Here is a 144179-nt window from a genome sequence, read left to right on the forward strand (position 1 = left end):
AGGCTTAAAGAGTTAAGTGAAACTAAACCAGGCAGAAACTTCAGAATTTTAGTTTAGGATGTGTAATAGTGTCTCACATCACTGCATGCTGCTATCTTGCAAGAAAAGGAAAGGTGCAGTCGCACATTTGCTTTAGCTCTGGCAGCAGTGCATCACAACACATGAATATGCATGAGCAAAGCACCTTGTGACCATGACAACCATGTCTTGTAAAGACAAAATAAAACAAAATACAGTCTTCCAATCTGATTCTTGGTCATAAAGCAAACAGCTTTGGCTTAAAATGAAACATCAAAAAAGCCTTCAACACTGCATGTCGATTACTGACTCCGGATGAGGATTGTTTAACGGTAACCCAAAGCCAGCATTTGTGCTTTCTTAGTTCATATTATAAAGAAGGTTTGTCTACACCACGTGTGTTCATGCTTCTGGAAATGATTTCCTTCTCTAGTGACTTGAATGTGTTTAGTGTTTGGCACTTAAGTAGTGTTTTAGAAAACACTTGTTGTAACCAGAACCATCCAGATTTTTTTAAAGTATTTTGAAGTGAATTTTCAATGCAACTCCTAAAACAATAAATATAATTATCTGAAAAAAAAAAAGTTGCATGCAAGGAAAAAGTGTTCTAAAAAAAATGCTGGGGCAGAAATCACATATTCACATTTAAATTTGGTCCAATTAATTTCTATAGAAATACCACAGGCTTTAATCTTGATTTGTAATATAATATAATATAATGTAATATAATGAGACGAAGCGGAGTGGCCGTTACACATCGGGTTGTGCATTATTTTTCAATAATTCAATGGCCCGTTGTTAATTATTCATCTTATACTACAGTTACCACACCTCAAAACATTGTTCATATGATATATTTCAAGACAGTTGTCCTTAAAACGCTCTTGTGTGTAGGACTAATTTCTTACGCATCTAATCCCAAGCCTCTGGTACTTATTCCAAAACGTCATTTCAGAGTTAGTAATGGAGGCTTGAGCCACTGATAACAGACAAATGCAGTTAGAGAGAGAACGAGAGAGAGAGAGAGAGATTAAACGTGTGTAAATTACCCGAGTCTGTGTGTCTCTCAGCAGTGTTCGTCGGCAGCACCTCTACAATTAGTGAAACGTTAAGTTTAACTGCTTCAAAAACAGCGCCGTTATCACCTGACTAGTGAGAAATATCATGTAGCTTTTGAGTTGGTGAACTATTTTACTGATAAAATACAGCACTGACAACACATTTATGTGAGAGTTTCTGTGTTACCGTACTGTATGTGTGCGTTTGAGTGCGAGCAGAGACAATTGGTGCGAGAGAGAGCTAGAGAAAGAGAGTAAATGCTTTTCATATATAATAAAACGCAATTTTGTGACAAAAACAATGGAAATAATTTGGTGTTTTTATCCTATTGTCTATTATATTTATTTGCTTGGCTTGGTCATTTGCTATTTGTAAGCTGTAAGGACCTTTGAAATGACTGAAATTATTTGGCGGAATGATATGGTACTGTATGTGGTCTGTAATACGGTCAAGACCTGTTTGGAACTACTTTATTCATGCGTTTCCCTGAAAATAATTGCACATGGTTCGTCAGCCAATCAGAATCAAGATTCAAAGTTTTGGATTTGCACCTAGCATGCGACAACATATAAAAAAATTACAACTAGACTAACACATCTCATGTTTTAAGTTAAAACAGTTTTTTGTTTTTCTTTTGGCCATCACATTAGCACCAAGCAATCCAGAACTACTGACACTTTCTAAATAACATACCCAAAATAAAAATGGCTCCTGCTCATGAGTCCGTCTGACTCCACACATTAAACTCCCAAAGACTTAACACACTTGCTTCTGCAGTGCCTATTATGCCTAATGCGAGTACACACTGCATGATTTTAGGTACGATTTTCACTCGCCGACAGTTTTGTGGAACTTCTGAGAGAAGTGCCGATGCCCGTCATGCAGTGTGGAATGTGTTTTGACTGGAAATTACATCGGCGATGACGTACAGTACAGCCAATGAGATCGTAAGACACAGGGCAAGGGAAAGTTCAGGGGGAGGAGTCATAGACAAAACATCAGCAAGCATGGCGTTTTCGCTGCAAATCAGCGCACAGACAACTTGGATCGCAAGCTTCTTGCTGGCTCTCTTTTAACAAGAATAAATCCAGTCTCACTCGTGATTTTACATTATTTCATGGATCACTTCTTGTGTGAGTTTGGTTGAGAAACATAGTTTGTAGACCAGACAGAGCTGTCGGCGATTCTTCCTATTAATATGTGACCCTCTGTCACCGATCCGTCATGTACAACAGCAACTAAATGGTACCCCAGACAGTCGTGTAGTGTGAGAAGAACAGTGATCTGACGACTTGTGCCTTTCGACTGCACTTTAAACATTTGTGCCCAAGGGTTGGTCTTTGCTTCCCAGTGCATGGCTTGTAAAATGGCAGCTGAGACTGGTGGCTGAAATTATCAGCTGAAATCTCCCCACTGCTAAAATACAACCTTCAGGAAGCTTCTCATTTGGCACGTTCCCACCATATACTGTACATGATCTTGTGTAGCGTGCAGTGCTGATCACAGGTGTTGTCGACTGTCAGTTTTTGTTCTCTCTGCGGTCGCGCTGAAAGACGGAGAAGCAGCCAGAGCTTTGTGAAGGGCCCATCAGCATACGGGCCTGATTCTCATGCACAATTTTAATCTGTGAGAACAAATACAATGCAAAATGTTTAGGCTTATGTGATATAAATTAATAAAGACAACCAGATGAGGAAGATATGACATAGTTAAATGCAAAATAAACAAATATAGGCACACAACTTGCCCAAGACTCTCCAAGACACAACTGATGTTTGAAAACAGGCAGTGATCTAATGGACTAGAATGCGAAGTGTAAGTGTCATTAAAATCTTATTTATTAACTCTGTCCCTGTCACATTTAATTGGGTGCTGAATTCTCAATTCCCCATTTATGTGTCAATTATAATTCCACATCAAAGGTGATGGTAAATATCAAGCTCTTCTCTTTGAGTTCACCCATGTGCTTTGTTCATTAAAGTATTTAGACACAGTAATGGCAATAAGAAGGTAAATGGTACTGAACACCTCAATAAGAAAACCTTTGGAACATTTAAGTTTAATTAAGAGGTAGAGTCAACATGACATTTTTTAACGTATGGGGTGAAATCGAGTGTGTTCATATATAATGCAAATTTATTGGAACCATGCCCTTTTTAGTGTCTCTCTGGAACAATTTCGAAAGACTCTATAAGATTAGGTGCCATTAGGTGAGGATTGTAGCTATTTTTTATGAATAATATACTTGATTCTCTAAAGAATAAAATAATTGTTTACTGCAAAATAATGCAATACAAAATAAGGTGAAGAAAAAAAAAACGCTTTAAGTCTTCAGAAAGTAGTTTTTGGAGTATTCATATTTTTATCGAAAAATATATATCATATATATTTTTATTACACATAAAAATAGAATATATATACACAAAAAACTACTTTCTGAAGACATTACTTAAAGCGTTTTTTTCACCTTAGTTTGTACTGCATTATTTTGCAATAGAGAATAATTTTATTCTTTATATAATTTCAGTGTTATATAATTATATTTTTTTCCCCACTGATTGCCTCTGGTTTACAGACAAACCCTCACAAGCAAATACAAACACAATGCAGCGCCACCTAAAAATGGATTAGCATAATCAATCACTTTTGCTGAGGATAAGTTGGAACACCTGAATATCGAATGTAGTGTCTCAAAAGCATTCCTTGCGTTTACTGACGCTAATTAAGCATCAATGAAGCCATGGGTTGCCATGGAGATCACCTGCTACTATAACAGTTCTGTTGCTGTCTACCTTTAGCCGGAGTTTTAATCTACAGGTACAAGTGCTCCTTCCAATTAATTGTGTTGTCATGCTTTTTGGATTCCAGGCATCGACAAAATGAAGTATATGTAAATGAACACTGCACTTCAGAAAAGATGCTTTCAGAGAAGGGAAACTTTAATTAAAGGCAAACAAAGCTTTGAATCTTGCAAATGAGGTTGTTTTTTTGGGCTGGAGCATATTTTCAGCTTTCTCGTAAGATGCTGCTGTGGTTTTTACACAAACTAGGCTATCAGGAAAATCTAAGACTGACCAACTCGAGACAGTTTAGGAAGAATGTAAGAAAAAGGTTCTTAAAGAAAAAAAATATTCCCACTATTAAAAATGTATATTTGAACACGACTAATATCAGGTACATTTAAGCATATAATAAATATAATTTCATTAAATACTTACAGTGCATGGGCTTTGCATCCATGGCTCTCCATCTATTTGCATAGGGAGGGATTTACTGGTTCTGTCAATGGAAGATAGTAATATAATACAGAAACATGGAGATATATATTTTGTTAATTTTTGTTTATATACAGTATATCTGTAAACATCAATAAATTAGGCGTCAGGGCTCTGTCACTTCTGTCTAGTGTATTTCTTGGTTCTGTGACAGAGCTCTTTTGTCAAGTCTTTGCGTGGGCATGTGGTGTGCTCTCTTGTCTGTATGCCTGTATGTATGACATGTGCGGGGCGTGGTGTTTGGATCCCGGCACATCTGTCTAGTTTGGTTTCGGTTCTGTGTCGGGATTCGGACATTCATGCTCTGTGTGTTTGTCCTCTGTTGTGAGCGCACATGATGACCTTTCGCTCGTTCTCGTGCGCTCTGTCTTGTCGTGTGAGCGGTCGGTTTCGTGTTCGCTCGGACCGTACGCTCTCCTGTCTGCATCTGTTGTTGTGTTCTGTGTAGCACACGGTTCATGTTTTCATCAGCCGCGTGCTTTCCTGTCATGTTTTGTCTTGTACTGTGTAGCACGCAGCTTGTTTTTCACTAGCTGTGTGCTTTCATGTTGTCATGTTTTGTGTGAACACGTGGCTTATGAGTGTTCTCATTGGCTGCGTGTTCATGTCTGGTTTTGTGTGAACACATGGCTTGTGATTTGTTTTACTGGCCATGTGCTTGTGTTCAAGTCATGTTTGATGTGAGCACATGGCTTGTCATGCGTTTCCTTGTGCCATGTGCTCTCCTGTCATTGTCTAACCCCGCCCACCTTGTTACATGATTATTGATTAATTTGCCCCACCTGTCCTCCCTCGTTACCTGCTTTGTTTGCTCTCCCTACTTATTCTCCCTGTGTTTGTAGTCCTGTGCTGGTTCGTTGTCATATGTTTACCCTTGTGTGTTCGTGTCGTGTCGTGTCGAGTCGAGTCGAGTCGAGTCGAGTCGAGTCGAGTCGTGTCGTGTCGTGTCGAGTCGAGTCGAGTCTGTATTTTGTGCTTAATAAAAGCCTTTATTTCTTCTGCGTTTGAGTTCTCGCCTCATCTCCTCAACCCCAAACCGTGACATTAGGTTAACTTAGGTTTTTTTTTTGCACCATATTAAATATTTTCTTCCTTCACTTCTTGTCCTATACAGTGTGTGTGAAATGAAGTTTGAATGTAGACAAAGTACTGCACAAATATCTCACGTGGTCTCATGAAATAATACACTACTCTTTGGAGTTGGTAAGATTTTTAAATGTATTTCAAAGAAGTCTCTTCTGCTCACCAAGGCTGCATTTATTTGATCAAAAAGACAGTAAAAACAGTAATAATTTAATATTAATACAATTTAAAATGTCACATGATCCTTCAGAAATCATTCTAATATGCTGATTTGATGCTCAAGAAACATTTCTTATTTTTAGCAATGTTGAAAACAGTTGTACTGCTTAATGTTTTTGGGGAAACCTTGATGCATTTTTACCCCAGAATAGAAACTTTATAGAAAATAGGGAAAAAAAAACTGTATTTATTTAATAATTTTATAATGTTACAAAATATTTCTTTTTTAATTTCTTGCACACAAAAAAATCCAAACTTTTGAATGGAAGTGTATATTATAAAAGATCATTAAAAAGATCATAAAATCTGCATGCATAACAATTGCAAAGTAATTAGTATATACAGTATATATAATAATAATAATATAATATATTATTATAATATACGTAAAGCATGTCATTATTTCATGTCATCTAGTATTGTGGCTAATGCTTTGGCGATATAAAACTTACTACACTAATCAAGTTACTCAAATCTAACCCTTCACATTTTAAAATTATATTATATAAGGACTACTTGCACACAACAGCACATTGTTGTTAAGCTAATGTAGTAATCGGGGTTGATTTGTAAAGACTATGAAATGTACTGTAACACACCTGATAATGATGGAGGAACACTGGGCCAGACGTCTGCCTGCGCTCTTCAGACCCGTGTAGATCTGCCCCATTTCCATCGCCCCCTCCAGCCCCACCACCTCCAACAGCTGGTCAGAGGGGTCTGCCATAGAGGAAGAGAGAAACGGTTAACTGATGAGTAGCAAAAGTCCATTCAATTATGAAGTTACAAACGAGTCGACCAACAATTTAGGAACTTCTGTTCCTCTCAGTCTCGTTTTCTTTCACGTCAAATTAAATAAAATTTCTAGTCTGGTTAAAGTCTCTGAACTTACAATGACTTGCCTCTCCAGATAATGCATCTTGAATCTTGAATGTATCAGGATGTACCATAAACAATTAAATAATTTATTAATATAGTGAATATTGTTGTGTCCTAGATGATAAATTGCTTGTTTTTCATAAAAGCATCTGTTAACGCCCCCCTGTAGTCAATAATTGTATCCCTTTAAACTAACCTTTGATCACCAAAATGACATATTTAAATGTTTTTTTATGTGAATTTTTTTTCATGGCTTAAATTAGCTTGAATATAACTCTACACCCTTGCTTCATTTAGTATTTGCGGAATCATTAATATGCTAATTGGCCCCGCCTCCACTCACTCACACCAGCTCAGAGATTTACTCTGCCAACTTACTGACGTAAACGCAGCACAATGGTATCGCTCTTTACGTCGGACACATAACTGTAATTAATATGATTAGCCTTTTGCTTGACTATGTTATCAAACAGCTAATTATGTGCTGCTAATGTTCCACAAACCATGTTCCCATTCGCCATCTCAGAGTCAGGCAGCTGCCTTCTAACAATAATCAGAAATGCTTTGAACAACTCAGAACGTCAGTGTAGAAAGGTATATAGTTGATCATAACAACGTGATATACATCATACACCCGCTATATTGCTAAATCTACCCAATTTTTCATATCAACTAAAAAATATACCGGGATAACCTGGCTTCTCTTGAGACTCCCCTGCTAGTTCACTGTTAATGATAAGCTAAAGCGCATCGGCATGTTGACATGATTGGTTACAAGGTAGTTTGTGATGTCAGAAACACCAGTGATTTGAAACCGTTTTTTTTCACTGCAGTTTTAAGGAGAAAATACTCAACAATGGTGTTGACTTATGAATTTCCACATGGTTTGTCTTAACCACATTAAAACACCACATAGACATAAACAACATTAAAAACTTGATTTTCACCACAGGGGGACTTTAAATGATTAAATGTAAAGGTATAGCACATGTAAGGTGAAAATCTGTATGTGCTAATACCTAAAGTGAATTATTTTGCATAATCATTAATATACATGAAATTACACAAAACTGAAGAGCCCATGCAGACAGTCCTCTCCCTCCAAGACACAAAACCAATATCAATATCCTTGTCAAAATATGTTAGCCTGTTATAGCATCCGCTTTCTACCAAGCCTGACCCATGGGGGGACGTCAGGGGGAAAAGATTATGAGGAGAAAGTCCAAAAGAGAAGATGACGAGCAGACAGTGGAGGTGTGTTTGGGCGGAAAGGGGGGAGCGTGTGAGAAGAAGAGAGAAAAAAAGCAGACAAGCTTGATTTGGAATCTTCACAGTCTGCCTTCCGCTCTAAAAAAGCATAAATTGTCACCGTTGGAGAAAAGGAGGGGAGGGAAAAAACACCAACAACCCACAAACAAAACACCTATTAATTAGAATGCGACACTGATGCAAAGCAATCTAGTGTTCCTCCATATTTATTAATTTCTTTTTTGTTTTGAAGTTATGAGCATTGATTTTTCCTCGGTCGGAGGTCCAGTGTCGCGCTGGGACCATCTGTTCAGTAACAGCTCCTATGAGTCTTCCTCTCCTCCTCCTCAAACACACACGGTGTCATTCAGTCCACAGACAGGCAACAGTCAACCACACAAACAATCAGAACTGAGAGCTGGCAAAGCTCTGACCGCTAGCACAAGGTCCAGTCAGGGCTGTTGCATCCAATCATTCATTTTCTATTTCTATTTCTATTTTAGTTTTGACCTTTCTGACACTTTTTAGGGTATCTTAGTGAGATGGGGGAAGAAGGGGAATGTGTGTGAGCCAGGTTCAAACTCTCACTGCTCACATAAGCACTATGGCTTAATGTCCACATGTATCATGTATCTTATGTCTATTCTATTCTATTCTATTCTATTCTATATCCTTGATTTATTCCATTATATTATAATAGCTTACACATTTTATATCATATTCCATATCTTATATTATTATTTTCCTCACAAGTATAATATTATATTTTCTTACATTTATTCCATTCCATATCTTGTTTAATCCTATTCTGTATATTCTTACATTTGTTCTATTTGTATCTTACATTTTAATTCTATTCTGTATCTTACATTTTAATTCTATTCTGTATCTTACATTTTAATTCTATTCTATATCTTTTATAAATTACTAATCTTTATCTACTCTATTCATCTAATCTATTCTTACGTTTGTTATATTCTGTATTTTACATATTCATTCTATTCTGTATTTTACATTTTAACTGTATATCTTTCATAAATTACTAATCTTTATCTACTCTACTTTTTAATCTATTCTTACATTTGTTCTATTCTGTATCTTACATTTTAATTATATTCTGTATTTTAGATTTTAATTCTATTCTATATCTTCCATAAATTACTAATCTTTATCTGCTCTTTTTATCTAGTCTTATATTTGTTATACTCTGTATCTTACATTTTAACTCTATTCTATTCCTTTTATACATTACTAATCTCCTTTATTCTATATCTAACAGATTTTTTTCTATCTTCATTATATTCTGTACATTGCATCAATTCTGTATCTTACATGCAATTCTATATTGCTAATACAGTCATAGATACCGAATGGGTGCAAGGAAGTGATATGGTGAGCAGGTGTTTTGCATCACAGCTATCACTACAAAATGTATTGGCTGGAACACTACTGACCAATCGGAAGACAATATCAGAATAATTTGTTTTATGAACATAAATATGAGTTACACTACAAGTCCATTCACATATTTAAGCTAAATGGCACTTGTGTGCAAAACTATATTCTACATGTACCTAAGGGCATTGCAGGGATATATTTCTTAAATATGCAAAAGCAAAGCACAAAAAACAGTGTTGGTTCCAGTCGTCTGGCTGACCCCACAGTTACTGGGGCAACACAAATGCCTGGATTGTTGTACCAAACCTGTGTTCAGCTGTTGTCAAGGAGACAGGCTGTGAACGAGGCCTTGCTGGGATTTGAAAAAGTGTGAGAAGTAGAACTGAGTGTGTATTTGTGTGTGTTTGTATGAGTGTACACAGTCCTTTGACCACTGTGGCTTTGCTCTTTAAAAGGGTCAGGCTTGCCGACTCGTGAGGCTGAGAGCTCACACAGAGGACATCGTCAGAGTCAGGCTATGGGGATTTCTAAATGCCTGAGGGAGCGGAGGACACTCTCTACCTACTGCTTTACATGCTCTGGGAACTGTCATCTATTTCAAATGAGAATTTAACAGAGTATTAACACAGATGAAACACTTCACTAGCAGTTATATTAAAACAGTGTTAGCATTTCCATTCATTTCAATGACAGGTGATGTTCGGCTGGGAAATGATGCTCACAAAGTTTCTGCATGCTGGTATAATTGATTCATTGGCACTCAGTTACAGTGTTTTTTAGTCAATCACCTGAGCCATTAATGCCATCGCTCAAGATCCAAGCAGTAGAAAGTAGAAGTAGAAGTAGAAATAAACAGAAATGTCATGCTGTTTAGAGCTGGTGAAACATACAAAACTTTAGGCTATACTAATATTCAAATTAAACAAAAAAATGTAAATCAAATAACAAAAATAAGTTAAAATGTGAAAAATTTCATTATTAAAAAATATGCAAACTTTTAAATTAAAATTAATGCTCATTAAAACATTTTTGAATGGCTGCCAGTTAAGAAAGATTTTGAAGAAGAATTTTGCCAACAAAATGGTGTAGTTACGGCATCCACCAGCAGGGGTTAACCGGCCAAACCTTAACCCCTTTATTTACAAATAACATTCGGCACTTCTAGAATTAACAAAAGGAATTGCGAAAAGGATGGTTTTCTTGAACACTCAATCAAACTGCCAATCAAACAGATAGCTCCGCCCCAAACTGACACGTGACACCATTGATTGAGCCAATGTTGCTATTCTAGGCTGTAGGGGACGCTTAAACAAACAGAGACATTTTTGAAAGTGCCACAGAACAGTGTTTACACTTTTCAGGGAGAAAATCAACTTTCAAATCAATTTCTAAAAGTCTCTGCATGCTAAGCTGGAATAAGAAAATGTATTTTAACACTGAAAAATGTAAAATCTCCTTCACGTTTCATCACAAACCTCTCTTTCTTTTGCACATGCACACACGTACACAAGCCGTGTGCACCTGATAATGGTGTTTTCTTGTCACCTGTTTTTTTTTTTCTGTGTGATTGAACAGCCAGTGTTGCTCATGACGCACATGGAGCGACAGGCGCAGGGAGGGCTGAGGTACGCAGGAGGGGGTTGGGGGGGCTTTCACACAGTGTGTCAGGGGACATCAGTAGCCCCAGTGCAGCCCACGTCCATGCTGAATAATTCAGCCCGCCTCCATTCCCTTCCACCTGAGGAGGCCTGTCTCCTAGCGTCACCAGCGGGGCCACTCAACTGCTCCCGAAAGGTCAGACTCTACCCCATCTGAGAGCCGGGCCTCTGGGGCTAATGCACTCACTGTTTACCATCCAGCTAATGCTCCCTCGACTAATCTGACAAGCACAGGCCTCTCACCTTCAGAGCTCCTTCAGATGAAGCCGTATCTACAAAGGCTTTCAAAACCAACAGCAAGGAGCCCGGGCTAAGTGCCTTCTCTGGTCCGAACCTGGGCTCATGGTCGCCTTCTCGCCAATCAATTGATCTTTCTTTCCCAGAGTGAATAGAATAGAATGGAGCGTAAAGGTTTTTTCTTCCCTGCTCTCTTTTTCGGAAGGCTGTTTTATTTGCAAAGCGCTCTGTTACTGCTTTAGCACAACTGAGAGATGCAGCAGGGATGCAGCAGGATATTAGAGCAAACATGCATGATACAAATGGGTGCATTTATCAGCGTCTGACTCGTATTGACTGAAATTAAAGAGTGCAAGGGGCTGGATGAACTGGAAAGACGTCCACAGACTAACGACAACTGAGATAATGGATTGGTACTTGGGGTTTAACTGAGGTGGACAGATTAAAGAGTTTAACGAATGAGATACTATGGAGTTAAGGCGTGTAAATGTACAGATATTGATATACTGTACAAAACATGAATAAGTATACTCATACTAGAGGTTATATTTCATTTTCACCCCTATTGACTGAAAAGAAAGCAGCTGGGCCAAGCAAGTAAACACTTTAACCACTGTAAAAAAGAAAGTCTAACTGACAATCTCTTTCAAATGGGTGATTTCTCATCAGGGAACATCAAATACTGTGATTGTAAGACTCAAACAGGCTCAGACGTTTCACCCTTCATTCTGCTCTCTGTGATCCGAAACATTCCCATGATAACGGCCCAAAGAGATTCTGTAAAACTACAATCAATGCTCTCAAAGCGGGCATGATGCATGATTTTCCCCAACGTGGTGACAACCGGCGTACACATTTCTAGATTAGTGAACAGCGTTCTGCCTTGATGATCCTCCGTGGAGGGAACATCTAAGTGTTTATCTCAAAAACAACTCTTTATTGTTCTTCGTGCTTTGACGGGATTTGGCCAATTCGCCAAAATGTAAATTGGTCTGACCGACATGTTTGGTTTGTTTTTAAAATGTATAGGCGGGTTTATGGATAATACATAATATGCTAAAATAGACCAGAATGTACTTAGTGGTATGTGCGACATTGTATGTGAACTACAGAAGCCCGTTTCCACCGCAGAGTAATAAAAAGATAAAAAGGTAATTGTGACTTAAAAGGGTCATGAACTGAGAAATAAAATTTTCCTTGAGCTTTTGATATATTAGAGGTCATCATACTATAAGAATATCCTGTAAGTTTCAGAACTGAAAACTTCCTTGTTAGTCCAAAAACAGCTTTTATTGTTACTAAGTCCAGCGAACAACTCGTCCAAGAATGTGTCTATTTATGAAGTAATAGATAGGTGAAAGACCGCCTCTGCAGAAGAAAATCAACATTCATTTTCAGCAATGTGAATGTCTCAGTTGAGCATTACTTATTTGTAAGCGGTACATTTCGCAGTGAATTCTTGAAACACGCCCCATAATCACAGCCCAATGGAGCAGTATCAGACTCATATTCTGATTAGAATCTGAGTATGACGACGTCAGGCTACTAGACTAGAATATGCTTTCATGTTTGATTGTTAAAAAAACAATTTTTACATATTTAACATTATTATAGCACCTCTCTCCCCAGTCTGTCCCGAATGCACCATTTAGTTCCAGTTTCGATAAAGCCCCTCCTTCTGAAATACGAAATGTGCTGTGATTGGTTAGCTAGCCCATTGTGCTGTGATTGGCACCGCTTGTTAGCGTGTGTTCGTGAAATGTCCCGACCCATACCATAACTCCAAGCTCTACTCAGATGTAAATATTAAGGATGGAATTAAAAATTTTAAACCAATTCAAGCCTGATTCAGACTTAAGAATGTTAACAAACAAGAGGACCGTCCAGAACGGACTTTGCAAGCACGGATTTCACAGAACGTTTTAGAGTGGTATGTTGTTTTTTTAAATATGCCTTATACATTTTAGATACGATGTTATACACCATTTAATCATGATATTTGTTGAAAAACTACAGTAATATAAACAGTAATCGATCACAAAAACAAGGTTAATTTCCTAAGGGGTGATGAACAGTCTTACAAAAGTGAGAGCTTACAAAAGCAACAGTAGACACTATATCAACACTAATGTTAGCAAGCAGGCGAGCAGAGGCAAAGCTTTGCCATTTGTTGACATCATAGCAACATAAAACTTATGACTGGAACTAAACTTATGACTGGAAACGCTACCACAAAAAACAAAAGACATACTAACAAGTTGTAATCCATAAACAACAGATTGTGCCGACAAAGTGGGAACTGCTCCATTTCAAGAGAAGCGTTTGTGCATAGCCTGTATTGTGGTTCTGGAAGCTGTTCTTCGTAAAATGTGCAGCACACAGAGTTTATAATGTTCAGGAACAGTTTTTAAAATCAATTTTAACCACTCTAAGTTTGTCAGCCTTAGGAAGGTCAAACAAATGAGTTTTGGAAATGGTGGACAAAACAGTGCTCTTTGACATAGCGACATTACTGTCTTCTCTAGCGGAGCTCAACCAGGCCTCGTCCCCTTTTTTGCATATTTAAATGAGTAAAGGCCTCACAAAAAAAAACGGGAAAAAACGTGTTGTAGTCCAAATGAGCCATTCAACATAATTCTTGAAAAGTGGATTTTGTTAAATAAAATATCTCCTTTTGGAGTGGACTTGGAGCTTTGTAACCTTGCAGATCTTTTATATGCTCAAACAGCAACATCACACACTAACTAAAGTTGAAAAAGTGAAAAAGCATAAATAGGACCCCTTTAAATTTTACATTATGACTTTATATCTCACAATTAGATTTTATATCTCACAAACGGGATTTTATATTTCGCATTATGACTTTATATCAACATTATGATTCTAAATCTCACAATGTAACTTTAAATATCACAAATGGGACTTTATATATCACGTTATACCTTTGTTTTAATGTTTTTATACTTAAATGGTTACTAAGTACCTCAAACAAAATGTTGAATATCTTTCAAAGATCTGATACCACTAACCTGGCGGACTATGGCATTTATTTATTAATTATTTCAGGCCGACTGTCAAAAATAACCTGTGTACAGTACTCTTACTCTAGAAAGTCATGTAAAGCCAGCCAATCAGAGTAGAGCTTGCCAGATTTGTAAGTTTTGCTTTTCTAGTTATGTGTGCAATAACAATAGGCTAAGCCTTAAACATCTGTGGGTGGTCCAAGGGCATACCGTATAATTCTGAGACTACAAAGAACCAAAGTTGCACAACTTAGCTTGAAATTATGCAAACTTTGTAGTATGAAAAACAAGAATTTGCATGATTTATTATGGCAGTCATTTCAGTACCCTTGAGCACAGCCAGTGGCAACAGCAAACGTATGTGACAGTAAGCCTTTAGAAAGTATAGTTATTGAAACCCCAATCAGCCTGGTTTTACCATGGTATAGTTGAGTCTGCTTTGATTAGACAGGTCTGTCCACCAACGCTAGCACAAGCCATTACAGAGCCACTGACAATCCCAAACACTGACATTAAAACTGCGCCCCTTCAACCCAAACAAAAGCCACTCGCCATGATTCAATGTGTCACTGGTGAAATATTCATCATGAAAGAAAAGTTTCTCTGAAGTTGCCTTTGATTAATCAGGTGTGAAGACAAGGACTTTGCAAACCAGTAATGTTAAGGTGACCCTTCAAGAAATGTTCCAGGTTCAATTCAAGTTAAGCTCTATTGACAGCATTTCTGGCATAATGTCTATTACCACAGAAACTAATTTTGACTAGACCCCCTAGTAAAAATAAATGAATACAAATAAAAACGAATAAGACAAATGATTGAAAAATAAAAATAAAACACATAAAAACTGTATGGGAATCAGAACCCACCATCTCATTCATTTTGCCCTGCATAGTAGCCTACAATATGATTTGAGATGTGCGAGTATGCATTTGTGTACCTTGGACAGCAAAAATTAATTGTTTGGGGTCAACAATTGTGGTCTTCTTTTCTGGAGACTTCTTCCCTGTTCTACGGTGACCCCTCCGTTTCTTGCTCTCTCCCCATAGGTTGGAACCACCATGCATGCTGGGAATATTCAGGACGGCGATGCCCTCCAATGAGATGTTGCTGAGATTCAGGGTGATACCATCACACTACAAAAAACATGGGAAAAAATTGCAAGGCGTGTTTATGAACAGTATATATTTTTAAATTACAATTATTATACAGTGAATGATTCGATCAATCAATAATGAATAAATAGATCTACATCTGTCGTATTAGCACAAGCACACTGAAAATAAATTGCTCTTTGTTATAATCCAAAAACAACAAAATCCTGAAAGACATTTTGGCAAAATGTATTTTTTCTTGTATTAAAACAATACACCACAGTTCCTTCCAGTGGTTTTGCAGGGGTGTTTAAGTGTTAGAAAGGCGATAAGGCATGTGGTTTCTCACTTATTCTCATTACCTCCACCTCAAGATAATCATGAAGCTTCTTGCAAGTTGCTGAGAAGGTTTCCGAGGTGCCAAACTCGAAGTACCAAAGCTTATTCTTCATCCTGAAACCAACAAGTTGTATCAGATTTGTATGGATAATGTATTTTTTATAGATCATTATCAGTCATTAGGTGAGTGGTGTGGCGTCTTAAAATGAAAATGTTATTTATTGGCATCTATGGTTTCATGAAGAACCTTTAACATCCATGGAACCTTTTCTTTGCACAAAAGGTTATTTTTAGTGGAATATTAAAATAGCCCCACATCATCACATAGCCTTCACCATACCTAGAGACTGGCATGGAGTACTTTCCATAAGATCATCTCTCAATGCAAATCAAACTAGCTATTAGGCTAACTGAAATAAAACCATGCCAATCTCTAGGTATGGTGAAGGCTATGTGATGATGTGGGGCTATTTTAATTCCAAAGGCCAAGGGAACTTTATCAGGATGCATAGTATCCCTGATCCATGAAGTAACTGGCCTTTAAAAATAAAAATCTGCCTGCCTCTATGGGAATTTAACATAGGGGTGTCCAGACTTATGCACCCTGTATTTTAAGGAAGAATATTTATTTATTTACGATGATTCATTATTCATTCACAAAGAAAATTGGTGTCCTTAAAGGTTGGATTTTTCCTATTTTTTTAATTAAGGCATTAAGTTCAATTTCCAAAAGATGAATTTTTATTCCTCTTTTTAGTCAACTTTAGTATGGGTGTCTAAACTTATGTATAGCACTGTAATAATACTGTTAATGTAATCTTTAGCAAATCTTAAAATGAATATTAATTTTTCATACTGTACATTATACTTCAGGGCTATTAAATGCTTGAATCTCATTGGTTGGCGAACTTTCTAAGGTGTGCAATCATTTTCAGGGAAACGCATGGCTAAAGTATTTCCAGCCAGGTCTTGACCGCATTACAGTTCCATATCACTTCGTCAGATTATTTCAATTATTACACAGGTCCTTACAGCTTACAATGGCAAATAAAACCATAACTACACTGACCAAGCAAATAAATATAGTAAACAATTGGATAAAAATGACAAATTATTTCCATGGTTTAGTCACACAATTATGTTTTATTATATATGAAAAGCATGTACTTTCTTTCTCCCACTCTCTCTCTCTCTCTCACACACACACAAACGGCAAACGCAGAAACGCACTCGCACTGAAATGTGTTGTCATCGCTGCTCTAATGATTTTATCAGTAAAAAAGTTTAACAACTTAAAAGCTACATGGCATTTCACAAGGTATTAACAGCGCTGTTCTTGGAGCAGATCAACTTACAGTTTCGCTGTTAGTAGAGATAACGGCTGCAGCCGAACACTGTTACCACCTCGGGTGTGCATTATTTTTCTAATAATTCAACGGCCTGTCATCAATTATTCCTTACGTGATGCCTAAATTTACCTGTAGCATTTAAAACAATTATTTCAGTCAAATTAGTCATTTATCAGTTATTGGACTGTTAAATAATTAACAGTTTATCTGTATCGGGCAGAGTTTTATTATCAGTGCTAGCATACTAGTAATTGGTAGCCTGGTTAAAACCAGACCCTTCTCAGTTGAAACTGAGTGTAGGGTCTGGCGAAGCTATGTAGACAAATCATTTCCAAAGGGGCGTCACCAACCGACGTAGCTCAAATTTCTCTGGGCGCAATTGGATAGTCTTAAAACCAATAAGATCGATGAAGGAGATGACGTATGCTTCGAGTGTTGTTCTTTGCTCCGGTTTTAACGAAAACGGTAAGTTTAAATCGCTCAAAACAGACGCGATAACTGATTCGTTTATATAGTGTCTATGATTCGAACGAGTGATGTTCCATGGCGGCATCCATCTTTGTAATGAAATCTCCTTCAGCGTTGCTGCGCGGTCGTCATCATGTAAATCCCTCCCCAAACGTTTCTGATTGGTGCCGCGATTTTCGGCGGCACAGAAATGAGTTTGAATGGGCTCTTCTCCAGACTATCCTGGAGAGAGAATTAAAATTCGCCGGAAGTAGTCTGGGTTTTCCCAGGCTAAGTAATTGGAAGACTGTAGGTTCAAATCAAAATGAATGAATTTACAATAATGCATCACCTAAAGTAATTCACAATGACTGTCTGGTCCCCATCTTGGCATGAAAATGATCCAGGACGACTCAAAAACTGAAGCACATGGCGCAAACCCCTACCATCACAGAGCCCAGCTAGGGTTCAGAGAGGGTAATCTAGCTGCCCCTTCAATTAAGAGTGGGTTGTGGAGCCGGACCCCTGTCCCCCACCCCACACAAAGTCTCTCTGGGACCAGGATCATGATCAGTGACCTCACCAGAACAAACCACCATCTGTTTTCATTATCAGCAGACACACACACACCTGAACCTTCTACAGAAAAGACCAAAACACCAAGGATTTAGAGATTTAGAGAATTACACAGTCCCAAGCATAAAAATGGGATCTAGTTAAAGGAAAAATAAGACGTAGTAAGTAAGTGGCATGAAAACAATAAAAATGCTTTCGTTTTTGGAATAGACTAAAAAGCATGCAGAGATCCATGGTGATTGTTAGCATGGTGTACTCTTAAAAATAAAGGTTTGATATTGGTATTGATGGTTGCATGAAGAACCTTCTATTGCACAAAATGTAGTAGAAAAGGGTTCTTTAGATAATTTGAATGTTCAACACACTAAGAAAAAAAATTAAGTTAAGAACTGATTGTTAAAAGGTTCTTTGGGGAACCAAATGTGGTTTTTCAATGGCATCGCTGTGAAAACCTCCTTTTGGACCCTTTATTTTTAAGAGTGTATTAAAAAAACATTTGTGGTATTGTACAATAAAATATAAATACAGAAAAGACGCATTATGTATCTAAAATCAATATGTGCCTCTATAATTAAAAGGGAGGTGACAGGTACTCTTCACCCAATTTCACACAGAATGGATTAAATTTATATTAATGGCAACAGCACTTCTTAAATGCCCATAAACTGAATCCGACCAAAATCCTCGCATCAGTCGCAAATCCACAAGAGATTATCAATCAGGGGTCCGCGGCGGGAAGAAAACCTTTTAAAACAGGCTGATGTGCAGAAACTGTGCAATAAAAAATGGCCCCCTCTTCACTGCATCCCAGCCCCAACAACCTGGATCTATTAGTATAAGCAGGACAACAATCGCTGAATTATTGATTTCCTCATTAGACTTTTTGTCAGGACCATTTAGTGATGTTAAAAATGAGTTTTCATTAGCCACTTGCAGGAGAACCTCGCTGCCTTTGATTTATAATGTGCAACATGGTCAATATGCGGCAGAACTGATGAGGAAAACACGGCGCACACGGAGAGATGGGCAATGCACACCTCACAGATTAAACGGACACACACTTCTTCATTGAGACGGAGGCTGAAAACTCTCCTCCCAGTGTGTACTTACAGTTACACATACATTCAGGACATACTGGATGCCTGGATTAACATATGCTTCGTTATATGTCTAATTAAATGCTGCATTAAAATCAAGAACAGAATGTCGAAGGATGGTTTGTTAGCATAAGTCATATTTAATCTGAATGAGAAGGTTAACAGACACTGTACAAATAAGTGTCTGCGTTACATCATTTGAACTCATTTTGACTGGAACTCTCGCTAATAATTTGTTTCAAATTCTCTCAAAGAAAATTTTGTATGCATTTTTTTAAACAACTAAAGAAACTCCATACAGCTTTATATTACATATAGTTACGACTTAAATATAGTTTGCATACCAATATACATTTTATGATGATTTATGATTTTTTGACAACAGAAGTGGTCAAGGTAAACTGTACTTATATAAAAAGTAAAAGATCAAAAGTCTCCTTTTGTGAGAAAGGTAGAAAAAAAAAACAGGTTTGGAACAAAGTAAATAATAAAAAAAAATCAAAATAAAATAAAAGCCAAAGATGTTAGCCAAAGATGATGACAATGAAGAAAAGACAAAAAATATATATAGTTTCATTATAGAAGTTTATCAGGATCTCTAACATACTGTAGACTTTAGACAACGCGTCTTTTCGCTAGACTTCACCTCTGAGTTCCAGTATTGCAAACATTTGAGCAAAAGATCTGGATAGATTGTGCCAAGATTGCTCCTTAGTCGATTCCCTCCACTTAACCTAACAAGAGTGCTAAAGCGACAAATCAAGCCGATCCCTTTGCTCATTAGGTAATTAGGAGCATCTCATCTCTTCAATCGGATTCCCATCTGTTCTGTTCCCTTTCACCGACGCACACAAGTAGGGCTGATAGACGGGTCACATCTGCACTAAAGACTGTAGGAAAGATCCATGCACACACTAGGAGGGCTGGAATGAAATTTTGGATTATTCTTACATTGAAACAGATGTAAATGAGGTTACTGAGTCAAACAAAGTACGAAAAATGTACATAAAGAGTTGCGAATCAACATTGTGTCAACTATGTGCCTTTGCAGTGGTACTGAATAGGGACCTGAGGGAAAGTGTGATGGTTGCGTTGTCGACCCGAGGCGACTTTGCCTCTCGTCACTTTCTGCTGCGTCTGAGGAAGGCAAACATGGTCTTGTCATCGATTTTTCTTTTGACACCTAATCTAACCTGTAGTGATGTACGACCTCATTCTCACACTAATTTCTTCTTTATCTGAGGTGATAAATATCACATTGATATAACTACCTCTGTCAGGATTGCTCTGATGCACTGTTTTGTAGAACATGACACTTCAAAGACAGAGGGAGGGAGAGAGAGAGAGAGAGAGAGAGAGAGAGAGAGAGGGAGAGGGAGAGAGAGAGAGAGAGAGAGAGAGAGAGGGAGAGAGGGAGAGGGAGAGAGGGAGAGAGAGAGAGAGAGAGAGGGAGAGAGGGAGAGAGAGAGAGAGAGAGAGAGAGAGAGAGAGAGAGAGAGAGAGAGAGAGAGAGAGAGAGAGAGAGAGGGAGGGGCTTGACACGAGTTTGGGGGCATTCTGTGATACTCTTCAAACATTCTGATTAGGGTTTGTCCTAAAACTGTAAAACCCAATGGACTTCATGCTTCATACAATTACTCATACAATAAACTCATTATAAATATATTAAAATAGAAAACTTATTTCACAGTTTTCTATTGTATTTTTCTCATATAAATGCAGCCTTACATATCTTTCAAAAATATTCAAATTAATTAGTAAAAAATAATTTTTATATACCGATATGTGAAATACTAGAAATATTAAAAAAAGTAAAGAAAAAAAAATACATACAAAACTGAAATATTTATATAATATATATATATATACACCCAGCACTTGTAATATACACACCCAATAATCTATAATATATATATATATATACCCAATAATCTACCCAGCACTTGTAATATACACAGTGTACACACACACACACACACACACACACACACACACACACACACACACACACACACACACACACACACACACACACACACACACACACACACACACACAGTGTATATTACAAGTGCTGGGTAGATTATTTACAGACTGTAATCCATTACTGAATACAAATTACATGATGGAAATTGTAGTTAGTAACGTCATCTATTACGTTGCACATTTTAGGTAATAAAATCTGATTACTTTTTGATTACTTTTGACCTAACTCATTTGTCACATTGATTTGAATAGAATAATCTTGTAGCATATTAGCATATAAAAATGCAGAGAGAAAGAAAATGTATTTCACTCTTCGTCATCAACAACGTGAAGTGCATTAAACATGTCAGACTTTCTCAAGATGGGGTTTGTGTAGGAACAGCAGGGGGTTCTGAAATGAATTAAAAGGTAATAATCAAGTAAAAATATGTTAAAATGAAACAATTAAAATAAAACACTTACGAAAAATATTTTACTTTTATGCTGTGTGGCGTCTCAGTTTTCTTATGTGTGCAATTCCATAAAACTGGAGACTTTCCAAACATATACAAGCAATAGGATTTTTTAGAAAGGAAAATGTAAAAAGTTAAATTGGGGAGAATCTTAAAAATGAGAAGAATTATGGAGAATATGTACATTTTTAATAATTCACTGCCTTTTTGTGAATATTAAGTATTCATGTAACTAAAAAGTAACTGTATATAGTATATAGTAACTGTATATGTCTGATTACAAGTATTTTGTAATATAATCAAATTACAAGTATTTAATATTAGGAATCTGATTATGTAATCCAGATCATCCAAATCCATTATGTTGCCTCTTAAAATACCTCGCTTTGAACTAATTCTAAAGGCAGGTATCTTTTGTGGAGAAACAATCCCAGAATGCATTGCTACAAGTTCAGTGAAAGAGCTTTTTTTTTATATATGTTAATAACTTTAAACCTACCAAAAGACTAAACTTAAATAGTTTGGTGTGTGCGCATTTTGGACTGAAAAGAGTAAAGAGAGGCCTGTCATGCGAGTAGAGTAGGATCTCTCGACTCCGAGTGATGGTTAATGGCTGGAGAGTGTGAAGGAGGAGAGGTTCCCTGACAGCTGGCGGCCCTGCAGGAGTCAGTGGCTCCACATGGGGCTGCGGGTACTGAAGAGGTTGCCGGAGATCTCAGCAGGGAAAGGAGGCCTTTCTAGTACCGCTGGGCTTTATCTGACTACTGGCCATACAACAGGGACCAAGTGCACATCGACACCTAAAACTCAACTACAGCTCTGTTGTGTGCAAGTGATCTGTGATACACAACAGTCATCAGTGCACATGTATAACACTCATTCGCTTGTACAGTAAGGGCTTCCCTGTGGAATTCTGCTCCAGTAAGGCCCTGCAGATGGAGACCAGCATCTGCCAACTGAGTCTAAGAGATGCAACACAGGTAATCAGATGACAGCAAGTCCTGGCACGTCTACAAACATGAATGAGACTGAACCATAGAGGATCTGGCGGATGGCCATCAATCTGAAATCAAACGCAATGGGGTCTTCCAATAAACCCACTAATGAAAGGGAGGTTGTTGTGATTTCTGTATTTTATTCACTTGTGTTCAAAAGTTTGGAGTCAGTCATTTATTTTAATTCAATTAAATTGATCAAAAGTGACAGTTAAAGACAATCATAATGCTACAAAATATTTATATTTCAAATAAATGATTTTTGTTCTTACTTTATATCCAGAATCTGAAAAAAACACATTGCTAATAATAATAATAATACTAAGGAATTGAGCACCAAATCAGCATATTAGAATGATTTCTGAAGGATCATGTGACACTGAAGACTGGAGTAATGATGCTGAAAATTCAGCTTTGACATCACAGGAATAAATTACATTTTAAAATATGCTAAAATAAACAAGTTATTTTAGACTGTAATAATATTTCACACAATTACTGTTTTACTGTATTTTGATCAAATAAACAAAGCCTTGGTAAACATAATAAACTTCTTTAAAAAACATTTTTAAAAATATTACCAACCCCATACTTTTGAACAGTATTGTTCTTTATTTTGAAAGATGGCGGTCAAAGTCCAAAATGACAAAAAGCACCATTAAAGTATGATAAAAGTGGTCCATGTGACTTATAGGGCAATTTTAACTCTTTTTAAAAAAAAAAAAATCCGAACAATAAAAAATTGAGGTCCAAAACAACACTGGACCCCATTGACGTTGGGGTACCCCAACGAACCCCAACACTGAGGCATTTATCAAATTTAGTGTTTCAATGATTAAAGAATATCATTCAGGTATGGAACAACATAATGGTGAGCATATGACTATATTTTGAATGAACTGTGGTCTGTGGTCGGAAAAATACCTGACTCCCTGGTTGTGCAACGTGTGAGATCATCTTCTAACATTAGGTATGTGAAGTGCCAAACATCAGGTGGAGTTGTCTGCTATTTCTGTGTGCGAGTAGTGTGTGAACATGAGGAGGTGGGTGAAGCTGGGAGGGGTTTGAAAGTCCAGCAGGGATGGGGACAGGGCCACAGGTGAGATCTCAATAAATTACACTCTGAAGTGGTCATTAATTATAGATGACATCCCAGTCAGACCAGTGATTTCATTTGAAATGAGGAGCAGTGTGCATAGCGCTGGTGCCCTGGGCCCTGGTGCGATGGCTTACGTGTGTGTGAGAGAGAGAGAGAGAGAGAGCAGTGGGTCAAACAGTCTTAGCTCCTGCATTAGCTTTTTGATGAGGACCCTCATTACGCTAAACGGCCCTCTATGGTTCAGCCTCCCTCCGACTTGAGGAAAGGTTAAACAGAGAATAATTAAAGATGACCGCCTCTGGCTGAGCATGTCACCCTTAAGGAGACACTCTGGTCAGCGGTAGGCTGTTTCAAAGACGGCTCAGTAGAGCTCAAGCGCTCCTCCCTGGTCAGCATCATACGGCTAAAATAACTCACACATTAATAACACTTGACGTGAATGTGAAAATGGCTACAATGCAATAATTAACAACTAAAAGCCTTGAGCAAGTCTTTAAAAATTGTAAAAATAAAACAAAAAGTTTAGGGTCAGTAAGATTTTTTTATGTTTTTGAAAGAAGGCACTTCTTTGATCAAATACACAGTAACATTGTAATACTGTGATATTATTACAATTTTAAATAACAGTTTTCTATTTCAATATATTTTAAAATGTAATTTATTCCAGTGATAGCAAAGCTGAACTTTTGCTCAGACAATTCGTATTATTATAATTTTTGAAAACAATAGTTTTTTTGTGGAAACAAATTTTTTGTGAATTCATTGAGGAATATACATTTTAAAAGAACAGCATTTATTTGAAATTGAAGTAATAAATATCAAAATCAAAATATTAATTTCGGTTACACTTCATTTTAAGATGTCATTGTTACAGTGTAATTATATATTTAAGTACTGAGCAATAATAATTAACAACATGTACTTACTATAGGGTTATGGTAGGATTAGGTTTTGGTTTAGGGTTAATTGCATGTAATTATGTATCATTTACTCGTATTACTATGGTAAGTACATGTAACGTAACAAGGACACTGTAAAATAAAGTGTTAATTTCCTTTAAAAAAATATTTTTGAACAGTACTGATAAAAAAATAAATTATAGAAAAAAAGAAAAGTGAAAGTAAAAAGCATACAGATGAACAGATGCATGGAAAATCTATTTTTTGTATCCAAGGGGAAAAAAAATTAAATAAAAAGATTTGGAAAAAAAAAGGGGGAAAAAAGTAATTTGAGGGGTTTAAATATTCTTTTAAAATAACTTATGTGGAAAGATTAAGTTTGACTTTTTTCACCACCATATATAGCTATTATTGTTAGTATCGTCAAATCTGAATTTAATATGGGATCTGCATCAAACATTGTAACAGGCTTTCAAACGGCATTGTTTTTTTTTTGTTTTTTTAGATGCCAGTGATGAATAATACCAACTTAGCACAATTTTACTATGGTATTGTGGTGGAAAATGCAATCACATGGTTATTTCTGAAGGAGACAACCACAAGACCACACATTTAAAAAGACAGCACACGTAGCGTAATAATAAAGTTCCCAAAGCCGAAGACAACTGAGACACTTTCTTTTCTCCTCTTTCTCATCATCTTGAAGACAGAGATTATCTTGGAAGCGCATGAATGATCAGCGATGAGAGAGAAAGTGTACTTTAACGAGTCCACATGACGCTGCCACACTGATTGTCTGCTTTTAATCCTCGACCTCATTATCACCCTCTGGTCTTACTCCAGCAGTAAATTAATCTATCTGCAAAGTGTCAAATCTTCTCACTTTCCTCCTGGTAATCACCCGAGGTGCAAATAAAACTAGGGAGCCGGGTTCGCTCAAGACCCCGCGTCCGTTATCAACAAGACGATGGCGTGTTATAATTAAAAACCAATTGGCCATTGTTGGGTTGCTCATTAAGCCGATCAAATATTTGTGTCTTCGCTAAGGTCAATGCAATGACATTCAATAACAGGCAGTGTTAACATGAAAAACATGTTAAAGATTGGAAAAGTTGCATGGAGAAAACAGCCAAAAAGTCACGAAAAAGATGCTAATTTCAGTGCAACATTATATTAAGAAAGAGAAGACTGGCAAAATTGTACCAATGGCCTAACATAGATATGCTAGACCTATGCTTTCTAGCCTAAAGCAATATGGTTAATGGTCTAAAAACATTTTGTATGAAGTAACTAGGGCTGTAACGATACACCAAACCCACGATTCAGTTCATATCACGATTTTTGACCCACGATTCGATACAAACCTCGATTCTCGGGGGGGGGGGGGGGGGGGGGAGTGATTGCAAAGATGAAGTTGACGATGCTGACTCGTGATCTTCGCAGTAGTGAACGCGCCAGAGAGAAATGCACATTTCATATGGATTACATAAGCAGAGAGCAGTGTATTTTCTTTCGTTTTGAATTGTTATGTTTAAAAGTAGACATGTCAAGCTTTCTATAGATATATTTCTCAGGTCTGTGAGGCAAGTAGGCTACCTTATAGCCTACGCTGAGTTTCAGTTCATTTATGAGACGAGCTCCAGTTCACGTGCCGGCGCCTCCGTGTCGTGATTATCTATTAATCTATTGTGTATTTCCCTCATATTAAATATAAAACGCATGTGTAGACTGATATTTTTCTAATGTCTGGACTCCTTTATTAAGGGAGTATGGATATATAAACAGACGTTTCAATATATTGGTATAAATGCATTTTCTGAGAATTTATATTTCAAGTTTTGACTGCAAATGTCACGTCCATAATGTTGGAATTGCCCAATTTTAAAGGAATTTATCCTTTTGTGGTGTAGGTCTACGCATTTTATAATGTTAGCTTCAAATAATACTAATAGTAATTTAAAGATGTGGTAGCATTGGATCTGGACAGGAAGAATCACTCTGGGAGTTGGAAGGGGTGTGACGCGATTCTTCCTTCTCACACCGTGACACAGGTTTGTGGATCTGAGTGTCGCGATTTCAGTTTCATATCGCATATCGTTACAGCCCTAGAATAACCAATAATGCTCAGGTAAAAAATATTGATCAACTGGACGAAAAACTGGGTTGACTACTCATTCTACAAAACCGGTGGCATAGGTGTCTGATGCCTACTGATGCCGACTTTTATACTACAGACATTTTTTTAGACAAAATTTTGTAAATGGTTCTCTTAACCATACACACCACACACACAAACACATACACACACACACACACACACACACACACACACACACACACACACACACACACACACACACACACACACACACACACACACACACAAACACACACACATATATACCATGACCCCTATGCATCAAAGTCCACAAAAAACCCTCCAGCACCTTTAACTGTAAGTAAGATATGCATGGCCTTTGCTTCAGTAATATGATGATATATTAAAACAGTTATATATTTGTAAAAGGTTCCTAGAAAAATCCAACAAAAAAATCTGCAATACCTTCCTAACTATGATCATACATTATTGAGGGAGAAAAGATACTATGTAATAGAGAGATCTAAACCCATTCTCTCATGTGAATTATTTATCAAATTCAAATAACAGATGGTATAATTTTCTTAAAATATCTTAATCATTATTCAAAAGACACAGTGGTATAAAACGGTTCCTGTACACAGACTCTTGTGTGATCAGAATTCTGTTTGATTATATGTCCCACACAGATCTGAATCAACATCAACAGTCAACATTCATGCATTCTGTCTTCTGGCCAATCCTGATTTCCTCAAATTAAAATGTTATCTGCTCGCCAGCTTTGAAAAATAGTATCGCACGTAGAAAGTATAATTATCATTTGATTATTAAAAGACTCTCCTGAAGGTCTTGTGTCATCACGGTGATGGAAAAATGATGTCAAACTACCCAAGCAAATTCAATTACCCAACCAATTACTCGCCTGCGTTCGTACTGACTTATTGGGACATTAAATATTAATGGGAGCATGGATATCAAATTTGCTCATCATTAGAAGGTGCACACATTGTGGGCTAATCACAGATGTTCCACATCACTCAGATCCTTTCAGCAAAGAATGAAACACTCCAACACAAAGGAGCACCTACATCTGTTGCTTGAAAGCTCTGCTAGTGCTAAAATATTAGGAAATAGTACATCTATTTACATTGAGTAAACCTGTATCACTATGTGTTACTCCAATTGCAATATATATGATAAAATAAAGGTTAGGTGTATAATATCTACCACACTGGTATAACTAAATGCAGATGCAAAAGTAATGAGTGTTTTCAAACAGGTTTCCCGGTCTAATATTGGTTAGACAAACAGAAAATCCCGCCCCAAATTTACACCATTGGTTGAGCAGGCCAGGGCGTCTTAATAAACAAACAGGACAAAGTATTAAAAACACCACAGAGAGCCACAATGTTTAGCCTCTTTAGGGAAATCAATTTATTTAGAGTTGCCTCTCAATATTAAGCCTTACAAAAATCCATACATATATTTAGATTGTGGGATTTTCTGGTAGGGGTGGTATTGGTAGTAACTGATTACAAGTAATCTGGATTAAGTAATCGGATCCTCTAAATTAAGTACTTGTAATTAGATTATATTACGTTTTAAAATACTTGTAATCAGACCACAATTCCTATGTTATTGATTACATGATAAAATATTATTCACACAATGGCAGTAAATCATTCAGAATTTATTGATTCTCCCTAATTCTTTTTTTTCACATTTTAAAATTTCCTTTCTAAAAAAGCATATCGATTATATCCATTCAGAAAGTCTTCTAGTTTAATGCACTTCATGTTGTTGATGATAAAGAATTGAATATGTTTTCATTTTTCTTAGTATTTTTGTATCAATATGGTACAATATTATTCTCTTCAATTCAATTTAATGTGATTAGGTCAAAAGTAATCTAAAAGTATTCAAAAAGTAGTTTGATTATATTACCTTAAAATGTGAAATGTAATATATTACTTTACTAACTACAATTTTTGCCATGTAATTTGAAATCAGTAATGGACTTAAATTTCAAGTAATGTACCCAGCACTGTATATATATATATATTATAAGTGTATATTATCATTATAATTAATTAATACATTTTTTATCATACTACATCCTATCCACTACTGGTGCATTTAGTGCTTATAATCTTGAAGGTTGTGGCCTTAAACAATCTTTCTAGATCTCTTAAGCACATATTAACTTCTAGTATCACATTAATGGGATTTATGGGAGGAGTGAATTTAAATGAATCATGCAAGGTGATTACTATGGTTTGCACTGGTCAATTTACTGGTATTTGCGCCATTATTTAATGCCCCCAAAAAAGCATGTCTTAAACCAGACGCTAAATTGTGCTGCTCTTGGTAGATTGTGTTGGTCATTATGGAAATGATCCGGCTGCGTCAGTGTTCATTAATGTGTGCGTCATCAGTAGATCATGCGCAGAACTTTCCACTCCCATTGGCACTTTTATGGGATTGCGCTCTCACTCTAATTTGCCCTGTTTAGTAAATCTGGCTCTAATAAGGTTATCCTGCTCAAGATCAGATTTTGGGATCCATAACAATACAATCCCACATCTTCATCTAAATTTAGGGAAGTAAAAGCATGGCAGGAGTTTCAAAAACACACCAGGGCAATAAACCCAGCAGACACGCTGGCGAGCTTACAGAACGAGATGACAGACAAAACAGTGGGAGTTAAGACGCAGTGTTGGTGAAGTGTTTGCTGTTGACACAGAGATAGAGAAAGAGCGGTACCTGCTGTTAAACTTTTCTGGATGTTTCTCTCTCATAATGTGGAATCGATGAGCGATGGATGCATCCTACAAAAGGAGAAAAAAGCAAATCAGATTTTTTTTTTTTATGCACACCGTAATACCGCCATGAATGTTTCGTGAGCTTCTGACAATGCTTCGTTAGGGGCCTTTGACGTATTAAACTCGTGTGTCAGATTCTCTCATCATCTGCTGTGCATCTGGGTTTTAAAATCTTGAATTTGACAAAACAGCTGTGTGAAGATGAAAAGACAACAGATTGAGGATTGCATTGAATGGTTTCATGATGGTTTTATCACGGGCCATTAGCTATAAACAAAAGCCCCGCGTCAGAGACGTCGCAGACAAGAGACGTGTTTATTTTAAAACCAGATGAATGTATTTTAAAACCCGACAAAAAAACAAAATTCCTTTCCCCACACAACATCAGAGCACCAATTACAGGCCTGATCTCCCTTCCACGTGACTGGAAACAAGTTTGGGCTCCATGCATATGTATGTGTGTTAACAGATAAGGTGTTTGCGATTCTTTGCTGGGGTTCTAGCCAACGATGATGAGTATTGACAAGAGGACTGAACACGTGGTTGGGCTAATTAATCACACACATATACAGGATGCTGCAGCTCTGCTGGCGCCTGTCAGAGATCCTCTTCCAATCTGACATCTGCGGGTTAGAGGTTCAGATGCACTTGCATGCGCTATGCATGTACTTTGTGTACTGTAAATGTTTTGTTGCTATGGTGATGTATGGAGACGGTGGATGGAATGTAAACTGACTATATGTCCTGATTGAGAAATGTAGATTCTGAAGGCCTGATAATTTGTAAGGACAAAAGGGAGAAGCAAGACAAACTTGACACTTTATACACCTTATAGAAGATATGCAGATTTCATTTAGCAGGTGCTGAAGGGGTTAAGAATATAATTAATCGTTATAGACAAGGGTGTAAAATAAGATCTTGATCTTGGGGAATCAATAGGAATCTTGCCTAGGGTGCCAAAAAGGCTAGAAACAGCCCTGCCGCCTCCCCTCACTCACTTGTTTCATTTGCTCCAGGTGAATATTGTTGCCGTTACAGGGCTTGAATTTCACTGTGGGATTGCGCATAATTCCTGCAGATTTTGTGCTCACACCCAAAGTGTGTGCACATAAAGCCGGTTCTCTGAACTAAATTGAGTTCTTTTTTGCTGCTTATTGTGCTTAAACAGCCAAATGCACACAAAATAATGTCAAAATGGCGGTCTTGGAGAGTATGTTTTAAGTGAACGTAAACAGTTGAGAAAGGAAATGCACGTGTAACAGTACAATGGATTTGTGCGTCAGGTCTTAAAGTGACAGCAGCCTAATATACCTGCTGCCAAATTATGAGATAACATTAAAAATATCTCCACGTATATGGCAGTTCATCCCCCATGGTACCAATGTCAAAATTGTGGCCAGTGAAAATGCTGAGTGACCAGTAACTTTGGAAAACCACTTGCCACAGTAGCTGGTGAGAAAAAAAAAAGATAATGTCAAGCCCTGGTAATAATTATAATTTATTTATTTTTATTTAAAAAAAGATTTGGCTTCTTTTCCACTAAAGTAAAATTAGAAGATGTGTGACAGTAACTGAGGTTTTTAATACATGTCAAAATCAAACACTTAATTGGATTGAAAACTGAAACTGGAAAGTTCTGCGCATGTGCAATGACGTAGAAATAGCGTAATGACGTATGACGCACATAACGGGCTATTGTTGTTGAATATAGTTAAAAAATTCTATATTTCTTTTATTAAATAAAAAATGTATTCAATAAAAGGGTTCACTGTTTAGAAGATTTGAGTTAAATTTCCAGAATATAGTTGAATAAATGACTGTAGTGTCATTCTAAACATTTCTTTCTACTCATTGTCTGTGAAGTGGTGCAGGACAGCCCTTGCTTCAGACCCAAAATAGATCAATAGGAAGCCTGCTTTTTAAAACAAAGAAAAGCAGCGATGGCTGGATGATGGTTAGTATACGGGTCATCTCAATCAGCTCCCTAGTTCAGTAGTCAGGGCACTGATCAGGGAGTCGGCCATTTTAAAGGGATAGTTCACTTTGAAATAAAATTTTGATATGTTTAAGCTTACCTCAAGGGCATCCAAGATGTAGGTGTCTTTTTTCCGCAGTAGTTTCAATTTTGATATTTTTAGGTCAAACCGTTCTTGTCTGAGGGCGCGTGCGCTTCCTGCTGTGTGACGTGTGCGCAGACTGGTGCATAGATATATACACTAGATGTCGCATTAAAGACATTCGTTCCAATGAACTGCCAGAGCCAAGGCGACATCTAGTGTATATATGCACCAGTCTGCGCACACGTCACACAGCAGGAAGCGCACGCGCCCTCAGATCACTTGGACGTGGCTGTGTTACAAGAGGTAAAAACGATATAAATACTGTTCGTTTTCTCACACAAACCGCTCGTTTCGTGTCTTAGGCCATCAATGTGCACTTACGATGGAGAATTGTTTAATTTGGACGATGGGGAATTGTTTTAATTTGGACTCTGTGCATGCTCTTTGAGGGGGTGACCATAGACCTGCATGATATGACTGTCAGACAAGAACGGTTTGACCTAAAAATATCAAAATTGAAACTACTGCGGAAAAAAAGACACCTACATCTTGGATGCCCTTGAGGTGAGCTAAAACATACCAAAATTTAATTCAAAGTGAACTATCCCTTTAAGGGCTGTCTCAATCGCAGTGTACTGAACCGTTCGCTCCCTAAAAAGTCCCACAATGCACCGTAAAAACCAGGGAGCATCGATGCTCACTATGTTCCTTTATTGGAAGTTCTGAAGCACAAAATAAATCATGTGAGCGACCACACTATACATAATGACACGCGATATATGTTTTTCAAAAATGTGTAGCGAGTCAGGGTCCTTACTGTCCTTACCAGAGCCTGAATTAGTGTACACGATATACTGGTTCACAACCTAGAAAGCTAGGGAGTTGATTGAGATGCACCCTACATCAACGGCGGGAAGCTCTGTATATTCGTGCAGTGTGCGCATATCCAAAGACCAATTCCAGAGTGAAGCTTATGACAAATGTGCACATCAACCCGATCACTTTATTCACTGTTTATTCAGTGTTCGGATTCATTCCGAAAAGTGTCCATGCAAACGTGGATAATGATACTAAAATGTATGTCGGGAGATCACTGTACAAAATACAAAAGCATGAGTGAACTTGGGTGTGCTCAGAGATAAAAGAAAAAGAAAAAAACTTGCAGAAACTTTCTCCTATACCTCCCTCTCTTTCCCCCCTAGACCCAAACACACTCATAGGACCATTTGTGAATCCAGCCCCTCCAATGAAACCACCTCCACACAGAAGACCCCCTGCTAGCTCACTGCTGAAAAATGTTTTAGTGGAAGCCAAAAAAATCAATTCCTTTACTGTTGACATCTTTTAAACCTGCTGTTAGTTGCAGAGCAAAGGGAGGCCCGGGGTCCCACCAGGCTCCGTTTTCTTCAGCGCAGAACAAGAAGAAAGGTAAAATGACAGGTGTATCTAAAAGATTGTATTGCTCTTTTCTTACAAACTAAACAATATATGAAAACATGAGAGCAAAGGCACGGTCTCCCCTCGGCCTGGCTCTGGTTTGATGCCCGGCGCTGAAACCAAGGAGCTTTCAGAGACGTCATCGCATCCGGCGTCCATGAAGGAGACACCAGATTTCCTTTCATTGACTCTAAAGTTAAAGTTGCAGGCTTGCAGCAGTCAGTCACTCGCTATCTTTCATCTGCCGTTGTCCACCCCTCCCCGATAATTACCACTGCAAAACTCTCGTGACCAAATTAATAAAGGGACATGTGTAATGTTCTCTCATAGTTCACCATTTAGTCCAATTACGGCTTGTCCAGGCAGATGATGTGCCTTCACCGGGAGAGTAATGACATTGACATGAGCGCAGGGTCATTAGGAAACAGACTACATTATCTTAGGCGATCCTGTGTGATTAGGGACTGTCTCTAGCTCCTGGCTCTGACCGAAATGATAACACCCCCTGTCTAACAGAGAGGGATATTTCAACTTTGGTATTTAAATGGTACCTAATTACCCAAAATATCACTTGACAGGGTGATCAGTCAACGAGACAAGCGTTAATATGAAGAACAGCTTTGATTTGAGAGAGTTTTTGTTGATGCGTTGCAGATGACAGACATTTCTTATACCAACTTTGTTAGTCTTTGGATTTGACATTTTTTATAAAAGATTTTGTATTTTTTTGTATTTCTTTTATTCATCAACACTTTGAAAATATGAGAAATACATTTCTGCTTATTTTTTTTTTTTTTACTTAATGCTCATGTCCATGTCCAATTTCCATTTTGTTTAGGGTCCAATTTAGGGTCTCACTATTAACTACGACTTTTGCCTCAATAAACTCCTAATTACGGCTTATTAATAGTTAGTAAGGTAGTTGTTAAGTTTAGGTATTGGGTAGGATTAAGGGATGTAGAATATGGTCTTGCAGAATAAGGCATTAATATGTGTTTTATAAGTACTAATAAACAGCCAATATCCTAGTAAAATGCATTTTAATACGCAACGTATATAGTGAGAATTGGACCCTAAATTGTTACCGGAATTTGGTAACTTAAACAACTTAAAAGTTAAAGAACTTGTTCAGCTGCTGTGATACCCTTTTGTGTTTTGATGCAAATGTCTTAAATTACCTCTTTCTGCTAAAATGTTCTTGCACCATCTTGTCTGGCAACAGCTGCATTTGTTGGCTGTTTAGTTCCTACAGTTCATATACATAATTACGGAAGACATTGTTTTTCATTTGCATAATCTGCCAAGTAATTATGAGCACGACTTGCTCTGTAATCTCTATTGGTTTTCAGTTGTTTTCAAAAGGAATTTGTGTTTTCATGTAAAATGTGGTAGGAAAAATATCACTTGATCCCACTGAGACTTGCACTTCTCTTTAATCCAAACAAACAACTAAATTTGTCAACGCATTGAAATTTTAAATTCATTATCACAGTGCAGAATATATTGTAGCCGAATGATTACTGAGACAGATATCTATCTATCTATCTATCTATCTATCTATCTATCTATCTATCTATCTATCTATCTATCTATCTATCTATCTATCTATCTATCTATCTATCTATCTATCTATCTATCTATCTATCTATCTATCTATCTATCTATCTATCTATCTATCTATCTATCTATCTATCTATCTATCTATCTATCTATCTATCCATCTGTCTGTCTGTCTCTATCTAATTGTGAACACTGGACAGAATGTTTTATAAATCAGTACTGATTTATGAAATGACATTCAATGACATCAATGACATCGACTAACATTTGTCCAAGCATGTCTCCCTCATTACAATTTCTTCTTTTTTTTGAGATGTGTACAAATCTAAAATAAAACAGAGCCGTCAAACCTGTAAATGTCAATTACCGTATTTCCCTTGACATTTCAGCATAATGGCTGACATGCGGTCGCCGTAATAAGCATCATTAGATTTCAGACGGCCCGAGATGCATCAACACACGACGTGTTTGATCGCCGTTCGGTAAGACGAGAACCGTGTAACGTCTATGGCATATTTCATTCCCAATTGGCAAGCTTTGCTCCTCACTGCAGTGATGAGAGATGGCTTTGTTAATGTAATAGATGCTCTTGGCATTTCAAAAAGCACTCAGCCCTCTTGATTAGCTCATTTAGTCTTATTACTTAGGGGCCTTATTCACTTCTTCATTCATAAACTCCACTCACAGTCATCACATACTGTATCATGGTTAATAGACTAGACCAGCACACTGGTCAGACGCGTATAAAGCGAGTCCCTCTCTGTTTATTGGGAGGGAAAGAGTACAAGTATGCTGATTGTTAAGGGGTCACATGGGGTCTTCACATCCTCAAATACAACTTTAATTCGTTCACTCACCACGCCAATAGAGAAGTAATTGTTCACGATGCTGTACGGGACTGGATCTCCTCCTTCATCTTTGTCTAGGGGAGTGATGTCAATCTTCCACCTGTCCAACATCACTTCAGTACTGTTCTCAATGTCCTTGAGAATCTGCAGAAGACTTTCTCCGACGTAGCCTGAAACCCAAAGGTCACATTACAAATTAGGGTTTGGCTCTATTGAGCACCAGCTATTTAAAGACAACGAACTGACAAAATAGTCATATTTTGATCTAATTAGTCATGAATGAGTAAAACATCTGTGAAAATACTACAGTGATGATATATGAGAGGTTTCCCAAGAGCTGATTTGCTCATCAATCCACAGTGCGAATGTAGGTTTAAGGATTCCCACAAAGTTTCATTCGTGCAGCAAATTAAAATATTGAAAAGACTTAAATTACCTCCACCCCAGCGCAGGCACCTTGCGAGGTCATTTCCTGTGCCGAGAGGAAGTACACACACAGGAGGATTCTGTTCATAGTTAGATTTATCTATGGAAAAGAACAGCATATATATAGAAATAGAATAAATAGAATAAATATATATATATATATATATATATATATATATATATATATACACACACACACACACACACACACAAGTTATATATAACCAGCAATATTTTAAAATTTAAAACATTTACATAAACATACGTCAACACAGGAGAATACGTTTCTAAATATGCTAATTATTGTTTATCCCGATTTTAAAATATAAGTTTATACCCTCGCTTTGATTTTATATGTTTTGATGTCCACAAGTTCTTGTACAAGAAATTACAGTGGCTGTAGCATTTATATAATAAAGAAGTGGGCAAATATGTTGTTTTAAAATGTTGTTTGGCCAATATTAAACATTGATTTGATCATGCTGTAAAGTTTTACAACAACAATCACCATGTCGGTGCCCTCGGCAGGCAATTGTTGTAATGCACGCATTAAGTTGATTGTTTATATTATAAATATAACATTATGTATTTTAACAGTGTTGTTAAATAAAATCAAATGATAACTTGCTTTTGATACTTTATTTGAACCAATTATTATTGCCTCATTGTTATTATATATGTATGTTAAGTAATTTTAACGCTATTGTTCACTCGATTATCATCAAATTATTGACCGATTTCTTGATTACAAAATAAACATTAGTGACAACCCTAGATTAGTTAAAACATTTCAAAATGAACCTGCATTGTTTTGCATTTTGTGACTTTCAGTCAAATAAAATAAAAAAATTCCAGCCATATATTTCGTCATTGAAGATTTCTTAAAAAAAAAAAAAAGTGTTCTCATGAACCCAGTTTCGTGTATCATCTCGTCTTGTTTATCGTGATACCCCTAAAAAAACTTTACTTTCCAACAAAAAAAATTGTGGCCATTTAAAATGTTGAGTGGCTAGTAACTATATACTGTATACAAACAAACACACACACACAAACATATAAATATACAGTATACTGTATGTATAAACTAGAGTATATATGTATGCAAATCTGTGTATGAATGAATAATGGAATAAATGGCAATGTCAAAATACAGTGGTTCTTTTCTAATACACTCCTCTGAAAGCATCCAGTCTATTACTCAGTCTTTGTTTTGATTGATAAAAAAAAAATGGAGGCAATTTTTGACTAAATGAGGAAACAGTCATCTAAAAAAATAAAAATAAATAACCTTCAGAGACTATTCTTCAGATGATATAAATAATATGCCATTTCTTGAAGAAAGATAATCATCCTATTTGCCCCGAAAATACAGATACGAATGTAATAGCTTCAGTTCTGTGAAAAATAAGTATTTGACTATTCCGACAAATATAACAAAATCACTTCTGTATAAAAGAACCTCTGAAACAACAAGAAAAGCCTTTTTTGCAGCAGATGTCATTACGTTTAGAAGTTTAACTTTAGCTTGCTGTTTTTATTAAATCTATAATGTAAACTTCCTGGCTTTAATTTACAACATGGCAACAGTATGGAAGCCCAGATCCACATGAATCCAGCGTTTAATTGCTCTAATGACCAAGGGCCAAAACAAACAATAAGTTGAAAAATGTGTGTGTTTTGGGTTTCAATTTTCACATCATCTGAACTCACCTATTACATCAAGAATCCATCCAACAGTCCCATCTCCACCACAGGCCAAGACTCTGAAGTCTGGAACATCTCGAAAGAAATTTAAGCTGAAATGAAAAGCGTTAATTTAACCACAACTTTATACTTGTACAACTGTTAAGTCTTGTATATGAATTAATTTAGTGAAAGATAACAACAATACTCAATAGACATTGTTTCTAACAATAATAAAAATTCAAATAGTAAACTAAAAATATATATTACAAAGAATAATACATTTTATATTTAATAAATGGATATATTATACATTTTGAAAAATCTACATATACTCAGTTTTCCACCATATTAGACCTTTATTAACAAATGCAATGCAAATGCAAATCCATCTTTTCGAAAGCAAAGCCTGTTCAGAAGCTAATCAGATCTACCAAGACAATGTTCATTACGACGTCTTCCGTTCCTTCACAATAATAAAGCTGTAACCGCATGAAGGGACTTTACATGGTAGAGTGGCGTGCAATATAAGACTCTCAATTACTTTACTTATTGGGACATGCAGGCTTGGTAAATCATATTAGACAGCAAAAACAGACGACCAATCGCATCAAAAAAGCAACTTTGAGGATGTTTGAGTATGAAGAAACAAACACTCAGTTTGCTCTAATTGTGTTAGCCATGCCTGTAATTGACAGGACAGCCCGGAGTTACACCTGACAGTCACCTTGACAAAGCAATGTCACATTCTCATCACATGACTACACCAAGTTCATGTGTTATTTCAACAGATGTGACTGTCAATGCATAAAGTCAAAATCTATCTTTTCCACCAGCAGAGAAACGTCAATACATAGGCTACACCTGACCTAGTCGGTAGGACTTCAAAACACCATAATCAATAAGTTCAAAAGCAAATTGGCTGACAAGGTCACTAAATGGTTTCTGGAGAGGATTGCTCAGTGGGGTGCATTTATAAAATCAGAAAAACCTGGGTAAAATGAATCAGAGGCTAAACCATTGGACAGAAATCAGTCTTTAAAAAAAATCCTACAGTTGGAAATATTCAGTGGAGTAAAAAGTGTGACAACTCATATGCTTCGATCCTGAAATATTATATTTTTTAATCGTGAATCATTTGATTTACACCACTAATGTAAGATGCTAGAAATCAAATTAATTGAGATTTGGTACCATAGCAGACATTTTTAATGTTTTTGAAAGAAGTATCTGTAACACTTTGTTCATTTGTTACAGTATTTATAAATGTATGCTCACCAGGGCTGCATTTACAGTAAAAATACAATAAAATCAGTAATATTGTGAGAAATTATTTTTTTTCTATTTTATAATATTTCAAAATGTAATTTATTCCTGTGATTTCAAAGCTGTATTATCAGTATCATTACTCCAGTCTTCAGTGTCACATGATCCTACAGAAATCATTCTAATATGATGATTTGCTGCTCAAGAAACATTTACTATTATTATCAATGCTGAAAACAGTTGTGCAGCTTAATATTTTTGTGAAAACCTTGACACAATAATTTTTTATTTTTTTTTAATCAGGATTCTTTGATGAACCGAAACAGCATTTATTTGAAATAGAAATATTTTGTAATAATTATAAATGTCTTTACTGTCAGTACTAATCAATTTAATGCATTCTTGTACAAAATATATTCATTTGCTTGTCACACTTTAGTTTAGGGTCCCATTCTCACTATTAACTAACTATTGACTATGACTTTTGCCTCAATACATTCCTAATTTCTGCTTATTAATAGTTAGTAAGGTAGTTGTTCAGTTTAGGTATTGGGTGTGATTAAGGGATGTAGAATATGGTCATTCAGAATAAGGCATTACTACTGTATGTGATTTATAAGTACTAATAAACAGCCAATATCCTAGTAACATGCATTCTAATAAGAAACTAGTTAATAGTGAGAATTAGACCCTAAACTAAAGTGTAACCCATTTCCTTAATTAATTTCCTTTATTTATTTGAATATGAGAAATATAAATATAGAAAAATCTAATAAGTAGTATGATTTTTCCCTGCCAACAATTATTTAAAGAATCCTATACATGTACAGAATCAAATCACTAATTAAATCGAATCAAATTTCTTTGTAACTCATACTGAATTGTTCTGAATTCACAAAAATTTAATCGATAACCTACAGTATGAACATTGAATGAAATCGATTTTCTGTCTACCCAAATATTCACACCTAGTTAATTTACATGGCAACATCCCACAATAACATTTCCACTTTCTTTATTGCTCTTTAAAATTTCATTTTTAAAATATAGTATCAATGAATATTGTCACAGCCCTCACGGCTGTGCACTTAACTCAAAAGTGACCACATCGCTGGCATACTAATAACAAATTCAGTCAGTGATCACAGAGCCTCATGGTTGCGTGCATTTGATTGACACCACCAATGGTATGCGTGATCACACAAGGCCCTGAGAGCGGCAACACACTAACACTAACATGAATCTATTATGACCAGCTGACTGTCAGCACTGGACACTTCCACAGCTTGGCTTTGTTCTGTGCAGTGTTTGTGATGGCGGATCTAACCCTTTAATAATGTCTACATTTGCAGCCAAGACACAGACAGAGATTGTCTTGCATGAATTAGTGCACATTACCATCAAGCAGTGTCTGCATATACAATATATTGTTAACGTCGGGTTGGCGTAACTCTTATGTATGATCATAAACTGAGAATGTGCCGCAACAAAAAGCTAGACAGCTTCTGTTAGAATGCTAAGATATTGCCACTCACCCAGGCATGGGGCCGTTCTTGGCCAGGTTGTAGACTTGACGAGGGTTCAGCAGGTACTGGAACTTTCGAAAGATCCTAGATAGGAGAGAGTTTATGAACAAATCACATGACTAGGAAAAATTACATTAAATGTCAATAAAATTACTTTTGTTTTAAAGTCACCATGAAGTCAAAATTTATTTGCCATATTTATTATACATGTTTTATCTGTGCACATCATTATTATTTTTTTATTAATGTGCCCTCATAATAAAAATAACTCCCCTCCGGCTTGCATTGACATCTCTTATCTTCTCTGATGATACATTTACAACCTGTCACTCACATGGGATCGGCCAATAGCAAACCACAACCATCAAACCATCCAATCAATTCCCGATGGACAAAATCAAGGCCCACCCTAAATTTTTTCTTGTTTGAGAAGCTGCTTCACTCAGATATACCGCAATTGGGAAGAAAACTATCGCAACTTGTGCAGAATTTTTACAGTAAAAACCTGTTAATTGGTTAACTGCAAGTTGCCTTACAGTACAGTTTATGGCAAAAAAATCGTTTAACATGACATTATATGATATATTTTTTTTATATAAAATACGGTTAAATTTATATGGTATTTGGAAGTAAAACTATGAATTACCGTATAATTTACGGCAAAAAAACAGTTAAAGGACATTTTCAGGATAAGACCCTGTGACATCACATATGTCTATATTTTATAAAAATAGTTTTGTTTCTTCTTATTTTTGTTATCACTAATGTACATTAGGGTGTTTTTGATACATTTACAATTATTTAGTTCATGAATCATTGTGTTGCTTTTATTTTACCACCTGTATTAGTACGGTATCGTGGTTATCAGTGCAGATAAAAAGCAGATTTTGGTACCGTATTAAAGGAGAACTCCGGTCAATTTTAACATTGAGCTCATTTTTTTGTACATTTGGAGTGCTGTCAATACAGAGAACATTGACAAAAATCGGTGTTGCCTACACCGAGTTATTCTATTTTTAAAACTTGCACCCTGTTGACTTCAATGGGGCAAGTACTAAACCTGCTTTTAGCCTCTTAACATCCTTGATGTGTCATTACAAGTGCCCAGCTAATGTGAGTGATTCCTTCAGAGTGAACACGAGTGAATCTGACTGCAGTAGATGTGAAAGATATGAATAAAAATTATGTTATTTAAGCCAGCGCAAATACCTGTGTTTACATCCTGTTTTCGGTTGAAGTCCAAAGTAGTCGATTGCCGAGTTCACGCGCATAGGTTTAGTTACCTATGATCACGCGCGTGAACTCGGCAATCGATTACTTTGGACTTCAACCGAAAACAGGATGTAAACACAGGTATTTGCGCTGGCTTAAATAACATCATTTTTATACATATCTTTCACATCTACTGCAGTCAGATTCACTCGTGTTCACTCAGAAGGAATCACTCACATTTTCTGTGCACTTGTAATGACACATCAAGGATGTTAAGAGGCTAAAAGCAGGTTTAGTACTTGCCCCATTGAAGTCAACAGGGTGCAAGTTTTAAAAATAGAATAACTCGGTGTAGGCAACACCGATTTTTGTCAATGTTCTCTGTATTGACAGCACTCCAAATGTACAAAAAAATGAGCTCAATGTTAAAATTGACCAGAGTTCTCCTTAAACATAATATAACTTAATGAAATGCACTGTTTTAAGTTGTAAAATATACAGGCAACAATATGCTATTCTATAATACCAAAAACATTTTCAATGTATTTTTTACTGTGAATTTCCGGCAACAACCGCTGGCACTTTTTTACTGTAAATGTAACAAAACAAAGATATTTTTACAGTAATTTTCAAAAATAAGATGGTTGTGGTTGAATGAATTTGAATAGAAACTAAGGATTTTGTCACCACCAAATAAGATGGATAAAATAAAATATTTGACATCACAGCCATCTCATTCAATGTGGTCCATTAAGAGGAAATGAGATTTGATCTAGATCTTTAGGATGCCAAAAATGGGTTCTGAATTGGAACTGATTTGATTAGATCATTAGATTATCATGTAAGTTGCCAGAAATAGAATCGAAACTCAAAGCAGTTCCATCAACAAATTGATGAAAATCAGAAAATCCATTGAGCTTGTGACTGAGGCTGCAAATTTGGTGTCAAACTAACTACAAGTGACCGATAAATTATACAGATTGACTCAAGATTGTTGAAATACTATATGAAAATACTGTGGCGTCAATTCCTTCAATATGACACCATATTTTACAGTTCTCACCTTTCACCTTGTTTGCCTCCGCTTTTAGGGTTGACGAAAACCAACAGTGGATGAGTTCCTTCTGAAGAAGTAATCTACAGAATAAAGTGATGAAAAGCATTATTACATATCGTAATTTAGATTTTAAGTGGATTTAGCTTTTAAATCAGCGGTTGTCCTTCAGGATTCAGATTTTACTGATTTAAAAGGGTACCAAAATTGTTTATCACACAAAACATCCTTAAATCCACACACTTAAATGTATTACCGATGTGCAAAAGTCAGACAATGTGCACCATTACTAACGTTAATTATTAAAATGTCTTTTCTACAAAGCTTTTGCTTAACAAATCTTGCCTAATATCTCTCATTCACCATCTAAACCTGAAATTTTTATGTGAGCAATTTGATAATTCTCCCTCTTTTTTCTGTATTATAAAAAGAGGCCTACTACCTAAAGTATAACATAAATGTTGTTGAGCTCAGAATAACTCTTCATTACAAAAAGTCTTAAGATGTCCCAGCCACAAAAACCCACGTCATAAGACGCATCTAGCAAACCTCAGTAATCAGCTCCATATTTAGTCATTAATGACAGTCTTTGACCATGAGTCACTTTTCTGCATGGATGCATGATGATTGTGGGGTTTTGGAGCAGACAATGCACGCACAAACTAATCCAGAGAGTGAGTCGTCTTCCGGTGGACAGTGACTCAGATAAAGCGCTTAAAACGGAACCCATCGAAACAATCCCAGCAGGCCCAGGTGAATTAATGAGCCGCCCGTCCGGCGACGAGTGATCCATTACTTCCTCTAATTATAAATAATAATCCTGATTATTACACTGGTTAGCCGCCGCCAGCCAAGATGGATGGCCCAGGACATGATTCGTCTTTTTTCGTTCTGTCATTACTATGCTCAGACAACGCCCATTCACAACGGGTCATTGCAGCCTAACTGTTGCCTCAACCAAGTTAAGATCTAGCTTGCACAAAGCGGGATTTTGAGATAAAATTGTCATTTTGGCCGAAACTTATAATAGTTGATGATTCTTCACTAGGAAGTTCATCATTAACATTATGGTTCACCCTTTATATTAAGTGTCTTCAACTACAGTACTGAGTATTTATGTAAAAAAAAATATTGTTAGGTATAATGTACTTATTGTGTTCATATTGTATTGCAAAACACTTTTGCTGCTATTGAGGTGGGATATGGGTATAGTTAGGCACAGGTTTGGTGGTATGGGTAGGTTTAAGGGTAAGGAACGGGTCAACAGTGTAATTATAGATTAACTGCAAAAATTAATTACAGCAGGTAAATGCTAAGCAGGTATATTTCATACAGGTATTTATTTTTTTTTTTTTTATAAAAGTACAATGAAAAACATATATAAGTGCACTGAGTGATTAAAATGTTAGTACATAGTTAAAGACATCTAATATAAAGTAGGTCCACATTACGTTAATGGACCTTTTTTATTTATATACTTATATTTCAGTTTCATTAAGGATGAATAATGCACAATATTTCACATATCTGTGGCATATCAGTAACTAAATTATTTTTTCAAATGTACTTGATATGTAATAAATGTAATCTTTAGCCAATCTCAAAATGAATATCCATTATGGGACAACACCTTATATTGCGTATTATAATGTTTTGATGCCTAAATTCACTTGTATCATTGGAAACAAATGATTTTAGTTGTTACCTGTTTTATTGTTTGTTTATTTATACAAAACAGCAAACTATCTGAATATCCGCAATATATCCAGTAGGATATCAGCCATATCAAATAATTAAAAATAATTAATAATACATAAAAAATACATAAAATAAAATATTTTAATATAAGCGCATCCTTAGTTAACATGTAATTTTTAATTGCCTTTTTGTCTTCACTTTAATATTCAATAATGTCCCTAATTAATATGAAATCTTATAAGATGCATGCATAATAATTATAAAATAAATAGCTAAATAAAATGTTTTAGATGCATGTTACCCAAGGACATGTCAACTTCCCAGACAGCATTAGGGAAGCACAGTTTAACTTCAGTTTTGTTTGATATAATCTGCAGGAAATGGACATCCTGCTTTTAGTAATATCCCACTCTACAGTAAGTGTGAAAGTGTGTCATTCACCTGTAGCCCCTGTCCATCCACTGATACAGAATTGGTCCTTTGTATTTCCCCCCGGCCTCCTGATTGGCTGGAGTCTTTTCTCAAAGTAGACTGTCTCTCCTGCAGTTAAAGGTCACATGTAAACATCTAAAAGAGCTGAGCTTTCTATAACCATCATAGAAATAATAGATATTACCAGTACAACAGGACATATAGTGTTTGGAGGAAGGATGAGATCTCTCAGTGGTCCGCAGTCACATTCGGGTTTGACGTGTGAAGCGCACTTGTTGTGTAGCTGTTGTGTAGGAGGAGAACATAACTTTAAAACACATCAGACAATTCAACAATATCATTTTACATACAGACTTATGTTACCAAACAGGCCTTCATGTTGAATTGATCAAATAAATATGTCTACAATACAATTAAATTGTGTGCAAGTTTCACAAAAATAACTTTAATGATTGGATAACATGACTTTAAAAACTTCATTATATTTTCAGATCATAAAAACTGTAAAAATTATTTGTAATGAGAAAGAAAGTGATAAACTCACAGTAATCTGGCACCAGACACAATGAAGGCCCGTAAGACCCTGGTAACACTTGATGGTTTTATGACACTTGTCACACTTGTTTGGACAGTTTCCCTCAACCCAGAAATGATGCATAATCTACGGTATTTAAAAAAACATTTTGTTATACACAGCATAAAGAAAGGAAGAAAGAAAATACAGGCAAAGGAGTATGGGTTTTGATTAAGACTCATCATTGGTGTATTTGGGTCTCTTTTTAAACCAGGTTAATCATGTAATTAGCAATGCTTAGAGAGAGAATTTCTTTCTAATTTCATTAGCTGAAAAGAAGCCCTTGGTCTAAGCCCCGTGGAACATTGGTGATCCAAGCGTGCTGGTTTTTAAACACTACAATTCGACGCACCTCTGTGTTCTTCTTGGATTTGACGTATGTTTTGATGCAGGACGGGGGGGCTCGTGCCACACATCTCTCATGAACGGTGTACTTACAGACTATGAACCAGACAGACAGAAAATTAATTCACAAAGTAATGTAGAAATGTTTGGATGATTTGTTACTGTTTTCTAGTCTATCAATTCCTATAATTTGAAATATTTTAATGTTTATTCAGTATTTTAATATTTATACATTTATAATAATTGCTTATTTAATATCAAACATATTTTTGTTGTTAATTTTTAATATATTATTTATTTAAATGATATCTACTTCACCAAAGTACAAATATATATATATATATATATATATATATATATATATATATATATATATATTTAAAGTATAGAAATACATACATACATATATATATATATATATATATACATATATATATACATATATATATATGTATATATATATATATATATTTATATATATATATATATATATATATATATGTAATATCTCACAACCATCTTCAAATCTTTGATTGCATTTGTTTAAAGATGAGATATTTAATACACCAACTTATTTATATTCCAAATGAAAGTAATCACATGATTTTTTACTTGTATTTGTCAATTTGTACTTATCGAATAAGGCAAAAAATATTAAATAACAGAATCATCTATTGATCAATGTAATAAATGTTGTGAACTAACAGGAACAGCACAGGCCTTGCTTTCCCAATCCAATCAACATATTCAGACACAGGTTACAATATGCAGGTTTACTGAAGTGCTTCAGTCTCCACACATGCTGCCCGTCATCCTTTACATTCTGCAAGAGAGAGAGAATGAGAAAGACAAAGATGACAGTGAGAGAATGAGAATAAGACATCAATGAGGACTTGACAATGACAATAAAACTGTAATGAAAAACATTACAACATTCACATGAAGGTGATTCTGGAATCCTACTGGGATATGTCTTGAAAAGTGTCAAATACGCATCTTTAACAATTTGGAGGTCATGCCAAATATATCAATCAGACACCAGACCACTAATGCAGCTGTCAGGGCATTTAAATGAGTGGAGGACTCCATCTAGTGGGTAAGGAGAGTGTAACATCAATTCATCAACTGATGAATATGTTCTTCTGGCTTAGATGAATGGCTAGATGGAGAGACAGGTTGACTTGATGGATGGATGGATGGACTGACTAGTGGGTAGTTGGACAAACACATATAAATATATAAAACTGAACTGGTAATCACATTTTCAAGTCCCAGCAGCACTAGCAGAGGAATGGTGGTCAAGCCACCCTGGACCCACTCTTCAAGAGAAACCATCCCGTCATGGTCATAGTCAATCTCCTGCATCATTTCCTCCAGAATCTAAACCCCACAAACACCAAAAAAAAAGTTAATAATCAGAAAACATGATCAAATTCTGAACAGGATCAAATTCAATTTAATCTTACTGGCTTCAGTTCTGTTACGTCCCACTCCAGATACTCTGCAACATGCATCATCTGAGAGATAATGTGCTCCAGTTCCTGTTCAAGAAGAGCAAACTTTCTGCATTACATCACTGCAACTCTACACAAAGATCTAGGCCGCCATTCGAAATCGCAATTACTTAAAATAATATTTCTTTACGTCTGATAAAAAAATTGGGGTTGAGGTAACGCATTACAAGTAACACAAGCTACGTAATCAGATTACTTTTTTGAAGTATCAAGTTACTTCGACAAATAAGTAACATAAGTTACTTTGTTTTCCCATTTATTGACTGAGAAATCAGGAGTAAGTGCAGAGGCGTTGTGTGCACTGTCTAAACATAATGGTTATTGTAGTTCTAGATTAAATGTGAACAAGCATTTACTCATCTCAGTTGAGTAAAATGTTTGTTTCTTTTAAAAATATATATCTTATATATTTGTTAAAAAGTAAATCTTCTACTAGCATGTTGTTCTGTCCTAGCTAGTACACTGTAAAAAATTATATGATCAATAAGTTATGACAGCATATGATTTAAAAAAATTTCAGGTCAGTTTAATTTAAGTAAAGTTGAAATACTTAAACATTCAAGTTGGTAGTACTTAAAAATTTAAGGCAGCTATACTCTTTTTATAGTGCGATGGGCTTTATTAGCTTAAAACGTCTAACCTGTTAAGGTCCACCTTGTTACACATCGCTTTGTAAAAAAGTAATGTAACAGGGTGAAAAGACTCCATAGAATATAGTATATAGCATGAAAGTATGTGATTTCAGATGCAGCCTTAGTATAGAGACGCTTAATCTTGCACCACGAGATCTACCTTTTACAAAAATATGTTTTACTTCCAACTTAATCAAACACATAACACAGGTAATCAATGTCTTTGAGTTCATTCAAAAAATTACAGAGTCTGAAAACAAACTCAACAGTAAAGGAGCAAAACTGAGCATCCATCATTTAGTGTATGAAAACAATTGAGTGTTCAACCACTAGGTGGCGTATTCAGGGGTTTAAAAGACACTTAATATTCAATAACACTACATTATTGAGCTGACTGCACTGATACTGTTGGATGAGAATAAAACTTGAACTGAATTGAGTAGCTGAATCGACTGCTTCACAATTTTTGCAACATCAAAACAGTAATTGAATTGAATCAACACTGAACTGACTCGAGCTGAACACTGACATTAATGTCTTCTGAAGAATTAGAATTTAGCTCATATTTAAAGAAGTTTGCATCACTGTTTGTCATTTTCCTGTTTATTACTGTGAAGCTGCTTTGAAACTGTATTGTATAAAGTGCTGCATAAAGAGGGCTTGACTTGACTTAAAACGGTAATAAACCGGAGGGACTGCTGGAAAGATAAGGTCTCACCTTACTGTCTAAAAACCCGTTCCCATCTGTGTCATAAAGCCGAAACATAACTGTGACAGAAACAAAGAGAGAAGGAGAGAGGTTGAAAAAGAGAAAACACTGCAGTTTTAATATAAGGATAATTTATGCATCTGATAAGAGCACTGTTTCAATTGCAAATTCTGTGTCCTTCAAAATAGGATAAAAAGGATATCTATTAAATGAACCAAACAATTCAGAGTGCAATCTAAGCTTTTCTATGAGGCATCATAAAGTGGGTGTTGCCATGGAAACCAGCAGCTCAGCCAATAGCAGAATCTCTCAAGAAGTCAATTTAATCAGGTTTAGCACAATTTAAACTAGACTAGCACGTCACAGACGTCCTTTATGCAAACCGATTGTTCTTTCTTTCATAATAATGACTCAGAAGTGCTATCAGCCAGAGGTTATTCAAATCTGAGCATTTCAGCAGTTTAACCATGTCTTTCTGTCTGCCCATAGCAACAGGTTTCTGAACTAGCAGCCTAGAATTACAATTACAAGAGCTGCCAGTAGATGGCAGCACAGCCTCATGTTTTCTCCATTATGGAAACCAATTAACCAACACAATATAAAGAGTTTCTTCCACATCAAAAATAACTTTTAAGTTATTTTAAATAAAAATGTAATGGTATAGTAGGTGATCCTACATTCTAGTTTGTCTTCTGGTCGTCCACCCTCCAGGAGAGAGAGGTAGCAAATCAAATTCTTCAGTTGGATTGTCCCGAGAGGTTCGGACAAGGTTGTCACCTTTGGCGGAGTGCAGTTTCCCTTTATCAGCTTTAGACCTTGTAAAGCACAATTTGAGTATGTTTAAAGCGCATTGATATCTGTGTATTTGCTATGTTTTGGCAAGAACCGAAGCTAGAAATCACTGGAATCTCCATTTTTGGTCTAACTGTTGTCCTGGAATATTGTTGCAGCTCTATTGCTTTTAAGACAAAGTTATACAATTAAAACTGAATAAAAGGAATAAACTAAATATAACTGCTTTGTGTGCATATGTGGCCAACATTATCGGTTCTTACACTACCGGGTCAGTGAGATTTGTATGCTCAACAAGGCTACATTTATTTGATCAAAAATACAGTAAAACAAAAACATTGTTAAATATTACTACAATGTCACATTTTTAAATTCCATTTTAATGTATTATATAATGTAATTTGTTCCTGTGATCAAAACTGAATTTTGAGCATCATTACTCCAGTACACTTCAGTGTCACGTGATCCTTCAGAAATCATTCTATTACGCTGATTTGCTGCTCAAACAATTATCCTCAATGTTGAAAACAGCTGTGCTGCTTAATAAAAAAGTTCAAAAGAACAGCACTTATTTGACATAGAAATCTTTTGTAATGGTACAAATGTCTTTACTGTCACTTCTGATCAATTTAGTGCATTTATACACTGCTTTAACTCATCAAAATAAGCAATTTTCTACTTTTTTCATTTGCTTTAACTTATCAGAATAAGTTAAGCATTTTTATTAAATAAGTTATACAAGATTATTTTAATTTTTTAAGTCAGTTTAAAGTAATTAAGTTGACATGACTTAAATATCCAAGTTGATTGTACTTAAAAAACTTAAGGCAGCAACTTTTTTTTTTTTTTTTTTTTTACAGTGTAGCTTATTGGTAAATTCTTGATTAGATATCACAGTATATTAAATTTGTAGTTTTTCTCAAATGCATAAGTTTGTACAGCCTGTGTGATTGGGAATACACAAATTACCCATGATCCTCTGCTTGTCCATCATGGAGGGGCTTGGCTTGGGGTCTTTGTTACAGAAACTGAGGAAGAGATGCTGACAGAACTCCACAGCAAGTTCATTCTCCAGGAAGGTCTCCATGAAGAGCTTGAAACCCTCAAAGTCAATTTCCTGCTGAAGGTGATTTCCCCTGTTACTCGGTTAATACTTCATACTAACATAACAACTGCATTATCAGGCTGTAAAACTATAAAAAGACAAATTACCTGATTGAAGATTTCCGGCTTCTACGCGGAACAAAATGACAAGCAAGAGGCATCTTCAGTAAATGGATGCCAAGCATTTATGGAAACACAATGGTTTCATTACCCAATACAAACATCATATAGTTTTAATGGTTGTAAAAATCTGCTGAAATTAGATCATCATCATAACATTCGGTCCAGTACAGCATTCTTAGCTCAGCATGAACACTGCAATATAATGTGCTTCACAAGAGCATAAAGAGTTGCAATACCTCTTCAGGATTATACTTGGCCAGAATCCCATCTCCATGAAACTCCTGGAGAACATCTCTTAGTTTCTTCGTTGTGTCTGCGACAAAGGAGTAAAATAAGAGGAAGATAACAGTTAAGACAGTGAAAGGAAATTTAGGGTCAGTGATGTGTTGATGTAGTGCTAAATTATGCCCCAAAAAACTTTTTTATGATAAACATGTCTGATGTTTGAAGGAAGAAGATCTTTTGGCATGTTTTAGATATGGCAAGGTTACACTACCATTCAAAAGTTTGTGCTGTATGTCACTCACTTTGCAAAAAACAAACATAAACGCTACATTTTAAACAAAAATATAACATTTTAAAAACTAAATTTAACTAAAATAAACCTAAAATTCCAGATATAGGGGCAATGCCCCTGCATGAGCTTTTGTCATGGTAGCCTATAGTTAAGCACACAAGCAAGAGTGCTGTTTTTTCCACATGTGATATTAATTTTATACAGATCAATAAACAAGAAGTTAATATTGTGAATTACAATTTGTCACTTGAGGGAGACTCGAACTTAGGTCGTTCTAATTTTGTCTGACCAAACCAGCTAGTGGTAGAAAGATTTTAATATGAAAAGGTTTTTTTCTCTCCATAATAATCGCACTAAATTAGCCGGTTAGCCGGACAGCTCTAATATTTACACATACACACGCGAAACGACTTTCTCCTGCCGCAGTCTGCTGTACTTTCTGCATGTCTTGATTGACAGATGTCTCGTCCAATCAGCGGCCAGTAGTGGACCTTGTGTTTTGTAACTTTTCAGACCCTTTTTATGCTCAAACAGCAACAATAAAGAAATTTGAAAATGTAACAAAGCATAACTTTGAGGAGATCAGATCATCTCTATCATTGAGTCTGATGATGGTAGAGCTCACAACTATCAAACCTAGCAGACATTCATTCAGCTGCAGAGAGATGTATCCCTCCTTCCTCTTCACTAATGACCCATATTGTCGTACTGCATGCTAGCCAATCGCAAAGAGAGAAGCCCAGGCCTGGCACAGGAAACAGCGGGCTCTGGGGGCATCAATTATTCAGATTACTCAATTAAATGCAGAAGATCTCTGTTCTCTGCATACGTAATGAAAGATCTTCTCCTTGACAGTGGATTTGTCATGTATGAATGCAGGTTTTGGGGTAATTAAATGGCACACATCTGTATCTTGATCTTTAAGTGGTCGTTTTTGAATTGGTGTGCAATAGATCCTTTATTATTGTTATGTCAAGCAGATTCTTGCTACTAAAACGGTCTAATAATAGTTTTATCTCTTTATCTTAATGGGAAATATAATGCATAATACATTTCCAATGGATGGAAAAAAACTTTGACAGCAAACACAGAGATTTACTAACCGTTTCCTCCAAAAAGAGATTATAGATGACACTTCGGTCAGACTGACTCCCACCACAGCATTAGCACTCAAAGGAATCAACATTCATCATAGATGGATTATGTATTTAGTTGAATTAATAACTGTCAGTCAGAATTTTCTCTCCCATCACAGTCTGGTACCGATTGGATTAGACTGAAGACTTAACCTTAAGCTCCAGACAGGAAATGACATTTCCTTAAGTGACACATGCACAAAATTGGTGTTAAATGGTTCGAATTGTATTCCTGTGAACTGGCAGCCTATCAGTGTCTCTGCAGGGATATTTAGATGCTTTAGAGGCTTTTTGGAGATACTGAAGAATAAACTGTGAATGATGAAATGAATTTTAACAGTACACTGCAAAAAATAAATAAAAAAATTGTCTTGTTTTCCAGTACAAATATCTAAACATTCTTAAACCAGGATAAATTTAATTGAGAAGAAAAATTACTTAAGTCTTACTTCCAGGAAAAAAATGATCAAAATTAAGTAAGTTTATGCTTAAAACAAGAAAAAATATCTGCCATTTTTTAAGGGAAACCTAAATTATTTTCCAGACCCTATTGGCAGATATTATTTCTTGTTTGAAGTATAAACTCACTTAATTTTAATACATTTTTCATTATACAAGACTTAATATCTTGAGTAAATTTCTACTCAAGAAAATGTATCTTGATTAAAGAATTGTATTTTTTTTAAACGTATGATTTGACTCGCCGATGTCAAAAATGTTCTTAAGTAAACATAACTGAATTGAACTATAAATGACACATTGATAAACAAATATTGGACAAATGTGGTCTAAACTAACCAACTGAAGAATAACAAAACAAAGGCCTTACATTGTGCATAGTCTTGAAGAAGAGAGAATTCGTTCGGGCTCAAAGTGACGAACTTTTCTTCATTAGACATGATGCCCAGTGTTTCTCAGCCTCGGTTTACATTCCAGAATAAGATCCACCAGCTCAGCCTCTGAGGAGAGAATGAGAAAACTGTCAGTCATTCATGTGAATTTTACAAAACTGATCATTGCAGTGTGTCATGTTACTCAAGCACATATCTTCAAGGTCAAATATTTTGTGTAATACAGTCTAGCATTATTCACATATATGTGTAAACCAGTTTTTGTGATTTTGTGCTTGGTACCGGTCACCACAGAACAACAAGAACTGGTTATGTGTCACACGTGCCAGCAACAAATAATCAAATAGCTATATAACATCATGCCAGTCAATACTGAAGTCAAAGTTAGACTGGCATTGACTGATGTCATTGACTCAATGACTGATGTGAAGCACTGCTTTGTACTGTACAAGCATGACTGAGTCCCAGCAGTTTTAATTACACTATGCAACTGTCTGTCATCCTCAACAAGGCTGCATTGATTTGATCAAAGACACACTAAAAACAGTAATATTTTTAAATGTTATTACAATTTAAAATAACTTTCCTCTTTATAGGGGACATATCATGAAAATCTGACTTTTTCCGTGTTTAAGTGCTATAATCGGGTCCCCGGTGCATCTACTAACCCAGAAAATGTGAAAAGTGACAACCCAGTAACTTTGTTACTGTGACAACTTTGTTTTGGTAAGCCTTCGCAAGCATGTCGCTCCCCTTCTGACGTAGGTAGGTGATCTTATTATAATATTAGCGTTTCCACCCACTATTCCTTCCGCCATATGGTTTTTCTAAAGCCACAGCAGTGTAACCTATGGAAGCTTGTTTCCGCCACTGAATAATAAATAAATAATAATAATTGCGACTTTTTATCTCACAATTGCGAGTTTACATCTCGCAATTCTGACTTTATTTCTCAGAATTGCGAGATATAAAGTCAGAATTGCGTGAAATAAAGTTGCAATTGGGTGTTATAAAGTCAGAATTGCGAGATATAAAGTCAGAATTGCGTGAAATAAAGTCGCAATTGCGTGTTATAAAGTCAGAATTGCGAGATATAAAGTCAGAACTGCGAGATATAAAGTCAGAATTGCGTGAAATAAAGTCGCAATTGCGTGTTATAAAGTCAGAATTGCATGATATAAAGTCAGAATTGCGAGATATAAAGTCAGAACTGCTGTTATAAAGTCAGAATTCTGACTTTTTTTCTCGCAATTGCGACTTTAACACATAATTGCGAGTTTATATCTCGCAATTCTGACAACTTTTCTCAGAATTGTGAGATATAAAGTCCAATTCAAAGGGGAAAAAAAGACGGACTGTTTTCAGAATAGTTTATATCTCACAATTCTGACTTTATAACACGCAATTGCGACTTTATATCATGCAATTCTGACTTTATTTCTCCCAATTGCGACTTTATTTCTCAGAATTGTGACTTTATTTCTCAGAATTCTGACTTCATATCTCGCAATTGTGAGAAAAAAAGTCAGAATTGTGAGATAAAAAGTCGCAATTATTATTATTTATTTATTATTCAGTGGCGGAAACAAGCTTCCATAGTAACCAGTTATAAAGCAATGGCAAAAGTTCAAGAAAAGCATGCAAACTGTTCTGTCGTTGGCGGCACAGAACACTATTTGACCAAAACATGTCATAGCTGTCTTATTAGCTGTCTTATAAAGACCTCAGGGAATTGTGTCAACTTGTGTAAAAGTGAAACATGACGGTATACATGCAAGTCGATGAATGTAACTCCACAACAACTACATAAATGTATAACCATTCAGAAACGTCCAGGTTCAGTCGAAAAGTTGCAACCTCTTCCTGAGTCTCTCCGTAAGGCTGCACTCTGCTACTTATTTCTGAAATTTGACTGAAATTCGCTTGTTTTGTTATTGTTTGCATCCGAACCTCGAGTAAAATCGGCCTCTTTCTGGAGGCGGGAAGCAGCAGCTAATTTGCATTTAAAGGGACACACACAAAAATGGCGCGTTTTTGCTCACATCCAAAAATAAACTTTGAGAAGTTATAATAAATTATCTGGGGGTATTTTGAGCTAAAATATCACAGACACATTCAGGGGACATCACAGATTTATATTACATCTTGTGAAAAGGGGCATAATATGTCACCTTTAATATGTAATATTATATCAAAGCTGTATTTTCAGCATCATTACACCAGTCTTCAGTGTCACATGATCCTTCAGAAATCATTCTAATATGCTGATTTGATGATCAAGAAACATTTCTTCTTATTTTTATTATCAATGTTGAAAACAGTGGTGCTGCTTAATATTTTTAATATTAATATTTTAATACTTAATATCTTTCAGGGTTATAGAAAGTTCAAAAGAACATTTATTTGAAACAGAAATCATCTGTAAAATTATAAATGTATTCACAGTAACTTTTGATCAATTTAATGTGTCCTTACTGAATCAAGGTATTCATTTCTTAATAAAAAAAAAATCATACTGACCCCAAACTTTTGAAAAGTAGTGTACATAAACCCAAAATTAAATAAACTTTTTAAGCTAAACATCCAATGTAGATATTTGTGAGTTATTCCAGAATAACCATATTGTGAATGTGAAAAAAAAATAAAAATAACCGGTTACAAGTGAGTGTTTTATTTATCATTTATTTGGACAAAATATTATAGAATTTTAATATGTGACCCTGGATCACAAAACGTTGCACGGGTATATTTGTGGCAATAGCCAACAAAACATTGTATGGGTCAAAATGATAGATTTTTCTTTTATGCCAAAAATCATTAGGATATTAAGTAAAGATCATGTTCCATGAAGATATTTTGTACATTTCCCACCTTAAATATATAAAACATTTATTTTTGTGAATGAATGCAGCATTATCGCCAATAGAAAGGGACAACTTTAAAGACGATTTTCTCAATATTTAGATTTTTCTGTACCCTCAGATTCCAGATTTTCAAATAGTTGTATCTTGGCCAAATATTGTCCTAACAAACCATACATCAATGGAAATATTATGTATTCAGCTTTCAGATGATGTATAAATCTCAATTTAAAAAAAAAAAAATTACCCATAAGACTGGTTTTGTGGTCCAGGGTCACAAATAAGCAATTTACCGTTTATCAGCCATAACATAAAAATAATTATTGTCTTATCAGTTTCATAAGGGGTATAGATCATATACTGTAAAAAGCTAGACAAATATCTGGGTATCCCTTATGAAAATGATGATGTTTTTACTGTAGTAACATCTAACTGATATTTTGTGGAAATATTGTAGACTTCAACTCAATAATCTATTAAGAGAGCAAGTACAGAAAGGATGCACCGACAAGACAATAATTATTTTCATGTTAATTCTGATAAATATTAAAATTTGTTATTATTTTGTCCAAATAAATGATAAACAAAATAGTATTGATCAATTTAAATGCTACATGTGAATTTATGTATCAAAGCATTGCACAGTAGGACAAATGGATATTAATTTTAAGATTTGCTAAAGATTACACTTATTTTTTTTATTATTATTTGTGGTATTATAATGTTAAACATTTTATTAATGTGAGTGTTAGATAAGGTAATCTAAAGGTAAAAATAGAGAAAATGAGAATGTACATTTAAATATCCAATGTTGACCCATGACAATAAAGTACAAAATTCTAATATCAGATAATAAGCAAGTACTGATAAATCACACATCAGTCTCCAAATGTGTTTAAGCTACTATTTTCATAACAAATACTATAGTTCTAGAAGCCACATGTGCCCTGACATAACCAGTACCTGTTATTATTATGGTTTTGCAACAAGAAAACACATGTAAGTATTTAGGCCTACTGTGCAAGAACATGTATACGTTCATAAGAGATGACTACTGTCACAAGAAAAAGAAGTTTGAATAAAATGAGATCATGCACTAATCCATTCCTGAAGCATTCCTCAAACTGAAGGAAAACTCTGCAACTCAATTCCACATCCTGTCATGCCTTTGAACTTCCTGTGACAAGAGCAGGAAGTGCCTGGAGCAAGTGTCTTTTCTGAAAGATAGTCTTTATTTATGAATAAAAGTGCCTGTCATGTCAAGAAACCAAAACAAACTCTTCTCAGCGTTACCTCGGGGTACGAAAAATGGATAATCTTGGCCTCGTCTTGACCTTAATGGTTGAAATACATTATATCCACAAGCTAGGCTCACAAAAGTGACAGATCACAATAGCATTATATGATCACAAGTACAAAACATTACATACAATAATGCATATTCAACCCTGCACCATTAATCATATCAACAACCCTGGAATAGAGCAATGAAAATACAGTCAAGAGCTCCATCATGATGTCACTGGAAACAGATGGAACACGATTCCCTCTTTCCCACAAACACAAGTGCTCAATGCGGAGTTCCACTCACCTGATGCTTCCCGGAGTCAACAGCAGTGATCCAGCAGGAATGTTATATCTGTTCCTGCATCATCTGCGAGAATCACTGTGTTTGTCTATGGGAAAATGAGCATGAGAGAGGAGCGCTGGAGAGAGGGAGAGCGATCTACTCATCTGCAACAATCAGTTCTCGTGCCTCTGTTCGCATCACACACTCCCCCTCCCCTCCTCTTTTTCCCCTTGATCTCTCCATCTTGCCATTTAGCAGGCAGTGGATCTAGGATGCGATATTGGAAGGATATGCTTCACATTAATATGCAGCCTTATGAGGGTGAGTGTGTGTACCACTGGTGATGCTGTTGAGACCCACCAGACTCTCATCCAAGGGACCCGCTGCTATGAAAACGTTGTATATTAACTTCAACTTCAATTAACATCAACAAACATGAAATGACACTAGTGTTGACCTATTGCAGTTTAAGTATTAACATACTTAGGGTCATGTTTTGGGTTTGCTGTGCTACTGTGTTGTCTAACAGAAATTGATAAACATTTTGTTTAATGATGACTCTGGAGAAGCAATCTAATTAACCAAATATATATTATTTTCTGATAAAAATCTTAAAGATTTAAAAAGATACAAATATTTATAAAAGTATTTTTTTGGACTAAAAAAATGGTAGAGCAAATTAGACATTTACGAATATGCAGAATATTTTTGGAAATGTTAAAAATATTTCTGATTATTTTTCAAATATTATATATATATATACATATTTTTTTTATTTTATTTTGTTGGGGGGGCGGTCACCTTAGAACAAAACACATTTACAAATATGCAGATAATTAGTTAAATTTGTATTTTTTTTACATATTTTTTCAAAGATATATTTCTATTAAAGATATATTTCAATTAAAAACAAATTATCCATACTTAGAAATAGTAAGAATATTTTAAAAAATATGTTTTTGAATATTTTTCAAAGATTATGTTTTTAAAAATCTATAGCACAAATTACAACTTATAAAATTATGTACAGCATATTAAATATAAAAATGATAAATAAATATTAAATATAAAATTATAATATTACAAATAATATTATTTTATTACTTGTATATTACAAATTATATACAGAATATTTTTTTAGAAATCCAAATTTTCGTCCTTACTCCAGTCTGATGATCATTCAGAAATTATTCTGATATGCTGATTTGATTTCTTATTATTATCAATGTCAATATATATATACACGGTGTATATATATATATATATATATATATATAGCACAACTGTTTTCAACTGATATTTTTATTTATATATATATCTTTACTGAATTCAGAAACCACACATTCAGAAACTCCAATTTGTCCAATTGTATGCCTAAACTATAAACATACAGATTAAAAGCATTGATATCTACAATGTCAGAAAAGTACCTTTAGGCGAAACAGCTTGTCACTGGGGCAGTATCCTCAACGCTACACCTTTGTAGCTTATCTACCAGTAAAGGCTGCATGTTAGGTACTAATACACACCTTTTGTGTATGCTAAACCTCCTGGATGTTTTGCCTGGGACAGCTGGCCCATGGATTTTGCTAGAGGAAAGAGCATTCATGATCTTTGCCGTGACTAACAGCTATTCCAAGCTTTCTGAATCCCCTCTATTTACCTGAATATCTCCAACCACATTTGTCATATAACTAAAATCCTACAATCATTATATTCTGTAATCATTACTGTGAATATATTTCGAGAAATGCCTCAGTGTTTATTGTCGATACAATGAAAGTCAATGGTATCCAAAACTGCTCAAACATTCTTCAAAATATCTTCTTTTGTGCACCACAGAAAAAGAAAGTCAGACAGGTTTGGAACAATAGAAGAGTGAGTACATTTTCATTTTTCAGTGAACTATCCCTTTAAGTTAACCAATAATATGTGTGAATGTGCAGAGCACATAACTTTTCGATAAATAGCTGTTTGGAAGCAATTAACAAAGGCAAATTACTGCCAACTGTCTAGTTGGAAAACGCAACGTAAACGGCACATATTTTATAAACAATCTTGTACAATCTCTCATTTAGACTTGTTACAAGGCTAAATGAGGCCACAAATCCTATAATACTGTATATTTTACTGTGGTCAACATCCCGTGGAAGAGCTTCATTCCAGGCTAGGAGACAGAAAGGACGGGCCCGTTTCTTTCTAGTTCTGCCAGTTGATGCAAGCAATGTAATGCTATAATCTGAACATGAGTCATTTGGGTCTTTTCTGGCAGCCGAACACCACATTTGTGAGGCTAACAGGACCCATCTGCCATTTCGAGGAGGACAGGCCTGTTATTTTCACCACATTATACATTTTACCTAATCATGTCCCTGAAAATTGTTTCCAGTTGATTGTATTGTACTTGTAACGCGGATCTTGCAGTCCGCACTTAATAGTGTAATAACCTGACAAAATATCAGCACAAAAGAGGTTCGGGTCATTGCTAATGTGTGTTATCCTCACATCAGTGAGCTCTCAGCTCAAACTCAATGTGCAGGCATGCAACTAACAGTCAATAATGGCAGGAAAGAGATTTGTGTCAAGCCAAGCTGTCACGTGAATATACCTGTACAGCAGTGCTATAAACAATATCATAACAGAACACGCAAGTGTAGTTTAGACTCCAAACCCTTTGAACAGAATAACCGATCCCATTTGAATAATATTTTTCAATGTTTGTCAATGGGGACCATCTTCCCTAAGGAACTGTTATTCACAGCTCCTATTCAACACACACACACTGAATATAATTTGCTCACAAATTATAGCAAAGCAGATATACAAGCATTCAAGGGCTTATATATATATATATATATATATATATATATATATATATATATATATATATATATATATATATATATATATTATATGCAAAAGCAATATAAATCAGTTAGTGATGTTTCGGGAGGTTTCACCATGTTGTCACTTAAAAATACTAAATGTGTTAATATTCTACACTGCTAACATCAACTACTGCTGCTTTAATTAAGCAGTAACATTTAAGTAACATTAAATTCAGACACTTCTCCGGGAATCTGTTAGCGAGACATCAAACAAATTTGTCATTAATTATTTAAACTGCTTAAGCACACCACCTCACTTCAATCCAGGTGTGAAATCCAGATGTTATGAAACTTGATATGCAGAAATAGCAACAGTCACATTCTGTCAGAAAGCTGCTATTTTAAATCAATGCATATGTGTAAATCAAATGTAAAACAAGCTCAAATGTTTAGCGAAGAAAATATTTAATCAAATATTTTCTATTTTTATTTTATTTATAGTTAATATTGTTAGCTAGTGTTGGGAGGCAGCTTGTTTATTTGTTGCATTATTCGTCTGGCTGACTGTAGGCTGATGTGATAAATTATATAGAATATAATATATGTGATTTATTATACCCAATTATACTCAAGAAGTGGTTAAACACACAATAAGGTATTATTGCAGCTTTATTATTCTTGTCCTACGGGAATTGTTCTCCACCGGAACTGTACCAGTCAAAAAGCAATTAAATGATCAATAAACATAAGTAGGCTATACTGAATGAAATGGGGACACAATTTTAGTGGCCCTGCTAGTACCACCTGGTGGTAATTTGTAGAATTACATGAGATCACTCCACAGCTAACAACCAGCCTCCATTGGTTTATTCAGACTGTGTACTATGAAGAAAAATCAAAAGATATTTTCCTAAAATAAAACATATATATGTTTTATATATGTTCAGGTAGATTCTGTATGATAAAACTGATCTAAAGTGTATCATTTTACACACAGTTCTTCAAAAAAACTCTAAGATCCTTGAATACATTTCAAATGTGGTAGGCATGTAGATAAAGCTACAGTACCTTCTGAGTTTAATTTACTGCAAGCATTATATGTGCTTACGGTTTAAAAGTTCATTTTAAGCTGGTTAGAACTATATTGTCTTTACAATACATGTCTTTAGTGTGTTAATATCTTCATTCAAACCAAAATCAGTCTCAAGTTTGTAAGAACACGGACTCATAAAACTGTCAATGTGAGGTTATTTGTTGCCAGTTGGTGTCTTATCTAGTTTTGTTTCTTCATCCTGTTAGTTAGCTGGTTCACACACTGCAGACTCCAGTAGACTGCAGAGATTAAGACAAAGGCCTGCAGAAAACAAACAGATATTTCAAAAAGGTTCATATTAATAGGCAAACTCTAGTTTATGAAAGTTGAAGTTTTCTGTAAACGGTTACATATTTCAAATTTAATTTGAAAGTATTTAATATAATTATGTGTTCGAAGAGTTATACATTATTGCACTGAATGTGATTATAAAACATTGTAATACATTATAATACAATGTAATGCATTATGATTCACTATGGACTCAATGTATTTGTATCATTACATAGGTCAGAATTTTATTTGCAATTGAATGTGAGAGCCCTAATGTCACATACCAGGAGAATATACTACATAAAAAAAAAAGAATTAAAGCCAAAAGGTCAAGCATGTGGCCAAAGAATCTCCCATGATGCATTTGGAGTTGAGGTTCACAGAAGCCACTGTGGAAACAGGCCAAAAGTGACATTCTTCCAAAAAGCTGTAACCTTAACTGCCCCTCCTTCCTTGCGTTCAAGATCATAAACTGCATCCGAGCTCTAAACAGAGTCCAAAATCATATTCTGTCTATCATAACTACCTCTCCGATGGGAAATAAATAGCGATAGTTTCCTCAGGAGCAGCACAGCTGTTTCCCTCTGAGAGAGAGAGAGAGAGAGAGAGAGAGAGAGAGAGAGAGAGAGAGAGAGAGAGAGAGAGAGAGAGAGAGAGAGAGAGAGAGAGAGAGAGAGAGAGAGAGAGACAAAGGGAAAGGCATGTCTTTGTGCTTCCTGACCTCCTGCTACCTGATTCCACACATCTAATGGCAATGCCATTTTTACAATCCATGTAGTTTACCCTTATTCATATAAAAATAAAAGTTATTATTATTATTATTAAACGAAGTGCATTTTGCTCATCTTCTGCTTCTCAGATTTTCTTGTGACCTTTACAGGCACACTATGCAGTTTCCGTTTTCTGAAACAGTGACCCCAAGAGTCGCTGTGGAGTACTTGTATTTAACGTTACTGTCGTAAATACCACTCTTGCAGAGCCGTCTCTGCACTCTTCCGACCGCGCTTTCTTCGTCGACTCTGCCATGATTCACGTCTGAAATGCGTGCTAGTGTCTTCCATAGAGGTTGCTTCACATGTTGTTGATGTAAGTGACGTCGTGCCGTAAAGCAAGTCGTGATTCTCGCGAGATTTGTCGGGGCGCCACCTCTCAAACCTGCATTGCTGGTTTGGACAAAGGCTCTACTAAGTATAAATGCAAGAATTATTCACTTTTGAGACATTACTTTATTCTACACCGTCGGTCTGTACTGCCACCTGAGTCTAACCTGAGTTTAATTTTGCTGAGAAATTATCTTAAGAGCTCTTGAACACACACACAAAAAATCAAGGATTTCTATACTGTACATTGTAAATATTACAGAAACAAATGTATCATAATTATGGCATAAATATAAAATTCCCTCAAAATCTACTACATAGATTTTACTCAGAAAAAACAATGACATTTGAGGTGTCGGACCACTTTTGACCATGAGGAGTATGAATGTAACCTTAAATGAGGAGCAACTGAGGGTTAAATGACAAACTGCCAGATGTTTCAATCAATTTAAAAGGCTTTTTCCCTCCAATTTTCTTTCGCAGGTTTATTTTAAGTGGAAAAACACAAGGATGTGTATGTTTTGATATAGTATTTCTCCTACTGCCTCTCAGTTGACCTCTTGTGTCTATCTTTCTGTCTCCCTCAGCTTGTTTCTCTCTTTCACACACATAAAAGCACTAGAAATAAGTACAAAGATACATTCTAAACAACAGCACACATTCACACTCGAGTTTAATAAGCAAAGAGTCGAGTTTTCAGGGCAGCAGCTGCACTTTTGGGCTAAATCTCTGCTGTCACCTTTGTGATGTATGACTAGTGAGGGGGCGTTTTCAACCTGTACACTCCACATGTCAGTAATGAACACTGCTTCCAAGTTAGGAACTAAGAGAAACCTAAAATTAAATTACTGGAATAGCTACTATATAGGAAGCATTGGCTTTCCACACACACAAAGCCATAAAAAAAAAAAAAAGAAGTCAGAGTTCTCGTCCGGGGTGGCAGTGCTGACCTATTATTGAAACCCCCTACTGCTTTTGGCAGTCAAACAAGCGCTGATTCTCTGAAATGAAGCCGAGAGACCGAAGCCTGGTTCAGTCCGGCTCCAACCGCTTTGATGCCGGGGTGAAGGGCGTCGTGGCAGCCTCGTGTGACTCTCACTGGACTTTCTGAAAATCAGATCAATGGGATTCTGAGACAAGGTCCAAGATGGATGGGTCTCCTGAGGCTTGTAAGGAACGTTATGTTCACCATGGCAGCTTGCTTAGCAACCTGAAGCCACAGAAAGATCTAGAATACTCTATATTAGCATTAGCCTTCTTCAATCAAGAGAGGCGATCTTCATACTGCAACCGATTATGTCATTGTTAATACAGACGTCAAGACTAAATCGAATAAATTAGTTAATATATCATATTTCTATATCAGGAATGCCTTTAATCAAAATACCAAAATAATAGAACCGTGATATTTTCCAGTGGGTTGGATATTAAAAAAATGAATTTACTAGGGTCAAAATGTTGGGGTCAGTATGACTTATTTTGTTTATAGTTTTTTGTAAAGAAATGAATACTTTTAATAGATCAAAAGTGACAGTACAGACTGTTCATTTGTACTTCTATTCAAAGAATCCAGAAAAAAATATTTAATAAAAAAAAACTATTAGGCAGCATAACTATTTTCAACATTGATAATAATAATAAAAAAAAGAGCAGTAAACCAGCATATTAGAATGATTTCTGAAGGATCATGTGACACTGAAGACTGGAGTAATGATAATTCAGCTTCACGTCACAGAAATAAATTACATTTTAAAATATATTCAAACGGAAAACAATTGTTTTAGATTGTAATAATATTTCACAATAATACAGTTTTTACTGTATTTTTGCTAATATAAATGCAGGCTTAGTGAGCATGAATGGTACTGTACAAAGTAAATATAGATGTTATATTAACATATACTAAACATTACAATAGAAATTTGCAAACAAACAAACAAAAAATTGGTTAATTTTAATGTAGGTTCAAGTCTGAAATATAATTTTCCCACTCTCTCTCCCAACAATTTCCTGTCACTTTTCCTCTATGTCTATCACATAAAAAGATATAACATTTTTTATTATTATTATTATTTTCTTTCCCTGTACGCACTGCTGTAATCCTATCTTTTCCAAGATATCGCAAACAATCCACAAACCACCAATTCACTGGTGACAACTTAGAACTAACAGCGGAAACAACTGTTCCCAATCACCTGAAATACTTGCTAACGCTGCTCTTATCAGTGTAATGCCGGCTCAAGCTCCAGAGCTCCTCTCCTGCAGTGTGCTGGGGGCGTCAGGTGCTGTGGAAAGATAAGCTGACTGCAGCTTTTGTGTGAAGCTGATCTTGATAATATTATCTTAACCTTTCCCTTCAAAAAAGTGGGGTGGGTCTTTGCGGTGGTGTAATTTTTGTTTCACCCTTGAGAGGAGGACAAATATTAGCTTTGATGGGTGGAAAAACACGGAATGGAAAAAAAAAAAACAGACAAGAATGGAAGAATATCATCCCCTACCAGAAATACACTAAAGCTGGAATGAGTGTGGAACTGACAGGGCAATTTTTAGGAACTGATAACGTTTCTGAAGGATTATGATGGCATTGCTGCAAATAGACTAATGTAAAGGAAAGGACACTCTTACCCTGGTATGCGATCTATTACCGATACAGTTCACATGGACACAAAAATCCAACATGACGCTACTTTTGTGTAAAACTGATCTGGGGGGATTTCAGCACCTGAGCTTACAGATGCACGCTCTCACAGTAAAATGAGCAATTCAGCTCTTGTGTAAATCTAATCAGTCTTCCACGGCGAGCCGCAGACATGCTTAATTGATTCCAGAAACACTGCCTTTGCATAAAGCTTGGATGGTGAGAAGAGAAGAGATGGAGGGAGGGCTGTGAAGAGAGAGGTGGCGCACTAATGAAAGGTCAGCTGAGATGCACGGCCCACGCTGCAAGTGCCAGAAACACACACACAGCAATTTTATGGTCAATTGGGCCATGCATCTGGAGTCATACATCACCGAGGCGTGCAGTAAGACACAGAGCCAGATCCGAAAAACACGCACTCGAACACACATGCATTTAGGATGAAGTTAACACATATACACTAGTCTGATACCACTAGTCAGAAACCATCTATTTCTATTACTTCAGCATAACAATTTGAGTAAAACGCTTGAGAAATCAGAATGCTGCAGCAGTATTTGATTTGCCCCTCTTTTGCGGCACTCAAAAAAAACTTGATCATGTTATCCAGCATGTTTTGAGAATAATCCAAAGAGCATCTTGTGGAAAATGGAAATCTGTAATAGAGATTGTGATAATGCCATGCGTCAGTCAAACTTACCTCAGTTGGAAAAGCCAAAAGAGGCACCAGAGGTTTAATGTAACCAAACCGATGAAGCACCATTATCAAAACGCATCTCATCATCTCCAATTCAACTGCATTAGCCCTGAAAGAAAGGTACAATGTTATTTTTCTCTACTTTTTACTGTACTGTTTAGTAATATAGCGTCCATAATTTACTTTGCATATACAGTACATTCATTTTCAAAAGCCGGCACAATAGGTAAAATCATGCTCCATCATGTCCAGTCAACAACATTTTTTATGAAATAAGATAAAAAAAATAAAATATATATATATAATAAAAAAAAAAGATGATAAATAATAAAAAAAATTAATAAATAAAAGATAATAAATAAAATAAAATATAATAAATAAAAAAATAAAAAATAGATAAAAAAAAAAAAAAATAGGAGCCGTACCTCTGATCTATCAGGAATCCCAGACAGGTTAGAGAAAGTAATACGTAGGCAGTCATGAGAAGTACAGTAATCTCAGAAAGCATCTGTAGGTAAAAGGGAACAATAATTTGGGTCAGGATTTGGAAAAATATCCTTATGTCTCAACTCAATTCAGTCAAAATATAGAAAGATTTCTTCATGCAACACAGGTAACACATTAAGGTGTCAGGACAGTTGAGTAATACCACTGGGACGCTCCAAGAACTCAAGGCCAACCATAAGGGAAGTATCATCTAAATCTGAATTGGCACACCTCTATGAATGGATTTACTCTGAAATCATAATCTGGTGATAATTTGCTGTTAATACAAGTAACAATGATAATGAGGGTTATCTTGACCTTGCTAACCCACCTTACTCAGCAGCGGATAAGTCAGGTGGGTGACCTCATAACATATTTGATATGACACCAGCAAACAATTACTGACTTTTTCCTGTGTGACTCACTCCAGATCCCAAACCTCAGCCCTGAAGCACTGGCTCATTTTTCAACAATTAACAAAAAGAAAAAAAAAGGAAAAAATCTATTTTGATTAGTTAATTTTTAAAGCCTTTACATATCCAGTTTCAAAAATAACAGAGCAAGAGGGCAGAGGGGGGAAGGGGGAGGGGGCATCTTCCGAAATTTGCATTTCAGCAGAGGTCAGTGCACAGACCTTCCATAATGAACAGTTAGTCAAACATCCAGCAGGATTGATAGCCCTGCATGGATGATGCAATTGAAAGATCACATGGTCAACACTAAAAATGAATGTTTTCCTTCTTTTTAAAGAGGAACTAAACAGAGCTGTAGCATCACTTGTCAATCGAAGTGAATGCAAACGGACAAAGAGATATAAATACACACTTTTACAATATTTATTGCCAAGTCTGAAGGTCTCAGTTTGCAATAGGTTCCCAGGGGGCTGGGAAATTTGTCAGAGGACTTGTATTGGTTGCTGAACCGATGACCGGCTGTTTTATTTGCTGGTGGAGCCAGAGAGGGATCCAGGAGACACTTCACCGAGAGCCACAACTAAAGGAGCACCGCAGAGGTAGGAATCACAGGAAAACAGGCCGTTTCATTTCAGTGGGGAGGCAGGGTGGGGCCACATATTCTGGCTAACCAAAACTATGCCTGGAGAACATGGACTTCCAAGGATAACGGACAAGGGCAACTGAACATCTCTGTTTTTAAACGGGGGGGGTTGAAAAATAATAGACAAAGATTACTTCAAAGTATTCTGTCTGTACTAAGGCCTAGTAAAAGGCCTTATTATTAAAGGATTTTTAGGATAATGAGAGAGAGACTGAGGTTGATAATAGACCTTGTGAGGTAGCATTAACCACACAGCAAATTAAAAGCCTTTAAAAGATCTTGTAGATGACAATGAAAGATGGCATACAGATGATAGCTTTGATATTTCAGTCGGGCACATTTCTGGGAAAATCTGATGTCAATGGTGAAAGGGAAGAAAAACTAAAAAACAGATACCTACCGTTTGCTCCATTAACAAGTTGTTATATACATCCAATAGAAGTATGAACTGTATGAACACATAGGCTTGCATCGAAGGGGACCATGCTGGATCGTAAGGCTTTTCCTCTCCTGTAATCTGATTAGAGAAAGACCAATAAAACCAAATTTCAAATATAATGTTTATAAACAACAATTTTCCACTTTTTTGGCTACCACTTAACAGAATGATAGCATTATCTGTGAGATTATTTTTTTAACTATTATTTTTATTTGGATGCTTTTTAGACTGAGAGTTTTACATGGTTTCTTTCTAGCTGTTCCAAGTAAATTAGAGCCAACAATTGGTTAAAATGGTCTAGATTGTAGATCAGAGCTGGTAGGACCAAGGTCAACTTGGTTAGCGCTAGACTACCTTGGACCAGGAACAAACCAACTACCATGCTCGAAAAACCAGACTGACTACCTAACTCAAATTACATCACTGTTTGGATCCCAACCTAAAATAACTCTGCAAAATACATCAGTTGTATAGGCATGAATCACTGAGAATTTGATCACTGTTGATTTCCTAAGAACTCCTGAGGCTGTCTCAGCTGCAGACACGTGTGGGTTTCCCTCACACCAGAACCCTGGTGTTCTGCTTTCCCTCAGAAATCAACACATCCGAGCCGGTCTCCCTCGCTCCTTCTCTCCTCCACTCCACAGGAGAAACAACAGGCACACCCCGGTTTGCATCACCGAAGGCCTTTCAAGATATTTCTGTCAAATTCCTTCTCTCTCCACATGTTTAGGATCACCAGGGCCTACTTTGAGGTGGCTTTAATTGTAACATGGTGAGAACGACAGAGAGAGAGAGAGAGAGAGAGGGAGGCTTTCTAAGAGTGTGAAACTGCGTCTGTGAGTATGTGGCGCAGTCAGACACGTTTCAAAGCAAACCACCGCTCTCCTGATGAGAAGACTTTAAAACCTTGTCGCAGGCCTGCTGTTTGATCAGGCCCAAAAAAGCCCGCTTTTTAAAGACGAGTGAAAACGAGCCTATTGTGCTTCGGCTCACAAAGGCGGTTAAGATTCATTTGGCAACGGCGCACACTTGTAAAGCCTGTTTGAAACGTGAGTTTGTTTTTATGTGAGAACTCAGGGAGTCATTTGGGTGACCTCTTTTCTTTTTACAGAAACAGCAGGTAGTAAATGACAAGTAAGGCAAGGAACAAAAGAGTTTCCAATTTAAAGATAAAGGTGAAATTTTAGCAGAAAAGGAACAGCGAAAAATTATTTCCAAACCGTTTTCCTGAGTACTAACTCCATTGGTCGGACAAACAGATAGTCCTGTCCCTAACTCATACTATTGGTTGAGCACATTATATTTTTTTAAATAACTATTTTCTATTTTAAGTAGGGGTGTAATGATACCCTCATGTCATGATTCGATACATATCACGATACTGAACTTACGATACAATATTATTGTGATACTCCAAGACATATGGTAAAAGGTTGATTAAAATGCTAAATTTGATATTACATTGTGTGTGTAAATGAACAGGCTTGGATTTGGTGCTGGAAACCCAAAGCATAGGACAATAGAGACACCAGAATAACAATATTCATGATTCTGAAGCTGAAAATACAGAATTAATTTAGACGTATTTGCTTACACTCTTTCACTGACTAGATATATTTAAAATAATGTAGGCCACTTTTTACTGGTAACATTAAACATTTGGCATTATAAGGACACACAAATACTCCCCCATTGCATTATTATACATTATATTCAACATTATATATAGTAGTGTAATGTAGTACTGACACTAAAAATCTGTAAACTTGATTTTTTTCACGCACAGTAATTTTCATTTTGGGTGAACTAAACATATTGTCACTATCCACAATACATATTGTTATATTTTTGTATTGCGATATATTGTGACACGATATATTGTTACACCCCTAATTTTAAGATATTTTAAAATGTCATTTATTCCTGCGATTTAGAATTTTTGAATTTTCAGCATCATTACTCCAGTCTTCAGTGTCACATGATATTTCAGAAATCATTCTAATATGCTGATTTGCTGCTCAAGAAACATTGATTATCATCAACGTTGAAAACATTTGTGCTGCTTAATATTTTTTGTGGAAAGTTTGAAACGATTTAAGTCTTTTCATGCATGATTGCTGAATAGAAGTATTAATGAAATATATATATATATATATATATATATATATATATATATATATATATATATATATATATATATATATATAAAAAACTGACCACAAACCTTTGAATGGTAGTGTAGAGAAATGTAGGAATTTGATTAGAATTTAAAGTACATTCTCAAATTATTTCGGTCTACCATTTTATCAGAATATAGTAAGATATAGTGAAGTAAAAAAAAAAAAAAGTTTCCCACCTGGGGTATATCAGCAATGTCTCCCAGTCTTGGCTTTCCAGGAGTCCAGCCTGGCCCTTTAAAAATGACGGACAGCTTATTTGAAATTCCTTCAGCCTCCCAGAACCTCTGCCACAGGTACGGGTAATAAAGGAACTTGAGAGGGGAAAGAAAAGAAGAATGAGTGTTTAAACCATACATGGCATATGCAGCCGTTATACTAAGCAACCTCTTTAACGCTGCATTACCCAAAAACGTTTCACTCAACTATGACGTGAAATATTATCCTTTTGATTTGTATTTTAGACTTTTCATCACAATCAGTTTTTTAATTTTTTTGCACAGTTTATATTTCACCAAAAGATAAACATTTTTCTTATTCATTTTATTCATCATCATCTAGTCCTCGCGTCTAAATGCTTTTTGTCACATACATCAGACCGCTCTTACTCCGGACCGCCACAGGAGAGCAGAGAAAAAATAATCAAACACAACCTCCATTTGGTTTTGAAGAACTCTTTCACCTCTCCTGAGCCATATGTTTAAAGTGAAGTAATAATGTTATGGTTACAGCATGGCTTTTCCACTAGCCCGGTAATGTGAGCAGAAGCCGGCTCCCATTGACTCTGCTCAGATATTTACATCTCTAAAATTAGATTGGTCTGATACACTAGAGCCCATTATGTGAAACCCAATTCATCTCCAGTGTTGATATTTTCACCAGTCAAAGGTCTTGATAGAATGAGGGGGTATATTAATCTAAACATTTTGTTTATAAATGATGTAAACTTTGCTTACATAATATGATCGCTGAGCCCATGTATGTTACAATGATACCACAGTAAAGAAACTAACCCCAAAACAGACATAATGCAAAGATGAACTCAAAAACAGGATCTTAGATATTGCAAAAGAGATCAGTATTACAAAAAAAATAATCATTTAAAGACATTACTGTAATATTAGTATAGTACTGTAATATTTCAATACATTTGTGAAATAAAAAGTGAAAAAAATATGAATAATTGCATTAAAATAAATAAATCTTCATTCATATTTTCACAGCTGTGGTGTACCAACCTCAACAGACCAGACTTCAAATGTGTTAATTGGGTGTGTGAGACCATAGACAACTTTATCACTTTCAGGAGTAAAAGTACCTATATGGAAAAGAGCAGATAACATCACATTTTCTGCATGTGCATTCCTAAATCACAATAGTAGAGTACAATTCACAAAAAATGACAGATCATCATTTGTGTTAGTTTTAATTTACCCTACTAATTTGTGTCATTTTTATTCCCAAAGACAGTAGAAAGATTACATGAATGTAATGCATGGATGTACAGTATGTGCCACTAGGGCACAGATCAGGCTTGTTTTCATTAATCAGACAACAACCTATTGGTCGACATTTTGAAAGCATATACAGACAGAGCTTACCAAACATCCTGTCCCATATGATAAGAATTCCTGCATAATTCTTATCTATGCAATATGGATTTCGCCCTGTGAATGCATGGTCAAATGTTAATGATTCGCTACATATATAATGACTAGTCATTACAGCATCACCATTTTTTCTCATACAAAGTATATGAAGTATTAACACAGTGTTACTTACAGTGCTATGCATAAGTTTAGACACCCATGCTAAAGTTGACTAAAAAGAAGAATAAAAAATCATCTTTTGGAAATTGAACTTAATGCCTTAATTTAAAAAATTAGGAAAAATCAAACCTTTAAGGACACCAATTTTCTTTGTGAATGAATAATGTATTGTAAATAAATAAATGTTCTTCCTTGAAATACAGGGTGCATAAGTTTGGACACCCCTATGTTAAATTCCCATAGAGGCAGGCAGATTTTTATTTTTAAAGGCCAGTTACTTCATGGAGCCAGGATACTATGCATCCTGATAAAGTTCCCTTGGCCTTTGGAATTAAAATAGCCCCACATCATCACATAGCCTTCACCATACCTAGAGATTGGCATGGAGTACTTTCCATAAGATCATCTCTCAATGCAAATCAAACCAGCTATTAGGCTAACTGAAATAAAACCATGCCAATCTCTAGGTATGGTGAAGGCTATGTGATGATGTGGGGCTATTTTAATTCCAAAGGCTAAGGGAACTTTATCAGGATGCATTGTATTTTTCCATTTTTTTTTTAAATTAAGGCATTAAGTTCAATTTCCAAAAGATGATTTTTTATTCCTCTTTTTAGTCAACTTTAGCATGGGTGTCTAAACTTATGCATAGCACTGTATGTCACATGATAAGATCCGAAAAAATAGGCTTCGCTTTTGACCCACAGTGATAATCTAACAGCATTGCATTATGGGAACAGTGCAATGCAATTCTACTGTCAAAGTTAATAACACTTACCATGATGAACTCTGTGGTGGCTGGGAGTATTTAGGATCCACTCCAGAGGTCCAAGATCTTTGACCAGCTAGTGATAGAAACAGTTGCACAAGGTCACAGATAATATTCTTACAGACTTCCAAGCTCCAAAAATTATGCAAAGCACCATAAAATATGTGACTTGTGCTCTACATTCAAAGTCATATGATAGCTTTACGTGAGCAACACATTGAATGTTATTCAACTGGCAATCTTGAAATCAGTTGATCTGGTTCACAAAAAACAATTTAATTGATTTGTTCACAAATCTGACCGATCTGGTACCCAAGTTCAACTCACTGATTCAAAGATCCATTCACAATGGTTCACGGCTTACCGAAGGGGGAGATTAAAGGTGGTATCAGTGATTTCAGGCCCAAAAATAATTTTATCACATTCATCAGTCTTTCCTAACGATCCGCTAGCTGCCCGCCCCATAAGCATGCTGTCAAAAAAATGCGTCTCTGTAGGCAGCCTAGGCTCTGAGATCTGCACACAAAAACAAATGGTTTAGCCAAACACTCAAAACCAAAACAAATAGTGTTCCAACCAAACACCGACAGGGGGAGGGTGTTGTGAGGTTTTGAGCCAGCTTTTTCTTCAGCTCTGACTTCACGTGCAGCCGTGCACGAGCACAAAACCTCACAACACCCTCCCCCTGTCGGTGATTGGTTGGAACACTATTTGTTTTGGTTTTGAGTGTTTGGCTAAACCATTTGTTTTTGTGTGCAGATCTCAGAGCCTAGGCTGCCTACAGAGACGCGTTTTTTTGACGGCATGCTTATGGGGCGGGCAGCTAGCGGATCGTTAGGAAAGATTAGATGAATGTGATAAAAATATTTTTGGGCCTGAAATCACTGATACCACCTTTAACGATTAATATGGACTTTAATTTGGGTTCACTTTTACGGTGCTTTTGTGTCATTTTTTATTATTATTTGAAAACCTACATGGACAAAAATGACTAGTACAATATTCAAAATGACTTATTTTGTGTTCCAGAGAAGAAATAAAGTCCTACAGCTTTGGAATGATATTAGGGTAAGTACATGATGACAGAATTTTCGTTTTTGGGTGAACACTCTCTTTAACCTCACTAACAACTATTTCCTTTAATCCACAAAAGGGCAACAGCAACAGGTCGCTCCTATATTCAGTATGTAAACCACAGACAAAACACCCAAAGACAAATGATCATGGGTTAGCCCATTGTCCTCCTTTGACATTTTTCATATGGACAGGCAGACAGAATCGTAATATTAGTCTTACATACAACATGTGATTAATTTTCCCTATTGAGTGCCTTGTCTTTATCTTGGCATTACATGCTGAAGAAATGTGCTCTTCAGGGATTGTGGAACCTTGACTGGTTCAGATGTTCACAAATGTACTTGGAGACATCATTAATACATAGTGTTTTCTTATCTGATGAGCTCGGTCGAAACTCTGCTAACTACGGAAAGAAAAAGGTGGCCAAATTTCCAGATGGAAAGAACAATATTTATAGATTGGATGTAAAACAAACATTACATTGGATTAGAAGAAGAATAAAGAAGCCATTAAGTCTACTAACACACACTCATAAATACACGTGTGCGTGTCTATGCGCAAGCTTTATGGTGAGTTAAATGCACAAATACACATTCAAAGCCTTATTTTACCAGGTTATAAACATCCATTTCAGCTAGATGGAGAATATATCGCAGGTGTTAGGGCTGACCATCAGGTTTTTTACTTAAGTATTTGATTTTTGACGTCTGCAAAATGGGAACAGCTCAGCATAAGTGAGCACCGTATTTCAGTGGGCCATTATTTCCATGTAATGAGAGATCTGGCAACAGCTGAATTTTATCTTAAAAGAAAAGAGCTCCCTCACGACTTAACTCGTGTTCTAATGTTGGATGAGGGCTGGGAATTCGACGCCAATAAATTACATGACATCAAAAAAAAAAGCCTATAAAGGGAGCATAAATTATACCCCTCAGAAAATTGGAGACGTGAAGACTGTTTTCACTAATAGAGCTCTACAAGATGGAAGTGATTCCAAATCCATTTCCCAAACGATCCCCGAATGTGTAGCCGATACTGAAGCCCATTTAAAAGGCAAATGTAAAGCTTCTGTTTGGAATATTTCATAAAATCTCAAAATCTCATTACTTATGATTGAGTGTGGTATTCATAACCACAGAACGGGCAAAACTGCAAACCTACAAAAGATCAGAGTTTTGAAAATGGCTAAACTAAGTCTACCATGCTATGAAAGTACACAGTTAAGAGCAAAGAAATGGCTTCATTTTATCTTATAATATGCCACTAAAAGATTTTAAATGTGCTAAACCATTAGTAATGACAAATCCACAGTACCTCAGTATGAATCCAGAACTGATACAGCAGGTTAAACTGTATGTGCACTGCAAACACTGACGGAGGGACCATTAGCGCCAACGGAAGGTAAAACAGCTGATAAAACACATCAAATATTATCACTTCATAATAGGTCGTTAGCTACACGGCTAGAGCTCATTAACTAATAACTGTTATGTGATCTATCATGCATCACGCCAAAATGATCATAGGTTAATTAGGGAGATGCAGGTACTTCATACCCATGAGGAAAACTGCTGAGTAACAGATTGGCGTAGTGCTGTTGACAGATTGTAGTATTCAGAACTGTGGTGAACCTGATGAGCAGCCCACAGGAAGTTTAACTCTGAAACGACAAAAAAGGAGAAAGACACAGCCGAGTGACATTGTTGAAATAATGTGCAGAATCTGAATCGATGATAAGCAGCAATGAATTGGACTAATTTCTATGTTTTGGCTTTAGACATGTTTTGAAATTGTTGATATAAGAATATCTATAGTTTGCAAACTAAAAAAAAGGGACTCTAAGAGCCATATTCAGGCCACGATCTCTTTTTTGGCAGAAAGATTTGCCTGCATGCTTCTGAATATGCACGAGTAACCTAATCACAATGAGACTCCTTATGGAAATATTTTTTAACATTTCTTAAAAAAAAAAAAAAAAGCTATTTAAATGAATACAATTTAAATAAAATTTAAAATAAAAATGTAATAAAATAAAATAAATTGAACAAACAGCATCTGTAGGCTTCTGTGGAGTCTGGAATAGTTTCTTTTCTTATTTGTTTTTACATTTTCTAATGAAAACGCACAGTGTTAAAAAAAAGAAAGAAATAAAAAAGTCCACCCTCAAGTCTCCTTGATATTCTGGTCATTTGATACAGCTTGGGTTCCTCCTTCAATGAAGTCTACAGGACCGCCGTACTTAGCAGCACTAATGACATGACCAACACTGTCAAATCTCTTTAGGATTTTTCTCCGAGATTGTCGAAGGCCTTGTGTAAGTGTGAGGTCCATCAAATCTAAGAGCTGGTGAAGTTCCCGGTGAAATGCTGTGATCCAGCTGAAAAAACACATCATGGTGAGAGCATAAGAACAAAACCTTCCTCCCCGCCAGTGGGGCTCTGCTGAGATGTTAGAATCACCAGGCCAGTGGCAAAGTGAGCAGTCAAAGCTCTCCATAGAGAAAACAACTTCAACCAGTCCACTTAATCCAGATAACAGGACCAGGAAGAGATGCTTTCAGTGTGTATGAAACTGAAAACTGTTTTTCAAACATCAGTTGTCGCCGTGTCAGGATTCTCAAACCAACAGAAAAATGTTCCAATAGTTTATTTATAGTTGTCTCTACGCTTTAAATGAAGTATTGCAAAAGCTAATACTACTTTGTTATAAATAACACTCTTTAGAGCTTTCTGCTTTGAATCAAGGGATGAAATCAGAGTTTTTTCTCAAAACACACCCGCAGAGCTCCAGTCAGTGTTTGAGAGTGTGTGAGCCCATGCTTTCACCTCCTAGGGCAGAGCAGTGTAAGATTGATGTGGGGTGTCACTGGTAGGAAGTATGTTCAGCTAGGCCTCATTGCAATCCGTGTCCTCGTGCGCAGGCCTCGGCTGGAAGCCGCATAGTTTGGCAGGCAGTATTCAGAGGGGAAGAGCTTTAATGATGAGAACCTATGCCACAGAAAAGACTTTCCCATCATGCCTGAAGACCATGGTCTGCTCAGACACAGAGATTCTGTTCTTTTCTCAAGAATACAGGGATAAACAACATTTAGTTGCACAGAAAGCAGTATATACTATAAATGGATAAAGATTAGTTTGGTCTCAACACTCAAGGAGAGATATCAACTAGGATTACTTGGGTGCTCCCTGGGGCATCTCTTCTAATCTATATCTTTTTTCTTTCTTTTTTTTACTTTTAGACTAAACTGGGAAGGGTCATAGCATTTGCATATTATTGTCCTATTGTTAGTTCAACTGCTTCTATTGTTCTCCTCATTTGTAAGTCGCTTTGGATAAAAGCGTCTGCTAAATGATTTAATGTAAATGTAAAATGTAAATCTGCTAATGGACACTTACTGGCCCAAGGCAAACTATTATTCTCTATGCAAATTAATATCCAAGTCAAGTCATGACATTCTCAGAATGAATGAATGAAATTAAGACATTTATGTGCATTTTTATGGAAAACAAAATCCTCACCTTAAGGTTGTTCTTAAATAGGTTCTTATCTATAAACTCTGGTATGGATGCAAAGTACAGGAACAGAAACATACAGACTCGTGTACAATTACCATCACAGTACATAACTGTGCTGTAATAGTAGATATAAGGGTGAGAGGCCTTAACACAAGCCCCATAAAATGAAGGGTTAAACTAACAAGAAAATACACTGATTATACCATTGTGCATTACAGTGCACGCTTTAAAGTGTACTGCCGAAACATTTTGAAAGGAAAAATAAATTAAGTCTCTCTACTTGTAAATATGTTAATGTATTTTTAAATGTGCTACACATGTGCACATTCAAACAACCTATTTATAAAACCTATAAGAGACCAAGAACACTTGGCAGTCAAGTTCTTTTCATCACATGCATTAAATATTGAGTTTTCCCTTTTCATCTAACATGTGAATACCTCCTCAGCTCTAGTGCCGAGGCCCCACATGATGCCACGGGCCTCACTGAGCCTCAGCGTGGAGAGAGACTGCATGCCATGTCACTCAGGTTATCAGTGAACTGTGAACGTCTGGGCAGAGTGGACAAGCTGTCAGCGAACAAAAGACGCCAACACAAACAGTCACAAACCCATGTCTGTCACCACAATACTTCACGATGTCTTTGCTGACAGTCAAAACTGCTGCTGGAGACATTTGTAAAAAAGAGTGGTATATTTTGAATTGCACTGCACATGAATAATCATGGCTGGTATTCGGATAAACTGCGCAAATCTTACTGTACATTTTAGGTACAATATTGTCATTTGTTTGTGAATCACACAGCTGTGCTGAATGTTTTTGATTCACTAAAAGTATCGGTTTAAAATAATTAATTTGTTCTTGAATCAGACTACACTTGTTTTGTTATGATATTGCTTTCTGCCTGTAGGGACAACGCAATATAAGACATTTTTTTACTTTGCTATAATATTGCAATACACTGCATTTTTTATTCATTCTTTATGGACTGCAGGATTAAACAGGTCACATGCGAATGGGCATTGTGATGCTACGCGCTACAATGGATGCTTCAATACAGCATCATCATGCACCCATTCAGAAAGACAAAAGCACCAGTTTTATAATGTTTACTTTGATTTGTCCAGAAAGACAACATCCAACAGTTGTAGTGCATCAAAAAATGTTTCCAGTGCAGTGTTATTAGCCTAATTAGTTGCTTAATCATGACACCAAGCAACACAGATAAAAGTATTCCTAACAATTTGGACCTTTTATTGAAGGTAGCCTACCTTTACCTGTAGAGAAACGCCTTTACACGCACCCTTAAGAGCTGTATTTGGGATGTTTGAGTTGGGGGAGGCGTAACGCGAGAAGGCACGTTTGCACATTTGCTTTATTTTTGTAATTCCGCTAAGAGTCGCTGGTGTCGCAGAAGCTACACGCTTTACCTTTAAAGGGTAACTCTCGCCAAAATGCAACCTAGGGTCTTTTTGTTAATCTACCCGAGGCAAACTTTTGTTTACTAAACAACTCACTGTAGCTGTGTCCGCCAGCATTTTGACAGTCAAAAATAGTCGATCTCCGAACTCTGTGTACACAATGTTCTCAATGCTCGAGTTCATGTGTAGAGCCCCTGGTGATACTTCGAGCAAAGTTTCATGTTGTGTCGATCCTTCTTAGTTTTTTAAAAATAGCGATTTTTGATGCTATCATAGAAGTGCCCCAAGCACTCCCATTCAAAAGGCAATTTGACCGAAAACGAAATACGGTCAAACTTAAAAGTGGCGTTTCCCTTCTAATTATGCTTTTAAATGAAAGTTTGCCTTGGGTAAATTAACAAAAAGACCCTAGGTTGCATTTTGGCGAGTGTTACCTTTTAAGAATAACAGTCAAAATCTAGTTCAAAAAGGGTTCCCACACCTTGGTTAATTTCAAATTCAAGGACCTTTCAATGACTTTCCAGGTCCAATACCCTCAAATTCAAGGACTTAATGTGGGAATGCATTCAAGTGAGAGCACGGTTTCATCATTTCAGCCTATTTTTGCAATGTTTCACGGTGTGTCCGTGAAACGTTGAGGTACAGTACCATCATAGTAGTTTAGTGCACGCCTGAACGTCATGGCAATGTACAACACAAAGTACCTCACACGGGAAACACTTACCGCGTAAATGTGCGTAACTAACGTAAATCAAGCAAGCTAGTATGCATAGGCCACGAAGTGTTGGTGAAATTACACATTCAGCGGACCGGAGGGAAAAATATAGATTTTTTTCCAGGAAACTTCTTGCACAAAATAAATTCAAGCTCTTTCAAGGACCTGTATCTATGTATGTTAATTTTCAAAAACTTTCCAGGGTCTTGATTTTTATTTTTCAGATTCACAAACTTTCAAGGATTTCAAGGACCCATGGGAACTCTGCAATTAATTGGAAAATCTGTATTTTTTCCTAGTCCTACTTCACTCATGGCATATGTTGGAGGTAGACTCCTATCCTGAAGGACAAAATCTTTGACACAGCAAGAGACATCCCTCAGACTGGCTTGGTTTGGCTTCATCCAAAACTTACATATGCACACACTTGCCTACAAACACAAGTGGCTGATTTGCTGGACATTGTTGATATTATTGCAGTGTCCCAGGGGAGCTGGTTTCGAGCCCTGGCTGGCTCCACATCCTGGCCGGTTCGATTCTTTTGTACGCCCTCCAACCTGCACGGCCGGGGACTTCCAGAGGCAAGAGAAGATTTATGGAGCCCCCGTGGCCTGGGGTTAAACCCCGCCGCCTTCCACCAAGAGGATTCCTTTTGAAAACAATAACATCCAGTCCCGGCCTCCTTTGGGACGGCACTGACGTGATCTGTTTGTCTTGACAACTGCCGGCGTCTGCGTAAACGCTAAACGTGTGCCACTAATGTATCCCTAACATGATATTGGGAGGTTGCATATGTAAACATATGTGCTACTGCAACATTTTGCTACTGGAGAAAGCTAACTTTTTTTCTTTTTATAACTTTTCTGATTCCAGTTACAAATGAAAAAGTGTGCAAATAAAGTCAAACCTTCCAAAAATCCTTCCTTTGTGCATCTTTACAAGGTTACATCAGTCGTATTATTTACTCATTTTGCCCCAAGCACTTCCAACGATGACAGCCACAAAATACCATTTCTAATATGATCAAAGCTTACTTTTGGAAAACCCAGTGGCTCAACTGCAATAAACACCTTTCCCACTGAAAAACATTGAACAGTGTGAGGTGATAAAGAATGTAACATTACGTAATGCCTTCCATAACTTGTTTACAGTTTCTATCCAGCTTTATGACCCTCTGTATAAACCTACAGCATCTAACCTCAACCTCAAAATAAAGTAAAAAGGCATGAATATGACACTTCTGCTAGACTGCACACCAGATAAAAACGTGTCTTAGAAACCCACACAATATCCTCCTTGGACAAACCAAATGTTTTTCCAAACTATCATTATTCAAATGTCTTTATGTGACTCTAGTGAATGAAAAGGAGAGGGAATTAGGGAATTGAAATGCATGTTGCTTTACAAAAGTTGGGCTTACAAGTAAGACTCCAGATCCAAAGACCTGCAGGACTTGTAATTAATCTAAAGACGTCATGCTACACATCTACTGTAGGAAACACAGAATGCAACCTTAGGCCAAACTAATCACCAAAACTAAGGTTATTTAAGCGAGTCTGCCATTAAAAGCAATCCAACCTGACAGCATTACTGTAGGAAAATCAATCTTCTCAAAATTGAGGATGCAATCAAATATTTACTAAAAAAATAAAAACAGGAAAAAAAGAACTTTCAATCTGAAAAAGGATATACAACAGGGTCCACTAGAAACCAATTGTAAAAATGTTCTGATTTGAACTAATTAAATAAAATGTGAAAAGTTAACTTGACATGAATTTCAGAATGTCATATTTGGTTTGTCCCTTTTGCACAAACATATTTTGTTGTAAAACCTGATGATTGTGTTCATCATGATATTTAAGAAGGATACAAAGTGTATCTTGTGCTTTAAAGGGATACTTCACTTTAAAATGAAAATTCTGTCATCATTTACTCACCCTCAAGTTGTTTCAAACCTGTATGAATTTCTTTCTTCTGCTGAACACATAGGAAGATATTTTGAAGAATGTCAGTAACCAAACAGTTTACTGGAACCACTGACTTCCATAGTACTTTTTTTCCTACTATGGAAGTCAATGGTTCCAGTTAACTGTTTGGTTACTGACATTCTTCAAAATATCTATCTTTCTGTGCAGCAGAAGAAAGAAATTCATACAGGTTTGAAACAACTTGAGGGTGAGTAAATGATGACAGAATTTTCATTTTAAAGTGAAGTATCCCTTTAAATTAGCACAATGAATTGCTTGATTAGTTACCCAAGAAAAATAATCTTATTCATAGCTCTCATTAATTTGACCTCACAGCATTTCTTTGTTTTAGGTTTTTCAAAATCCAAAAATTTGATTTCCATGTTTAAACTACAGTAGATAGTAGTTGAAAGTAGTAAAACCCAAATGTGGTCTCAGACTTCTGGAGCCCACCGTACATCTGTCATTGCTCATGACTCATGAAACTGAGAAATGAAAGACTAACTTGATGGAGCCCTAATGCAGCAGCAGCCACCGTGGCCTTCATGTCAAAAGCCCATTGGGCTGCTTCAGAGTTCCTGAATGGAGGGTTAAGCTGAGGTTTTGGTGGAGCTCGTTGGAAATAGTAGCACATGGGGACCTGAATCACAGTTGGTATGAGAGCGGCAGAGCAAACAGAGCTACTACTGCTGTCAACGAGCCGGCCACATTAAATCTCTCTCCTACTGACGCCAATGAGTGTGGTGCCTATGATTATGTTGTTTACCGATGGTAAAACACACACACTAGTTAAACACACTGGGTAAATGGTGTAAATACAACTTTGAGTTCTACTGTATATGAAATATCAACGATCCAATTTTGTGATGATTTTGTTTTAAAACAGAAGCACATGCAGACAGTGCAAACGACCGCATTACCTATATGGCACATTGGGGACCGCAACTATTTTAATACACTTCTCTGTCTACAGATTTAAAAAAATCTTGATGCGTAAAAGGATCTAGAAGACCGTTAACCTAGTCCGGGCTAAACCATAAACCTCGTCTGGCCAACGTTGCCAAAACCGACCGTGCGGTCGGAAAGCCCGCTACAGTGGAGTGGGGCATCGCTATAGAGGAAGACATGGAAAGGCCAAACACCACTAAGAGTCGTAATAAAGGTTTGCAGGCAATTGGAAAATAAGGCAACATATGGAAAAAATGTGACAGAGAATGACAGAAGAGAGCAGAATGGACGCATGCAAATAGCTCACGCAGAAGCAGACGCCTGGACAACATCAATAGCCACCAAGACCAAACGCAGCCTTTGATTCATGAGGATATGAATTTCTAACTATATTAAATGGCTACTTCAGACAAGGAAAAACAACTACTTTACAAATCGGTCTTAAATTTAAGCTTGAATTTAGTTTTAAATGTCATTCAGGGCAGTTGTGATAAATTATGCAAAAATTGGGTTGCTACTGTACCATACGAATTTTAAATGCTAAAGATATTATATTACAGCATTTTTAATAGATCTTAGCATGCAAGTATCAAAAAAGAACCTGTAAAGGAAAAAATGAAATTCATAAAAAAGATCAAAAAAATGTTCCCATTTTACAATGGCAATAATTAGGGTCAGTATAGCTTTATAGCGGTCATATTTCTGCTGTTATGCCCATAAAATTGTTTTTTCATGCTATAGAATAAAGATTTATAGCTTACAAGTCCCAAAAGAATAGAGCTTTAGATAAAAGCTTTTGTGCGCCAACTGAATCAAAATTGGGTATGAAAAATATTCGGAGATCATTAGCTAAACCTTAAGACCAGCTGTTAACCTCTCAAGTTAGTGGTCAGAAGTGAAATCCGAAATAACAAAGGTGGACATGTGGTTTAGTCCGAGAGCTGCTGCTCGCAGGTTTCTGGTCATTGAAAATAATCAATCACATATTTTACACTCAATGGACATAAAAAAAAGAGATTTTCTATATAGTTGCATTTAATTTTAATGTGATAATTACTTTTCTCTTACTGATAACACCAATAGAATAGAATTAAATATTATTAAAATTATATGACATGGCAACCTTATTATTTTGAACAAGAAACGTTCTATTGAGTTGTCCTCACTCAACAGAAATAAATATGACCAGAGTAGTCAAATTAATCAGCAAATGACTCTTTTGAGTCAGTTTTTTATAATGAAATGGTCAAAAGACTCCCTGGAAACGGAATCCCTTACGATTCCCATTGTTACTACGATCACTTTTCCGATTCTTCTCTCAGTAATATTCTCTGGTTGCAAAGGTATAACAGCTAAACTAACTACGATCCTTAAAAGAAAGGCCATTATGTCTGGGTCTTTTATGAATTATAACCATACCATATCCAAAAGAAGTCATCTTGGACAGCAATGGAATAGAAAACTAGACAAATAATTTCCTCTGACTTCAAAAAAGAACAAATTGGGCACAGGAGACCTCTGACATAAATGACATTTCCGACTCGGGGCAAGAACTCAGGACAATGGAAAACATAACATGACAGCCACAAGCACCTCATCACTTTATTTAGGGGTCCAAGTGAAGTCTGGAGAGATGTAATTAAAAAAAAAAAAAAACATCCTGCCATCGTATCAACATTAAATCCCAAATGGATGGAATTGGTGTAGCATATGGTGAGCATACTTCAGAAGCGAGGGGCAGTGGCCTGCTTTTACCTCTTTTATTCAGAAGAAACTGAAGTCAATGCACTGGCCTCTGCTCTGACACAGTGGATGTTTACTTGTGGAGTAGAAGAGGACATGGGGCAAATTATTGAGCAATGTGCATTTGAGGAAAAAAACAAAACAGCCAGTAACATTGTATTTTGGTAAACCAAAAGTAGGATTAGGATTTCATATTCTCCAGCATACTGGAGAGCTACTTCTAGAGCAAGATCAAACATCTCAAACTGTGAAGCAGATTTACAATCTACAGTATGGTAACAAAGTATATTTACTGGCAATGCGGCTGCTATTGAAGAAAGAAGAAAAACACCACAGCACTCAAAGATTACAGCTGTGACAACGTTATCCTCTGTTTGGACACACATCTCACGGCTCTCTGCCTGAACTTTCATGCTACGCAAGCATAAGTGTCTTTTGCAATCGCCTACTTCTTGACAGATTGATATTTCATATGCAAGGCCAAAAAAAAGGCATTTAATCTAAGATGCATTTTCCACATCTGGACAGAAGACAGATTATACTGTATATAAATGTGTTTACTGAAATATGGAAAATAAAACTCCGTAGAGTCTGAGGTAAATCAAAAACAGTTGCTTTTCCAAGTTATGAACTTGCAAATGTAGCAAGACATACGATCCTTGAAGACACAGGGGTCAAAACAACATTATCATGGAACTACACCAGCCATAGTGCCAAGAACATAAAACTAACATCCATAAATGACTTCAGAAACAAATAATGCTTCCTACAGTACTTTAGTTTAAACATGTTCAAAAGCTAGTTTCGTCGCAATTAAAAACTCAGTTAATGTTTTTAATTCTGGCAGGATTATCAGTGAATTACGACCTAAATTTCAGTCTGTTTTTCACAAAAACTTACCATACGACTTTAGAAGTCGTATGGACCACTTTTATGGCACTCTTTGTTTTTTCTCATTATATCACTATAAATTGAATGAAAGGATTTTGAAAATGACTATTGTAATGGTTCCTATTCCAGTTGGAACTGAAATGTGTAAAAATGCTATTAGTACTAGATTAAATAATTCACAAGATGAAAGCAGCACACCCTGTACATTTTGGAATGTTATGACCTTCCATTTTTACATTCAGCGAACTCCTTTAAAGCAGATGGATGGATATAATAGCAGTGCATTTGGCAGGATATCCACATACCATGGACGAATCGATGGAACCAGTAGTATCCCATGTCCACACCAAGAAACGCAAGCCACCACGTCCAAGCTGAATCCCAGGGAAGCTCCAATAAACGGAAGTTGTTCCAGACATAAATATAAGCCGACAGCTCCAAACTTCTCACCATGAGCCTTGAGAAAGACACACAGAGAGCTGAATTAAGTCATATTAGCAGAGCTCACCAGCAGATAAACATGTCATGGAGTCTATTACTGCACGAGAGAAACATGATGCTAACTAACTAGCATTAGTTTTGTTCTCAATTTCATTCAGTGCTCAAAACAGTGCACAATCTCGTTGTAAGGTCAAGTGATATCTGATAAACAGTATGAATGTCAACAAAATTGAGTTTTGAAATCCAAGACATGTCAATAATTTCCTGTGATTCGTAACTACAGCCAATTTTGTGAGGTAAATCTGACACTTGGGAAGTTGTTGTCAACTCACTGAGGCAGACGAGACATCATCCCTGCGGACAAAGACGTGATGAAATCGTTGATCTTGATGCGAGGGCCATCTGTCTTTAACCATCCCAACACAATCTCCAATATTATCAAACCAATGAAATACGGTGTGGCCTACAACACAAAAATCCAGCAGTGAACAAACACCAGCATAACAATGAATATAATTATATACTGTTGACTCTAGTACATTTCATGCAAACTTTTAAGTGCTCCATCTTAACATAAAAGAATAAGTCGCCTTTTGTAAGTGTTGCACATGACTTTTAGCAACAGCCAGAAAAAAATGCATGATAAACTAAGCATTAAAATTCAACACACTAGATCTCTGTCAGAAAATAATGTATGTGCAATGATTCTGTAGCAAAGTCATGGGATAAAAGAAAATAATATGTATTATATATATATATATATATATATATATATATATATATATATATATATATATATATATTAGAGGTGGGCATAGATAATTTTTTTTAATCTAGATTAATCTAGATTAATTTTGAAATTAATCTAGATTAATCTAGATTAAAATGGCTCATTTGAATTCTGCCGAAGGCATTCAGAATATGTGTGCTACCCAAATAATGACTATAAAAGTAAGTCTTTGAGAACGGGTTTCTCAAGCCAGGTGGCGCATTAGACCAGGGGCTCATCTCCTGTTTCCAAAATGCATCACAAACTGCTTGAGAAAGCTGTTCTACTCACTGTAAAAGGTTACTACTGTACTGTTACCCTCCGTAGGCAACATTAGGTAGGCCTATGTTATTATCAACTACTAGCAATGTTGCCTAAAATCCATATTGTGATATACATTGCAGCCTCTTGCGATAACGATATTATAATAAAACCATTTCAGAACAGGTTACACAGACCCTGCTAAACAACTGCTAAATGTATTTTTTTTTAAAGGGTGTATGTAGTTTTGAGAACATATATTGTGCAAAACTGTAAGTATACAACATAATTTTGCAGATAAATAAAATGTAAGTACACTAGCTGCAGAGACTTAAGTAGGTCTAATGTTTATTATGGCTTGGAGCTTATGAAACCCCAAATTTAAAATTAGAATATTGTCTAACTGATGTCTTTTCAGTTAAAAAGAAACACAACAACGATTCTTAAAATCGATCTTAAAAACGCAGCGCGTTAACGCCGATAACGGCCCACCACTAATATATATATATATATATATATATATATATATATATATATATATATATATATATATATATATATATGTGTGTGTGTATGTGTGTGTGTGTGTGTGTGTGTGTGTGTGTGTGTTGGATTGGAGTGTAAGGAATTGTAAGGACGGGCTCTCTAAACAATCATGTCCATCTTGTGAACACCAGACACATTATTCAAAATTATAATTTGCCAGCAAGGTTTAACTTTAAATATTTGGATCTGAGGTTCAGGATTTCTTGAACTTGGATTACCCATCAAAACCTAGGGCAAATCACAAAAGACTAATTAAAAACTTAACAGATGTGGTGCTGGCAGAACTCTGGGTCACTCTTCGCAGTGTGAAACCCTAGACTCACTTTCTCACATGAAAACACACGCACACTAAACTGAGTGTGTGTGTAGGGGGGCTCAACAGTATAGAGTAGATCTACAGGTGCAACTCGACGTGTGTGTGTGTACATGTGAACTGAGGCAGGATAGAACACTAGGGAACCCCTATCACACGCAAACCTGGACACATCTGGCTGCCGACTGCAGCGAATCTTGAGCTGCTAGTGCAATGAATAAGAAGCTTCCAAAAACTATTATGAAACCTATATGAAATTCAACCTACATGTAATTAGATATTGAACTAATTCATGAGGTGCTTTATTTGTAACAAAACTACAAGAACAAGTCCACTTCAATTTTGAAAATTTTAAAAACGGTTATTAGCATGTTTTTAACTATTCATAATAAAAACTAAATGAAAACAACTATTTAGCCCTGCAGTAACATTTTTTAAGCTTGCAAAAATTGTTAATAGTTGTATATAAAGCTGTGATTGTGGACTCAGATCTCACCAGGGGAAAAAATAACATTTGTGAAGCAGATGTTAGTATTTTAGGGGTTTTTTTCTTCAGTTTTCTTGGTCATATTCTGGACTTTAAACAAAACTGTTTTCAAAATCACAAAACTGTTTTTAAGGAATGCACTGTCAACTAAACTGCCTTTATACACATTTCTAATACAACATTTTTAATGAGATTTTATCGTTTCAACTACACATTTATTGTCTAACAATGGGACTGCAATGACAGTTTTCAATCAAACTGATTGGAGAAAATATCTAAAATCTTAAAAGCACAAATCCGTGTATTGACCGAGACAAGAAAACAGAATTTCTATTCTCTCACCAACACACATCAAGAGACAGAAACTTCAAATAAAGTTCTGCAGAAATGGCGAGCGAGGCAATTTAACAAGTGTGTGTTTGTGACAGAATTGCAACAATTAGGATTCCTGCAGTGTGGTTAATTGCAATTTCTCTATTCATGTGTTTATGGAGGCCTGTAAAAATGTGAGTGTTTTACCTCAAATAACAAACATGTGTTGATTTGAGTACAGCCAAACCAAAAAACACACATATGGGTCTGTTAAAATGTGAGAAGCGAGCACCCTGCTGCAGGGCTTAAAAAACCCGAACAGGTGGCAGACTTATTTTCCAATTGTTGCAGGCATGATGCTCACTGTTTTTGCACATTGATGAAAATCAAGAAACCACACAATGTGGAATTAAGGCATCATTTAAATCCTTAGAATTAGACTTGTTGTAAGAAAACATGGGTGAAGTCTCCATTAAAGTCAAACAGAGCATCATGTCAGAGTGTCTGAAAGTGTTTGGTAAAGCATTATTATCAATACTGAAGAAACCATTAGGCTACAGATGTTTTGTACACTAATATACTGACCATATGAACTGGCATGATTAAAAAAAATCAGAGTAAGTAACCAATATTAAAAATCCCCCAACACTGAGCACATATGAAATATAAAGCTACCTGATCCAAAAGGTGACAAAAGGTGAAAGACAATATTTTCAATCATCGTTGTTTTGTTCTTATTTAATACAGTGTATCACAGAACTGTACTTTTCACTGTATGATGCTTGCTACTGTGTTTTTGTCCAAGGCACTCTTGCACGATATGTGCATTTAACAAAACTTTTAACACGTATTAAGTTGTAAAACAGAAAAACAACTTAACAAGTTTTGATTTTTTTTTTATGTAAACCTCACATGTATTTGCTCTGTTGTGTAAGCTCTGTCGAACTCTCTCCATGAGTGTGTTGTTGTTGCTGCAGTGTAGCTCTAATAAGTAGCCTATATAATCTCGTATTTGTTTTCACAATTTTTAAATAATGACGTCAGACTTACCTGATTAACATATTTCGGCACCTCTTGTACAGTGGCGAATGATGATTCATTAGGAGTCATTAGACTGAACAGCATACGAACTCCCTGAGAAACAGTCACATTGTTTACTCCCCCTTGCGCCATTGTGTTTGTAAGTGGTAAAAATGAAACTACAGTATAAATCAGTGACTCCTCTCACTGCCGGATTAATCACAGATGTTGTCTGTTGAACGTGTATTTAAACACCTACAGGCGTCTGGACCTTGAACTTCACGGAAGCGAAGTTATGAAAACAGATTATGTAATCACATGACACAAAACAAGGAAGCAATTATACTTATGATGCCTTCACGTGCTATCGGAGTAATCGTAACCTACTAGTTTTCGAGTTATAAAATTGGACGTGAACGCCCTCTTAAGTCAAAATTTGAATGGGATGAGCGAAATTCAGAAGTGAATTCAAACGAATTCAGAAGTGGTGGTAGGAAATAGCACGTGAAAGCAGCATATTCCAAGCAGACACCTTCATATCAATTTGACGTCAAATATTAGTCAAGACTTGATTAAGATGCTGTATAGCATCATTTTAAATTAAGTTTGGACAGCAATTTATTCCAGTGATAATTGGGTGAAAATAGGAAATTAATCCCCCACTGAAATTGATTTAATGTATAGGCCAATATGTTTGACGTTCAATTTACATCAAATCAATGTTGTGTTTTAGATGTCAAATTGGCATGACATTGACATCAATAGTTTAACTAGGATTTATATAAATTTATGGCATAATATGAATTGGTTGTCAGCTTGATTAAGTTTAAATAGCATTTTTTCTTAACTGAGGCCTTGAAATGCATCCATTTGGCACATTTCCCTTTGAACTGGGTTGAATTTGTGCGTTGTGTCCATTGCTGGTGCATTCAAGTCATGTCGTAAGGATCATATTTATGAGTAGAACGCACATTAATGCCACCACAATGTTGTAAATACAAGTGGGAAGCTCTGGATTTTCTTTAAAGTCCCCCAATAATTGTATTCCTTAAAACTCATCTTTGATCACCAAAATGACATATTTAACCTTTTTTTTCCTGTTAAAAATATCTTCATGCCTTAAAATAGCTTGAATGCAACTCTACTGTACACCCTTGCTTCATTTAGATTCCCCAGATTCCCTCTGCCAATTTACAGAGGTAAACGCAGCAACAGTATCGCTCTTTACAACGTCGGATACATAACTGTAATTAATATGATTAGCTTTCTGCCCTGACTATGTTATCACACAGCTAATTATGTGTTGCTAATGTTACACAAACCATGTTCCCATTCGCCATCTCAGAGTCAGGCAGCTGCCTTCTAACAATAATCAGAAATGCTTTGAACAACTCAGAAAGTCAGTGGAGAAAGGTATTGATCATAACATCGTAATATACATTATTCACCAGCTATATTGCTAAATCTACCCGATTTTTCATATCAACAGAAAAATATACCGGGATAACCTGGCTTCTCTTGAGACTCCCCTGCATCGCAACATATGATATGCTAAATCCCGCCGGCACGTTGACGTGATTGGTAACAAGGTAGATTGTAACTCCTACAAGGTAGGTAGAAACACCAGCGATATCAAACCGCGTTTTTGAGACTGTCTTTAGATCACTGCAGTTTTAAAGAGAAAAGACTCAGCAATTGTGCTGACTTATGAATTTGCACATGGTTTGTCTTAAAAGAAACAAATTCTTTTCTGGATGTGCATCAGTTTAAAGATTTATGTTTTGCCGTTTTTGCCTTTTATTATAATAGGACAGTATGTAGACTGGAAGCAAAGTGGGAAAGAGCGATAGGGTGACGGGATTATGAGGTCCACAAGCTGGGACTTGAAATCAGGTCACCCTAAACATAAAAGCACCATATGTAAGTGCACTGCCCACAAGGCTATCGGCACCACCTGGTCTGCACTAGTTTCATAAATATTAGAACCTCATTGTGTAAGAAACATGGGGGGAACAGAATCCGACTGAAGACAGTCCAGCTGTCAGAATCCATTCCCCCACCACCATGATGAGGGGTGTTGATGTATTGACTTAAAGATGCTGATTCTATTCTGGGTGTGCATGGAGCTTAACCACCATCAGTTTGATAAATATTAGAACCTCACTGTGTAAGAATCATGGGGGGAACAGAATCAGCTTCGGAATCCAGCTGTCGGAATCCGTTCCCCCGCCACCATGATGAGAGATGTTGATGTAATGGTTTAAAAGATCCTTATTCTATTATGTGTATTTTAGGGGTTGCACGACTACTGATTTCTGCTAGTCGATTTCTTATCAAAACAATACTCGAGTTACTCGACTACTCGTCGTTTATGCTACTGTAAATGAAAAGACATGAAATAGCTAGATCTTATCAATAAACATTTATTAATTCATAGCCTAATGCAACAATTACATAAGTAAACTCTCAAAACATTATAATTATGACATTTCATTTTTAAATTTTCATGTAACAGTCTAAAGCCAAATAAATAGCCGTTCTTTCCTTTCATTTCAGACGTCTGTTTCTAGGGGCCGTTCACATATCGCGTCTTTTCCGCGCTCAAGGTCGTTATTTCAAATGTAGGCGCGCGGCGAGCGCGCTCATAATGAAAGCAACGGACGTGGTGCGCTAGTTTGTCCAGGTGGGTTTTTCCTTCTCATCTCCAGAAATATATCTAGTAGTAAAGCTAATGCAAGGGCTAGAAATAAATGAATCCTTTGCTGAATGATACTTCTTCGTCGTCATCATGTAGAGCGCAGTTTGGTTGCATAGCAACGACAGACGCCACGGGAGCGCAAGCGCTTGTAGGAGACAGCGGCACGGCCACGCGCGCTTTCCATATGTTTTTAGAAGCAATATGTGAACGGCCTCTTGCAGAGTTGGCCAAATTACAATATTTTTGTCATCCTTGATGAAATTCTACCACACATCTGACGCGTGGTGTCTGTTGGTGACGTTCGCCATTTTTAATTAATTTATGTTTAATGGACGCTCGAGTAGTCGATTGTTTCCGACAGCGTCGACTAGTGGTTGAAGTAGTCGATCTATCGACTACTCGACTAGTCTATGCAAGCCATGGAGCTTAACCAGCATCAGTTTAATAAATATTTGAACCTCATTGTGTAAGAAACATGGGGGGAACAGAATCCGATGGCAAACAATTCAGCTGTCGGAATCTGATACCCTACCCCCATGACGGGAGATGTTGATGTAGTGGCTAAAAAGAGGCTGATTCTATTCAGTGTGTAGATGAAGCTTAACCAGCATGAGTTTAAAGATTTATTTTTTGGCGTTTTTTCTTTTGTACTGATAGGACAATATGTAGATAGGAAGCGAAGTGGGAGAGATAGAGGGGGATGGGATCAATAAGAATACATGATCCAGGAATCAAATTTGGGTTGCCCGAAGTGCAATGGCACAATATGCCTGCACACTGCCCACGAGGCTATTGGCACCACCTAGCCTGCACCAGTTTTGTAAAGATTAGAACCTCATTGTGTAAGAAACATGGGGGGAACAGAATCTGATGGCAAACAATCCAGCTGTCGAAATCAGTTCCCCCATCCATATGATGAGAGATGTTGATGCAGTGACTTAAAAGATCCTGATTCTATCTTGTGTGTGCATGGAGCTTAACCAGCATCATTTTGATAAATATTAGAACCTACTTGTGTAAGAAACAGGGGGGAACAGAATCCGACGGCAAACAGTCCAGCTGTCAGAATCCGTTCCCCCACCCATATTATGAGAGTTGTTGATGTAGTGACTTAAATATTCTGATTCTATTATGTGTGTGCATGGAGTTGATGTAGTGACTTAAAGCATATTAAAAACACCAGCAAGATTAAAAACTTTATTTTCACCCCAGCGGGGCTTTAAACCTTGATCTTTACGAGTTGGGCCGTGTCAGTGAGAAACATGGCGGATTACCACAACATTTAAATGTATCTAGCTGTGATATTGTCAGGCATTTCTATTTACAGCAAAGTAAACAAATTGCCTGCACAAAATATGATAGCATTGTAATATAACAATATAATATGTAACAATAAAGTCTACAGTGCCTACATAAATTAAATAAAAAACATAAAAAAGCAAAACACACCTGATGCACATTTCTTTGTTCTTCCTTTTCTAGAAGTAGAGGTTAAGAACCTTGCTGTTTTTTTGTATTGTAGAAAGACACTCATAGATAATATAGATAATATAACGATAATAGACAGTGGCATAACTTTGTTTTAAAAGTGTTTAAAAAATTTCAATAAATTACTCCATGACTCGAAATGATGCAGAATATTCAATAAAAATATTCTAATATGTTCTGATTTCTTCACATATCATCACATATCTCATCTCAAGTATGCTTTTCACTAATGTCTTCTTAGTGACTACATAACCAACACAAATTTGACACATATGGCAGGTTGTATTGATTGATTGATTGGTTGGTTGGTTGGTTCACCAACGACTACTTGAATAACATAACAATGTATAAACCTTTTTCACAAAGTAAAATAAATAAATTTACCATGGGGAATAAACAAGATTACCCAAAGACATGAAAGGAGATACATGTCTGTACAATCTTTCTGTACAAAGATTTCTGTTTTTTATAAATTAATTAATTTATTATTTTGTTTTCATTTTTATTTTTGGAGGGCAAGATTGATTTATTATGATGTATTAATACTTTTTTTTAACTAAAAAGCATATTTTTAAAAAGAATTTACAGTAATGGTTATGGAAGGTTCAACATGGGTGGGTTTGGTTAAAATAATGTCTCAACTTGACAATCATATTTTACATGTTTAGAAATTATTTCTTACACATTAAATACTTAATAAATTATATGCTATCACATATTTACATTATAGTTTTAAAATGTAAAATTATTGTTGAATAATGGTAAAACAATAAAATGTCAGACATTTGCAGATAGCAAAATAAATTATATTATACGAAAAAATAGAAAGAAAATATGAATCCCTTTAGGTGTATTGGTAGATGGAAAAGGTCACAGCAATGTGCACAAACTGTAGATTAAAAAAATATTTTGGAAAAGCTTGTAGTCTACTGCTGTTTTTGGCTTGGACTATATTTAAACAATGTAGCTTTTCCTGTCCAGGAAAGAACCTAAGAAGTCAAAGTGCAATAAAAGGCTTAGATGTGAAACAGAGAGTAACGTGACTTTCTGTGTGACCTCTCTATTCCATTGTGGAGGAAGTTCCAGAAATCTCCTTGGTGATACAAAAACATTCAAACAAAATATCTTTTTGTGGTTTCTTCCGTCAAAAGCAGTTGAAGCTACAGCTGATTCTTTTGGCAGGACCCTCAGAATCATTGGTCCTGACTCCTGATGGGCAAATGGGTCTTGATTCTCCTGGCTTGCATTACGAATTAGAATGCAGGCTCACTCAGTGGCGACAGCATGAATGGACCATAACATGATTTTGTAATAGAATATGATCCGTTTGCTCACCCTCCTCTCAGACTTAAGGCAGAAGTCCTGACCCTGCCTGGAGGAAAAACTGAATTTAGCATATTCCCCTGCCCCTTCCTCAATAACTTATTCATGTAGGCTCCTCGCTCAGCCTTATAGCATATTCGCTTCATAATCATGGTGATGAGTCGCAGACCCTCACTGGATGGATTTCTATAGGAACATTCAGCTTAAGGCATTTGAAGTGGCTGAGGGTTAGAAAATGGACTTGACAAATTAGACTCGCAGCTGAACACACAACAATGGTTGTGTATCAGTGCATATTCTCCAGTCCAACTGCATGCAATTAAGGCCCTAGAATTTCAGCTTCTGTAAGGAGGTCCCTATTGCCCAGTAAAGTGACCCAAGTCATCATGCGACTAATTCTAACCACAACAACAAATCTTTCATTATTATTCTAGTAATTATTAGTCTACTAGTGGCAGTAGACGTCTTCACATTGAATAAAGATAATCATGTAAAGGCGAGGTAGGTGATTTGTTCCAGAAACATGTTTTTGTTATGCTGGTTGAAAGTCTCTTCACATTCTGATAGCAATCAGTAAGTTAAGTGGTCTAAATGTAATTATTTGTATATATGTCGTCTGTGGAAGGCGTAGGACCATAAAATGTTCATCCAATCATTGAATTCGGTACGAATGCAATGGTACGATGTTCTAAATGCCTGTCAACATGTACAGTATTTCCATACCTCCACACACCTGCTCACGCAGACATCACACATCATCAGCGCGTTTCATGCTATGAGTTAGCCAGACATCAGTCAATGAGCACCCAGCAGCCACCTTTTACAGTTCCTTCTGAACCAAAACAACGAGCTTATGCTGTGTTCACACCATAACTACCTTAATTTGGAAGAGATACCCGTGACGTTATACTCGGAGTGGTTCGTGACTCGAATTTATGCGTTTCAATGGCAAAACCATCAACGTTGTAATGAATCTGCAGCAGTCAGGTGGTACAGGTCTCTTTAAGTTGTTTATGTTCATTATTATTGTAATGTTATGTGCTTTGAGTCATGAGGTGGTTTAACATGGCGTTGTGCCGCTTTGCAGACTGCTGTGTGTGTTCGTGTGTTTTGAAGGAGGCCTGACTTTGGAGACCTTTGAAAGGAGGGTTGGATCTTGTGCTCTCAGAGCTAGCTCACTAGCCTCTCAAAAATTATACCCTACCTTTAAAATGCACCTGTTTCGAGAAAACTGTGTTGGAATAAGTGGCTAGAGGGAACATATGATTGGGCCAGTAGTTAATATTTTTACACTTTCAAAATATTTAAATTATTAATTTTAATTTACATTGAGTTTCTTATTGTAAATGTAATTTTTTAATTATTTAAAGGAACACTTTGTAGCTATAGCCTATAGCCTAACTTTTTTTGTTCAAAATGAACAAAATTTAAATATTAAGTCAATAGGCCTACATCATTAATCCTTCTTCCAAAACACGCTTTTGTCTTACCCTGATTCACTATGGTAAGCCTATTATAATTGTTTATATTTTAGAAGAAAACAAATGCGTATTTGCATCACTCGCCTGTGCATGTCTCGTCGTCATATCCATAAATAGAGAAACGTTTATCTGCTACTTTGAGGCTTGTGGGACAGTGGGAGTGGGTTAGTTGTCACAGCGAGGAAGATTGACATGGAGCAGCTAAACCTCCCGGTTAAAAAAAAAAAAAAAAAAACACCGAACAGAGGAGTCTTCTGGCAAAAAGAGAACGCGATAGTATGGGGCGCCGTTTGTAAAGCGGCTCACGCTGAAAATAACAGCAACATTTTGTCACATTTAGCTTCAAACAATGTTTAAAAAACTGGTATGAATTTTTGACTGTCACTTTTTACCACATTTCCAACAATATTTGTCAACTTGAAGATATTTTAAATAGTTAAATCTAAATATTAAATGTTACACCTAAATGTTAAATGTTAAATCTAAATGCTAAATCTAAATCTAAATGTTAAATCTAAATCTAAATGTTAAATCTAAATATTAAATCTAAATGCTAAATCTAAATGTTAAATCTAAATCTAAATCTAAATGTTAAATCTAAATCTAAATGTTGAATCTAAATGTTTGGGGTGAAACTAAATATTTTACTAATATGCAAATTCAAAATGCCGGTAACAGGAAGTGCCAAAATAAAAGCTCGAGGTGGTCAGTGTGTGTTTATAGCATGGTTTATAGTGTCAAATAACGAATAAAAACCATCTCATCCGAGGAAATGGACTCTTGGACATAGATTATCGTGATAATAACTACCTAAAATAATAAACACGTTTGGAGAAACTGTATTTGAAGAGTAGGCTAGTGTCACTTTTATGAAAAGTGCGGGACTTATGACCTGTAGCCATAATAGCCAGCCACTAGGGGGCTCACTTTGACTGAATGTCATGTCATACTCTGTCATCACGATACTCTACAGTTTTTCCAAACGTGTTTATTATTTTAGGTAGTTATTATCGTTATATTATAGTTATTATCATGAGATGGTTTTTATTCGTTATTTGACACTATAAACCATGCTATAAACACACAGTGACCACCTCGAGCTTTTATTTTGGCACTTCCGGCATTTTGAATTTGCTGTTAAATATTTAGTTTCACCCAAAACATTTAGATTCAACATTTAGATTTAGATTCAACATTTAGATTCAGATTTAACATTTAGATTTAACATTTAGATTTAGATTTAACATTTAGATTTAACATTTAGATTTAGATTTAATATTTAGATTTAAGATTTAGATTTAACATTTAACATTTCGATTTAACATTTAGATTTAGATTTAATATTTAGATTTAACATTTAGATTTAGATTTAACATTTAGATTTAACATTTAGATTTAGATTTAATATTTAGATTTAACATTTAGATTTAGATTTAATATTTAGATTTAACATTTAGATTTAGATTTAACATTTAGATTTAGATTTAACATTTAGATTTAACATTTAGATTTAACATTTAGATTTAACATTTAGATTTAGATTTAATATTTAGATTTAACATTTAGATTTAGATTTAACATTTAGATTTAACATTTAGATTTAGATTTAATATTTAGATTTAACATTTAGATTTAGATTTAACATTTAGATTTATATTTAGCATTTAGATTTAATATTTAACATTTAGGTGTAACATTTAATATTTAGATTTAACTATTTAAAATATCTCTAAGTTGACAAATATTGTTGTAAATGTGGTAAAAAGTGACCGTCAAAAATTCATACCAGTTTTTTAAACATTGTTTGAAGTTAAATGTGACAAAATGTTGCTGTTATTTTCAGTGTGAGCCGCTTTACAAACGGCGCCCCATACGATAGAGCTTGTAAATCATAAAACAAAATCAATATCGGCTTGGCTTGGCTTTTCGGAGATGGCGGGAACTGAGGGGTTTGAAATGTTGTAAAAGTGATGCGGAGATGGCGTTTTTATGACTCGACGGGTGAGTAAGGTATTTTATTGAACAGATAAATTGGCACACGTTGTTTATTGTAAAGCATTATCTATTGTTAAGGGTCATTTCATTATGGTTGTTGTAGCGCTGTGCTGGAATTTATTTTCAAGGAAGTATCGTGTCTATTAATGGGTAAAGCTTCAGCTAGTCAGCTTGAGATCCTTTCCATGTCAAGCAGTGTTGTAGGCTATGTATTATGGATGATAGCCATATTTTGTGAATTGAAACCAATGTTTTTTTTTTTACGCAAAATGCATGCACTTTTTTTTAAAACCGCTATTGGGCCAACCGGTATAGCAGCGGCGGTTTCTTCATTAGGGCGATCGGGCGACGCACCACCTAAGTGTGAAAGGGACTTTCTATCACTATCTCATTCAACCACATTGTTACGCTAGCAGTCACTCACTGTTGTTCTGCCTCTGGATATAGTCCAATCAGCGCCGAGTCACGTTCTGTGGAGTCCCGCCTCTTTTTGGGCGATTTCACTCTGGCTGAGAATCGCCCAGAGTCTTCCCATAGACTTACATTCAAAGATTTTTTTTTTCGAACTGCAGGCACTGCAATGCATTCTCTATGGGTTCCGGGAGGGCTCGCACTAACGTGCTTTCGTCATCATACGTAACCTTAAACTTGTGCAGCGATTGGTGGAAACAAATGTACCTCTATTAGTATTTAGCCATAAGCTGAAGTGACATCCAATAATTTCCTCAGTGCATAACTTACATTTCACGGACATATTCTCCATCTGTAAATGTTAGAAAGTCCAGTTTGCCGTCATGAGTGGGCGAGCTTTCTGCAAGCTATACTTCCGTGAACGAGCGCCCCCGCGTGCATGCGCGCCGAACAGACGGAGCGCAATAGAATAGTCTGAGCGCAATTATTCTGACTAAAATATACATTAGCACTAAATTATAAATATATTTAGCTAAAACATTTGTTGTTGAATATTTGTTGTTGTTGTTGGTGAACATAAATGTGCTAGATAATTTCAAACCTACCTGTGTATTTTTATGATATTAGCTTTTTTTTTTTTGGTTTAGAAAATTTAACTACTTCTTTAAAAAACATTATTTTGTTTTTAGATTGTAATGTTGCAATGTTAGAATGTAATGTGATTCATTTGACCCCTTTTTTGGATAGACTGCAGATAGACAGCAAGGTTGCACTATGTTTGTTTTTATAACCTTCAATATAAACATTGTTTGTAGGACAATATCGATCAGGATATTAAATATTAAAAAAAAAAAAAATACAGGTTTTTTTTTATTCAAATAGAAAAATAATAATTAAATACTCAGATTATACCATTTATGCCATTTAGCCCAAAAATTCAGATTTATTTGGCAATTGGCTATTTCCCAACCCTACCGGCTGAAGTTTTAGCTAAACTTTAGGCTTATGATAGCTACATTATTATCACTGTTAAATTGTTATTTAACAATAAGCCTACATTCAGTCCTGAATTAAAAATTCAGTTTGTTGTGCCCCCCAAAAAATTTTAGCACCAGCCGCCACTGCGGTATAGCCTACTATAGCCTACCTTTATTTTTCCAATATAATTTGCAAAGAAAATTTTAGCTTAGACATTATAGTCAATATAATCATACAGGAAACTCCAGGACAGAAATAAATTCACAAACACATTTGCTAAAATGATGGCATACAGTAGGTTAGGCTAAATGGCAAAAATGACATTATTTTCAACCCGTTCTAGTGATACTACCTACTATCACAAAAATTTAAAATAGTATTTCACAAGCAAAAGTTTAAAAGGCATAGGCCCAATAGGGGGGCAGTTTCGTCAACTGACCCGTAACACTCACATATTGAGCCCTGGCAGTCAGTTCTGTAGTCAAAAGCCAGTTTTCTCAAATTATTCAAGCACTGTTTATTATTAGCTAACCTCCAAGAAAGAATCATTCCTGATAAGAAGCCACATACGAAAAGTTTATTGTTGAAGAATTGTCTGCACATGATACAGTCAGATTTTTGGAAGATAGGAATACTTATATTTACATGACATAATATTATCTGAAATGTTTTTGACTCTCCTGCACACTTGATTGAATATTATTTCGATCACATCGAAATTGTACAAAAACATACAGTAGAAATCAATTAAGGCACAGAAATTGACAGTGCAAACTAAAACATACCCCTTTTCAATGTAAGATCAGAATGGAATGTTGTTGGGCCAGATCCAGACAGTTTAAAACACTGCTCTTCTATCTTTCAAGTAAAACAGCAGTAGAAGGGTACTTTAAAGGTGCTGTAAGTGATTATTTTATATAATAGCATGCAGAACATATCAATACCACCTGACAGAAGTCTCTAGGCTCTGTAAAACACTTTGGCTTTGCTGACAGTGAGGATTTTGAAATGGCTTACAGCACCTTTAATGCATTTAACGGCATTTTAAAATGTGTAAACATTTCCGTCAAACAAGCAAGGCACCTTTTCTTTGTGAATATTGATGCCAAAGTATCACAAATATTCTGTATCATCCAAATGCAGAACAATATATCAGTCCTGTGTACATTTTTACATATTGAGCAAGCACTGCTACTACTTTGAGGCATCACAGGAACTGTCCTGGGAGGCGTCGTGGTGTGGTTGCTCCTCATTGGCACGTATAATCTGCTGTGCAGTCTTTGTGTACTTTCAGTCTGTACTTTCAGTCCATACTTAACATAATCCCTAACTGAACATGACCCCGGATAAGCATCATAAGTGAGCGTGCTCAGAGCTCTGGTCGCTGTCGTGGCTGTCCTCATTGTTGATAAGTGAGTCCGGTGTATGTTGGAGTCCAGGAATTCCCGAAAACTCTGAGGGAAGCAACGTTCCCTTTTTGACATTCACAAGCTCTTTTTCTCTCGCTACCGCCCCCTGTTGGCCTCCTTTAACTCGCTTCCACTTCATCCGTCTGTTCTGAAACCACACTTTTACCTATTGGAAAGAAAGACACATGAGTTATCAGATCCTACACTTTTAGGCTACATCTAAATTAAGCCCTTTACATTTAGATTGCTCGTCAACCTTATTAGCGTTTTCAAGCTTTTCCAAAAGTTTCTCGTCCACACTAAAACTACGAAAAATGCTTAAATCATCTTACTGCGCATGCGTAAAACGTAATAAAAGCTCACTGAGATGATACAGAGAGAGCGGACATAATAAAGTTCTCACACTTCTTCTGACACAATCATTTTATTAGCTAAATATCCCAACTTACTGGTGCATCCAATCGCACTCAGAAATCCCTATATTCCATGTATGGTCTAAAACACAATTGCCCTCATGTTTTGACACACAACAGCAATTGCGAGTACATTTCTGTCATCTTTTCAGGAATGTAATATGAAGATTGTACAAAATAACATTTATCGTTAGCAACGGTACGCAAGTAGGACATCCGATTATAACCATGATATTTACACCATGATATACACTGTTGTTTTTAAATACTTCCGTTTTCACAGTCCAAACTAGAAAACTGAAAAGAATTTTAAGTGTCTTCAAAAATCTGTTTTCTCAGGACAAAAATGCCATCTCAGTGTGGACAGAAGGCCAAAAATAGAGAAAAAGATGCGTTTTCAAATGTATTCTATCCAGATTAATTGGCATATGGTTCCATGAAGAACCTTTAGCATCCAAGGAACCTTTCCATTGCACAAAAGGATCTTTACAGTGGAAATCTGTTTCGTTGTTTAGATTATTAAAAAGTCTTTCACACTACGAAAAAATTGGTTCTTTTAAAAAGTGTTCCATGTAAGGTTCCTTGGATGGGGAACCCAAAATGGCTCTTTAATGGCATCGCTGAGAAAACAACAACAACAACAAAATATTTGCAACCTTTATTTTTAAGAGTGTATTTTGTCAGCAAATCAGTCTGTATGTTCACCCCGATGGTGCAGATGATCAGTTTACTGTGGCTGTTGGAGGAGCGATTGGAGAGGTAGATCAGGCCATGACTCACCAAACTCCAGTAAGCTAATATCCCTCGATCGGGTGCGAGTGTGCCATGTGATCAGATGACTGCCATGCTATTCTAATGCATGATCCACAAAGTTTGGAATTATGTTTTTCTGAAGACGCTTGAAAAATACCATGGCTTTCAATGCACATATTTGGCTAATACGCTTCAAGCATCCGCAAGGAATCGTCTTTGGATTTTAAGGTCCGCTAGAACACTATTAAATTGGCCACCCACGTTCATTACTGTCAGCACTGTAAGACTGCCACCCTTAAAATATATCTGCAACGTTTGCAATTCTTCTCTCAGCCTGAAAATGTCCCAGTGAGTTCACTGGTCACTGGTTAGTGCATGTCATCAGACAATTCTATCATTTCCTAAAAATACCAGCACTTGCATGGCAGCATTGAAATAAATTAAAAGTTGAAGACTGGATCTGTGTAAATGAAATCAGGGCCTCTTTGCAGTGGCAAAGCCCATTTGGTTAAATCAATGCAAGAAAGAAAAAAAACAGACAAATATGCAAAAGACAATAAGAATTCACTATGTAGATGACATAGTCTTTTATTCCAAAAAAAGTAAAAGGGAATTTTCACTGTAATTATTTAATTCACTTTTCTCAAAAAATTATAAAGTTCAAAAAAAGTTTAATTCTAAACCCCTAAAACATTAAGGGAGACCAGTACAGGTGCTGTAATAAATTGAATTATAGATAGTCTTTTTAATTAGCCTGTGCAATATCATTATGCTTAGTAACCATTTTACGTGTGCTCCAGTCATAGTCCTTCTCCTGTCACGAACGTCCAGAACTCCAGCAGGTTCACACAGGGATCACATTGCAGGAGACGGATTTGCTTACTTGTCGTGTGGCAAGGTTTTTAATTCTAAGCCTTGGGAATGTATCCCCAGAGAAGATAGCATAATTTAAGGCCACAGATGTCACTTCCTTGTGTGATCCATTGGCAAACTGCAAAGTCTTATGAAACCAAAAATTCTAGAAACGAATTTGTAATCTAAAATACTGCGATGTACTGGACATATTATAATTTAAGGCGCTTGCATGGTTCATTGAGCAGTTAAAAATGTTATGAATGGTGTTTTGAATTAGGCCAGAATGACCTGCCAATGATGTCATTTCAAAAACAGCAAGCATTATGTCATCTCTTTATGTCTGTAAGAGTCAATAAACTTCAATGGTTTAATAAGATTACATAGTTGTTTGGTTAAAACATCAAATAGTTACAACAACCAATATATCTTTGGCTCCAAATAAAGCGTCATGTGCTATTTATTTCACATATGGCTGTAGGAAGCGCCTTCCCACGCAGAGACCAATTTGTGAGACGGAGCAGCAAGGCGGAAGTGCCTTAGCGGACAGAACTTCCTTCGCCTCTCCCGTTACTTGACTACAGCCAAAAAGAGAGCTTGCAGAAACATCTGGAATACAATAGTCCCACTCCATGGCTGGATAGAAAAGCACTGAACCCAGAAAAAAAATAAAACGACAGTAGCTTCTGACAGAATGATTGATGAACAGGCACCAGGTCGCACTCGGTCATCTCACCTGCCTTTCCGTGAGATCCAGGTTCACGGCGATTTCGTACCGCCTCAGTCTGGTCAAATAGTTGTGATGGGCGAATTCTGCCTCCAGTTCTCGAATTTGCTCTTTGGTGAACGCTGTCCGCTCCTTCCTTGGCTTGCTGCTCACATCCGATTTGTAATTCCCATCTTGGGACTCTTAAAAGAAAGAGCAAGAATGAAAGAAATGGTCACAATCTTTTTGAAAAGCAGTGTCAACTGTTCCACAACAAAATGGGCTTTGAAACACAATCAGCTCATTTCAGTGCAATCGTTCCAATTAAATACAATCACTGCAGGGTTGAAATCCCAGAAATGTCATAAAGAAAAGCAGAGAAGAATAAGGAATACTGCCAGTCATATTTTACGATGCTGCAATTGTGCATGCCAGCTGTTTGTAAAAGTCAGCTCCAGCCGTGAGTTTTCATAAACCGCTATATAGATTCTCACAATGAGTTGGCGCTCACCAGAACACTTTCCAAAGACTTCATTTGACTTAGTGTTAATGGAATCTGCTATCCTTGTAGTTTTAATATGGAACAAAACAGTACTGGAGGACGTGTAAAAATATATTTCCTTAGTTTATTTACCTCAAAATTTTACAAGCGTCTTCCAGTCATGGCTCAAGAGCTGCCAGCTCACAACAATTTTCAGTGGAGTGTTTCTTATTCCCTCCCTCGCTCTTGCGCTGTCAATTACGGCGAATTGCTTTCCCTAGTTTCAGATGTTTTTTGGAGTGACAGAACATGAACGCATAAAAGCTCATATATACAATTACATCTGGTTATTGCCAGAGCTCAATTTCGTCTAGTCTATTCTTGAATGGGAAACGCAAAAGGCCATTGAGGAAATGTCAGATTAGCCTAGCTATCCATCCTACCGGAGACACATGCGCTTCTGTTGTTTTGACACTTAAGGAAGGAAATTTTATGCTTCTTTTTTCACAAGACGTGTGCCTGTATCATGACTTCATGTTGCTGTGACTCACTTGCAAAGCCTTTTGGTTCATTTATCTATGGGTGTGGAGTGAGCGCTAATCCAACTAGCATTCCAAACCCAGCTGTAAATAGAGTAATTTAATGAGACCCCATCCGCAAGTGGCGAGACCTGCTCTGCCATTTCAGCACAGGTCAGCATGATATTTCAAATACATAATTGTTCATGTTTTTTCAATGATAAAATACTGTGTACTATCCCATCTTAAAGGGAAAGTTCACCCATAAATGGAATCTTAGTCACTTTCATACTGTTCCAAAATTTAAGGTCTGTTTACACCCAGAACGATAAATATAAAGATAACTACAGTGGGGAGAACAAGTATTTGATACACTGCCGATTTTGCAGGTTTTGCAGGTTTACAAAACGTGGGTAAATATATTGTGTTTTTTATTAATTTTGTGCTATTATGCGCAGCTGAGTGAACAACACAGGTTTACTGTGTGTGTGTGTCGCATAAGGTGGCTTTCTGCTGCTTGCAAACGGACTCTTTTGAGGAGACAGTGGATTTCCATTAATGTGTTGCCCTGATTCCACGCTATATGCGCGAATACACTGCAGGCTCACTCTCGCTCGTATCCAAGGTAAATCATCAACACTATCATCCCTTACATGTGTTTTAATTAATTAAATACATCATCAGCTAAAACGCATGCGCAGGTTACTTTACTTCCTGAACAAGTGTGCACCCGAGTCCGTGTTGCTTTCACATTCACACGAACTGCGGCACGGTTCGAGTGCAACCGAACTCAGACCACCTCCTCCAGGTAGTCTCGGGTTCGGTACCCCAGTGTGAACCCGGGTCCGCATGACAGCGTTCACATTAGCGATTTTTCATACGAACCGTGCCCCGTTCCGAACTAAACTGCCAGTGTGAAAGCACCCTCAGTGTGTGCTGGTCTGTCACTTTAAATTCTCGTGTTCTTCAGTGTTACATAGAAGAAAGTAAATGATCAGATTTGTCATTTTTATCTGTTTTCAAACATATTTTCCCTCAACTGCCATTAGCCAGATTATCCCCGCCCCCAAACTCATGCAATTGGTCGAGCCACTGTTGCTGTGTCAGGCTGGTCGGATTCTCAAACAAACAATGTTTTTAAAACACTTCAAGCGTATCTTAGATACACTGAGATATATGGCAAAGTATTATTTTAGTTTGCCTTGAAGGTCTCACTAGGTGGATGTTCAGATGAAGTGTGAAATCGCCGCTGTCAGCTACATCATGATGGCTATAAACACATGCCAAACGTGTTATTTAACAGTATCATTTGCAGGTTGAGATTTGCAGAAGCTGAAAAGGACAGAGACTCAGGATTGTTCGTGTAATGATGATATTGGAGTTTAGCATAGAAGTTGCAGTCTATAGTGACTCATGCTAAGAGACTTTGAACAAATAATCATCAGGTGATTTCTAAAGACAGTGCATCAAAATGCAACTGATTACACCCAGTTTTAGCTAAAATTTCACCAGATGTATTTTAAAGAGTCGGCTGAATGTGGGTCTGATTAAAACAAGAGCAAAAAGGCACATTTATTGCGGGCCAAAAGCAGCCATTGTGGAGTGAGAAAAAGCAACACGAGCATCGTTTTGAGAACAGAGCTGGTCTAAGTTAAGGAAACTTTTCCCGGCTTCGCGACACGGCGGTTACACCACAGCAATTAGGCCTGCGCTTTAACTTTTATCTATTCTTTAAAAAAAGAAAAGTACTGGGGGGAAAAAAGCAGGACAGCCTAAGCTTTCAAAGATGATTTAAAAAATACAGCTACAATGAAAATTTAGACATCTACTTTAATATTCTACTTACATACTGAGCTTTATTGGTGATAAAAACAAGAAACCAAAATGAATATCATGAAAACCCACATGACAAAATACACGCTAGGCTGCTGTCTCCTATCCAAACCAGACATGTGCTGTTTTATTAGAACATCCACACATGCTTTGAATAAATCAAACAATATATCTTAAATATAAATATGTTGACATTTTGACAGTTAAATCCGCCCTTGTTGCATTGATTGGTGCTCATTATAAAAGCCCATTCAATTTTTTGTTATGCCACAGTTGCTCTGAAAATGAATAGAAAGTAGTATATTAAAACATTTTAATAATTGAAATACCTCTATAATGCTTAAAATAGATCAACACTGTTCAAATGCCCCAAACACATCCGTGAGAATCACATTTTCTATAATTCAATAACTTTGTTTATTGTAAATCCCACTTGCAGGCAGAAAATTAAGGATAAATTTTGCTACGGGAGTAGAATAGTATCCAAAATGATTCAAATAATATTAAAAATGAATTAATATTAATACAAATAATAATATAATAGTAAATGTATAGTAAATACATAATGACATAAGATATTTAGCAGTGCAAATAACTTCTAATCCCGTCTGCCTGTTTTTAAAAATATTTTATATTCAAGAATTGCGACAAAGATTTGTAAGATAATCTGTCTGTATAAAATGTGTGTATATATATATATATATATATATATATATATATATATATATATATAAAGACAAAAAATAAATTGGGTTACACTTAATTTTAAGGTTTCCTTGTTAGAGTGTAATTATACATTTAAGTAATGAGTAATAATAATTAACTGCATGTACTTACTATAGGGTTAGGTTTAGGGTTTAGTTCAGGGTTAGTTGCATGTAATTATGCAAAATGTTATGTTATTACTACAGTGAGTACATGCAACATATGCAACATATGCAACAAGAACACTGTAAAATAAAATGCTACCATAAATTGTTAAAGTTTAAAATGTATGAACTAGTGCAGAGTCCTCCAATTCTGTCAAGACCTTTTCAGCAGTGGAACAAGTGTATTTATGTTATGTTAATTTCGGGTTGGCACAAATGAGAATAAATCCACATCTGCAGGGCTGTACCTCTTGTGTGGACCTGAACTTTGTTTTAAAGGGCAGAAAGTAGTTAAAATTCCCTTTGAAGTAACAAGATCGTAAAAGGACATTTTATGATCCATTTTATGCAGTGTTAAATTGATTTTTTTTAACACGAGTGGCAACTATTCCCGACAAAACAAACTGGAGATGCCCATCAGATTAAACAACAGCTTTTGCAGTGAACCGAAAACCTTTCACTTTCCTTCATATCTCCCTGCTCGTTTTACCCATCAGCAAAACCAAAAATAAAGTAACAGTATATTCCCGTTCTGATTCCAATGTACAAACAAATTATCTTCAAAGAGAAAGCTGCTTAAAACACTCCTGTCATCTAACGTTTGGCTTTTCGTGTTAAATGCCAACACAGGCGTCCCTGTTCTCCTTCTCAGACCATGGCATTAGTTACTTTACCACATGCCTTATTTGTGCTTGCCAAAAAAGTGAGGAGATGAAACAGATGAGACTAAAAGTGAATCATGCGTGCAGTTAAATGCCCACACATGAGTTACAATCTACCCTCTGCTAGCCAAAATAATTGCTTCTGTGCGTGTAAGCCAACACCTACAGTACAAAACTCTCACAGGCAAAAACACAGATCCACGTTTCCCCACGTTTCCAAAAACACTAGCACTGCACTCAGTCTGATTGTGAAGGCTGTTAAAATACACCATAACTTGTAAAAAAAAAAAAAAAAAACATTTTCAGTTACAATAAAAAAAACGTAGATGTTTTAACAGTGTTTAATGGGGACTAAAATAACGAAAATAATTGATAAGAGAAATATTATTCTGGAAAATATTACAAAGAATTTATTTACACGATGTAATATGCATAGGAGAAAATTACAGTTTTTCAATCATATATATATATATATATATATATATATATAATTTAAATAATAATTCATAAATATTATATATAAATATAAATAATACATGAAAAAATATTTAACTTAATTTATATAATATTTGTAAAATAAGAAATATATATAATTTGTAATTAACAAATATTAATATTATTTACAAATAGCAAATAAATAATACATGCTAAATATTTATTGATATATTATTTATATATACGATTTATAAAATTAGAAATATATATAAAAATATATTGCAAATAATAATATGTATTACTGATATTAAATAAATAAGTATACTGTAAATATATATATATATATATATATACACACACATTTGTTATATATATATATGATTTCTGCAGAATCGTGTGACACTGAACACTGGAGTAATGGCTGATGATTATTCAGCTTTGCATCGCAGAAATAAATTATATTTTAAAGTATATTAAAATAGAAAACCATTATTAATAATGTTTCACAATATTAATGTGTTTTTCTGTATTTTTGATCTATTAAATGAAGGCTTGATAAGCATAAGAGACTTCTTTCAAAAACATAAAAAATAGTAATGTTTCCCAAATTTTTACCGGTACTATATATATATATATATATATATATATATATAATTAAAAAACTGACTTGATCAAATCGGTCCTTTTAGCTTTTTAAATATAGATGGGTTTAAAATAAAAATGAGCCTTTTTCTTACCAGAGCTGTCACTTCTTCGTTTGCTATTCCTTTTCTCTGCCTCGGCCGGCGACATCGTATGACGTCCGAAATCCCCTCCGGGAACACAAGAGGCCCCTGAGGGCACCCCTCCACCGAGGCTCGGGGTGCTTGCGCAGAGGCTGGGGCCCCCGGGACCCATGTCTGAAGAGCCTGAATCAGGGGCCGAGATACCCAGTCCTAGACGGGCGCTGGCTGGCGAGGCGCTGGCCGTCTGCGGGATGTGCCATCCGGTCTGCTGCGGCTGGGGTAGATGATGATGATGATGATGATGATGATGCTGCTGGGACATGGGTGGCCCTCGCTGGTGCCCGTGCCCCCCATACAGCCCCCCGTCCTCACCTGGATAACCGCTTACGATGCAGGTAGAAGGAGAGGAGGTGGAGAGGTCAGGGTACGTGGAGAGGTGCTCGGAGCGCCCGTGAAGGGCGAAGGCGGGGTGCAGGGCCTGTGGAGGTGCGTGAGGGCTGCGCAAACAGCCGAACAGCGTGTGATCCATCGCATGCACCAAAGCGGACGCTCACGAAAACAGAAGCCACAACAGCAAAACTTCCCAGAGATGAAAAGATTAATTAAAAGCAGCAGAAACACAAAACGCTCCTTTGCTTCCTACTTTAAGCAATCTCTCCTTGGAAAAAAAAGTGGAAAAGGAAAAAAGTGCGTCAGTACACATGAGTGTGTGTGTGTGTGTGTGTGTGTGATAATCCCATGCACGTCGCGAGCGAGAGTTGCCAGGCAGCAGCAGCTGACGATGATGATGATGAGAGATGAATCTCAGTTGACAGTCTAGCGCAGACTGCGGCCCAGCTGAGAGGGAAAGGTGCTTCCTAACAGTGGCCGGGATTTTGGGCAATGGGCTGGGACTGAAGGAGGGGTGGGAGATGTTATAAATAGGGACATGTAACATGAGAGGGAGGCTGGGTCACAGAACCCCGCCACAACTGTCCACTGAATCGAGCCAGTCCAAGCCTTACAGCTCGATACATCTAAAACATGTCAGAAATAGATTTTCATTTCTGCCCTTTTAAATCTTTTTCATGATTTGCTGGTTTTAATCGTTACTTTTTCTTTGGTCCCAAAAGGCTTGAGAATTTGTTGAGAAGGTCGGAGCAGCTGAGAGAGGTTAAAAGTGTTAATGGGTTGTTGATCTTCTGCACGTTCTCCTTTGTTGTGAGGATGATTTAGAGGACAGGAGCTCAGTGCTAGAAGTCCCTAAGCTGTAGATCTTCTTCTATTGGTGGTATGACTGCGCAAACTATTGAGTCTTTTCTTTCTGAGTAGTCGAACGACAAACCAACCACCTACAACATGATCAAAAATATAGTAACAATAATAGTGTGAAATATTCTTACAATTGAAAATTTCTGTTTTTAAAATCTTTTAAAATATAATTTATTCCTGTGATGTCAAAGCTGTATTTTCAGCATCATTACTCCAGTCTTCAGTGTCACATGATCCTTCAGAAATCAGTCTAATATGATGATTTGATGCTCAAGAAACATATTATCAATGTTGAAAACAGATGTTCTGCTTCATACTGTATATTTGTGGAAACCATGATACATTTCATTTATAAATGTCTTATCAGGTAAATGCACACTTTGAAGTAAAAAAAAAGTATTAATATCTTTTTTTTAAATGTAGTGTGTATATATATATATATATATATATATATATATATATATATATATCTTTGTAACAATATACACTACTTTTTTTTCTTTCTTTTTTTGATACTTTTTATACTTTTAATACTTTTATTCAGCAAGGATGTGTTAACTTGATAAAAAGTGATAGTAAAGATTTCTGTTGTTAGAAAACATTTATATTTTGAAATAAATGCTGTTCTTTTTAACTTTTTATCATCAATGAATCCTGAAAAAATATTCCAACTAAATATTAAGGTGATATATATAGATAGTTAGGACCCTATGGTTTGTTTATGTGTTTTGTTGTACCTGGGAGTATGTGTGCGCCTGATTGGTTCCTGCAGGCTGATTGATGCCATGTCCTGATTGGTGCACAGTACTTTAAAAGGCATGTCATCATCACAACATCTTTGTGTCCTGAGCAGAAATAGATTGTATATAGTGCAGAGTTTTAAGAGAGTTTGTATTGGTGTATTCATTTATATGTTTATAGTGTGTAATAAGAGAGTTTGTATGTGTTAAAAGTGTATTAGAGACTGTGAGTACTGACTGTTTGAGTTGGAAATGTTGTGTATTTGTGTTAGTCTGTGTTCGTTGTATTTTACATTTGCCTGTTTTCTGACACTGATTTCGACCCTCTCAATTTGTTCACTGGGCTTTGTAAATAGGTTTTGTAAATATATTGCTTTTTGGTTTGGCAGTTAGGTTAGTGTATTTTCTTTCTGATTAGTTTAAGGAAATGCGGTTAAAACTAAGAATGTTTGTTATACTGTATAAACAATAAACTGTCTACGAAAGTACACACACACATATCCGACAATATATCCCATATAATTTCAACAACTTCCCAGCCCACTAAAATGAATAAAAGATTCTTTATGGAATATACATTAGTTGTAATTTACAGTCATGGTAGTGTATCACTGTTTTAATCAGAGTAACAGTGCTCATCGCGGCACACACTACTCGAGCAGAACTAACAGCATCGCCATTCAAGGCGTCCCAAAGGTTTCACCCATACAGACCGATGCGGTGTAACGGCTCACAGAGCAGGGCCTTTCTCTGCTCATGGGTAAAAGACGGAGAGGAAATCAGATGCCTTTTGGGGGAAATAGCTTTAGCAGATGGGGAAAAGAGTGTGGAGTCAGGGCCTTATTTAGAGAGAGCGGAGAAGACGAGAGACGGTCATTCTCATCTCTCAAAGCACCATGTCACACAGTCTCGGGTGAGTACTGCAAATTCTCTGTTTATCCTGCTTATTAGTCCAATTATCAGGAGAGGTTTTGAGACGTGTGGATTCTGTTTACACAAAGTTTGTTTTCATATGTGGCTTCTCTCTTTGGATATCTGTCATGCACTCTTGCCCGTGGCATGATCAGGTCTAGAAAAGCAGTGATATGTGAGGGTTTCACTTATCAGGTGACTACAAGAAAAGAGGGAGCACGAGCACGATACATTACCAACAGTGCAACATGTTAAATCTAGAGACGCGCTGCTCAGACGTTGAGAGAAAATACCGTTTTTAAGCAGGATCTAGAGGAGAGATTTTGCTTTGTTAAACCAATAACACAGAAATTACAAGTATTAGAGCTGACAATAGATTCAAATAAATAATTATTATTTTAAAATGAGAATTAAAAACAGTTTAATGACTTTTTTAAAATTTTTGGTTTGTAAAATTCAGCTTCAATTCAACTCAAAACTTTTGACCTAAATTAGAATTTCTATAAATAAATTGTATATTAGTATTATACTGTATAACTACAAATGCAATGCTCAATAGTTCAAATCCCAAGCCAATATCAAGTTAAACGCAGATTCAATATTCCTGCATCAAAGTGCATGGGAAATACCAAACAAACTAAATTTGCAATAAATAAATAATTAAATTGACCTGCATGATTTTAATATCTTCAATAGGTTGTAAATTTAAACGAATGAATGAAAGTGTTCTTCACCTATTTAATCAACTTTTTGCCTTCACTTGTTCATGTGACACTAAATGGCCCTATATATATATAAAATGAAAAACAGTCATTCAGTTTGTAAGCGTGAATGATATGAAATAGATTTCAGCCCTGAAATACACAAGTTTGCCCTCTCAACGAAAAGATCCACCGCAACATTACGGAGCATATCTAGCTGAATACATTTTATGTAATCAGTTTCATGCAGATATATTTCAGTATTTTCATCATTTACCCTGCACTGTAGAATCTGTATATATTTTTCTTAGGTTTTAAACTCCATGGCTTTTCATAAGGATTATTATTTATTATTGCATGCAAGTTATTTCTGTTGTAAAATGTGTTAACGTCAAATATGAGATATATTATGGGTTAAATATGGGTGTGATTGCACTATGTTATGCACTACATTTCTGATGTGTCAAAGTCCGGGTCTGCTTGAACTATGGACTTTACAGACAACAGAAACTTCTCATGTACACAAATATATCCTTTTGCACCCATGACTTCTGTACATTTTTTTAAGTAATTGCAAAAAACATCTGATAAGTGACTTTGTGTATATATATATATATATATATATATATATATATATATATATATATATATATGTATGTATGTATGTATGTATGTATGTGTGTGTGTATGTATGTATGTGTGTATGTATGTATATGTATGTATGTGTGTATGTGTATGTATATATATGTATATATATAAATATATTGTATACACACACACACACACACACACATACATACATTAAATTATCATACTTTGAAATAAATCTACAACTCTTAACAAAATCCTTGAACTGTTGCATGTTTCAAACATACTTTGTTTCTGCTTTAATGTGCAATCTGAAAATAATGGTTTAAAAACAGCTGGCTCCCGTAGGAGTGTTACTTTAAATGCTGTTGATATAAAATGTTAAACTACTGATTTGTGTCAAGTGTATCTTAAGCTACAGTACAAACAACAGCATAATAACATTTATATTTAACAAACATTTGTCAGTTGTAAATTCCACTAAGTAAGCTCAATAACAGTACAAAGCAAATATCTTAGATTGTCCCAGCGGGATTGATTATGTGGATACACAGTGCTATTGAGCTCTGAAATATTTGATGCGATGTAAAAATCTCAGCAACATAAAAACATCTGTTGGACAGTTTTGCCAAACTGCAGGTCTGTGAACTGACACGATTTTCATATAATACATTAAGAATCATTCCGTCTCAAAATATCACAAAGTGATTTGTTAAGTGAAGTGTTTGGTAGGTTGATGCCCTGTTTAAATAATTTTTTCTCTCTTGGTCTATAAAATTCGACTTAAAACTCCTTTTAACTAAATTAAATTAATACATACATATATTTATAAATGTAATTATTTTCTGTGCCTCTTCAAAATGTCCTAGAGTTCATCAAAAGCTCAGAAGGGAAAATAATATGGCACATTTGTTCCTCTAGCTTTTTTGAAAATCACACAAATATTTTTTTAATTTAAAGTCAGCTTGAAACCTAAGTTGCGATACTCTTTTCTTCCCTATTGTGATGTATATCCGAATGAAATTGCTTCTCGAACAAGAACAAATGTAGGGCGGCACTTGATTTTGTCCATAGGGAATTGATTGGATGGTTGTGGTTTGCTATTGGTCGATCTCATGTGAGTGACAGGTTGTCCCGCCCTCACGCCAGTAAACGCATCATCAGAGAAGAGAAGAGATGTCATTGCAGGAGAAGTTATTTTAATTAAAGATTATCAGAGCACATGAATAAACACTGTAATAGTCCACACACACACACAAAAAACAAGAATTGTCCATTTGACTTATTTATAATGTTTATTTTATATAAATTTAACACAAAATGAGCTTAATAAATAGCAGCAGAAGTGTGTCTGATAGATCCATTGATGCATTATTCAGACGCACACTGACGTGGTTTACACAGATTCTGCAGCGTTATGAATGTGTCCTCAGAGATGATCTGGGACGTGTGCTTTACACACCTCTGTCCTGATTCACTCCGCTGACTGCAGTAAAAAAACACTCCAGGCTATTCTTTGTGTTGGTGGTACAATTCGTGTCTAATAAATCATAAAAGTATTTGACTGTAAAGACCTGACTCTTTCTGCTGTTTGTCACATGGTCCAATTAGTTTAGTCTCGCCCACCGGCTTCTCCAGCCACAAACGCTTTCAAATACCGTAAAAGCCAAATGCATCACTAAAAGTCTTTTGTACCCCCCAGTCCAGCATACTGTTTTAATAAATCCTTTCATTTCAAAAAGTGAAGTCAACATTTTATGATTTAATGGCTTCCTTCTCGCTGTCGGTGCCTGTGACGAAGGCCAAATCCCAGAGTGCTGGAGACTCCCTGTCCTTAATAGTGGGCTTGGGAGATTTCTTCCTATAGCAGACTAATGGATTCTCAATGTGAGGTAGAACTTCATCAGGAAAAACCCACGTGTTGCTGGGCTCTCTCTCTCTTTATATGCTATTCCAAGGTTGAAGTGTGATGGCATTAATCAGTAGCTTTTGTCCCTTAGTTCCTCATCAGCCAGTATTAATTAGTCAGGAGTGATGGAGACTGTGTTTAATGTGTAAATGGACTTGCTGACCTCTACTGGTGTGTGTGTTAGAGGTGTGAACTACCAGGTTACACGGAATACAGAAGGGTCCAAAAATAATTGTATTTTAACCTGGAAATAACAACGTTTTGAGATTCTGAGACATTTAACATGAAGAAAAATATGACATAAAATGAAATATTTCAAATTCGACACTATTTCTAGGTCACGAAGCAAATATGCTGCTGTCGATAAAGTGACAAACTAAATAATTTGTTAATTTTATGTAATTCTTTATTCAAACTGTTATGTGGATTTGTGTGAAAAAGTACATTTTTAAAATGATGCAAAATTACTTTTACTAGTGGCTTCAGACTTTAGAACTCAATGTTGATGCAAAATATTAAGAAATAACTCGACATAATTATATCATAAATCCACATTTCTTTATTTTTTTTATAATGCAATTATAATTAAGGCATAACAATCATAAACCCACATTTAAATTATTTTATAAAGTATAATTTAATATAATATATTATGATATGATTATGATTAAATTAATAAAAACCATAGTGCTTCACACCCAAATTATTTGCAGGTGCATAGGATAAAATTACAATTTAGACGTTTTATATATATATATATATTTCTCAGAAAGTACTCACCCCCCCCCCCCCCCCCCCCCTTCAATCCAGTTTGAGTAGTGTGCAAGATTTCTATATTTTCTTGTTTATAGTTAAATTATATATTAAAAAAGTAAATAAATAAATGTGGGTATATGGAGTGTAATAAACATTACATTTAAATATTTATACAAATAAATTATGTCAGTAGACCAAATAATTTAATCTCTGTTGAATAATTTGATGTTTCTTTTATGATTTATCAACACAATAAATTATAAACGTTTGTGTACTAGAACTGTTTTGAAAAATTTCTTCTGTTGTTAGCAACTGTTTTATTTTTAAGCCCCATAAAATAAGCAAAATATCAAAAAAATAAAATACTATGATATATATTGACAACATAATTATGTTTGTCCACAGAGACGGATATGGTACCACTAAACGCCTCTTTGGTATGGCAAACATAATTTCCATTAAACAGACGTGCATCACCCGTCAGGAGAGAGCCAAGCTAAAATAGCAAGTTTACCGCTCTACGCTGTCAGTCAGATTGTGATCCAGCACAGCAGAACTCTCTGACCCCTGAATAGTTTGTCCTCACTGGGGTCACACACACACACACACACACACACACACACACACACACACACACACACACACACACACACACACACAGGAGATCTCAAGGGAGGCATTACTCTGTTACTTTGGCTGTTCTTGCCTTAGAGTGGGAAGTGCACGAGCTCTTGAGCATTTCCCCATTTTACTGCAGGACAATCCTCTAATCAAGCCTGTGGTTTAATAGCCAGCTCCATCTCCATCCTTGCTCAAGGGTCGTGACGCAGGCTCGGGACAATAGAAGGATATTAAAACACTTCGGCATCCACTTGAAAGTCCCGATCGCTCCTGCCAGATCACTCAGTGCTGGGCTTGTGTCGCCTCAGACTGCGCTCTGCAAAGAAATGTGGAAGTGTGTCGGCATATGTGTGCTTGCTTAACATTAAAGGAAAAATGAAAATACTGTTATTTTTACTCCAAACCTGTATGCTGTTATTTTTTCTAGAACACAAATTAAAAAATGTTTAACTTAAAAAAAAAAGCTACAAAAAGAAAAACTAAAATGTAACTATAAAATTTATAATGCAGGGGTTTTCAAACCTTTCAATGTCAAAGATCCTTAAATATGATTATATTATTCCCCATAAAGCCTGCTTCATATTTTCGTATACAGAATAAAGGCCCATTTATACAGTGTGAGAAATATTAATAAATAATGTTAGATGTTTTAACATGGAAAGAGACATTTTCAACTGAATTGGAATTATACTGTAGCGTTTCTCACAATACATATTTCAAAGCAAGAGAGAAAATTAGAAGGCTAAATAAATTAAACGTTTTGTAAATGTTTTGTGTTGACAATATTGATATAATAATTGTTTCTTGGTTATCAAATCATCATATTAGAGTGATTTTTGAATGATCATGTGACTGGAGCAATGATGCTGAAAATACAGCTTTGATCACAGGAATAAATGACATTTTAAAATATATTCAAACAGAAAAAGGTTATTTTAAATTGTAATAATATTTCACAATATTACTGTTTTACTCTATATTTATTGAAATAAATGCAGCCTAAAGGCCCTTTCACACCGGATGCGTAACGAAAAAGCGAATAGCCTAGTTCGTGTGCGAATAGTTCGCGTCAAAACCCATCACATGAGCTGCGTAAACACGGTCTCTATCTCTATCTTTGACGATTAGCTTTCTATCCCAAATGTAGTTTAGCCTTCTAGCCAACACAGCACAGGACTATACAACAACTAAAACTACCACACAACATACTCACAGTCGTGATAACCGAGTTGGTTGGCAATGCTATCATTGTCCTTGTAGTATGCGATTGGCTGAAGCCTTTTCTGTCGCCGCAAAAGTAAAAAAAAAAATAAGTCTTTTTTTCGAAGCATCACATTCGCGTTCGGTGTGGAAGCGCTCATTACACAAACAGCTGATCAAAAAATAAAACCATCGCGCAAATTATTCGTGCGTCAAAATCGCGTCCAGGACCTTAAGAGAGCATAAAATATTTCTTTAAAAAACATTTAAAAATGACAGACCTCAAATTTTGTATCTATAATATATATATATCATTTTTTTTAATTCAAATATTTTGCCTGAACCCCATTTTGAAATAGATTAGCATAGATCAGCATAAGATGATCTCTGTGAGGTACCATAAGAAATATCAGTAAATCCCATTGAGTTATCATTCAGATTAAGCACACCATAATAATATTCAGAATCATACAGATGAATCTCAATGTGTTCAAAATGCCAAATTGCAAGTAGCTGTAATAAAAAAAACATGACATCGAGGATTTGTATGTGCAAACAGTCACAACCTCTAAAAATTCAGTGGTTTCAGCACCCATTGCTTCATATTAGTATCAGTATGATCACACCATCGCTTGGTCTGGCCCCGAGATGATGAATCTCAGGCGAGTTTTACTGAGCGTATGAGGGTTACATAAGTTGGGCGGGAGAATGGAGCGTAAGGTTTAAACGGAAGAGACAGATCCAGGTCCAGCCCCTATCCAGACCCTCTCCAGAGATTCATTAAGGACAGAGAGCAAGGGGAAGAAACTTCCTGTCTGACCCAACATCTGCCTGGCTGGACAGGGAATATTTAAGGGGACAAAGAGAAAGTCTTTATGAAACTGTCTTTTTATAGGTAATTTCCCTGCATATCGCAGATGCATACAGAGAATTCAGTGGAACTTCACTTCACGGAGACATCGCTCATTGTCAGGTTGTCTGGCCGAGTTTGAACACAATTCATGATTTAAGGAACAATAGGGAGTTTTGTCAGACAGATGGGGGCGTAGAATAACTTCTCACCGGAAAGCGAAGCGTAGGATGATCTCGAAGGGATGTGAGCGCGCTTCATTAGAATTGCATTATGAAACAATGAAACAAGATTCTCCACTTGCTGTGGAATTTGGAAATTCAAGCAGACATTTGCCAAGCATGTGTTAGTCCACTTTCCACAGCAGAACAAAGCAAGAAAAATCCAAACTCCAGATTCCGAGTCATTTTCACAGGAAATAAAGTCAACCGCACGTGGATGTAGCGGAAATGCTAGGGATCACAAAGCGTGTGTAAAAACGCTCACCCAAAAGCGAGAAGAAGCTATAAAGAGACGCCTGGCAAGCATGGGGTGTTAAATTTGAGCCCTCAAGGACAGGTCGACCTAATTTGTTGAGACAAAGCCATGATAACATCTAAAACGACCTTTTTTGGGGGAAAGAAATGAATACTTCTATTCAGCAAAGATGCATAAAATTGATCAAAAGTGACAGTGAAGAACGTTAAAAAAGGATTGCAGTTTCGTATAAATGCTGTCCTTTTGAACTTTCTATTCATCAAAGAATCCTGAAAATAAAATAAAGAAATATTAAGCAGCAAAACAGTTATCTAGTGTAAAAAAGTTGCCGCCTTAAATTTTTAAGTACAATCAACTTGGATGTTTAAGTCATTTCAACTTAAATTGCATTAAACTGAATAAATCTTGTATAACTTTAAAAAAGTTGTCAACTTATTAATTGATAATAATAAAAATGTTACTTGAGCTCCAAATCAGCATATTAGAATGATTTCTGAAGGACACTGTAGAATCACATTTCAAAATATATTCTATTACTGTTTTTAGTCTATTCTGATCAAATTTGTTGTATTTTGGATATAAAAAGTCAAAAAATGAGTGGCAAATGATCATTACAGGAAAAAATTATTCACCGAATGCCAGCCTTGAATTTGGTGGATTCTCCCATCTCAAATCTGGCGTTCTGTTCCGGAGAGAGCAACAAACTGTGCTGACAGTGTCACAAATCAAGCGGATGAATTATTTACAGCACTCTCACGCTTTCACATCAGTCACAGAGCGCACAAAGGCAAATCCTGTTGCTGTGTAATCAAGCCATCATTATCCTTCCACCTTCATAAATAAACAGTTTAAAAAGACGGGCGGAAGCAGATAATGAATGCGTCTCCGAGTGTGTGCGCGTATATCGAAGTCCGCCAAGACACAAACTCTTGCCACGGTTGTGGCGTATTGTGTAAATAATGTTGATCAAACGCCCCACACTGTGCTATTTTTCTCTCTAAATGAAGTGTATCGCATTTATCAAGCCCTTTGATTAGTCAAAATAAAATGTGCTTATCACAGATCGAGCGAAAGTTTAGCATTTATCATCGCAGACGAACAGATGCAAACCTGTATCTCCCAAATGATGATCGATAAGTTATGACGACATGCGTTTTTACTAGAGGTGGGCATAGATTAATTTTTTTAATTTAGATTAATCTAGATTAATTTTGAAATTAATCTAGATTAATCTAGATTAAAATGGCTCATTTGAATTCTGCCGAAGGCATTCAGAATATGTGTGCTACCCAAATAATGACTATAAAAGTAAGTCTTTGAGAACGGGTTTCTCAAGCCAGGTGGCGCATTAGACCAGGGGCTCATCTCCTGTTTCCAAAATGCATCACAAACTGCTTGAGAAAGCTGTTCTACTCATAGACTGTAAAAAGTTACTACTGTACTGTTACCGTCCGTAGGCAACATTAGGTAGGCCTATGTTATTATCAACTACTATAGGCTATCAATTAGGGATGGGCGATATGGCCTAAAATCCATATAGTGATATACATTGCAGCCTCTTGCGATAACGATATTATAATAAAACCATTTCAGAACAGGTTACACAGACCCTACTAAACAACTGCTAAATGTTTTTTTTTTTTTTTTTTTTTTTTTAAGGGTGCATGTAGTTTTGAGAACATATATTGTGCAAAACTGTAAGTATACAACATCATTTTGCAGATAAATAAAATTTAAGTACACTAGCTGCAGAGACTTAAGTAGGTCTAATGTTTATTATGGCTTGGAGCTTATGAAACCCCCAATTTAAAATTAGAATATTCTAACTGATGTCTTTTCAGTTAAAAAAGAAACATAACAACGATTCTTTAAATCGGGCGCAGACAGAGATTATGTTCTACACCACTCAGATATATTGGGAATAATACGCGCGCGCTGGTATTCAGTGATATGTTTCGTTTTGAATTTGAGGTGGTAGAACGGATTAGTCGTGTGTTAACTTACCGAACTGTTACACCACACAGTCTACGTCGGACGGCTTAAATCCGAACCAAGTCCGAATAATGGATGTTGCACGATCTTTTACACCAGCTTTAACTTTCAGCCGTGTTTACTTAAGGCGACGAATATGATGCGCTGCAGCCGTGTCTTCCTCGCGGCCGCGGGTAGATTGCGTCATCATAGCTTGTGTAGCTTGAGCCAGCTCCCAACCCAACTTGGGGAATAGATTAACGGCGATATTTTTTTTTATCGCGCGATAAGAGTCTCGCGTTAACGCAGCGCGTTAACGCCGATAACGGCCCACCACTAGTTTTTACGTTGCTTTAACTCAATTGCAACTAATATTTTAAGTCGTTGAATGTAATTTAAGTTGAAATGACTTAAACATCCAAGTTGATTGTACTTCAAATTTAAAGCAGCAACTTTTACTTTTACAGTGCATGGGCTGAAAAATGTGCATTGGATGTGACAATAATGACTCCTGATCGGATCATTTAAAACAGACCTCCAAAAATCAAACACAATTCCCTCTTCAACAAACTTGGGCTGAAGAAAACAAGGTCTTTTCCAACTCAGATAATATCCTTAAGGACAAAAACCTAAATGATTGGTTTTGACATTGCGGAGAGGGAGCGTAAGCTTCTGAGGTTGAGGCAGGGAAAGCGGCCGAGCATGTCTTGTGTTTTACAGGCCGTACTGTATGTTTCTCTCACAGAGTTTGGATTTATTTTAGTTTCTCAATAGCAGGACATAAATCACTCCTGTCTTACCCTCTCTCGCTGTATTTGTGCTCCGCTTCTCGCTCTCTTTCTTTTCTTTTATACTATCCTATCCTCTTTTTGTCCCAGTATACATGTCCACTGTAAAAAAAAAAAAAAAAAAATCCTGTAAAAAAAATTACAGTAGAAATTTTAAGCATGAATTAATGTATCTACTTAAATCTGTTTTGTACATTAAAATTTACTTGTGTAACTGCCATAATATACGTGGTAAAATAAAAGGACACATAAATCATCATGGCTTTATATGGAACCATAATAATAAACTAATAATGTCTTAAAATACCATAATATATATCAAAATAAGAAGAAACATATATTTGAATAAAAAAAAGGTTTAAATTATATGCTAACCTGTATTGTTTGCTTACATTTTCAACAGTTTATTATACATTTACTGTCTCGTTGAATTGATTTTTTTACATTTATAATACATTTTTATCAGTATAGGCCTATGTCCACTACAAATAATTAAATCCTGCTAAAATGACATTAAAAATCTGAAAAAACAATTAATTAATTAATTCTGCTTTGTATATTAAATGTATTTATGTAACAGTCATAACATAGGTGATAAAATAAAACAACCATGATTTAAAGTCATCATAACTGGCTTTCTATGAACAAAATAAACAAAAAGCAATACAAATCAACCACACAATTACAAAGACAACAATTTATGCATAAAAGAAACATATATTTAAAATATATATATATATATATATATATATATATATATATATATATTCTTTACTGTCTTTTCATTGTAAATTGTATGCTAAGTTGTGTTTTTACTTACAAAAAAATATTTTTAACAAAATTGTACTCTAAAAGAACATTTTCTTGAATATCATTTTAATTAATAGTTTAACCATTAATTATAATTCATTCTTTATACTTTCCAAACCATAATTCGTGTAGTATTTTACAATAAAATAACATGCATCATCCCAACCCATTTACTGAATGGAAGTTAGAGTTAACCCATTAAAAGTTACTTAGTGCACATTTTTTATATTCTTTTTCCGTTAAAAGTAAAAGTAAATACTGACATCCCTTATCTAGAATACACTGACTCACTCCGCAAAGGTTCGTTCTGCATCTATGTCATCGGAGCAGGGATGTGGCTGTCCCGTCCAGGAAAGGTCCTGTTTTTCCTCATGAGGAAGAATTAACCTCTCAGACATTACCACAGCGAGCCTGCGGTGTGCAGTTTTAGGGCGAGTGTTTCCCTGCTTCACCACAGTCTGTGGCCCCATGGGCCCCCGTCCTGCCCTCTAATTAGATTACCCAACATTCCCAATTTCGTCGGACTGTACTCTGGGCAGTCCTTACCTTTAGAGAGCTGTAATACGGGGTCTTAAAGAGAGGAAATGACCTAAATGGCTGTCAGACAGGATTTTGTTACACCCGATCGTGTGCTGACAAAATCACATCTGTGAAGTCGCAGGCCCTTGTCAGGATTTACAACCCAGCGAAAAACGTTTGCTGAAATGAAGCTTCATGCCACGCTGTGACTAAACGGTATGGAGAGAGACCATTGGCAGGTTTTTGAAAACAAAGAATGAAAAAATGCCTTTTTTTTGGGTCCATATATTAAGTCATTTTGGACCCCATTGACTTTCATTGTATGAATTTAGAACGACAAGGATGAGTAAATGATGACAGAATTTTCTTTTCAGGTAAACTAATAAATTTTTAAAGTTTATTTAAAGGACACTTTGTTAAAAAAAAAATTTGCAGATAAACATTGTTTTGGTTGTGCTTTGCCTCTGTGTGATGAAATGTGGTTATACTCCTCATAAGAGATATAACCAGTTTAGATGGAAAGGATGTCAAGCTGACTAGCTGAAGATGTTACTGCAAATTTATTCAGAGTAAGACAGAAATATGTTTTGGATGAAGTATTGATGATGCATTTACGCATTGTTTAATTATTATTTTGGACAGAAAAAGTTACATGGTGTATAAAATTTGAGGAAATACAACTATTAATGTAAATTCATCATCTAGATTTAAACTTGGCCTGAGAAACAACAAATCAGAGTGAAATAACATAAATGGCCAAAACAAACACACCAAAGCTTGTGGCTTAACAAAATCACAAATTTACATGTGTTGGGCATGCAAGATGGTTCTCAAGAGAACTGAGCGCGGGCCTCTCCGATTTCACAGCGTAGAAGTGCTGAATTTGAGTGATGTTCAGTCATTAATCATCTTTGCAGAACAGTAGGAGGCAATGCAACGGACCACAGGCATGTTTGAGAGGAAGGTTCACCTCTCCTTCATCTCACTTTGATACTTCTTTCAGATACATCAAGCTAAAGAAGGTCATTTACGCTTGTGTATCAAAACTTGTCATCATTATGTTTTTATCGGGTAAAATATAAAATAGTAAAGTTGAATTGGGCTGCAGGTTCAAGTCAATGTTTTTAAAACAAGTCTCTTATGCTCACCAAGACTGCATGTAATTATAAAATATACAGTAAATCAGTAAGCCAAGTCAAATCAAGTATATTTGTATAGCGCTTTTCACAATACAGATTGTATCAAAGCAGCTTCATAGTATTAGCTGTACAGTAATATTTTACAAATATATTTTAATATTTATTCCTGTGATGGCTAAGCTGCATTTTCAGCATCATTACTCCACATGATTCTTCAGAAATCATTCTAATATGATGATCTGGAGCTTAATAAGAAACATTTCTTGTTATTATCAATGATGAATATAAAGTTCAAAAGAACAGCATTTATTTGAAATAGAAATATTATAAATGTCTTTACTGTCACTTTTGATCAGTTCAATGAATCCTTGCTGAATAAAAGTATACAATTCTTCTTCTTTTCTTTTTTTTATTCCCCCATAACCTGAACATTAGTGTGTGTATTTAAACTATCCTTTACCCAAAGGCAAAAAAAAAAAAAAAAAAAATAATAATAATGTCCATTCATCCATCTGGACCCGTAAATGCTCAATGCTGTTATTACCACAAATGGGGACACACTAAATAATAAAACTAATAATACATAAAATAGTAATAATATATTTTTTCTATTTAAATTCAGTTAAATAATATAATTTGCAATAAAAAATTAATGTGTAAAAAATGATTAGTTATTAATTAAAATAAATAAATAAAGATAGATAGATAGATAGATAGATAGATAGATAGATAGATAGATAGATAGATAGATAGATAGATAGATAGATAGATAGATAGATAGATAGATAGATAGATAGATAGATAGATAGATAGATAGATAGATAGATAGATAGATAGATAGATAGATGCTACAGTAAACAGTTCCTCAAAACACGAGGGAAGAATTTGTCTTCTTGGTCTGACAGTCCTCAATGTCCAGCTGTATGAGACAAGCCAGAAAAATTCACCAGAAGAAGCTGATGAAACAGAGTCAAGAATGGAGCAAAACCCAGTCGTAAGTTTCATCTCCACCAGCACCACATGCATTTTGTGCCGCTGTGCCAGAGGAAAATGAGTGAAACCTCTCTCATACATAAATATGGCGAGTGCTTACTTGACCGTTTCACAGCTGTTCCTGGTTAGCGGTTTTCTCCGAACGTTTCACACGAACTCTCAGAGCCGTACAAGCAAATGAACATGAATCATATTGTCTAAAACTAATCCAGACGTGCCATTGTACTCCAGCCTCAGAGGATGCTAGTGTGTAGTGCGGGTAAACTACATAAATTAAACAGAAAAATTCAGGGGGATAAAATCAATCAATATTATATTTGGCAGTGATTTGAATGACACATCCCTCCCTATAGACTTCCACAGTAGTTACAGGCTTTATCATATTGGCTTCAGTCTACACTGTAAGCATGAGATAACTAAACTAGACAGGGTATAGGTTTCACTTTTGATTGCTTCTGTACTTGATTACTCTTGATAAAGGCATTTGATAAATTATTAAATGTGCACGTTAGTGGGATCACTTAATAGTAAATGTTTCTTGAGCATCAAATCATCATTTGAATGATTTATGTAGGATCATGTGACACTGAAGACTGGAGTAATGATGCTGAAAATACTGATTCACCATCACAGGAATAAATTACATTTTAAAATATACACAAATAGAAAACAGCAATTTTAAATTGTAATAATATCTCAGAATATTACTGTTTTTACTGTATTTTTGATTAAATAAATGCAGCTTTGGTCAACATTAAAGACTTCTTTCAAAAGCAAACAATCCTGTTCCCCAAATTTTGAATGGTTTTTGACTGTGATCATACTATACGACTATGATGGACCATATCAATATTTTTGAATGATGTCCATTGTGCGTTTCTGAAATTGGCCTTGCTATGGACATCATTCAAAAATATTGATATGGTCCATCATAGTCATATAGTATGATCACAGTCATAATCAACAGAGCAAGAGAGAGAGGATCAGGTTTACAATACTCTATTCTATCTTAAGTCTTTCCAGAAATGTCCATGACATGTTACCATACATCTGAAAGGTTAATCCATCTCAGTCAAAAGCTCAGACTTCACACAGAGATATGCTCTCAGTGTCCCGCTGACAGCCGAAAACCAACACACTCACCTTCAGACGTGTACATGCCCCAACGCAAATGTGGAACAAATTAAACAGCAAAAAAAATCGAGAGTTTGGATAAGGGAGAAAAGTTATGCAAGAGAAGGTGACAGAAACTTTGTTTGTTTGAAAGAATGAAGCACTAAAGCACTTGTATATTTTCGCAAGAAGTAAAATTGTAGAAAAATCAAGACCGAGTAAACAGCGTCAAGTTAAAAAAAAAACTTGCCATGCCAAGAACAAGCTCCTGATTGGTTTGCCTGTAGCAGGCCTTCGCTTTGAGCCAACACTCAGACAGAAACGACGCAGGAAGTGACTTTAACAACCCGCCGCAATTATCGCATGCTCATTGGACTGGAAGCACAAGGCCATAATCAATTATCAATCTGCGGTGAGCACAGGAGAACGAGTCTGGCGAGGTCAGCAAATTTGGGGGATAGTCCGGCATCCTGTTTTTTTGTCAGACAGGGGTTAAGCTATAAAAACAGCTAAATTTATGAAATGTGGTCACCAGGGCTTTTCCAGTCGAGCGGGTGTAAAGACGGCCAACAGAACCAACTGATGATCTGATGAGGGCCAGGTAAATAGAGAAAACACAAGTTTAACATCAGTTTAAGATGCGTTTATGATAACAGTGTGTTTAGTGTTTGCAGGAAGAGATAAATATATAGAAATAGGTGTAAATTAGAAAAAAAAATTGTCGATTTGTTTTATAAAATCGTCAAATCTACACTACCATTCAAAAGTTTTGGGTCAGTCACATTTTTCAGTAATGTTTTACTTTTCTCACCCATCAAAAGTAAAAGATACTGTAAAACTTCATGCTTCAGTGTCACATGATCCTTCAGAAATCTTTCTAATATGCTGATTCTGTGCTCAGGACACATTTATTATTATGATCAATGTTGAAACAGTTGAGCTGGTTAAAGGTAGGGTAGGCAGTTTGTTTCATAAACACTATGGTTATCTATTAATATGCAAACACTATACAGTATTTTTTTTAAACTGGTTGAAACTCTCTTCACATCCTGATAGCAATCAATAATAGAAGTGGTCATAAATATTAAAACATGGACGTCTGTGGAAGTCTTAGGACCAATGATGTTCATCCAATCATTACATTCAGTTGTATTGCATTCAACATGTATTTCCATACATCCATGCACCTACATCACACGTCATCAAGGCTATGCAGAATTTTACACGATCCCAGCCGAGGAATAAGGGTCGTATCTAACCAAAGGAGCAGTCATTTTCTAAAAACAATAAAATGTTATATATATATATATTAATTTCTACACAACTACACAACCACAAATGCTCGTCTTACACTAGCACTGCGATGTGCCACGCATTACGTAATCACGCTGAAAGGTCACGCGTGATGTAGGCGGAAGTACCTACTGTTCACAAAGCGAACATGCAAAGACTAAGTCAAACGTCTTTTACAAAAACAATTAATAAATAAAACGTAAAACAACGATGTCGGACGATTTTGAATTAGGAAGTTTTGAGTTTTTCACCCTTTTATATTTGTAGAAAAGGACCGATTGTTTGCCTAGATAAGACTCTTATTCCTCGGCTGGGATCGTGTCGAACCCTTTGAAGCTGCATTGAAACTGCAATTTGGACCTTCAAACCACTGATAACCGTTGATGTCCACTAGGCCTATATGGAGAAAAATCCTACAATGTTTTCCTCAAAAACCTTAATTTCTTTTTGAATGAAGAAACAAAGACATGAATATCTTGGATGACGTGGGGGTGAGTAAATTATCAGGAAATTTTATGATGTCAAATCCAATAGTAACCAACTGTGATGATTTCCATTCCCCTCCACAAGATGGCAGCATTTGATTATATATAGAGATGGCCTCAATGTCAGAACATGCTTTCAGTTATGTGATTAAGGCATAAGATTTTGTACCTCTAAATTTACGATATATTAATTTATTATGAATAAAACAGTTTGATAATAGCAATAATATCTTGTTTAAACAGTATATATGAATTTGAATAATTATAGAAAGGAGTTTAAGAGTTAAAAAAAAAACAGTGAACTGTCATCAACAACAACAAAAAGGTTTTTTATTATTATTTTTTACATACAAAAATATGTAAGTATTTAGAGGTCCTTTAATTGTTCTTGTGTGTTGATGTACATCAGCCTAGGCAAACCAGGCCAATTTTGCATTTGAATTTGAATTATCTTAAAATCTACCTTGAAACAAATCAATCAACTGATCCAAACATTGACTGTCTGACCACGCTGTCACTCACTCGCTATCTGTAATTTATTTTAAATTGAAATGCCTTCATTTGCAAATGTTCTTTGACGTCTGAGATTGCGTGCTGCTGTCTTTGTGAGTCGTGGTTGTCTGCTGTAATGCATCTTCTCCTGCCTCCGTTTCAGGCATGAAGCAGCTGTCCAGTGAGAGCAGCATTGCGCTCTCTGATGAGGGCGACAGTCATTTGAGTGAGTCTCTCCACAGATCTCTCCCACTGCTCTGGCACCTGAAGAAACACACACATACACATGTTGGGTTTTCGTGTTTTATGGGGACTTTCCATAGACAATGTTTTTTATACTGTACAAACTGTATATTATATCCCCTTACACTAACCCTACCCCTAAACCTACCCATCACACAAAATATTTTTACATTTTCAAAATACATCACTTATTAGTATAATTTATAACCTGTTTTTCTCATGGGGACCAAAAATGTCCCCACAAGGAGAAGGATTTCGGATATCCCCATTTTTGCGGGGATATTTTGTCCCCATAACGTAGGGTTTATCTGAACAACACACACACATATTTAAACACACTTGAATACACAAGCAGATGTGCTCAAAACATTCTTGTCGACTTTCCGGCCGTGATATTTGGCAGCCTAAGAAAAAAAAAATGTCAGGCCTCCTATTGTGCTCACAGGGTTTCAGATTTTGTTTTCATGTCTTTTGTTGAAGATTTTGGGGTCTCTTCTCTTAATGTCCTTATGCCACTGCATCTTTTTATGCTTTTGCGTCAGTGATTAATTGCTGCACATCTCTCCTGGTCTTCTCATCTCTCTGAACTGTGTTCAGATCTACATTGTTGCATTAGACAAAGAAAATCTGCACTTTTCAGCTGAGGTTGAACCAAAATCTTGCTTTTCTTTAACAACTTCTGTTCAAGTATTTCAGATTAATTTAAACATGATATATTATATTCATTTAGAACATATTTTAGAACATATTAATTATAAACTAAATAAGTTAAAGGCACAATATGTAACTTTTTTGCTTTAAAAATAGCAAAAATCACTATATCTGTTATATATATTTTTTTTTTGTGTACTTACATTATCCCGACTGTTTCCAACAACTTTCAAACCAGGAGAAATTTGTAAATTAATTCGAAGACACGTCACATTTCTTTATTTCCGTTTTGTCGCCGTCAATGGCGTCATATCCGCGTTCTCCCTGGTTTCCGCTCGTACTGCCATAGTAACCAGAGCCCTCTGATAGTAACCAAGGCGACAGACGTGGACAACTGTGTAGTTCGCAAAGTCTATTTGCACACTGTTGTTGTTTCGTTCAAACATTATGGACCATGGCAAGCAGACTTTAGATAAAAAAGGAGAACTAAAACAAGAATCAATATCAGCGCGGTGTTTTCGAGATGCCGAGAGCTCCCATAGACAGTATATAAACGAGAGCTCCACGTCCGAGACTTCGACCGCTCCTACATGTACTTTATTAAAAAGGTGAGCACATTTACATAAAACTAATCAATGTTATATAGTTCAACAATGATAAAATGTCAGAATATGATCTGTATGTTATTCTAATGTTGATCTAGCTTACTGCTAGTCTCATACAGACAAACTAACACATTCAAATGCAGTTTAGTGTGATAGTGTAATGTTAGACCAAGTGAAACAGCGCTGCGTTACCTCACAAGTTTAATTTGTCTAATAAACTGACCTGTGAGTTGTAATTCTGCACTTGCGTGTAGTTCGGTAGAATGAAATGTCCATATTCCTTTTATATCCGCGGGACTCGCGTCGCGTGTGGAGCTGATAGCTGTCTCTTAGCAATCCCGACCTGCTTCATATCATAGTCATGATAAAAGCATCGATGTATTCAGTCATCCATAAACTTTATTAGATCGGTCGGCTTGAAGTTGACGTCATCAAACTATGCCTTTGTTATTGTAAGAGGTTAGCGACCCCTAGCGGCGAAAAATTCCATACTGTACGTTTAATAAGCAAGTAAGTTAATTAAAATTATTAATTATTAATAAATTAAAAAATTTAATTTGTGGAAAAAAGATGAATGTGCAGTACTGCATACATATATATTTGTAAAAAAATAATAATATATATATATATATATATATATATATTAGAGGTGGGCATAGATAAATTTTTTTAATCTAGATTAATTTTGAAATTAATCTAGATTAAAATGGCTCATTTGAATTCTGCCGAAGGCATTCAGAATATGTGTGCTACCCGAATAATGACTATAAAAGTAGCCTAAGTCTTTGAGAACAGGTTTCTCAAGCCAGGTGGCGCATTAGACCAGGGGCTCATCTCCTGTTTCCAAAATGCATCACAAACTGCTTGAGAAAGCTGTTCTACTCATAGACTGTAAAAGGTTACTTCTGTACTGTTACCGTCCGTAGGCAACATTAGGTAGGCCTATGTTATTATCAACTACTATAGGCTATCAATTAGGGATGGGCGATATGGCCTTAAATCTATATTGTGATATACATTGCAGCCTCTTGCGATAACGATATTATAATAAAAGCATTTCAGAACAGGTTACACAGACCCTGCTAAACAACTGCTAAATAAATTTTTTTAAAGGGTATATGTAGTTTTGAGAACATATATTGTGCAAAACTGTAAGTATACAACATAATTTTGCAGATAAATAAAATTTAAGTACACTAGCTGCAGAGATCTTAAGTAGGTCTAATGTTTATTATAGCTTTGAGCTTATGAAACCCCAAATTTAAAGTTATAATATTTTCTAACTGATGTCTTTTCAGTTAAAAAGAAACACAACAACGATTCTTAAAATCGGGCGTAGACAGAGATTATGTGTTAACGTTACACCACTAAGATATATTGGAATGAGAATAATACGCGCGCGCTGGTAGGCTATTCAGTGATATCATGTTTCGTTTTGAATTTGAGGTGGTAGAACGGATTAGTCGTGTGTTAACTTACCGAACCGTTACCCCACACACTCGGATAGTTTGCTGCTGTTTGTCGGACGGCTTAAATCCGAACCAAGTCCAAATTATGGATGTTGCAGCTTTCACTTACAGCCGTGTTTACTTAAGATGACGACGAATATGCGTTGCAGCCGGGTTTACCTCGCGGCCGCGGGTAGATTGTGTCATCATAGCTTGTGTAGTAGAGCCATCTCCCAACCCAACTTGGGGAATAGATTAACGGCGATATTTTTTTTATCGCGCGATAAGAGTCTCGCGTTAACGCCGATAACGGCCCACCACTAATATATATATATATATATATATATATATATATATATATATATATATATATATATATATGGACTTGTCTATTCAATTATTCTCTCATCTGCTAAAATTAATTGTTTTAAATGTCTTAATTTGGGCTTTTTCAACAAATTATTTACTATAAAAGTAATCATTAATTAAATGATTTAATGACATATTTTAATAAATTGTTTTTATACTTTCTCCTCTGCTAGCGTAACGTGGACAGAAAATAACACTTTAATGGCTGATTAGGAAAAAACATTTTTCATTTTTTTTTAAATGTGTCACTCTTTTTCTTCCTTTCCACAGGAGCTGTTTTCTACCACTCTCACTTCCAAGTTTTCAAATCCAGGGATAAGAAGTTCTTAAACTCATGACACATTTTCCACAGTTAACTCCATAGGATTCCAATTTGTAAGCAGAAGGATGAAATAAACTCAAATCTAGTGATTAAAAAATAATCAATTTATGGAAAAATGATTAATACAAATAAAATGATTAATGGCAATACAGCTGCAGCTCCTGAATTTCAGCAGCACTACAATGTGCAATGCTTTTTAATCTTCATTTGGAGTCAATTTTGAAAAATAAAAGAACAAAAAAAAGGACTGAAATTAAGAGGAGGCTCCCTGTTTTTCCTTGTGTAATACAGTCATTGTTCCCTTACTTAATTATGGGTACAAAACTCTGAGTAAGGAGCCAAAACATCTGCAAGCGGTCAACTGAAATCCTGCAACCCTTCAACTAATGACAGCCACTTCACATACAGATTTCACACACAATTCAAATATAGCAAGAAAGATTATGCCACAAATTCCTATATCAGTGTATCATCAGATAACACGCTGTAATAAGGTCTAAACCAATGAAGAATGACCTCAGTGTATTTGTTTAGGCAGGAAATGAAGAACAAATGGCCTCAACCTGATTGCCACCCACATGTAAAACTCGAGTTCACGGAAAATAGCGCAAAGTCTGTGGAATATTTACAAACGCAGAAAGAAAAGCTCGCCTACTTGTCCACAGCTAATGACAACATTACTCATGTGTTTTGTTTTTGGTGTGACACGACAGTCCTACTGGGAAAATAATAAATGTGCATTTTTCTTTTCTCAAAAGAAGATCACCAACGAGGATCAAAGGTTTAAGCCTGCGTAAGTCTCATGTTTCCAATGAGCAGCAAAATATGACTCGCATGTAATAAGAAAGCAGCGGATCAACAACTTATTTCTTGGCTAGGTTGTATTCGAGCCGCCACGACAGATTGAAAAATCAGAGTGACATATGCGGGGGAAAATAAGATGATAATACTGTTGTGTTTGAGTCAACACACTAATTGAACATTTATCCTACTCTGAAGTGTGGTCCATAAAAATAAAAGAAATCCATCAAAAAGAATAAAAATGCTAAGCTCAATCAATTTTAAATAAATAAAAATTGTGGGTGAAATAGTGTATTAGTTTAGGGGATCTTGAGTTAAGTGACTGATTCAAAGGCACAATGGTTGAAAATATGCTTAAATGTGTGTATCTGCCATGTATGTGCTTATTTTTTCTTTTGCTGATTACCTATCCAAGTCCTAGGAAGCTGGTTGGCCGATATTTTTTTTTTATTATAATTCACTTAAATCTGAAGAAAACTGAAGGTTACTGATGTTTAATCGCTATAATTTGTCAAAATATTACATCACTTTTCCATTCCTGACAGCAGAAGGCTTACTAATGAGCTCTATTCTGTCCCTGTGTCATGGCCAACACTTAAAAGTACACATGGAACAGGAAATTCGACACTTGGAATTTTAATTTCTTGAAGTCTCGTCTTTTGTGCCTGTAGGGATTTTCCAAGAGTTCCAGTATCTTTTTCCAGGCTTTTATGGGATGGATAAAACATTTACAGGGGCCCCTGTACAGGCCAGCCCAATTCACCTCTCTTGAAGGAAGTTGATGAGTTCTAGATGCTGTTTACTGCACTTCAAACTGTGCACTACAAAAAAAAAAAAAAAGATACTTTCTTCCCAAGCCAACAGATCAAAACTCTTTTAAAAGACAAAAAAAAGAAAGAAATTGTATCGTATAAAATGGACTAATCTCCCAATATCTCTTGTAATCGTAATACTGATGCATGCAGCAGGGTGAAAATGAATACAATAAAACAATTAGAACAACGTCCAAGAAAGCTCTGTTACAAAATAAACAATGGAGGAAAAAAGGTCCAATGGTTGTAATCCTACAACGGTAACTTAATAGAAAAGAAGAAAATCTTTGAACAGACAGATCAAATCAGAATCATGGACACCAGACATGTGGTCGCTTTCTTTCCATTGTAAAGTCCCTCTTCTTTTCTTTCATTCGTTGCCTCTAATGATGGTCCCATTAGTGGAAAACTTCCAATGATGTAAAAAGGCCATTCAAACTCATTTTAACCTGAAATTGGCAGAACTAATGACATTTTCTCTTCTTGGCCTAGGGTTCCCTCGAGAGAGAGGTACTTGACTAGGGCTTTTGGATGTCCTTTAAGACACCTTGGGATGTTTGTGAAATCATTTGCTCTATATTACATGGAAAATGCATATATAAAAGAACAATGCTTTTAAAACCAGTGCCAATGTCTATTACACATTACTAAAAATATACAAAACCAAATTTCTTACACTTTTTTTCTCAATTCAAAAGAAAACTGACTCGTAAAGTACTAAGATGACAGCTTATACAGCAGCGGACCACACAATGAGTGGTTGACTAACTGTCCTTGAAAATTCAGCAGATTCAGACAGCAGCACGTAATGGCCCGCCTCACACAGACGGGCCCTTTGAAGACAGGACCTCAGCAATTAGGAATTTAACAATGACAATTTGCACCCTTCAGTCTTTTTCTTTCCAGGCAGCAAGTCTTATTCCACTACAGACCTGCCAGCGCCTCTCTATAATGACCTTCGTGAAGGTTTCAAAACCCTTTAATGCCAGCTGAACTGGAAAGAATACTTAATCACAGTGCTGAAGCCAGATCAATACGACAAGTACTAGAGTTTTACTAGCGACACTTTCAGCCAAAGTGAATTTCAAGAACATTTTCAGGCAGTAAATTGCTTTTTGAAATTAAGAAAATCATGTTAATGTGCAAGTCCACCACAAGGGGGTAGCAGAAAGTGAAAGGTTTTGACTAAACGCTGATTGGGGGCGCAAATTAAACACTACACATTAAAATGCATCTTAAAGAAAAAGTCTTATTCTGCCACCAGAACCCATGCAGAGTCCTTCTGAAAACATGGTATTACGTTTCTTACTCTTGACCGTACATTCCTTTTGAGAAATTATAATAGCACCAGTTCCTGAATGTCCCTCCGGACTGCCAATCATAGACGGTAGCCAGAGGCAAAGAGCTTGACGGAGACATCGAGCCCAAGTTACTGTCAACTTTAGAGATGTGATATGGAGCTGAACTCTGAGGTTCACCTTCCTCAATTGTAACTGTATCCAAAGGGACATTTTTTAATAGTAGCCCAGCTTAGCGAATAACCGCAGGTTAAGAGGGACTCTGTGAGGTTTTAATTGAACTGGATAGGCCGGTTTTTGGATAGGACAGCAGCAGCAACGATGCTAATGTATGAATCAATAAATGGATCAATTCTGTTTTAGATTATTCTAGAGCAGAAAAAGTGGCATAACACGTCTTAAATTCTAGTACTTTCCATGAACAAGGCACAAAGCAAAGCCTCTTCAAAAATGGTCAGTGAAAAGAGGTGCCTAATCAGAAGAAAGCCAGCGATTGACTAACTCTATATAATTAACGTAATGTGCAGGAAATGTCAGTTTAATAATGAAAGGCCATGGTTTTGATTGAAATCGTACATTAGCTTATAGTTTTAGGAACACTTGACAGTTGTTAATCTCTTCCATTACCAGTTTAAGACATGATTCGCCCCACTGATTTTTCAAACCGTACCACCAGCACAAATGCTTTTAAAAAGGACAGATTTGCGGGATTGTGCCGTCAAAATGCGTCCTCAACACGACCCCATCATTCTCATTCAGTCTCACCTCGTATGAAAAGGATCTGAGAAATTATCTTTTCTCTTAAACTGAAGCACTGCATTACCCAATATTGATTCAGGAACTGCTCAGATAAACAAGTCAAGGTACACTGAAAGAAAATCAAAGTAATAATGAAGGTTTCCGTCGTGCGGTTACAAGGAGAATGGCATCTATAGTTTCTCGTGTCTTGAACATGTTTTCCTCAGTGAACTGTGTTTCTGAATCTCTCTCTTCCCTTTTTTTTTTTTTTGTACAAGAGCCTCGGGCGTAACCTACCACATTCACAGGAACGGGGCGAAGAGAATACAGGAAGCTTTTGTTTCCATACCTGTGAATACTGCTCTATTTCAACAAGTCAGAGAGAGCGATTTCTGTGTTTGTACTTGACCTGGCGACAGATACGTTCCTAAACAATGATAGACCACAATGCTTTCCTACACTGACAGATCTGTTGAAAATGGTGAAATGTCATGATATTCCAAGGCCCACATGCATAAACCAAACATCCGTTGTTAACAACAAAACCTCTTGAGTTCCCCTCATTAGACTTGTGACATGCACAGAAAGGTCTAGCAAGAGATCAGCCTGGGTCATGTATGTTATTTCCTTCAGCGACAAAACTGCATTTCAGATTCTACATCCTTATTTTCCTTCTCTACGCTCACCCATCGCCAAGTGCCCGCACCTCGTGTTGATGCATTAGGAACAAGCCTTTTCACGTAAATATTTCACCTCTCCCTCAAACAAAAGACTGTTGGCATTTGTTACCGAGCTGTCCAAACAATAATTAACATAGACTAAACAGTCGTCAGGATGAGCAAAGGTGAAAGTGTGAGACTGCGAAATTGGAGAAATTGCATAGAGGAAAACAACCCACCCTGCAATGGAGGTGTCCTGGACTGTTTATACAGATAAAACATAAATACCCCTCTGCCCATATACTGATAAAAAAATAACATGCTTTGCCTTTTTCCCAACATGGATTACTCCTAAATGGCCAGATAAATTCCTTGTCTGAAATACATTATCTGGCCATTTAGGAGTAATCCATGCCAATCCGTGTGTTATTTTTTTATTAGTATATGGGCAGTATTATTATTTTTTGAGTGACACATGCAATAGAAACATTGGGTTTTGCTTTAATGACATCCGTTCATACTAACTCCACAAGTTATCTGGTATGATTTGAATTCCAGGTTTAAATTAGACTTTAAATGTGGTCTAAAACTTCTGGACTCTGTATATTTAATATATAAGGTGTGATTAAAGGTTTCCAGTGCAGGATATAGCTTGTTCAAAAGTTAGCGTTTATCTACGGCCCGACCTGACTTACCACCGAGACTTTTACAAAGATTCAAGTCAGAGGTGAACCACTTCAAACGACTCAACCCAGCAAAGCTCATGCTAAATCCTGAAAAACTCCAAGCTCAAAACAAGATTACTGCGCAGTGGACATTCAATACCTGACAGTGGGTGGTCGCCTCAAATCTAAAACAAGTGTTCTTCCGTGGACAGGCTGCATGGGGGAGAACACGCCACCATGGCCTTTTACTGATTGAATGTTTACAAACCCATTTGGTCCGCCCCTGGTATGAGCCTCTAATTTCTGATCTAATTTGTTTGTGAATTTTTTTGGTTGGAATGTTGTCTCACAATGAGAGTTTGCATGCGTATGCTTGATCTTGAGCGGGGCAGAAGGTATCAATGGCTCATGTAATCCGCCAAATCAACACTAAATAAACCCATTCAGTGAGTCTGGAGCACTCAAGGAATTATATAATGATGCACAGAAAATTTGGTCACAGTAAACTTCTAAACATATACAAAAATCATCCAAAAGAGAAACTAGGTCAGAAATGTATGAACGGGAAACCACAACATTATGGGTGCAGATGTGCTTGTGTTATCCAAAAATCTGTTATTGTTGTGCCACTGTGCTCTGTTTTCTGCACATCACAACATGTGTGAAAAATGTAAGATATCTGTGTGAAACTGAGACTGTTTAAAGCCAATATCACATTGATCAATCCTAGCTATGTTTCCATTTTTATACACATTTTGGGATATTGCATTAAAAATGCTGGATGGAAGCGCGCTCAATTGATTTTATCCAATAAGAAGACATGCTCATAAACTATGATGGAAACACATTCACTGAATAAATCCCTCAATGCGCAACAACAAACTCCCATGACTTTGCCTCAACAGAGGATGTGATTGGATAACCGGACTAACTAGTGGACTAATTTCATTGCACAGCATCTCAAATGCTGTTTTGGTCATTCTGAAACGCCTGAGCCAAAGCCTGTCATCAAACTGTTTGGGTATAATTACCACCCAGAACTACCACACACGATTGCGTTCCCAAACACCAGGCACAACTTATGATGTCCAAAAAAAGAGCCACAGTTGCTTCCCCGATTGCAGAAACTTCCATTTTTATGAAAAATATTTTGTGCCAATTCCATTTTGACCATTTTGTTATTTTTGTGGGGGGGGGGGGGGGGGTTGGTTGGTTGTACCAATTGAAGGATGCTAGTGTAATAATTTATAATATAATTGAAACATTTTGATAACATTAAAAGGACCGACACTGTAGTTCTTGTAAGCAAAAAAGGCTGATTTTCTGCATTTTGTTTTTTGGGGGGGTTTGACCAAGAAATTTTGGTGCATTAGTGCTAAGTATCAAGAATACCCAACGCACGCTGCCACGGTACAGATCATTTAGTTTAACACTGCGGTACAATATCAAAGGAGAAGTGCGCTGGCTTGGAGTTGTCAGCAGGGATCTTTCAAGCCCAGACTAGAAAAAAAACACAGACTTTTTTTACTTTTCCTCCTGCAGTGCATTTGTGCCAGCCATAATGATGAGGAAAACATAAAAACAATTAGACATGGAGAGAAGGGGAATATTTTGAGAATGAGAAATGACTCCTGGAACGTAAATCCGACACTAAGCGAAGGGTATGGCCAAATACATTTACGCTGTCAAAGGCAGACGAGTATAAAACGAGACATTGAGTTATACTGCACCCTGACATCATTTTAGCAGGGGTGATTTTAGAGCGATTAAAGGATCTGATACCTTTTTGTGGTCCTGCATTCATCATAATAGTGTATTGACTCCTATAGAAACCTGCACATACCCAAAACATCATTAATCTTCAGAAAATTTGACAAGATTATTGGGCGATTGAGCTAAAAACAGCATCTAAAATGCGCCATTACCCGTAAGACTATATTGTAAAACTCAAGATGGTCCAAATTCGGCTAAACCAGGCATCCAGTTTCAAAAACGGGTGGATATGGGCAGGTGAGAGAGTCTCTTTCTTTCTCTTTTCTAAGGAGCAGCTAATCTCCTCTCAGGTTTAGAATCCTCAGCTGGATGCTTTGAGGAGAAGGAAGTGAGGGGTGGGTAAACTGCTGGGCTCTCACAGGAGGGATTAGAGCAGCCATATATCATTGTGACAAGCCTTTTCAGCGCATGACAGGCCACAAGGCCCCGTGTGTGAAGGAGATCCTGTGACACTTCCTGTCACTCATTGGCCAGGCACTGATAGGGCTAGAAATGACCTTTATCACACCGTCAGATCACCTTACTGACACTAAGGCACATGTTAAAGAATTGTAATAAAGACTATCTATACATCTATCTGGTCAGTTTGTTTTTTAAAAAGAAAGAAAAATTATATTCAGCATATTCTATCTATCTATCTATCTATCTATCTATCTATCTATCTATCTATCTATCTATCTATCTATCTATCTATCTATCTATCTATCTATCTATCTATCTATCTATCTATCTCCTCTCTCACAAAGCTGCTGTGTGGCTGCTAGCGTCACACTTCCCTCAGCCTGGAATTAATGTAGAAAACTTTTCATATTACAAACATACTGTGGAAAGACTGAAAGAAATTATTTGTTTAATGAGGCCTGTCATTGTTTACACACAATGGATCACGCAAACATCTCTTCGTTGTCTATGTGGAGGGTGAGTAGCGTGAAATAGTTAAGCAACTTGGAGGTCCATTTCATGGAGGTTTCTGTCTTAGCTTCACTGAAAAGTGTCGAAAGACTGAAATCAAATCCTGTCCTAAAAGTAATCTATCACTGACCAAACTGGACACAACTAAGGCATGTTGAGAAAGAAAAGGCAAAAAAGACTAAATGATTTTAATGAAGACTGAATGTGTATTTATGAGAAGATGTTTACTGATCCTTATCAAATGCCAATGTTCTCAAAACAATAAATTCACAAAATAAGTGCTCCACATGCACAAACATCTGGCATGGAAAAACAAACCCAAAGATTCCAATCAAACAATCCTGAAAGACTACAGCGACAAACTCCCCCAAATGTCATCTTAAACAACCCTTAACAAAGATCTTCTTTAGTGCAGACAAAAGAAACAACAAGCATACAAGTACATTTTTTATACAATATGTTCTAAATGCATTCATTTTTACTTATAGAAATAATACAGTAATCAGTCCCTTCCACACATACAGTCTTTACTGGTAAATTACCGGTAACAGATCATGTGTGAACAGGACCTTTTCAAATATAACGGTAAATTGTTTCTGGCAATTTACCAGTAAGTGAATGTGTAACATTACCAGTAAATTACTGGTATATGTGCTGTGTGAACGCGGAATGAAGATTACTGGTATTTTGCACGTACTACTGTAGGTCAGAACACGCTGACGTAAGAAGTGATTTCGGCCAATCAGAAGCCGTTGAAAGAGCAACGGCTCTGGGCCATTCATAAAATTATGACGCAGATGACACATTTACTCAGCACTGTTTACAAATGTCTTCAAATTGGAGTGACACTGAACCTAAAGCGATTTTCCTTGCTTTTCCTTTTACCGGTAAAGTCGTTCTGGCTATTTTACGGTAATTTACCGGGATTGCTGCGTGAAAGGGGCTATCATCAGGTAATTTTGACACTGAAACCCATTTATTTAGCTATTTTAAGGGGTTTATTTTATACATTTATTTATTCTATAATGTGATCCAAAAACAGTCCTGACAGAAGTATGTTAGTTTAATTGTTTTAGTTTGGTTTTATTCCTTTATTCCTGTTCCCAGTCATTAGCCGCGTTCCCATTAAAGATTCACGCAAAACTTTTGCGATTTTTTCTAAATATCGATAAAAAACTATTGCGAAATGACGGCGTTTCCATTAACCGATGTTATGCGACTAAAACGTCATTTTTTCCTCTCGCGATAAGTCATTCCAAAAATCATGGCAACGGACGTTGGTAAGTTTATATATATATATATCACAGTCACGTACCGCACAGGATATCATTATTATTAATGGAAGGAAACGTAGGCGTGTTATCCAAGCATTAATGGCAAGGAAAGAGCTTATACTGTGTCTGTGAGCGGCACATATGAAGTGTTTCTGGGTTTTTCTCACTCATTTCTGCTTCAAGGTCTTGATTGTGGCATTTCTTTGAGGTTTAGAATCCAGTATTTGTGTCATTCTTTTGTCTTTTATGAATTCAATAAAGAACTCCGTCTCGTATTCTGTCCAAACACACCGCGCCTTCTAAGTCAGGTGACCTGTAAATGCGCAAAAACTGTTTCCATTGCAGTTTTGCGAAATATTTCTTTTTCGAATTGCCTGAAAAACCACCTCATGCGAGCGTAAAAACTTTTTTGCGATAAATGAGAGTTTTTGCGAAATTGACGTGTTTCCATTGAGCGTATTTTCAATTCGCAATTTCAATTTGCGCAATTTGAAGGGTAATGGAAACGCAGCTATTGTTAGTTTCTATAGATGTTAATTGAGTTCCACACCTGTTCCCTGTTGCGTTAACTAACTTCCATTATGTATTTAAAGGCATAATATGTAAGATATTTAGATTCAAATATCCAAAAACCACTAGAACAATGTTATATATTTTGTTGACTTGTGTTCTTACATTATTCCCAAACGTTTCCAACAATGTTTAAATCCAGAGAAATCAGCCATTTTAATCAAGACACAGACAGTGTCAGTATATTTCGTCGCCTGTCAATAATCATATCCGCATTACCCTTGATTTCCAGTTTTCCTTTCATAGAAACCATGGAAACACCAAAGACTCTTTAATATATAATATGTGCTTTATTAGACAAGTGAGCAACTGTTAGGATACATTTTTCAACAGAAAACTAATCATTGTTATATAGCTCAACACGTGTATTGTTAGTCTTATTGTTTGAATCTCTTGTTTTCTTGATTTACCGCAAGTAACATGTTTTTACCAGGTGAAAATGACAACTCCCATGATTCAACGTTCATTCATGGCATTATCAAGCTATGCCTTTGTTTTGAATAAGCAGCCTCTAGCGGCGAAAATTACATATTGTGCCATGTGCCTTTAAGTCCTGAGTTTTCCTTAGTTCCTTGTCTAGTGTTAAAATTGGCTGCATCCGAATTCCGAAAGCTAAAAAATGCTGCCTTCTTAGGATGCATTCCAAGGTAGAAAGGCATCAAGCCACGTCCGAATCCAAAGTTAGCTTTGCTTCCTGTCTCCTGACTCAGATACCTTAATCTGTATCCTTTACTGCCTTTGATATCACACAAGTTGAGCTAAAAATAAAGATGGCATCTGAAAGGTGGTCGGTTTGTGTGTAAATGTGTGTTTCTGACCAACGTTTTCCACTTCTAATGTCATTTCTACCTAGAAATTACTATTGAAGTAATTAAATATTTGCCAAACGCTGCCTGCAAACTCCTTTCCTGATAAGGCAGCGAGGGAAAGTGTCAGCTGCCTAAGCTTTCGGACGCAGCGTTTATGTTTAAGCCTGTAGTGCTTTATTGTTTCTGGTAGTCATTAAAAGTTAGTTTGATTGTCACACGACTCTCTTTGATTATCTACTTCTGCTCACCATAACAGACACTCTTCAACAAAAACAGACCTGTCCATTATTTCTTACCGTGCCTTTAAAGTGTAAGTTGCAGGTTAACCACCACAGTCAATTAATGTGTAAATTAAAGTGCTCTATATGTATATATTTAATTATTTCTGTCTTAAAATGCGTTAAAATAACATTTATTGGGGTTTCTTCAACGGTAGCGTGTTTTTTCAGTTACTGGGTGATGACGTCACAAGAGGAACTCGCAACCCATACTCTGCTAGATTCCTACTGTATTATGGCTATTTGGAGAACGACTGAGGATGTGGGAAACCATCAAATTCTTTATGGACCACAGCCCTACAATTTTTAACTGGTCAGGCGTGAGAGAGGGCAGCCATGGCACTCAAAGAGTTATTAATGCTTGGTGTGAGGAGAATTAGTGGAGGGTTGGCCAAGTGTCCTGGTGAGTAACGTTAGCTACGTTATAGTCTAGCCTGGTGCAAACTTAACCCGGATAATATAACGGAACAAGCCAGTCTTTTCAAAATATTGCCGTCATGTAGAATAGCAAGGAGGGACAACGACTGAACTGAATACATTATTTTCTTACAGTAAGTCAGTCCAAATCAGAGCTGCAACGTTAGAGATGCACACACTGACTGCACAGGCATCAATAGCTAGTCTCATCGACGCCTCAAACGTCATGTAATACCCTTCCTCAATCCACGCGTTATCAATTTCTCACGATTTAATTAGCGATGTTTATTGTCAGAAAAGAAAAAGAGAGATCGATGTCCCCAGCACTGTGTTTGTGTGGGCTATCAGCAGTGGAGAGTGTGTGCTGCCGTGAGGTGAACGCGTTTTGGAGTTTAGTGGAACAGCTCGAGCTGCGACCGGCTGATCTGACGGCCTGAACCCGTTTGTTTTGCGAATAGCTTATTCTCATTTCAGGCAGGATCACGGTCCCCTTAAAGTCAGCACACACGAGTATGTTTACAGTGGAGTTATTTTATCCATAATTTTTTTTTATCAAATAAAACATACAACCAACTTTTCTGCAGTTATGTAAGGCATCTATAGCTGCAAGCGTACGGTAACTCTACTAGTGAGTTCCTCATATGACGTCACGCCCCATCTAGTGGAAGGGAGCGGGAGCGGTTAAAACCACTGTTAAAAGTGCCAACTTTTCATATTATATCAGCATTTTGGTATAAAAAACAATGGTGGGCGGTTCTTATCTTTATGTTTAATAAACACATTGCATTATCTTCGTGAAAAATTTAACCTGCAACTTACACTTTAAGAAACAACTTTATATGTGAAACGAGCAACAGTTCTGATTG

At 36.2% G+C, this 144179-nt stretch overlaps 4 protein-coding genes and 1 long non-coding RNA gene across 5 annotated transcripts in view; all 5 read right to left on the reverse strand.

The window, feature by feature from the left end:
• Window positions 1–2533: 2533 nt before the first annotated feature.
• Window positions 2534–52894, reverse strand: dgkb (diacylglycerol kinase, beta; the record flags this gene model as incomplete). The annotated part of the gene is made up of 24 exons (XM_081370661.1): window positions 2534–2701; window positions 4296–4356; window positions 6254–6374; window positions 15035–15230; window positions 15551–15641; window positions 29289–29353; window positions 35262–35422; window positions 35689–35778; window positions 37389–37474; window positions 40163–40237; window positions 42429–42502; window positions 44559–44657; window positions 44734–44832; window positions 45094–45210; window positions 45476–45564; window positions 46174–46291; window positions 46729–46848; window positions 46935–47009; window positions 48333–48382; window positions 49001–49138; window positions 50085–50232; window positions 50328–50348; window positions 50579–50655; window positions 52825–52894. 24 exons carry the CDS (start codon window positions 52892–52894, stop codon window positions 2597–2599), a joined length of 2346 nt encoding a protein of 781 aa, XP_081226787.1. The 3' UTR covers window positions 2534–2596.
• A 7863-nt stretch (window positions 52895–60757) lies between these two features.
• On the reverse strand, window positions 60758–89351 carry agmo (alkylglycerol monooxygenase). The gene is made up of 13 exons (XM_081370408.1): window positions 89062–89351; window positions 85656–85786; window positions 85188–85339; window positions 75239–75342; window positions 74997–75092; window positions 72615–72681; window positions 71669–71734; window positions 71306–71385; window positions 70247–70381; window positions 67849–67965; window positions 66332–66414; window positions 65910–66015; window positions 60758–61459 (listed from the first exon to the last, which is right to left on the reverse strand). Exons 1-13 carry the CDS (start codon window positions 89182–89184, stop codon window positions 61379–61381), a joined length of 1341 nt encoding a protein of 446 aa, XP_081226534.1. The 5' UTR covers window positions 89185–89351; the 3' UTR covers window positions 60758–61378.
• Window positions 89352–99961: 10610 nt separating this feature from the next.
• meox2a (mesenchyme homeobox 2a) lies at window positions 99962–109926 on the reverse strand. The gene is made up of 3 exons (XM_081370723.1): window positions 109074–109926; window positions 103569–103741; window positions 99962–100980 (listed from the first exon to the last, which is right to left on the reverse strand). The coding sequence occupies exons 1-3, from the start codon at window positions 109588–109590 to the stop codon at window positions 100759–100761; spliced, it is 912 nt and encodes a 303-aa protein (XP_081226849.1). The 5' UTR covers window positions 109591–109926; the 3' UTR covers window positions 99962–100758.
• Window positions 109927–116045: 6119 nt separating this feature from the next.
• On the reverse strand, window positions 116046–123073 carry LOC308693645. The gene is made up of 3 exons (XR_014030498.1): window positions 122927–123073; window positions 121838–121927; window positions 116046–116855 (listed from the first exon to the last, which is right to left on the reverse strand). It is a non-coding gene; the product is annotated as an uncharacterized lncRNA (long non-coding RNA).
• Window positions 123074–128485: 5412 nt separating this feature from the next.
• The window catches only part of crppa (CDP-L-ribitol pyrophosphorylase A), a 31785-nt gene continuing 16091 nt past the window's right edge, over window positions 128486–144179 (reverse strand). The window contains exon 10 of the mRNA XM_081370736.1: window positions 128486–128933. Coding sequence (XP_081226862.1) covers window positions 128829–128933 — 105 coding nt within the window. The 3' untranslated portion in view covers window positions 128486–128828. The remainder of the gene's footprint in view (window positions 128934–144179) is intronic.

The sequence above is a fragment of the Scardinius erythrophthalmus genome (genome assembly GCF_964197995.2).
Source record: "Scardinius erythrophthalmus genome assembly, chromosome: 7".
NCBI classification, from domain to species: domain Eukaryota; kingdom Metazoa; phylum Chordata; class Actinopteri; order Cypriniformes; family Leuciscidae; genus Scardinius; species Scardinius erythrophthalmus.

Excerpts from the sequence above, each read along its gene's own strand:
- agmo (XM_081370408.1), bottom strand. The coding sequence starts at position 89,184 with ATGGCGCAAGGGGGAGTAAACAATGTGACTGTTTCTCAGGGAGTTCGT. Across the intron at positions 75,093-75,238 it reads CTCAGCAGTTTTCCTCATGG|CTGTTTTACCTTCCGTTGGC; the intron begins GTATGAAGTACC and ends GTGTTTTATCAG. Across the intron at positions 67,966-70,246 it reads ACATTGCTGATATACCCCAG|ATTACAGGAGAGGAAAAGCC; the intron begins GTGGGAAACTTT and ends TTCTCTAATCAG.
- meox2a (XM_081370723.1), bottom strand. The coding sequence starts at position 109,590 with ATGGATCACACGCTGTTCGGCTGTTTGCGCAGCCCTCACGCACCTCCA. Across the intron at positions 103,742-109,073 it reads ACGAAGAAGTGACAGCTCTG|AGTCCCAAGATGGGAATTAC; the intron begins GTAAGAAAAAGG and ends CTTTCTTTTAAG. Across the intron at positions 100,981-103,568 it reads TGGATCTCACGGAAAGGCAG|GTAAAAGTGTGGTTTCAGAA; the intron begins GTGAGATGACCG and ends TCTTTCCAATAG.